At 39.1% G+C, this 144179-nt stretch overlaps 1 protein-coding gene and 1 pseudogene across 2 annotated transcripts; both read right to left on the reverse strand.

Annotated features, from left to right (window-relative positions):
- Positions 1-14734: 14734 nt before the first annotated feature.
- Positions 14735-109809, reverse strand: PAPSS1 (3'-phosphoadenosine 5'-phosphosulfate synthase 1). Its single transcript, XM_081054070.1, has 12 exons — positions 109653-109809; positions 98959-99073; positions 94328-94563; positions 89244-89382; positions 85216-85334; positions 73008-73121; positions 70576-70687; positions 68022-68227; positions 64917-65052; positions 53472-53740; positions 30481-30710; positions 14735-15453 (listed from the first exon to the last, which is right to left on the reverse strand). Exons 1-12 carry the CDS (start codon positions 109710-109712, stop codon positions 15315-15317), a joined length of 1875 nt encoding a protein of 624 aa, XP_080910196.1. The 5' UTR covers positions 109713-109809; the 3' UTR covers positions 14735-15314.
- On the reverse strand, positions 78478-79010 carry LOC308500029 (large ribosomal subunit protein eL6-like; annotated as a pseudogene). The gene has a single exon. The product of its transcript is annotated as a large ribosomal subunit protein eL6-like (transcript).
- Positions 109810-144179: the final 34370 nt, after the last annotated feature.

Consider the following 144179-nt stretch of genomic DNA (forward strand, 5'->3'; position numbering starts at 1 on the left):
GCTTATCGTAATTATGTAATAAGAAAATTCATGTTATTCTACTTTTTAAGACTGGCAAATAAGAGGCAGAAAAAAAAATGTGTGAAAAGCTAGAAAAGACTTATACAACTGTATATCATTAAGCCCAGGGTATGTTTCAGTTTGGGACAGAATTCCTAATGTTATCCTCTGTTACTCATTTCTAGTTCCATGTATTTGGCTTTTTCTTTTGAGAAGCTGACAACATCCCTTTACTATCTGGAATGTTTTCAATGGTTGAAAGGTACCTACCCCCTCCCCACCCCAAAGACAATATGTTTGCAACCTAAAACCCAGAACCTGTAAATGTGACCTTACTTGTAAAACCAAGGTATTTGCAGATGTAATTAAAGATCTTTAGATGAGAGCATCATGGATTACCCAAGTGGATCCTAAATCCAATGACAAGTGTCCTTATAAGGGACAAAGAGCAGAAGATTCAGACAGAGAGGAGAAGGCCACGTGAAGAGGAAGGCAGAGACTGGAAAAACACAGCCACAAACCAAAGAATGCCTGGAGACCACAGAAGCTAGAAGAGACAGGAAGGATTCTCCCCTTGAGCCTTCAGAGGGCGCACAGCCCTGCTGATACCTTGATTTTGGACTTCTGGCCCCAGGACTGTAGAAGAATATATTTTTGGGGTTTTAGGCCACTAAATTTTGTGGTAATTTGTTACAGCCGCCCTAAAACACTAATACAGGGTTCATCTTCCCTAAAGATTAACCAGAGTACAATTCAGTGCCCACAGTTGCCCCTGAATTTCTTGTAAAGACAATCTTATGGGTCTTCTCTCATAATAGTTTTTACTGCTAATCACTACTGGAAATAAGCCAGACATAACCAAAAGTAGTAACCTCAGAGAAATTAAAAAGAAATCTTTAAAAAGCTTTTTTGGTTACCATTCAGCTTCGTACTCTCTGACATCCCAGACTACATGGCACCCAAAAGCCTGGACAAAACCTCTCTGCTTTACATCTACTTTAAACTTGGGGGATGGATTAATATTTTAAACACTTAAGATTTGTTAATATTTTCAAGAAATCTATTGTGTAGCATTCTACTGATAGCCACTTGCCATCACAGAAAAGGAAAGCAAATTTGGAACACTTGTTTTTGTTTAAAAAAATGAAAAATACGTCTTTAAGTTAAACAACTCTTCAGTACTTTGGAATGAGAAATGAAATGAAACTGTTATGGTACAAAACATTTCCAGTCTCTTCCTATCTCATTACAAAGTCTCCCATTTTAATTTTGCTTCTGTAAAACTAAGTGTATCAGTGAGCTGTGTATCATGGAAAAGGCAATATTTTAGGATAGAATCATAGTAAATGAATGTGTGAAGGGACCTGTCAAGCCCACTGCTTAGTGGAATTCCCACTCACAATAAAGTGCAAAAATGACCATTAGACATCCCCCTCTACCTGTCCTTTGCAATGTGGCCTTGAGACTTCACAGCTCATTCCATAAAGAGATAGAAACTACTCACCATGCCCTTTCATTTAGGCCAACTTGTGACTTCTTTTGGCCGGTGGAATGTGGTAGGAGCATTATGGCCTTGAATTTCAAGTCTGGGCCTCTAGACACTGCATATGTCTGCTCCTGCTCTTAGAACTCGGCCACCAGGTGATCAAGCAGAGGCTTCTTAGACATACAGATCCTGAGGCTCCTCCTCCCAGAGATTCTGATTCATTCGGATCTACATTTTTAATCAGCATCAGAAGCAATTCTCAGGAGGTCTTCAGATAACACTTCAGAAAACCCTGTGAGTCTAGATTACGGAGCAGTCTCAACTCCAAGCCTTTATAAGAATCAAATATATATATATATATATATATATATATATATATATATATACACATATACATATATATACATACATATATATACATATATATATTTTTATATATATATATATATATGAGCTAGTGTTCACTCAGCCAAAACTAGGGGCCACAATTTGGGGAATTTTCAAATATGGGAATTTTACCTAGCTCTTAAGTCTATGGCAAGAAGGAAATAAGTTGCATAAAGCACTTAACACAGAATCTGGTGCACAGTAGATGTTCCACTATTTATTATTTTTGTCTTATTATTATATGGCTATCTTTAAGTGCCTATTCTTTTCAAAGGGCTAATTTACATTTCCAGACACTTCTAAATTCCTCAAAAGAAACCCTATCTTACGTATAGTCAGGCTCTGGAATCAGTTACACCTTGGGGCCTGTCCTCAACTCCATCACTAATTAGCGTGTGACCTTGAATATTTACCTAAGGTTTTGCATCTGTAAAACAGGTACAAAGGTATATTACCTTACACCATCGGATTTTGAAGATTACAAGAGGTAATGTATATAAAGCTTTTATCCAATGCCTTGTGCATCATACCCACAGCAAATATTAGCTATTAGCATTATTTATTTCCTCAGCGTTCTTCCTCATAAGTCCTGAAGTTCAAATCAAGAAAATACACCTGCAGTTTTCTAAGAAACAACCTAGGAACTCAATGACAAATTTGCATCATAGGTGTTCCTAATATATGGACTATCCCAGAGCATGCCAATATTGGTGAACAACTAGAGGGAGGGCCACCAAAGAGGAAACATGTGGCCACCAAAGAACAGGACGGAGGCGAGAGGCCCGAGGAGTTATTTGGGAAGATGGTAAATGCTTCTCCATTACTTCTTTCAACACCTAAGCCAGGCCCTCCTAGCCCCCTGTCTGAAACAGCAGTCCCTTTACTGGTCCCTCTGTGTCTTGCTCTTCAGTTCCTCCTCTCCACTCAACACATTGTGGCCAAAATTATTTACCTAAAATCCAGGTTGCCTCACGTCACACTCCTGGGTAAAAACCTCCAGTGGCCGCTCCTCTTGGGTCCAATGTACATGCTTCATTCGTACAGCAATAGGCTTCACCCCTCCCCACACATGAAATTCCTCTCCTAAGAACCTCAGTAATTCCCCAGCTGCCAGGGCTGGGGGGAGGCGGAGGCTGTCCTGAACATTATGGTGGCCCAAGTTAGGTGACTTGGAGTCAGCAAAGTTCCCTCACACGATCCTACCTTACATCTAATTTCATTGCTTTCTAGCCAAAATAGAACAAGACCCCTCAGGTTGTTGTAATTTGTAATAGTAATAAATCTACTGTAGCTGAACATTTTCTCATTTTTGTTATTTTCATTGGCTACATTTTATTTTTCTTTTTTATGACAAGATTCTTCTCTAACACTTTTACATCTCTTTCATTTTTAAGCCAGTTACCAGAACCGGAAGCCCTGGTTATCATAAGTCACTTGCTTGGATAGATTCTGACTTCCGACCTCCCATAATCATTTCTGTGGCTTACTGCAGGATTGGAGAGTGAGAATCGTCCACAGGTAATGCCTGGCAGCCAAAGAGGCAGTGAGCTGTCTCTAGCAGTAAGTGGATGCCCACACTCCATGAAGTGTGACAGAGTGGCCTTGCATTCCTCAGTGCATGAAGAAAACAAACAAAACACTGTAAACATTGAAAGACTTGCCTAGGTCTTTGGTGCTGAGTATTTTTCTGAGACTGAAGTGTTACTTCTCAGATTTCATAACTTTTCCATTGAGGTAGGACTGCTATGAAGAAAGAGAGACAGAAATCCTGAGAGAATGGGAGACTGGCTTTGCCCTGAAGAGAAAATGCCTGTGTTGTGTCCCTAGCACCTCAGATGAGAGCGCGTTTTTTTAGGATCTAAAAAAACGAAGACATTAAAAAAATGTTCTTATTGTTACTCTTAATGTTGGTCTTGTTCTGTGCCTTAAAAAGATGATATGGGCACTTTCGTATTTCAGGAATCTCTGAAATTTATGGGACAGCAAATATGCTTTAACCTTTTAGAAAAGGTTAAAAAGGAAAAAAGGTTCAAAAGGAGAAAAGACTTATAAAAGCCCTAGTTCAGGAGAGAACCATCCTTGTCCCTCTCTGACTCTAGCTAAAAACATAGCCGTTACTCTCAAGTATTTCTCAACATGTAGAAAGAACCCGGTCTTTACTTTATGATTCTAAACAGTGACTTTCCCATTAACCTCATTCCTGAAGCAGATAGTCAAGGCCAAAGCTTACTGAAGTTTGTAAATGGAATGCCTATTTCATGCAGGGTGTCCTGTGGGGTCTCTGGTCCCGCTCCCCACATAAGAACACAGGACATGGTGAGACCAAAAAGGAACACCCACAGAGCCATAGATAGGGGAGTCATATCACTATATTCTCACTGGGGCTGGGTTGGAGACACAGGAAGCAGGAGCCACACGATCCGCAACCCTCACTGCACCGCTTGCCAGCTCAGGCACCATCTTCCTACTAGCCCCCATTTTCCTGCTAGCATAGCCATGGCAGTTATATTAGTGACCAATGACTCACTGATTACAGCTGATGGCCAACTAGACACAGCTGATGGCCAGCCAACCACAGTTGATGGCCATTTACTACCTGAGCCAGCACTTTTCTACCTATGTGAGGCCGAGAGCCTGGAAACTGCTTTCTGGGGCTCTGTCCCCACAGCATATGCAAAATCAAAGCATAACTTTATAAACAAGCCCATACAAAAGAACTATCTGTCTCAGTTTTTATGCCACTAGGTATCAAACTTTAGGGTACATCAAAACATCATGAAGCACATATTTTAAAATGCATATTCCTGATTTCTATCCAGAGATAGCAACCCAGGTGATTTTAATACAGATGGGTCAAGACCACAATTTGTAAAGCATTTCTGTAGACTTTTTTCAAATACAACTAAAGAGAAATTGTAAATATCATCCATTATATCCTGTTACAGAGCTTGCCAAAGCATTCTTAAGTCTGCTTTCTTAAGACCCCCCAAAAAGAAAGAAAGGAATTGTCATGTGGCTAGCTGTGTCCCTTCTCTTTTATGAGGAAAGCAAAGCCTCCACCCCAACAGAATCCCTCTTAGGTCTGCTTGGCCTGAATTGATCCAGTGGCCAATGATAGCTACAGGAGATGCTGGAAAAGCTGTGAACAGACAGTCATAAGCAGCCTACGAGCTTTATGACCCATTCTTTAGGGTTTGGCACATTGCCCACTTCCACACAATCAGGATCCTGTCTATAAAGAAGGTAGAATGAAGATTAGGCAGCTAATAGTGCTACCTTGAAAGGGAAAGAAGGAAACATATTGTCGTGCAAGGTGTCATGGGGGGTCTCTGGTCCTGCTCCCCACATAAGAACGCAGGATATGGTGAGGCCAGAAAGGAACACCCACAGAGCCATAGATAGGGAAGTCATACCACTATATTCTCGCTGGCGGCTGGGTTGGAGAAACGAGAAGCAGGAGCCACACTGTTCGCAACCCTCACTGCACTGCTTGCAGGCTCAGCCACCATCTTCTTGCTAGCCCCCATTTTCTGCTAGCGTAGCCACGGCAGTTATATTAGTGGCCAATGGCTCACTGGATACAGCTGATGGCCATCCAATCACAGTTGATGGCATTTACTACCTGAGCCAGCACCTTTCTATGTGAGGCCGAGAGCCTGGAAACTGCTTTTTGGGGCTTTGTCCCCACACTCCACCCCTACAGCGTCTTACCTCACAATCTGCGCAACAAGCGTCTTCCACGAGGGGCCCTGTGCGAGGAGCCTGGAGGTGAATGCAATATCTTGGACACAGCCAGGCTCTCTGGGTACAGCCAGGGTTTCTCAGGACACCACCAGTACATCTGGGCACAGCCAGACTTCCTGGGCTTCTTAGTGTACCACCAGTCTCCCCAGGCACAGCCAGGGCCTCTGAGGGCACTGCCACTCTCTCTGCGCACAGCCAGACTTCCTAGACTCAGCCAGGGCTCTCAGGGCACTGCCACTCTCTCTGCGCACAGCCAGACTTCCTAGACTCAGCCAGGGCTCTCAGGGCACCATCAGTCTCTCTCTGGACACAGCCAGACTTCCTGGGCTCAGCCAGGGTTCTCAGGGCACTGCCACTCTCTCTGGGCCTCTCGGGGTTCTGTGCTGGAACAACAGCGGCTCACAGTCAAGGTGCTTACATATTCTCGATGGCGGCCGGTCAAGCCACAAAAGCAAACATCCGCCAGTTCCACTACATGGTGGTTTGTTCCCAAACAGTCAAGTGGTCCATTAAATTAGGGATGGAAGTCAATTCCCCATAGTCCATAGTCATTCGCCAGGGCTGTCCTGGGGGTGAGGGATGACCTTGACCTCACCCTCAGCTCCCGTGGAAAACAGCGAGCATTTCCTCCTGGGACTACAAGTCCTGCATCCGGGCTGCCTCAGCAAGCACGTCCCAGCCCACAGGGCCGTAATAACCTTCGCTTTCTCCGGCCTCTGCTGGTTGGGGAATCATCCACATTTTCCCACCCCTCCACGGGGGTCCAGCTCTCTGGCAGCTGCTGCTCCTCTTCTTCCCGAAACTTAGTTTTCACATGCACAAATGGCTCCACCGCCCTTCAGAGGGCTTTGGCCGTCACTGTACCGTGCTCGCTGCGCCATGTGTTGTGCAGGGTGTCATGGGGGGTCTCTGGTCCCGCTCCCCACATAAGAACGCAGGATATGGTGAGGCCAGAAAGGAACACCCACGGAGCCATAGGTAGGGGAGTCATACCACTACATTCTTGCTGGCAGCTAGGTTGGAGAAACAAGAAGCAGGAGCCACACTGTTCGCAACCCTCACTGCACCGCTTGCAGGCTCAGCCACCATCTTCTTGCTAACCCCCATTTTCTGCTAGCGTGGCCATGGCAGTTATATTATTGGCCAATGGCTCACTGGATACAGCTGACGGCCAACTAGCCACAGCTGATGGCCATCCAATCACAGTTGATGGCCATTTACTACCTGAGCTAGCACCTTTCTATGTGAGGCCGAGAGCCTGGAAACTGCTTTTTGGGGCTTTGTCCCCACACATATGTTGAATATCTACTATATGGAAAGTTCTGGAACAAGTACTTTCACGTTTTTAAAATTCTTATTGAACAGAATACCTCAAACTCTCCTGTAAAGAGAGCTCTTTGCCTTCACCATATCACCTCTGCTCTCTTTCTGTTATCAGGTAGAAGTCATTACTCCAGCCCATTTTCTAAAAAGATTGCCTTTTAAAAGTTTCCATTTAATACAATTTTAACCAATCAAAACTGAGTTTCCAAGTTCGTCTCTTAGCTCTATTTTCTTTATTGAGTTCCTTCTCTTTTATTTCTGGCGGTTAAGAGAAAACTTTTTATGCAAACTTTAAGCATAACACTTGTGGGGACAGAACCCCAGAGCACAGTTTCCAGGCTCTCAGCCTCACGTGGAGGGGTGCTGGCTCGGATAGTAGATGGCCGTCAGCTGTGGCTAGTTGGCCGTCAGCTGCAACCATTGAGTCATTGGCCACTAATATAACTGCCGCAGCTACGTTGGAGAGTAGAGTGGAGGAGAGTCAGTCGATTGGCAGCAAAGCGGACAGCAGTTCGCACTTCGTGTGAATCCAGCCTCCAGTGAGACTATAGTGGTATGACTCCCCTACCTATGGCTCCGTGGGTGTTCCTTTTTGGCCTCACCATATCCTGTGTTCTTGTGTGGGGAGTGGGAGCTGAGACTCCGCAGTGCCCCGTATGACATACTTCTAATCCATTAGAGAGATGAAAAAAAGGAACCAAATCCCTTCTCTATTGTTCCAAAGATTAAAACAAATAAAAAACTGACGACACCCCAATGCAGCTATTATGTAGTATATGGTGATTTCCCTGAGAGATTGGGACATTAGAATTTTTCTTCTGTTCTCATTTCTTAAAAGAAAACTAAATGCAAAGGAAAATATTTAATACAATGCACAGATGACAAATTAAAAAATGAAAATCAGGAAATGCAAAGGTGAGTATTTTCATAGGAATCATGTACCCTGACCACATGCATGACGATCTGTTAGCACTACACATTTGGTATTTCTGCTGATAAACTTGACATTCCACTCACCAATCTTTGTGAATCTGGAATTGCCTGGACAGTAATTATAAGTGCAGAAGTGAAAAGGCTACTGTTGAAATTATTGCTTATTAAAATGCATATTTGTTTTTATTCTCTGTATTGTATCTACTTTAAAAACATAATTACTTGTATTCACAGATTTCTCGTTCCCATTACTAGAAGAAATGTTGCTGAATCAACATGATGCTATTATAAAAACTGTAGTCTGTACACTAAACAGTTCAGTCAACATAGCCCCAAATCAAGTCAGAGGGATAGCTGACACTTAATGGAACTATTGGGACATTCAAGCTCACTCCATAATAGGAGGCAATTGAGTGTGTACCGCCCTAATTTCTTTGACTTCATGGGGTTAAATCTGTTGAAGTTTCTGGGTCTCTTCCCCTTTGCCATCTTCCTCTACCCCCCAACCCGACTCCCCTCCAAGTCAGAGGAGGGAACAGAAGGGTGAGATACACAGACTAAAGATTGTGTGTGTTGCTCCATTTCCCATGCCTGTCCCCTCCTTGTAGTAGGAACTCTGACGTGCAACTCCACGCAGAGGAAGGAAGTCATTGTTAGTTTAGAGCAAGGGTTAGCACTCTTTTCCTGTGAAGGGCCAGAGAGTAAATACTTTTAGGCCACAGGGTCGCTTTCTCAACAACTCAACTCTGCTGTTGGAGCACAAAAGCAGCCATAGGCGATACGTAGACAGCTGCATGTAACTATGTCCCAACACAACTTATTTACAAAAACAAACAAGCCAGGTCATAGTTTGCCAACTCCTGGTCTAGAGAATTCTGCTTATCTGTTTTTTCTTACTTTATCAAGGACATATTGTATTTTACAGTTCAGTAACTCAACACTGTGTTTTTGTAAAAATATACCACTGTTGCCTAATTGTTTCATATCTTGCCACTACTCTTCTAATTGATTCTATCAGTGATCCTTCCAATAACAAAGCTTCTAGCTGCTACTTGAGATTCCTATTTTTCTTTACCTTTAACACAACCCAGATTTCCCTAGTCATCATCAGTTGATGAGTATAATTGAGTTAGGACTCATGAGCTGTAATCCCTGTATTTAATTATTGCTGTATAAAAAAGCACCCTAAAACTCAGTGGTTTAAAACAATGAACTACGTATTACTTTGCATGAGTCTGGGCCAGCTGGTAAGTTGTCCCCCTTTACTTTTTTCTTATAATTTTCTTGCCTATTCTTGGTATTTATTATTCCAAATGAGCTGATAAAATTATCTAATTTCCTGCCAAAACATGCATTGAGGCTTTAATTGCCTCAAACATTTATTACTTTTAAGAAGACTGACATTTGTATGCTATCAGGTCTTTTCCCCTAGGACCATGGTGTACTGTTCCTTTTTTTTTTTAAGACCTTGCTTTATGTCCTTTTATAAAATATTGTTGTATTAAAGCAGACCCTGTTTCTTTTCTTAATGTTGTTCGTAAGTATCTTACAGGTTGTGTGGCAATCATTACAGGGGACATTGTTGGTTTGCAAACTTGAAACTTTCCCCAGTGAAATCTGAAACCAGTCCCTATCCAAGGAGGGCAAGGAGAAACCAAAAAAAGAGGCAGGTCACTCCAGATGCGTAAGTGGCAGTTTGATAGGCAAGGAGGTTTCCCTGTGAAGTTTGTCTTGGGTGCTAAAAGACAAGTGGATCTCTGCACTTGTCCACCAAAATCGTGAAACTTTACATAGAAGCCTTCATTCAGTTCTGCCACATACACAGACCAGGTGGTCTCAACAACACATTGCTCTCTCAAGGCTGCGTCCTTGAAATGGCTCCCACTGTGGGAATGGTGGGCAGAGTGTACATTCTAAGGACAGGTAGGTGTGTGGGTAGGTCCAGCTCATGGTATCACCTGGTAGTCACATCCCCTTGATGACCTCTGCCAACAGATTTTCATTTGTAGTCGATTATTAATAAGAGATTTTGATTTTTGCACATTTATGTGATTTTGGTTTTTGTACATTCATCTTATACTCAACTTTTAAATCAGTTTAATTTTAATTTCGCTTCTAAAAAATACTTTTAATTCTTATTTCAATTCTCATTTTAAAACTTTTTCCTTTCTCCTTTATTATTCCTTACTATGCCAGTGATTGTTTCAAGCATTACACAAAACAATACGTGTAAAGCTCTTATCTCAGTGTCTAGCAAATAAGATAGTAGGTGCTCAGTAAATGTTGGCTGTTGAGATTTTGATTATATCTATTCAAGACAAATTTAAATTCTGTGCTATTCTTTATTCCTCATCCTACTCTTAGCTGTGAGATCTTTTGACCGTATCCGCAGGAGAAAAAAAAAAAACTGGGTGGAAAACTTCAGGAAACATTATACAATTTTGTATTTCATAGTCTTAATACCTGTTATATCCACAGAAGATATAAATAGGTAGTACATGAAGCATCACTCATAGTTCCAATTCTAAAATAAAGTATATTTTATGCTTTGATCAGAGATGTCAATAAGCTCAACTCAAGCTTTTTATATGAAAAGTGTTTAACGCTTTTAATGCAGCTTTAACACAACTACTGACCACACTAATTAGACCTTCCTCATTAAAAGTAATGTTGAGAATAAACTGTCTTTCCAATGCCAGTCTTCCACTTCTCATATTATCTCCTACTTGATTCCACTTTTCAAAGTGCTATCATTTTTTCAGTGATTTTTCTTTTGTATTTGAATTAGTTTACGCTCTCTTTAGGCAAATGTGTATATTTTTTCTGTGTATTTTTCTCTCTTTGCAAAACTAACTTGTTTTCTTAACCTAGGAAACACAGAAGTTGGACACACACACACACAAAGCTGGCTGAATCAGGGGTACTGTGCTTTGATTGCCCATAGATTTGTATCTGACATATCTGTATTCAGTTACTTTGCTCAGTGGGCCAAAGAATGGTATTGTGAAGCAAAGACTACATGGTCTAGTCTCATAAATATTGACATCACTGTCCCTTGGTCAAAAGACTACACTTTTAATAACACTACAGCAGTGCTTTACACCAATTCCTAACTTTCTCTCCACAGATAAGGAAACCTCAAGGTCACACAACCAACAAAGGATTGGTCATCTTCAGAATACTTAACCTCAAACCTATATTCTTCCTTGAGCTTGTGCCTCTGCTTAAGCCAAAATTCCTCCTAGATAACTAAGCTTTTATTTCTTACTCAAAATTCTTTAACGGCTGCCCATTGAAATTTGCTCACAACATATCAAAAGTCAAATTCCTACGTATGTGCCTGTATAGAATATATATGTCCCTAGATGCATAAAATACCAGAGCCACACTGAGGTTGAAAATCATTTAGGGCAGGTGCTGGGCAGCCAGGCAGTGGACCCAGCTATGTTAGACATAACTCAGGATTTCCTTTGAATCACTCCAACTCAGCTGTTTTTTCTTGGGGACCTGATTGTGCAGCAAGGCCACAGCACTGTATGTCAGCTTTTAACAGATGCCTACATGCTCTTGGGCGGTAAGACGAGTTAAGCTCTTGAGGAGAACAAACACTTCTCAAGGAGGAGCCGTTGAAGGAAAAGCAGCGAGAGTTGGTGTTCTAATTCATTTCAGCGGAGATATTCTCTTTTTTTTTAAACAAAGGCAGATCATATGGATGTTCACTGCTGGCACAGGTCCAGAGATAATGGTCCATGATGACATTTTCCGGGTTTTCTATCTCAATTCTTTAAATCTAGGCCCCCAATTCTGCTGCCATTTTCCTTGGGAATCTGGGGAAGCAGGAAGTCGGGATAAGGAGATTTCACACTGCACACACCCCTGCTCAATTATAGTCATCAAGTACTTATCTTTCAGGAGGCCAGCTTTTCTCTCAATCCAGGAAAAAAAAAATGGCTAGAAGTTAGGTGGGCAGCCTGATTTTTGCACAACTTACATATAATTACATTCAGAACAAGACTTGTGTGGAATAGGGAATGGAATCCAGCAGAAATATAACCAAGGAGGATTGGAGGCCCTCTAAGAAATACACCCCACACATAAGAGTTCCAGGGGGCACATTCTTCCTTTGTGAGCCAACCCACCCCTGGATACATGTGTGCTAATAAAAATATACCATATGTGAGAAGCATGACTTCCGAAATTTCCCTGATAAAGTAACTGAATGCCGACTTCCAAGAGAGAGACATAATTGCTCCCCTCTTGGATGGCAATGAAATTCAAATATGTGGTCTTGATTATCATAGTGGAATAGAGATTTGACAGATATAAAACACTGTATTTCTGCCAAGATGATTGCACTTTCTTTTTCCTCCTTAAAAAAGTAATTGTTTTTCCATTCACTTTTCCAGCTGATGAAGAGATTAAAATGGCACTGAGATTTCCAAGATCACTTGGCAGGAGAGTTTTGGTGTAAGGACTGAATGTTTTCAAGATTGGTTTGCGCTCATTTTTACGAACTGGGAAGAAAAACAATTTCTGCCTATATCAGATTTGTAGATTAAAGATACACATACCAACCTGGGGGCTGGTGGAAATCTCTGGGTGCTTTCATTTGCTTCCCCATCTCTCTGGAACACACAAGTGGGAAGCCAATGCCAAGAGCACCGGGACCTAGAATCGTGTTTTCATCATGTCCCTCTCTGGTGGGCTGGGGGCCAAGGGCACAGTGGGAGCTAGACTCAAAAAGGACAATTACACAATAGAACACAGTTACTTTTCATACCACATTTCACCCAAAAGCTGTTAATCTTGATTTCGCTTCATGTTTTCATCTTGATTTTATGAGTACATTTTTACTGTTTTGAAAGGATATTAAGTTTTCTGAGTGCCAAGTTATAAAAAATTTTTTTTCTATATTTTTAACTTTTAATGCTGCTGACTATAGACAACGTCTTGAAACCATGCAGTGGCACGGTTTTAATGTAAAATACATTTTTTTTCACATCCCACCTGTTATGATCAGGGTATCATTCAGTGACAAATAAGAAATTCCAGATAATTTAAATAACAATGGAATTTATGGGAAGTTTCCTGGGTCTCTTATAGAATTGATAGGAAAAGAGAATGAGGATTAGAAAATGGTCACAAACAAAAAGGATGTTGGTAGCAGATGACTCAACCAAGGTCCTATCTTATCACTGGAGTATTCTAGATAGGATTACTAGTTCTGCACAGGAGACCCAATTGTCACAGGTGCCACCTCCACGAGACACTAACCACCCCGAGTATCCTGACTGCCACCATGAAACCATGATTCACTGTCTCTGTTTCTACATCTTTGCAACACTTCCTACACGTCAGCATTTCAGGTGGGCGTTTCTGAATTAGTTGAGTTGAGGTGCTGTCACATCTTAGCAGTCTGTGGTTGGAGAGGGAAAATCTATGGTGCCCTCAACCTTTGTAGACTTACATAAAGGACTTATCCCTAAATAAAGAGATCTAGATAATGTGGCACCAAAAAAGTAATAAACTATCACCTCTAATTTTTCCCATAAACATATCCATCCATACATGCTCTGCACCACCTGCTAATATTTTTATTCAGTATCCACTAGTGAATACATCTATCCACTAGAAAATATCCACGTAGTCTCCATTTCTGTTCTATGTATCTACTTGCTCATTAATTGGTTCCCTCTATGACCCATTTTAATATTTTCTTGGTATTTTCCTTTTCTTTTCCTAGTAGTATCTTATCCCTTTTTGCCTTAATGACAATACGAGGTTGGACAATTAATTTCACGAACTCATCCTCGAAAAAATGCTACAACCTCTTTGCTGAATATCAGTGTGGTCACCTTTGAAGTACTCCCCTGGGGAACCTAGGGAGTTCCCCACCAGCCCACCATTCAAAGCAATTTTGTAACTCTTTCTGGAATGGCCATCAGAGCTGTTGTCATATTACACTTGATGCCCTGAATGTCAATGTTTTCCTTTCAATATTTCCTTTATCTTTGGGTAAAGAAAGAAGTCATTGGGGGCCAGATCAGGTGAGTAGGGAGTGTTCCAATACAGCTATTTGTTTCCTAGCTAAAATCTCCCTCACACACAGTGCAGTGTGAGCTGGTGCATTGTCGCGATGCAAGAGCCATGAATTGTTGGTGGAAAGTTCAGGTCGTCTAACTTTTTCCCATAGCCTTTTCAGCACTTCCAAATAGTAAACTTGGTTAACTGTTTGTCCGGTTGGTAGAAATTCATAATGAATAATCCCTCTGATATCAAAAAAGGTTAGCGACATCATGGCAACAAGTTCGTGAACTTAATTGTCACACCTTGTATACTATATCCATGTATAGTCTGCCACCTCTTTATAATGTTGAATTTTCAAGGCCAGATCCTACAGGATAATTTCAACACAGAAAGTATGATTGCAAAACACACTTGCATCTCAACTAAAATTGTATATCCAGCCCCAATAAGCATCTGCATTTGAATAATCAACTTGAGGATATTCCACAAAAATCAAATTTGATATACTGCCCCTCCCCCCTCAACAATGGACTAATTGGCATCCCCCTATCTCCCTCTATCATTCTCTATTACTGGTACAGCCATCTTAGTTTAGGTGTTTAAGAATATTAGACAGATATTTGGGAAAACAGGTTCAGGTTGTCGATAGGCTGAGAATGCATTATTATTTTCCCACTTAAAAATTCCCTATGAAACGTAATGTTAAAAACTAATTATTAAATTCTAGTAATGAAAGATGCCTGTATTTTCCCTCCTCCACCAGAAACTTTTCACAAAAAGGAACGAGTATGTAAAAATAAATAAACAAAATAAAAATTAGAAGTATCACTTAAATAAGTCAAAAGGTTTAATTTTATTGGATAAAGTTCATTCAGGGCTTACACAGATCATAGGAATACTTTAGATTATAACAGATAATAGATCAATAGTTTATCAGAAGGAAGGAAAAAAGTTTGTATTTTCAACATGGAAAAAAAACAATCTAATTGCTACAGATGTCTTGTAATATTCCCAAAACAAGGTCTAGCCAAGTTTATTGTTTAGTGGATTTTTTTTCTTTTTTCAAGGGATGAAAAGTGGTATTTAATGTGTATAGTATTGGTTACAACTAATGTAACAGCTTGAAAAAATCATGAGACAGAAGCATAAATATAAAAAAGACAAGATTTTAAAATTGTACTGTAGGAATATTAACTATAATGAATGGAAAAGATACATTAAAACCAACAGTGTGTTACACTAGTTCAAACCAGAACTCATAAAGCAGACCAAAACTGAGGCTAGTTAAGGGAGATGGTCTGTTTTTAGAAATTGTGTCCAGACAGACACCACCACAATAAAATGCCAGCAGTAACTATGTGGTCCCCTCTGGTTACTCAGTGAAGTGTCAAAGGTGGAAGGACTGGTTAGCAGCTCAGGCTTTCTCCAGGGATTTGTAGTATTCCACCAGCACATTCCAGGCCTTGGGAGCCATGAAACCTTCAGGAGGTTTCTGGCCATCTCGAGCAAGTTTGCGCATTCGTGTTCCAGAAATAAATTCAAAATCTTCATGGCTGAAAGAGAGAGAAAAACATTATTTCACATTTTTAAAAACTTATAGTGAAATTTTAAAAAGCATGTGTCCCTTCCATTCACAGTAAACAAGCTTACTGAAAAAAAATTTTTGGACAAAACACAGTACTCATGAATATCAATGTGATTTCAAATTTTTCATTGAGCAAAAAAAAAAAAAAAACACCATACTATTCAAAATTACCCATTTACAGAACTAGAAAAATATTTTACTTGATATTTTTATTAATTTTATAGATTCGCATGCAATTATAAGAAATAATACAGGAAGATCTCATGTATCCTTTACCCAGTTTCCCCAATGGTAATGTCCTGCAAAACTATAGCATAATATCACAATCAGGATATCAGCACAGAAACAATCTACCGTCCCTATTCAGATTTCTCCACTTTTATTCGTGCTCATTTCTCTATGTGTTTATTTAGTTTTATGCAATTTTATCACATGTGGAGTTTCATGTATATACCACAGTCAATATACAGAACAGTTCCAAAACCATGGCACTCCTTTGGGTTGCCCTTTTATAGCCATACCCATATCTCACTCCCTCCTCCCCAGCCCCTGACAAGTATTAATTTAGAACTAATTTTTTTTAATTAGATATAATTTAGCTAGCACAGATTGAAAACTTTTTAGGAAGATTGAATCTGAAAGGCTAAATGCATACTGCAACATTAAGAAAAAAATAGAATTTCATATTAGCGATAATAAGTGAGCAGCAATAATTACTATTATTTCATTGATGAGATATCACAAAGGTAATTTAGTTCTTCTCATCTTCCTACATAAAAAAAAAAAAAAAACACACACACACACACAAAAGCCCTTACACTACTAAATACACAGCAACTATGGCTATGACACATATTGTCTACTGGTAATTTCATCCTCCTCCCTTGAACAAGAGAACCAACTAGAGAGCAGACCAGGACCCAGCAAGAGTTCTGAGTCGTTAGATCCATCAAATCACAGGTCATGTTTACTCCTAGTCAGCAATTGTATGTTTCCCTCCCTATTTCATTATCTGTGTAGTTAATATGAGGATCCAGTGAAATCATAAACTGCCAAGAACCTTTCCTTCTGGAGGTATGTCAGATACGTTTTAATCAATAATCACATTTCTAGAAATCTACTTTAAAGAAATAATCAGAAATGCAGACAAATATGCATAAAGATAGCTATCCGAAAGTTGTTTTATTGTAAAATGTTACAATAAAACAAAGTTGTAAAATATTAAGTTGTAAAATATTACAAATAACCTAAAAGTTGCAGGTTCTAAATAAATTATGGTACAGTGCTGAGCAGAATTATATAGTCATTAAAGTACAGCTACGGATGGGATAAAATGTTCCTGATTTAATTAATGATAAGTAAAGTAATCAGGGCACACAATTTTATACACAACACCATTTCAATTTTGTTAAAATTGTATCGGGCAGGGTATCGGGCAGGGGGAAGACGGTTACAAAGAAAAATATCCAAACGTTACTAGTGGTTATATCTATGAAGTAATGTCACAGGTGCTTTTAATTTTGTTCATGTTTTCTGCAATTTTCTACAATGATGATTTTTATCAATTGTCAATATCAAAATAAAAAAAATAAAATTATTATCAATAACAACTGTTACAATGAACAAAAGCTTACTGTAAAAACCTCTATCCAGGAGTTCCAGTCAAGATGGTGGGATAGGTAAATGCTGTGCTGGCCTCCTCCCACAACCACCTCAAAATTACAACTAAACTACAGAATGAAGTCTAGCTGAAAAGAAGTCCTATAATTAAGGATATAGAGGACAGGCACATCGAGGCTGGTAGCAGGGGCACAGATGCAGAACCGGCTGATCCCACACCCATGTGTGGCATTTAAAAGTTGAGAGGTATATATCATCAGTGGAGATCACCCCTGAGGAGCGAGGGGTCCCAGCCTCACACACCAGGTTCCCCAACCCAGGGTTCTAGTGCCAGAGAGAAAAGTCCACATAACTTCTGGCTGGGAAAACCAGAGGAGACAGCGGCTGAGTGAGCTGGAGGGCTGCTGGAGTCCCAGGTGATCCTCTTCAAAGGCTCCCTGCAAGGACTTACTGACTGACTCGTCTTACTCTATGCTGGGGAGCCGCCCAAAGGCACCAGGGACGTATGCGGAGGAAACGAATTGTCTGGCTTCACGATGAGGGAGAGAGGGGTGGCTTTCTCCCAGACAGATGTGAATGCAGAAGCCGCTGTTCTTTTGTTGAGCACTTTCCCTGCTTAGCATGCGCACACAGACAGGCACCATATCTAAGTCTCCATCAGCCTAACATCAACATAACAGGACATGGCTAACATGCCCTGGTGATTCCCTGAGACCTCGCCTACCAATCTCTATGAGAGATTTCAAAAAAGAATTCAAAAAAGTTCAGGTTAGAAACATAACTTTGTAAATTTATCAAAACTAAAATGAAAACTAAGTTTGAGAAAACAAACGCAGCAAAAGAGAAAGCATTTGTCAAAGGAGTAGGAAGAAAACCAAGATGATTATATATGAAGGTCATGGAAAAAGAGAAAATTTAAAACGTCAAGGCCACAGAGGGGCTAAGGGAGATGGCTATGGTGGGGGAGGGGGGGAGGAATGACACTGGATTTAGAAATCAGAATTTACATTTCCTTTGATTTTTAGTGTATGATGAAGAAGAGATAGAATGGTAAAATGGCAAAGACAGAGTGCGGAAAAGATGTGATTCTCTCTCTTTTTTTTTTTTTAAAGGAAAAGCGAGGTCTTAGAAAGTGTATAGGCAGAAGACAATAAATAGAAAAAATGAAAAAAGGGAGAAGGATGAACACCAGGGGAGAGGCAATAGGAGAGAAATGAAACGTGGAGAAGAAGGTCTGGAACGAAGAACAAAGGGAAAGGAGCTTGGACAAGGAGGAGGGTCAAGAATGAAGAAAAGAAATAGTGATGATTTGGAGTGAGAAGAAGGGGCACTTAATGCAGGATGGTTTCAATCTTCTCATTAAAGACACAAGATTGCCTTCTGAGGATACCAAGAAAGCACGTGAGAATGAATTGATAACTGAACCCATCAACACAGTCCACTTACCTGCAGGCCGGAGAGGTTCCACCTGAGGATAGGGTTCGCAGAGCTCAGCCTAGACCTCACGTCAGGCAAGGAGCTGAGGGGTCCAGATCTTTCCAAACGTATCTAGAAATCCTTGCTCCAGCCTGATGTGAAGTTGGTTAATTTAGCTGAGAAGCATTTGATACAACATTGATTGAATGTTTCAGTTCCTTAGGAGGTTCACTTATCAGTTCCCCAAACAAGCTTTACTGAGGAAAATTAGGACCCTAGAGCTTTCTGGCCACAGAAATTTTAAATTTTGATTTAAAAACAAAACAAACAAACAAAAAAAAAAAACCTTGTGCCACATGATAAAGTACTTGTTCTTGCTGACAATAAGACACAAGAGAGTAGCAGCTGCTGGATGGTTCTATCTTGACTTTTTGATTAAAGAAAAAAAGCCAGACCCATTAAAGTCTTTTCTTTCCCCAGGATGCCAAGCTGTCTGAAATCCAGAAGTTTGTTTGCATTCCTTCTGAAACTGCATTTTAAAACCAAGGTCCCTAGGTCCCTCTCTTCCTGCCGCTATTTCACACTCCATCTGCCCTGCATGCCACAAGCATTTCTTCACATGAAACTGGAGTTTCTGCTTCCACATGGTGGTCGTTCCACTCCACCCTGGCTACGAAAAACACATTTCTTTCCCTCTGCCGCACACTTATACTTTTATTTGTCACCTACGGAGTTTGCTTTTTGTCAGAAGTCAAGCGTAAGAACTTGACACAAGAGTCACTACCTGCAATCAAATCACCGTGTTCATAATTGTGTATTTAAATAGCATCGTTTCACAGAAATAATTTTAGTATATGTGCTGCCAAAGCGAGCACAGCAGAAATAATTAAATCAAGTGAAAACTGAGACATTCCGGGAATGATCTAAAATTAGTTCTGAACTTTACCTATTAGTAATCAGGAATCTGACAGAAGCTGAAAAAGCTACTAAATAAAGGACCTGAGGCTTTCACTACAAAGCAATTCTAATTAGGCCATCTAATCATACTAGTTAACCAATCACTCATGGTACCTGAAAAAAGAAACACAAGAAGTACGTTTGTTTTTCTCCTTCTCAAAACCACTTGGTCTTAGAGTCTTATAATTCATAGCGTCTGCTCTAAAAAAAAAAGGGGGGGGGGGGTAAAACAGTAGGGAGGGGAAAACCAGAGCATCTAGCAGAGTGTGTGGGACCCAGTGGGCCCAGCATCTTGTCCCATGTGGGACTCACTAACCACATGGGGCCAGCATCTGGACTAACTCCAAAGTACAATGACTCTTGGCCACTTGAGACTTTAGAACCTTTACAACCATCTGCTGTCTTTCAGTGCACATATGTGGTCATCGGAGCCACCAGCACAAGTCGTTCACATTGACAAGAGCAGGGTCAGCAGACAGCTCTTCAAGCGCATTTTTGAAGCTTCATGCTCCATCAAGTCAGCTTTTTAAAAAATGCTAACTAGACAATAAGCGATCAGAGAAAGAAAGGAGAATTTCTTCCCTAATAGAACTAAAAATAATTATGGTCACTTATAAACGAATCTAATGAACTATTTTGGTCCTATTTAACTTTTCATCCAACTTGAAAAAAGCTTACGTACAATACAGTGTACATCAAAACTCTAAGAATTCTTAGGAATGAGGTAAAACAAAAGCTTCTCTTCAAAACCAGATGAATAGCTATTTATGGTTTTCTTTCCAGGAACTAAAAAAGCACTGGTTGGCATCAGACGTGATCAATTTAATGATCTTTATCTCCAAAGACCAACTGAAATACAAGGAAAATTTAATTACTAAAACCTAATTAACCAAAATCTTTAATTCATCATGTTTTCTTCTCAGTACCCCGTCTTATAAACAAAAGTTAGAGAACAGCTCCTCTCCGACATTCAGTCAAATATCGAATTGCCAGGGTTTCCTGAAGTCACTGCAGGCCACTCAATTTTAAAACCCCTTTGAAAACGTATTGGTTCTGCCTGTAGAACTCCTGTCTTAGCTGCAGGGCTTATACAGGAAGTAGTCTCCAAGGATGGCAGCGTGTTCCTCAGAACAGTTCCTGGCACTCTGCTGAGAGGGAGCTCAGCCACGTGTCTCATCCCAGGCGGTTTTATTTGGTGCTGGGCATCTGAGAGCTTCTGGGATTAACTTCCTGAAAACTGGGATCTGTTCATGAGTAATTAGAGGCTTCTTTCAGAAGCAGATGAAAAACGATGTACTCTTTCCCAGTTGAAAGCACAGAAGCCCCAAATTTTGCCCATCAAGATCTTTGTGAGTCCGTTTGAAACCCTTGTTCTCAAGCTCAGAGATAGAGAACACACTGGTGGTTGCCAGAAGCAGGGGGAATGGGTGAAGGAAATCAAAGGTATAAACTTCTAGTTCTAAATTAAGTAAGTCAAGGGGATGGAACGTACAGTATGGCGACTATACTTAATAATACTGTATGGCATATTTGAAAGTTGCTAAGAGAAGCAGATCTTAAAAGTTCTCATCAGAAGAAAAAAAATTGTTTTTTGGTAACTGTATGATGTGGATGTTAACTAGACGTAATGTGATCACTCCCCAATACATACAAATATCCAGTCATTATGTTGTACACCTGAAGCTAATGTTACATATTAATTACAAAACACAAAACCCTGTTCTCCTATACTATGGTTGACTATAGATTTCATGACCCTTTATGGTAAAGAATGGACACACCCATCAGTGCTAGAGGAAAATGAAAAGGAGCAAATGAGACAGTTGTCTGGAAAATGTTTCCCTTGGTGCTGAGGGTAGTGTGGTCTGGGTCTCCCAGTAAAGCAGTACAGGTGCCCTTAACTGGTTCAAGGAAAACCCGCCTCAGTTAATTTTTCTCTAGCACTGATAGGTGTGTCCATTCATCCCACAAGAGCAGTCAAATCTGGTCAGGGTTTTGGGATAGAGAGAGAGAAGGAGCAGACCTTTGACCTGCTTTGGTTCAAAGCTAATTTTCTCCCCTGGCATTGAAATAGTAAATCTTCCACACGGTCTCTACCAGCTCACCAGAGTTTTAATTGGGGCCCTTACACTGTTGCCTGCTTCTCAATGCATGTCCCTGTAAAGCAGGATCTCAGCTCTCGCTCCCCGCACAAGAACGCAGGATATGGTGAGGTCAAAAAGGATTAACAATGGAGCCATAGATGGGGAAGTCATACCAGTATATTCTCAACGGAGGCTGTTCGAGATACAAAAGCAAACATCCGCCAGTACAGGGGGTCTTCCCACACTCCAATCTCACTGGCAGCCAGGAGAGACACAGGAAGTAGGATCAACAGGATCCACAATCCACAATATGCTTGCTAACCTCACTTGCTAGATGCAACCCATGTGTGCTCACAGAGCCACGGCGGTTGTATCAGTGGCTAATGGCTAACTGGTCATAGCTGAGGGCCATCTACTACCTGAGCCAGCACCTTTCCAAGTGAGGCTGAGAGCCTGGAACCTGCTCTCTGGGACTCCGTCCTTACAGTCCCCCTCCCTTTGCCCCATCTTTTCTCTTTCAGATGTTATGACTGATTAAAAGCAGCACATGGGTATTGCTGGGTTTTATAATGAATATAGCACATCTCCTTAAGATGTCCTATCATTCCTAGTATTAACCATAAAAACAAGATTACTTTTATTTCACTTCTAGAAAACATAAGCGTTTCACTTCTCTAGAATGTTTTTCAAAGAGGGGTCTATGAAAGAATGAAGACAAATAATGTACATTTCCATGCCATCTCTTTCATTCCTGATTGTAGGAAGTTTTCCATAAAAATTAGGGAGAAAGCGATCATTATTGGTTGATAAATGATTCTTAAGGGAGCAAAATCCACAAAATCTTTGGTTTATGACTTTTATAAAATGTAAAATCAGAACACTTTCAGAATTAAAATATTTGTTCTGTTACAGAAAATTTTAAATTTACCTTGCAGATATATAATAATGATGTTGTTAGCAACACAATCACTATACTAATTCCATTGCACTTTTATACCCACCAAGTCTTTCCATTAAAAACCCACCTGTCACCTCTGGAATTCCAGAGAATACTGAACTAGTATTGTTGTTTGTTTTGAAATACAGAGGGAGAAGAATATGGGGAGATATTAGATTTATACATTTAGTAAGAAAAAACAAATCAGACTTCATTTAATATAGCAATTACACGTTAAGTCCTAATGATTGTGCCTCTTAAAGATGTTTTGAGTCAATTCATTTCTTTCAATCCCCCTGCGCAACCTACCCAAACCTAAGCTGCCATTAACTCTCGCCTGCACTAATACACACCTTCACACTGAGGATTTTAATATCACAGTTTTGTGACCAAATATCTGGACCCTTTTTGCAATCTGGTCTCTGGCTCTGCTTGAGTGACTAAACAGCTTTGCAGTTTGAACTCTGACTGTCTCCATGGCAAACTGCACTCTCTACTTTGTCTATTTAAGCATTACTTGTTTTACAAGTTTGTTTTGCAAACTCCAATGGAAAATGAGGTAGTGGCCCATGTCTTGTGACATCCTCTGCTGACCAGGTCTTATGACACCAACCGCTGGCCATGTCTTGCAACCCTACCTGCTCATCCTAAATTCGTGAAGACTGGAAAGCCCCGTCACCATAACCAACCAGAAAATATATAGTGTATACTTAGAGCTTAGCAACCAATCCTCTTAGAGGACAGCTTCTTGTGGTTTTGCCCTTAAATACCCTGCCCCACCTCTCCCTCCTCAGAACGCACTTTCAGTTTGTACTGGAAGCTGTGTCTCCCTGGCTTGCAAACCATATTTTTGAGAATAAACCTCTCTTGATTTAAATTCCAGGGTCTTGGGAATTTGTTGACAACACTAATCTCCCTCTCATCTTGCTCTTTTCTATATTGCTAGGTAATTTCTATATATTTATGTGCCGTGTAGGTAATTTCAAACTTCTTTGTTTTTATAAACACAGCAAGCATAGTTATTTTTGCAATCTATGTCTGGTAATTCTAGCTTTGGTGCTTTGTTTGCTTTCTCATTTTTGACTGAACTGTTCATTAAGCTTGTATGATTATTTATGGGAGTAAGTTGAGGCCTGGGACAAAGGTGGAACACTCTAGGGCGGGTTTCTGTTTGCCTCTGCTGAACACTTTGAGGCTAGCTTAGTGAAGAACCAACTAAAACTCTTCAGGGCATGAAGCCTTTGGGGCTGTTTGCATTTTTTGTTTTGACTCTACCCAGGTAATCTGAGTTTGACCCACTGGAGCTGAGTTTTGAGCTTTTGAGCATAAAGCTCAGTGCTCTGCTCCCATTCTCCTTTGGGGTAGGGGAAAGGACTGGATTCCCTTCAGTTTCCTCCTTACACTTAGGTGGGAGCGTCTCCTGTTGGACTCCCACCTAGGTCAAGACCATGAAAGTCAATACTCAAGTTTGCTAGGTTCAGCAGGACAAAAGCTTCAATGTTCAGCTTACCTGAAATACTAGCTTTCACTTAATAGTTTGGCCTTACAAACATTGTATCAGTGCCGTAACACTCTTATGAAAATGTTTTCTTTTATCCAGCATTTTTAGTTAATGTGTTGGGAGAATCAATCTGTATAACCTAACTTTCCTAATTACCAAAAACATGAACTTAATATCTAATGCACACTGTAACACTTTCTTTTAAAAATCTATTCCAGTTCATACCTTTCAAAGAACTGCCTTATCTGGTCTCTGTCTCTGTCATCCTCCTCCTTTCATTCTCTGTTCAACCTACCCTGGCCTTCTTTCCAAACCATCCATGAGTCATCTCACCTCAGGGCCTTTGCACGTGCTTTGCCCTTTGTCCAGAATGCCATTACCTCCTTCTTTACCAAGGTAATGCCTACCTTTCTGGAGCTCAGAGTAAATGTCACTCGCTCTAGGAACTCATTCCTGATAACTCAAATTTGGTCAGATAAGTGTTAGCAGAGCTTCCTGCACGTCTTTTGCAAAGCACTGAATTAACTGTGTTGTTAGTGGTATACTGTCTGTCTTCTTTAGAATATAAGTCTCATATGCTCGCTTTGGCAGCACATATACTAGAATATGTCTCATGAGGACAATAACAATATCTTCCTATTTCCAACTATTGTACCCAGACCTAGCAATTACACGTACACAGTAAAGACTCAATAAATACTTAATAAATGAATAAAGCAAAGTCAGAAAGTTTTGTTAATTTCAATATACCCTGCTGATTTTCAAGTAAGATACAGTTAAATAAAATATATAATTTGATTTTCAAAGATATACATACTAGTACATCCCTAATTTGATTCAAATGTGTAGTAGAACAAAGAACACAACAGATTTTAAATTAGATCTTATCTATTAACAGTCATGCAGTAACTCCCCACAGTAAAGTATGTGTAAAATCTACAAACATAGGATGAGACTTGTTGGTAAATTCATGCAATTACAGTCAAAATTCTACAAGTTTTCAGAAGAAACATCAAAATTAATTTAAAAAAAGTATTTTATGAATTAATGGAAAAGAAAGTTCCCCGGTACTCTAACAGAAATACTTGTGTATTAAAAAGACTACTCGGCAAGAAAGAAATTCACACAAGAAATATTTCAAGTCTATGACAAGACTTAAATGTGAAGAGAGTAAGGTGAAAGAATAAAGGATTTCAAGATTCTATATAATGGGAAGAACAAGTAACCAAGGAAATTTAGGATGTGAAGATAAATGAAGGCAAAAGTAAAGGAGATTCTGGGCAAGTTAAGTATATCAAGAAATCTAAGCAGAAACGACCATTAGCAGGGTAGACAAAAGTCTACGATGGCCTTCATGACCTTCACCCTATGGTGTTGCTGCCATCATATGTCACCATATGGTAAAAGAATTTTGCAGATGTGATTAGTTACTAATCTATTGACCTAAAATAGTGACATTATCTGAGTCGGTCTGACCTAATTATTCAAGCCCTTTACAAGTAGAGGAATTTTCTTGGCTGATAGTAAAAGGGGAAGTCAGGGAGATTCGAAGTATGAAAGGGGTTTACCACAAAGGAGGTTCTATTGCTGAGATAGAGAGGACCCACAAGGAAGGACCTAAAAGTGACTTCTAGGACCAGATAGCAACCCTCAGCCAGTAAGAAGACAGGGACCTCAGTCCTACAACCATAAAGAACTGAATTCTGCCAATGACAAGGGTCATCTTGGAAGTGGGTTCTTTCTAGAACGTTCATTCAGATAGGAGCCCAGCCTGGCCAGAATCAAGCGTAGCTCACCCAGACTTATGATATCAAGAACTGTGAGGTAATAAATGAATACTGTTTTAAGCCACTAAATTTGTTGTAATGTGTCACACAGTAATAGAAAGCTACACAACCAGCAACTTGGAAACACTGAAGTGTATACTCATATAGCTTTAAGAATCCCGGCACAGAAACCACTGGGATAGATGAGCTCTACCATGAAAAGTATATAAAGAAAGGAAGAATATATGAAAAAGCCTCAGAGGATGCTTACAATTAGAATGCTTTTTAAAAATGACACTAATAGTACATGATTTAAAGTATACCCCAGCATTAAAAAAATATGAAAGGAATAGTATATTAATAACGTGGAAATAATTGTACAGCAAACATTTATGCCTACCTGTCCCTTCATTTACCCATTGCCACGAGGCACTCTCACTCCTGTGCTCTCTTTTCATTAGTTGCTATTTCAATAATCTGAACCATAATTTTACATTTACCCGAAGATTTACTGCGTAAAGGAGAAAAATTACCAAAATAAAAAAGAATTATCTCTAAAAGTTTGTTTGTACTATCTGAAAGAACAGGCTTTAATCTTGTAGTCCTTGAGTCACTATTATAGCTAACATGAACCTACTTAAGTACAAACAGATGATTTTTATCATAATTCCTATCAATAATATCTTGCCTAAATCTTCATGAAGTTTGTTTTTTCTCCCTAAGCCTTGTCTTACACTGGTATTTACTCAAATCAAAAGGTACAAAATCATTAATTACATAAAAGTTGGCATTGAATAATGTCCATTAATCAAACATAAGACAACCTCATATGTGCATAATTAATAACTGTTTTCTCACTACATCAAAGACTATCGCCTTTCCATAAAATTTTAATCACTTTCCAACATATTCCCATCAACTTAATTATATTTGAACACAATGTAAAAAATTAGAAAACTAAGGCAGCTTTAAAGCTCCCCAAGTTACAATTTATTAAGATTTGGTAACTCAAAAAAATTCCAAGAAAATGAGCCACTCATGCAACTAATATAGAATTCATCATTGGAAAATCTTATGAGAACTGATGTAATTATTTAGCTTTTGAATGATTAAAAGAGAGACTTAAAGCAATACTACACAGATTTAACAAAACATGAAAGTTATCAAGGGCCTCTCAGCACATCAGTCAACTAACTACAGACAGATGGATTTTAGAGTCCTGCGTGTGATTAAATCAGCTGATCTTGCAAAGAAGCCACAGTAATGAAACATATAGGCACAAGGGACGTATAAAAGAAAAGCTCCAAGTCTGTTTTGTTTTGTTTCCTCATCAAAATGGAAACTCACCTAACTTTTAAGTATTTGGACACTAGCTAAATGATTGTATTTTTCTCTCTTCACTCTATAATTGACTGATTATTACTTTCAAAAGAAATTATGTTCATAACGTCTTGTACACAATTAAACAAATTGCATGCTGGGTGAGAAACAAAGGGTTGCTTGGCCTAGTATTCCATCTCTGACAGTATACGTCTTATAAACTTGCAGAAAGAGGACGCTACCCTCATCAAAGGTTCTCAGCTGGGAAGCTTCCAAAAGAATTACCAACATGTAGGCAACTCCCCAGACTAAGTACAATAGCCCCCCTTATTCATGGGAGATATGTCCTAAGACCCCCAGTGGATGCCGGAAACCACGGACAGTACTGAACCCAGTATATACTACGTTTTTTCTTATACTGACATCCCCATGATAAAGTTTAATTTATAAATTACACTAAGAGATTAACAACAATAAAATAAAATAGACTTATAATATACTGTAATAAAAGTTATGCAAATGTGATCTCTCTCTCGATTTCTCTCTCAAATTATCTGTACGGTATGGTACTGTACGTACCGTACTCAAATTGAGTACGTACTGTACTCAAATTATCTGACTGTACGGTACTCACCTTTTCACTCCAAGGAAGCACTTTATGGCTTCTCTTTGGCCTATCTGAATTGCCAGCATCACGACTCTTGCACTTTGGGGCCATGATTCAGTAACATAAGGGTTCCTGTGATAACTGAGATGACTACTAAGTGATTAGCAGGCAGGGAGCGTACAGTGTGGAGACACTGGACAGAGGGATGATTCATGTCCCAGGCAGGACAGAGCAAGATGGCATGAGATTCCATCACACTACTCAGAATGGTGTGCAATTTAAAACTTATGAATTGTTTATTTCTGGAATTTTTCCATTTAATATTTTCAGACCACAGTGGACAGCAGGTAACTGAAACCATGGAAAGCAGAACTGGACAAAGGGGAATACTGAAAGTTAGAATCTCTCATTTTGACCCTACGTGATTTAAACTACAAAAGGACAGGATTGTATTCAAAACTTATTTAATACATATTTTTACTTTCAATCACCTTCTGTGGTAATATAGCTCAAGGTTCAATATAATTGCTTTTATTTTTCTTAAAATTATTTTTTTTAAAGCTTCTAAGGCATTCCTTTGGTAGAATAATCTATTTACAACTCTTAGCACACCACTTTTATCGCTGCATTTTTTTCAGACAGAGAAATGGTGTGTGTGTATATTCCATCTCTGACACTATACGTCTTATAAACTTGCAGAAAGAGGACGCTACCCTCATCAAAGGTTCCCAGCTGGAAAGCTTTCAAAAGAATTACCAACGTGTAGGCAACTCCCCAGACTAAGTACAATAGTCCCCCCTTATTCATGGGAGACATGTTCTAAGACCCCCCTAAGTAGATGCCGGAAACCACAGACAGTACTGAACTCAGTATATACTATGTTTTTTCCTATACCGACATCCCTATGATAAAGTATATGTGTATATATATATATATATATATATATATATATATATATATGTACATGCGCGCATGCGCATGCACACACAATTTTAAGCCAAAACAAAACTAAACACGCCACAATTCAGAACTATTTATAGGTGTTGGCAGTCTGATTTTGTACAGGGTAAAAATGTTCTGGTTTATTGCAAATTCTTCTCATGGTGTGGTTCTGGGCCACACCAGATCTGGGCCACATTTCAGATGTTCAGAAAATAATAGTCTAGAATTGCTCCTGTCTTGAATTCCACACCTACGCCATAGGGAACATTTAGTTCTTTTATGCTTGCCTGTACCAGTTACATAAGCCTTTTCTGTTCATTGATTCAAGATTTTCCTGTATTTTAGCTATAGTTCATCACTCAGAAAAGCCTGCAACCATAAAATAGTGCATTTTCTCCAGAATTATTTACATCACGAAATGAGAAGCCCACAAATTCTTCTGACTTCATTGATAATAGTCTTTCTTTATCCAGATAATTTATCATTTATCTCAAAGAAATTAAATGACACCAAACTTTGTCTATTTCAGAAACAAAACGTTTTAATTTTTAGAAAGGTTTCTTTTTCTTTCTTGTCCCCATTATAAAGTGGGTCACACCAAACGAGGATACAGGGTCAGGGTCAAGATCATTACTGAACACAGCGTCAACTATAAAGTACTACAGGAAAAAGGAATGAGAGCACTCAGATGAGAGGTTATCAGAGTACGGTCAATTATCTATTACTACCTGTCAGTAGAGGCGAAAATGATAAAACATAAATAAAAACTCATTATTTGTTCTATCTGCTGAACATGAATTGTAATTTGCACTTAAAAAAAAGCAGATATACTAAATAAGCATCAATCAAGAAAACAACTCATATGTAAAAGTACATACTAAGACGTAAAAATAACTAAGGGCTACAGATCATGAAAACAACTACAACTTGAGCTAAGAGGGAATCACCTTGATCATGGCTATCATTCTAGAGATGAAGAAATAAGGCCGGAGATCCTGCAGGACTTTCAAGTCGCATAGCAAGGATGGGCTTGAACCCATGATTTCAGATTCTAGAGACTCACACTCTTCTAGTGCCACTCTAAAGTTACAGAGTGTACTATCTATTGGTATCTATCATCCACAGATAGAAATTAATACATTGCATCAGTCAAAGGGAGATAAATCCATGCTCAATACTACCAATAATTTGTACTAAAAGCTTGTGAGTTGTTTGCCCCTCCCAAGATCTCTGAAGAAAGAAGCTACATTCTTAGGGGTCAGGAATACGGGCTCTGGAGCCACAGTGCTTGGGTTCAACTGCTGGGCTGCCATTTATTGGCTCTGTGACCTTACATAATTATTTCACTTTTGCATGCCTCAGCTTACTACTAATCTATAAAAGGGGGATAATAGCAGTACCTCCCACATAAGATTGTTGTAGGACATAATTAATTTAATATCTGTAAAGCAATTAGGACAGTGCCTATCACACAGTGGTTGCTAGAGTATTAAATTCTCACTCACGACACAGAGGCCCTAGACTTAGCAGAATAATTAGTCACTCTTAAGTCCTTAGACCACTTCCATACGCTCAGTAAGATAAAGGAGATATGGCAGGCACAGAAATGTCAATACTGCCTTTAAATCCTTCACAGTAAAATTCTCCACATCATGAACTATGAAATCAGATTCAATTTTTAGTTCTGCAACACTGAAAAGTTTCCTTGGTTTGCCTTTCTCTGAAATGGGAACAACAAAGCCTGTTATCAGTAAAGTTGTTGTAAAGAAACAATACGTTAAGGCCCTGGGAGCAGATCAGGGCACAAGGTGTTTCGCAGAGTTGTGCAGAAAATGTAAAACTTACTGTTCAGAGTCGTAGTAGTCCATATGCTTCTTTTTTTTGTTGTAAGCTGCAACTCGAAAGGGTACTATTTCCAAAGTGATTAGGCCAGGGGCCATTGTCAGCACTTTGGCGCCATGAGTTGGCTCATACAGATCCTTCCCTGTTTCTGGATGAGGCATACCAGCAGGGTCTCGTCCAACAATGTAAAAATTGGCTCCTGCAACCATCCGTGCTCTGCAATGCCACTGGACCTGGAATAAAAGCTCTCATATTAGATAACTGTGCTTTTATGACTACTATCGAGAAGTGGTAAATGGATAACAAATGCATATACTTGTTATATGATCGATATCTATCAGCAGGGAATCACAACAAATTTAAATGTATCACCTTAGGAAGCCAGAACCAGAATTGGCAACCGCTACCCATCAAAAAACCGAAAAACATATATGTACAAGGGTTCATGTATACACATTTATATTTTATACTTATAAAAGATACGTGAGTACATACGTGTACAATTTTGCACAACTACTACCTGTCACACATGTAATTCAAAATTTAACCTCTGAGGTTAGAAGTCAGGCTAGTGGTTGATACTTTGAGGGAAGTAACTGGTAGTGGTAATGTGTTTTCTGTTTTATTGAATATACCTGACCAAACATATATTTAAAAGTATACATGTGCCTGATAACTGCATTGGACACCTGACGCTGAAGCTGAGCAATAATGAATGTCAACTACAAGTCTGTGTGTGTGTGTGTGTGTGTGTGTGTGTGTGTGTGTGTGTGTGTGTCTACTTACAAGAAGTGGAGTACAGCATTGGGAATAGAGACAGTGGGAATGTAATGGCTCTGTGCGATGTCAGAGGGATAGTGGATGGGGGAAGGGGGTTCACAGAGTGTAAGGGATATAAATGATAAACGTCTAAGTATTACTTTGTCTTGTGCACCTGAAACTAATAAAAAAAAGTATACAACATGTATATATTTAAAGTATACAACATGAACCCCAAAGATCCACTATTTTAAAAACTATTTCTAAAAACTATTAGAATTGATAAATGAATTCAGTAAATTAGCAGGACACAAAAATAATATTCAGAAATCAGTTGCATTTTTATACACCAGTAAGGAATTGTCAGAAAACAATCCCATTTACAATTGCATTAAAAAAAATACCTAGGAATAAATTTAACAAGGAAGTAAAAAAACCTGAACTCAGAAAATAAAACATTGAAGACAGAAATTAAAGAAAATACAAATAAATGAATGTATATACAATGCTCATGGATAGGAAGAATTAATTTAGTTAAAATGACCATACTACCCAAAGCAATATATAGATTCAATGCAATCCCTATCAAAATACCAATGATATTTTTCACAGAACCAGAACAAATAATCCTAAAATTTATATGGAACCATAAAAGACTCCAAAATAGCTGCAGCAATCTTTGGAAAAAAGAACAAAGCTGGCAGCATCACGCTACCTGATAGCAAACCATACTACAAGGCTGTAGTAATCAAAACAGCATGGTACTGGCATAAAAACAGACACATGGGTCAATGGAACAGAATGGAGAGCCCAGAAATAAATCCATGCCTATATGGTCATTTAATCTATGACAAAGGAAGCAAGAATATATATTGGGGTAAAGACAGTCTATTCAATAAATGATGCTAGGAAACCTGGATAGATACATGCAAAATAAACATATACATAAATAAACTCAAAATGGATTAAAGATTTGAATGTAATACCCGAAACCATAATGGGAATTATGGGAAGTAAATTCTCAGACATTACCCTTACTACTATTTTTACAGATATGTCTCTTTGGGCAAGGGAAACAAAAGAAATATGCAAATGGGACCATTAATACATCATACTATAAAGTTTTTACACAGCAAAGAAAACCATCAACACACAAAAAGGCAACCTACTGAATGGGAGAAGATATTTGCCAATGATGACTTCTGATAAGAGCTTAATATCCAAAATTTACAAAAAAAAAAAAAAAAAAAAAAAACCTCATACAACACCACCAAAAAACCATCAATCCAATTTAAAAATTGGGCAAAGGACCCAAAAAGACATTTCTCCAAAAAGGACATAGAGATGGCCAATAGATATATGAAGAGATGCTCAACGACACTAATCATCAGAGAAATGCAAATAAAAAACACAATGAGATGTCACCTCATACCTGTCAGAATGGCTATCATCAATAAGTCAACAAACAACAAGTGTTGGCGGGGATGTGGAGAAAAGGGAACGCTGTGTACTGAGGTGATTGCATATTGGTGCAGCCACTATGGAAAACAGTATGGAGGTTGTCCAAAAAATTAAAACTACCTTATGATCCAGAAATTCAACTCCTGGGTATCTATCCAAAGAAATCCAAAACACGAATTTGAAAAGATACATGCACCCCTATATTCACTGCAGCACTATTCACAATAGCCAAGATATGCAAGCAACCAAAATGCCCACTGATAGATGATTAGATAAAAAAAAATTGTGGTACATATATACAATGGAATAATACTCTGCCATTAAAAAGAATGAAACTGTACTATTTGCAACAACATGAATGGACCCAGAGGGTATTATGCTAAGTGGAATAAGTCAGACTGAGAAAGACAAATACCAGATGCTCTCATATGTAGAATCTAAAGAACGAAAAACATGAACAAACAAAACAGAAGCAGACTCATAGATACAGAGAACTGATAGTTACTAGATGAGAAGGGGACAGGGGCGCTGGGTGGAAATTGAGAAGGGACTAAGAAATCCAAATTGGTAGTTACAAAATAGTCACACGGGTGTAAAGTATACCATGTGGAATAGTCAGTAATATTGTAATAACTATGTGTAGTGCCAGAGGAGTACTAGACTTATCATGGGGAAATCACTTCATAAATTATATAAATATCTAACCAATATTCTGTATACCTGAAACTAATATAAAATAATATTGAATGTCAACTATAGTTTTAAAAAATAGTCATGGGATGTAAAGTACAGCATAGAGAATATAGTCAATAATATTGTAATAACTATGTACAGTACCAGATGGGTAATAGACTTATTAGGGTTATCACTTTGTGAAGTATATAAATGTCTAATCATGTGGCATTTGTATACCTGAAACTAATTTAAAAAATGAAAAAAAAAGTATACAACATGATGCCTTGATATATGTATACACTGAAAAATATCTACCACAATCAAATTAATTAACGCATCCATTCCCTCAAACGACTACCTTTCTGTGTATGAGAACACTTAAGATCTACTCTCTTAGCAAATTTCAAGTACACAGCACAGTGTTATTAACTATAGTCTCCATGCTGTACTTTCGATCCTCAGAACTTCCTCATCTTATAACTGAAAGCTTGAACCCTTTGACCAATTTTGGAAAGAAGAGCCAGTACCTAATCCACTTCGAAGTTAATTCTAGGAGTTCCTGGTAATGTTCTGTTTCTTGATCCAGGAGGTGGGTGCTGGTAATCAGGGCGTGCTCACTATAGAAGGTCACTGAGCTGTATGTACACTGTCGCTTACACACTCTTTCTCTTGTACTTTAATAAGTTAAAAAGATACAAGATGAAAATTATTTAAATTATATAAATACTCACATAAACTGGTCCTGAGAAAATCATGTAGCTTAAGTGACTACAACCCAAGATAGTAGCTACGAATTAAACATGGTGTTGGTTGTGACTAAATAGACATACTGCATCCAAAACTAGCTTTGAAGACAATTCTTTCACATTAAGACTTACTGTTTGAAAACAGAAGTTAGTCTACCAGCTAGAATTGTGGAACTTGACTAGTTAAAGTAACTGTAAGAGATCACCATTCTCATTAAAATTTGAAGAAAGTGAACCCAAAAGTTAAACAACTTGGCCAATAAAACATGGCTCAAAAAAACTCTGCCTTTAGCTCCCTTTCAGTGTAAGGCTCTATTATTTAGTGATTTTTACCAAACCACCTCTCTTCCACATGAAGATAAGGTATACGAGTACAGAATGAACACTACACATCATTTTCATTTTATCTCTCTTGATAGTTTTTCTTATACTTAGATATTTATCAACATAGTCTAGAAAGTACAACAACATGAGGGTAATTTTATACTCCACACTTTCAGTGGTTATCCTGAGGAGTTTGTTTTTTCAGTCATTTCTACTGATATTTACCTCTATATTTCCAAATGGCATGCATATACTGCTGTGTTTTGACTAATTTTAGATATTATATAATATAGATCTCATTTCCACATTATTTACATTTTCTACTATAAAGATGATTTTTAGCTTGCCTCCACTCTCCTCATTTCCTATCCCATTTATCCAATAAATGCAGTGATATCTACATTTTTGGTGAGATCCACATTCATCTGTAAAACGGGGATTCTTAAAGTATTTATCTCATAGAAGTTTTAAGACAACTAATATATGAAACATGTCAGAACAGTACCTGGCACAAAGTACACAATAAATGTTAGCTGTTACTATCATCTTTATTTTATTCACCTCTTTGTGCAACTGTTTTCCCTCGAGTTAACAATTGCCTTGACTTTTTTCCCACTTACTCATTTTTCCATATACCTCTGTGTCTACGAGTATGTACCTTGTGCTATCTTCTTCCCGAGCACCATTTATCAACTCCCAGCCTCCCTTGCAGTGTGGCCATGTGGCTGAGTTCTGGCCAAAAGAATGAGAGCCAAAGTGATGTGTGCCACTTCCAAACATGGACCATCAGAAGCATCCTGAGTACTATCCCAGTTCTCTTTCTCCATTTGCCAGCTGAGTAGAGAAGACACTAAGGTCTTATAACTACATCTTTTCCTGCTATGGCATTACTACTGCTTGCACTGAGCTGCAAGAGTTCTATCTGAACAAAATGGCATAGCATGATGCTAACAGACCTTTGTTCAGCATATAAGCTCCCCCTTTCCCCACCCACCCTCACATTCAGCTCTTCATGAAAATTCTGCTTATTCCTCTCTGCCCCTTCACAGTAGTCACACAGAAGACCTTTGCTAGTTCAGACTTGGAACTTCTATCAAGGGATAGGTCGGAATTTTATCATCAATTAACCACTTTGCAACTCAAATGGAAAATCTTTTCTGCCTCATGCAAATTAACTGCTGCTTAAACAGAGTTCAATTAAAAAGGCAGTCTAAGTTCTCTGAATTTAGGTCAACTTACTTCGCTCATTAAGTACCTATGTCTAGATGTTTAAATCATTCAAGTACCAAAAGGTCCATAAATTGGGAATGTATAGGTTAATTTTAGTGTTTAAGGAAGCTCAGATCATTTCATCCAACCCCTTCCACCCTTTTAAAACAAGAAAGGAAACTGAAGCCCAGAAAAATTAGTACCTTATAGTCACAAAGTATGTTGGTGACAGTAGCCAGTTCTAATTTTGTCTTGTAAAATTATCAGTAAATTAAATTGCTCTTTGACTTCTAGAAGTTGTATGAGTAAATTAGGGGTAAACATCAAATATGGAGTCAACAATCTCCTATAGGTGACCTGAATTATTTTAATCTATATATTAGTGAATGGTTTCCCTATGACAATACTTTTAAAACTGTAACAGACATGAATAAGTGAAACACATGTAACTCCTCTAAGAATACCTGGTGTGAGTTAACTTATAACCTACTGAAAAGGAAGTATCTTTTAATAAAGAGAATGAAAGTCAGTCCAGAGCCATCGCTGCATCTGGTTAAGCACACAGGCTTGCGAGTCAGGCTATCCTAGATTTGAATCCTGACTTTCCCCCTTACTAATTGAATTCCCTTAGGCAGTTTCCTTGTATTAGCCTCCTTTATAAAATGAGGCTTCTCATTATAAAAAACGAGAAGGCTAATACATAACACATTAAGGTCGATGGGAGATTTGAAAGTACTCAGGATAGTACCTGGCCCTCAATAAAGAATGGTCATTGCTGCTGTTCCTCTTATTCTGTGAAACATTCCCGGACAATCCCAGTTGAATTAATTGCTCCCTAACCAGTGTTTCTAAAGAAAATTCATTCACTAGGTAGAAGATGGTCACTGAAAACCAGCAAGCGCTGCCTCTTCATCTCCGCAGCATACAGAGGTCATGGTGTATTATTTATGTTTTTACACCCCGTGGATAACATGATGTCTGGAAGACTGAATACGCACTGAAACAGTACAGGATGTCTAAAGGTTTCTATACGGCCTTCTAAGAATCGGTAAATGGCCAAGCTAACAACAAATGACTTATTTTCTGCTTTACTTGCATCCAGGTAATAAGTAACAAATTAGCTTTGCCACTTTTTTCTGATTACACAAGTAATTTAATTCAAACGTGGCAAACACGGTTGGTTGCCTACACAACCGATTTCTCTTTATCCTGATTTCCCCAATCCTCGATGACAGAAGCCTCACTCCTCCCTCGAAAGGATGAAAATACCAAGGCCTTGCTGTCACAGTGCGTCTTGCCTACAGCTGTTTACTGTGGACACCCGAGGAAATGATGGGACGTCTGGAGAAGTCTGATAGAAGATTTCTGACAAGCTTTTCCTTCCTGATGAAATTCTCAATGCTCATTTATCTGAAATGTATTTACTTCACTTTCGTTTGCTTGAAAACACAATTCTAGATTAACAGGCTTCTTTTTCCTTTTTAAAAAATGTTCATCCACTGCTTCTATGCCGCATCGCTCCTAAGAAGACAGCAGCCATCCTCCCTATTATTTCCCTAATGTTCCCCATTATCTCTCCCTCCATCACTCTGATTTTAAGGTCCCTCTTTATATCATTAACTTTCAACAGACTATGCGCCTACATGTGGTTTTCTTTCAATTCGTTTTCTAAGATTCATTAGGCTTCTTGAATTTCTCAGTTGATGTTTTTCACCATTTTCAGAAAACATTCAGTCATTTTTTTCAAAACCTCTTTCTGCCACTCTGCTCCTTTTTCTCTCTCTGCTCCTTTCAGAACTCCCATTACGCACACAAGTACGTTAGATGGCCTTGACTGATAATGCCTACAAGTCAATGGGCTCTCTTCATTTTCCCCATCTATTTTCTTTTTTTTTTTAATTTCTACTAATCTGACTTCTAGTTCACTAACATTTTCTTCTGCCAACTCTAGTCTGCTTTTAAGTCCATTCAAAAAACACTATACGTTTTTAGTCTTTGAATTCCCATTTGATTTTTTTTATAGTTTCCATTTTTTTCTGAGATTCCCCATCCATAAGAGCATATTTTCCTTTAAAAAGCTTTAATGCTCTTATTTGCTAATTTCAACATGAGTGTCACCTCAAGGCATGTTTTTAGTGACAGTTTTTATTCTGGATTGTATATCCCACTTTCCTGCTTCTTCCTATTTCTAGCAATTTGTTACTGCATACTGGACTTGTGGGTGATTTGTTCTGGGGTCTGAATTGTGCTGTTTTCCTTGACAGTGTTAAGAGTGTCATTCTAACAGGCAGGTAATGTACGAGCACCTGTCCTTATCTTTTGGAGGCTTGGTTTTCAGCCTTGTTAGGCAGGTCCACTCTAGCTTTCTGTGCCAATTATCAATCAATTGCCTCTCGATTCCAAAGTCACCCTTCAGTGCATGATCTGAGATCATGGACTGAACTCTTGAAGCATTTCTTTTTTTACAGTGACCATAATGTTAAGTTTCATCAGTAGAGGGCATCATGGGGACACTGTAGGAAGGTGTCAGGGGGTGTCAGTGGGGCCTGTGTACGGGACATCTCATGCACTCTGTTTCATGAGCAAGCCCAAAGTACAAAACCCTTCTCAACCTCAAAGTCCCAGCCTGAACCCAGGGGCCACCTCGCTGCAGACTTCCAAATGCAGACACTGGTGCACCCCAAGCCCCCCACCAGCAGGGAGGGGCTCCCTGACTCCCTTCTGTTCCCCACCCACCTGTGCCCAGAGGGCTGTTTCCTGCATTCTTCTCAACACAGATATCACACAAAGTGCAACGCTCTGGCAGCAAGTGGGCTCCCAACGCCCTGACCCACTTTGGGCACCAGTGTGTCAGCCTCAGCTGGCTTGTGCAGCGGAGGTTTGTTTCCTGCTCTCTGGCTTCTGTGAACCAGTTGTGGTCCAGGCCATCCACTGATTTCCTCTACCATCCATGAACCATAGCTTTTTCAGTGAGATCTGAAGCCCACCCTTAGGGAGGGGGCCCCTTTTACAAGTCGGGCCTTCCTTTGGTAACCTCCCTCAGCCATCGGGTACCCTTTAGACTGCACTGTACATTTGGATAGTCACTCCCTATTAAAATTTAATAATTCTTTAAAACTTGCCCTCATCAAATTCTGTGTGATTTCCATAATCTGACTGGACCCAGACCCATAACACCCTGTCTAGGGCGTAGTAATAAAGGGGTCTTTACTCCTAAGGCACATTTTTCTGGTGTCTCAATTCACTGCCTGGCATGTTAACACGGTATCTCCACTTGAGTTGGGCTGGAATGTCATCCTCCAACTAGAGCGTGTACCCACCCTCTAGTATCCTCATTCCACTAAATTATTGCAGCTACTCTCCACCAGGGCTCGCAGTCTTGCTACCCTGCACAAATGCCGCCTGAGGAACCCTGGGGAAGACCCTCACATCTTCTGGTGCCTCAGCTCTGTGCCACTCCCTCCTCTCCCGTAAACACTCTGCAGGTCTCAGCTGCACCCGGAGCCCCAACATCCAATTTTTGCCTTCTCAACGCACAAGAACCACCATGTTCTACTTGGATTCCCGCGGTCTGTGCTGTGGTCAGGAAATAGTCCCCTGGCGCAGAGAAGAGTCAACTCTGTGTGTGCTTCCCACTTCTCGGGGATTAGATTCCTGCACTGCCTGTTTGCCAATGCTTTCAATTGGTGTTTCACATACTTAATCAATTTCATAGCTGTTTTCAGCAAGAGGGCAAACCCAGCATCCATTACTCTATCATGGCCAGAAGCAGAAACCTAGATATATTTTGAAAGTGGAAGGAACAGCATTTTTGTGGACAGACCAGGCATGGGTTATGAGAGAAAAAGAGCAGTCAATGATGATTCCAAGATTTCTGAAGGAATTTCAATCAACTGAGATGGTGACAGGGGTTATGTGGGGGGTAAGAATAAAGTAGGTTTAGAGGGGGTAAAATGAAAAAGAGGCAATTAACATTTTAGACATGTTAAATCTGAGCTATTTGTTGGACATCAAGGTGGTGGGATATATGGGTTTGGAGTTCAGAAAAGAGGAATGAATTAGAGATAGATATCTGAGTATCACCTGCATAGAGAAGGTGTCTAAAACAGGAAACCGGATGAGACCACCATAGAGGGTAGCATGGATACAGAGGAAATGGGAATTTGAAGGCTAAAATGTAAAGACATTAAGAGATCTATTTCCTTAAGAAGAGAAAGCCAAAAACCACACAATTTAAGACTTTAGTTACAAGTTATCAAATCACTTCCTAAAATCGTTATACCAGCTGAAGAACTTGTGATTTGGCTCTCTTATGCTTCCCTGAGAGTTTAAGAATGTAAAATGGTAAAACAAACTTCTGAAAATACTTTGCATTACTATCTAAAGTTGCATTTCAACGGACTCAGAAATTCTACTTCTTGGAAAAACTTCTGCACACATGCATGAGGCAGGCACCAAAAAATTACAGTAGCACCATTCATAATAGAAAAAATATAAAGCAAAAATAGAACACAGGCAATAAAAAAGGAAAGAAACATTCAACAATGGGAACAAAAGACAGAGAAATTATGTTATATTCTCATAATGAAACACTGTCACATATGTGAAATGAACGAACTATAGCTACCTACACAATGACATGGAAGAATCTTAACAGTAACAGAAGTGCAGCAACACAGCAATGGAAGCAAGTCCCCAAAGACTACATAAAGTACTACACCCTTTTATAATAAAGTTGGAAAACAAGCTAAATAATAGATCATGTAAGCATATGTCCTTGTGATAAAAAAGTGTCCATGTATGTAAAAATAAGGAAATTAAAAAATATATAAACTTTAAGAATTGTGATTACCTGACAGGAGGGGAATGGCAGGAGAGTTACTCTGGAAACTATGGTATTTTCTTGGACTTAAAGACAGGCTCACGGAGGAAAGAACCTGGCTCAGTAAAGATGCTTCTCTGTTTATCATGTCAGTCACAAAGACCTTTCGTGGGTTCCACAGATTCAAAGTCAGTGACAAAGCAGACATTTAAATGCACAGTGATCACATGCTTAAATAGTATACTATCTTACTCTGCTTCTGTGAATGAAAACTGAAAATTTCTGGAAGTTATGTTGATAATGTCAAAAAACTGAAAATTTCTGAAAGTTATGTTGATAACATGTCAAAAACCTAAGCAATTCCAGTTCCAGATGGGATTGGTAGGAGAACCTAGGAGACACAAGTATACCTCTCAGGTCAGGGGCAATTCAGTTGTTCGCTCAATTTTCAAAACTAAGAAATACATAAGCAATCAAAATGTAAAAGAGCAGCTCATGGACCAATGACTGTACCATGTACCACAGATTCTGATTAATCTAATGCTGTGCATCTGAGGTCCACACAAGATTATTTTATAAAACTGTACTAATTTGTACTCTCATCATGTTTTACTTTTTCAAAGTCAATGGTAGAAAACTTTATTAAGGTTCCTATTTCCTAACAAAATTAAGCAGATATGGTATCTACACATTATTTAAAATAAAACTTAAAAAAGGAAAGACAATTTTTAAAATGTAGCTCAAATTTTACCTAATCTGGCTTATAGGGTTCAAATTTTCACATTGCTTAAATGTGTTTCAAATTACACAAACCACAAGATTTTGTATTTATTACACAAGCTGGAAGAAAATTAAAGGATGTCTAAATTTTGCAAAAATATTCACAAGATCTAAGATTTCCACAACACTCTAAATACATTTTTAAAGTTTTTCTTAAAATGTTTTATTGTTTTCCTTTCCTTTTATATTTTATTGTCCTTACCAAAACATGAATACACCTCTTTAACAGGACTTCTGCAAGTTAGTATCTTAACTAAGGAAACCCATACATTGTCTAAAAAAGGTAACACGCTCCCTAAAACAAAAAGTAAAATAAAAACTTGAGGGGAAAAAAAAAGACTCGCAGACTGCATTGTAACCCCAAGCCTTAATACTGTATATATTTGCTGTTCTTCACTCATTAGGATACAACTTAATATAAGCCAAAGGAGAGAATTAAAGGGAAAAACATCTTCACTAAAATTATTCTCTTTTTGCCATTAGACAAAAAGGCAAGAAGATCCTTATCCAGTATCTGAAATAAGTGACTTCTTCCGTCCGAAGCTGCATTTAAAAGTAGATTAATTAAAGGAGACAGGTGGAAGAAAAAAGGGCTATTTTCTTCTACATACTTCCAACTTCCTAGAAACTGTTTTTATTAGCCAAACTAAAAGAAATGAAAACAAGAAACAACCAGAAGTGACCAGAGGATTAACACTTTAAAATAATCGAAACCACTAACAAATTTATATACTGGGAGTACCTCAACCCTATTGAAAGACAAATCTATATACTGAGACCACGGAACTAAAAATTTATGTAATAAATATTCATTTATATAATGAAACTTAAAAAATACTCTTATCATCCAAAACAGTATAATTGTTAAATTTTTCTGGACACTGTGGTATTTCTAGGTCGTAAAGACATAGGCTCGCAGAGAAAAAACCTGGCTCAATAAATATGCTTCTCTGTGTATACATCTTGACAGTCACAGAGACCTGTGATGGGCTCCAGAGATTCAAACTCAGTGAAGAAGCAAAAATTTAAGTGTAGTAATCACCTGCCTTAATATTATACTATCTGACTCTGCTTATGTGAAAGACATGTTAATAGCATGTCAAAAATCCAAGCAATTCCAATTTCAGAAATAATCTTGAGACAAGTATGCAGAGATGTTCCCTTCAGGATTCATCACAGGGTTGTTAACAACAAAAGACAGAAAACAACCCAAAGATCCTTCCGTGGGTATGAGTGTTGATTCCATTAAGTTCCTAACACTAGAAAACTGTAAGGTGATTATAAAAGAAAGATCAATATTTAAATTTACCTGGAAAGATATTTATAATATAGAAAGTATAAGAAGCAGTTTCATAAAACAATGCAAAACACATAATAGAAATGTTGGGAGAAAATGAAATAAAGGCTTTAGGCTTTGATCTCTATCACAGTCACGCATGTCCTACCTAGCTAGTTCTTGGAAAACTGCTCACTGAATTATGAATTCAGTGTTATTAGAGAAATGACAGCAAAAGCATAGAACTCAAAACAAAGGAGGGCTCTCCTTCAGGAGTCTGAATTCCAAAAGACCAAGAAGGATCCCAGCACAGCAGAGAGGGTTTCCACCCCAGAAACAGAATAATGAAAGCCCAAGCAGGGACTTGATTCATTGTGTGGTCAGAATTTCCACATTGCTTTCCTTGAGGAAAAAGAAGGAAAGAAGTGAGAATGATGCATAATAACAACTCAAGAGAAATAATTAAACACCTTAGAGAGATGAAGAAACACCAACTAAGTCTGAAGATGCATATACTTAAAAAAATGAAACCTGTACCTTGAACTTCATGGTAATTAAGAAAATGACAATGCATTTGAGAGGGTAGGAGGAACTTTTTCAATGCCACCCTCCCCACCAGGTGACACAACACTGAAAGAGAGTGGTGGGTATTTGTCTTCTCCATCTGTGGGACTCTGCACCTAGAGAAAGCCTACAGAAACGGACAAACTGCAAACCACGTATCAGATACAGTGTTAATATCCAAAGTGTATAAAGGATTCATACAACTCAATAACACAACAAACAATCCAATTTAAAAATGGGCAGAGGAAATAGACATTTCTTTTTTCAAAGACCCAAAGGGCCAACAGGTACATGAAAAGATGCTCAACATCACTCATCATCGGGGAAATGCAAATCAAACCACAATGAGATATCACCTCACAACTGTCAGGGTGCCCATCTAGATGACATGAGATAAAAAGTGCTGGCAAGGATGTGAGAAAAGGGAACCCGCATGCGCTGTTGGTAGGAATGTCAATGGGTGCAGCCACAATGAAAACCAGTATGGAGGTTCCTCAAAAACTTCAAAATATAAACTTACAAAAAACAAAAAACAAAAAAAACACGAAGGTAGGGAATGACAGGAGGACTAAATACAAACGTCAAATGCTAACTAATACTGAGGTTGAATAATTCTCACTTCACCCTCAACTAAGTTTTGAAAATTGTCTTATCAAATTAGTATATAGTTTCACTTTTTCTTAATTAAAAATACTGAGGATAATATAACAATTATTTAAGTCCAGCTTACGTGACCTATTTATTTGTTTATTCACACCAAAATTTGCTGTAAATGTAATAAATTGTATTAAAGTCAATGCTCCATAGGGCAAAACTCATATCCTCAATTGGTTTATAAAAGAATTTCAGGCACAGAGATTATTTTTTTTACATAAATGTGCAAATTTTCTTTTCTAAACTATCAAAAATGTACTTATTATAACATTACTAAAATTCTGTAGAAAGTCATATCCATTACCATTCTTTGTTAAGTAATCAATACTTTCATTCATCTCATGAATTCCATGTTAAAATACCCCTCTCTCCTTTGTACATTATCACATCACTCTAGTATTAATCTATTTTCTTAAAATTCCCAAATCGTAACTGCCTACCTCTTGATTTCTCAGCGGCAGCAGTCCTTGTAAACTTTTCACGCTGCCGGGGGAGATCTAGAGAGACAATGAAAGAGGAGGCTCACCCCTCCGACCCTGTGGAGTCTGGGAACTGATGACTTTCTAGCTTTTTTGTACACCTAGTATTCTATGTGGTTGTGCCAATTCCTACTGCTCTATACAGACACTGAACAGTACTCAGTCCTCCCAAGAGACACATTTCTGATTTCCAATGCAAAATGATGAAATCTACTTAGACGAGACACATTTCTGATTTCCAATGCAAAATGATGAAATCTACTTAGACGTTTCATTCTCCAGCTTGTAAAAGAGAATTAGGAAACACCTTACAATTATTCTTATCACGCAATCTTAAGAGTTGAAAGGCAGTTTAGATTGTGAAATCCAAATCTTTCATTCTACAAATCAAGAAATTGAGGCCTGATATATAAAATACAGACTTTCCCAAAGATTTCCTTTATCTTCAAGGAATCTCATTATTCAAACTGATATAACTCAAATGCAAGAGACGTATTTGTTCAGAACCACCAGCAACCAAACTAATCTTATTCTTTTAAATTACCTCACCCTGGCTGAGCCCAGCCTGGCAGAGTGGGAGGGTCAGTGGGGAGAGAGCAAATCCACTATGGCCCAGCCTCCCCTTTTGCTCTCACCCCCGCCCCCAAGCCTAAGAACCTCAAAATTTGTTTTTGATAAAAGCCAGAAGTGCTTGATTCCTCCTCTCTACCCTCTCACCCATTATTATTTTAAGGAACCAAAGAAAAGCAATCATGGTGGTAAGGCCTTAGAAAACATTTAATGAAGTCCTTTACCAGGGTGAGAGAAGATAGAAATAGGTATCAATTACTGAGCTCTTCCTAACATTCCAGTTACTGTACAAAGTGTTTTATAAACATTGTCTTATTTGATGAATACAACAAGTCGTTAAGATAGTCACTATTCCTGTTTTACAAATAAGAAAAATGATACTTGGAGAATTTCAATAACATGCCCAAGGCTGCAAAGTGAACAACTAAGAGTGGTATTATCCCTGGGTCTCTCCAACCCCCAACTCCATGGACAACTGTTCTTACCGAGCTGCTTACACTGTGCCAAGACCTACCATGAGATAGGACATCACAGCAGGAAAGAAAATACAAGCTAGTACTATGTTTAGGAAAGAAACAGTATATATTACCTAACTATAGAAAAACCTGAAAACACAGGCTAACAGAAAACATTAAAACATGATGCTTCAGTAAGAAACAGGAACAAATTCTGTGCTGAAAATCTATAGAAAAATCAGGAGGAAAAAAGGACATTCTTCCATCATGAAAAGCATCTTACACCTGTAAAATCTAATATGTCTGAATTAGATTAGTCATTTAAGTTCTCAAGACACACAAGCTAAAAGTATGTAAAATATCAGGCTACACAGATCCCAAAAATTACTTTCAAAATAAATCGACAGATTTAAAATGTTTTTGTGGTACTGACCCAAAATTGCTTATCCAAAAATCTGAAATCCAATTTTTTTTCCAGGTCTATTGAGATATAATTGACATAATGTTCTCTAAGTATAAGGTATGAAATGTGATGATTTGATATGTATTTTTTCTGTGAAATGAATTTCAAAATTAAATGAATTTCACATCCATCTGAAATTCAAAAACCTAGTTTTTATACTAATTTAGCAAAACCTGATCAAAACTGACATGAAGTTATTTATGAGTTTTACTGGTCCCACTTAAATGTAAAAACTCATTCACTTTGCTAAGAAATTTTAATGTTACTTATGTCCCAGACCCACCAAGAGAATTAAATAATATATAACTCCAAAGATTTTGGATAAGAGATTGTGAACCTATGTTGCACTACTCCAGAAACATGGATAAAATAAATGGCTAGAAGACAAAAATTACCAAAGCCCTCAGAGGGTCAAAGGTTACAATTGAAACTTGGGAGTCTATGACTCCTATAATTAGGCTCAGTTCTCAGGAAAAAAATGTCCCTTTAGGTTGTTAGCAAGTGTTACATGGAGGAACAGGTTTATATCCTAACAGACATCCTGTTTACTGCTCCAGACAGATACTGGTATAAAGCATGAACTAATTAAACAAATAAACAGGCATCCAGCTGGCAATACAGGCATTCCCCCCTCATACGCAATTTTGTTTTCCATGGTTTCCGTTACTCACCATCAACCAAGGTCTGAAATATTAAATGGAAAATTCCAGAAATAAAAAATTCATAAGTTTTAAATTGAGCTCTGTTCTGACGGACATGATAAAATTTTGTGCCCTCCCACTCCATCCCTTCCAGGACATGAATTATCCCTTTTTCCAGCATCTGCACACACTGCACACAGTCCCCATCTGTTAGTCACTTAGTAGCTGTCTCAGTTATCAGTACTTGTGTTCACGTAACTATTGTGTTTCCCCGAAAATAAGAACTAATCAGAAAATAAGCCCTTGCATGATTTTTCAGGATGACGTCCCCTGAACATAAGCCCTAATGCATCTTTTGGAGCAAAATTTAATATCAGACCTAGTTTTTAAACTAATTTAACTTAATATAAGACCCAGTCTTCTTTTCGGGGAAACACGGTAAGTAAAATTAAGTGTTTTACTTAATGATGGCCCCAAAGCGTAAGAGTAGTGAGGCTGGCAATTTGCATATGCCAAAGAGAAGCTGTAAGTGCTTCCTTGAAGTGAAAAGGTATGTCTGTATAGGAAAGAAAACATAGTATATAAAGGTCTTGGTACTATGGTTTCAGGCATTCACTGGGGTCTTGGAACATATCCCCTGCGGATGAAGGGGACTCCTGTATGCTTCTACCATCCCTGTTATAAGGACACCTGTTCACTTACACAAAATGAGTCTCTGTGAAGCAGTCCTTTACTAGTGCATGGATAACTTCCATGGCAAAGAAAACTTCCTACCTCCAACAATGCGTTCTCTCCATAATTCAACTGGCAATTCTCAAATGTCTTAAATCAGGATATAGCTGTAAGTTGTACATATCCACATTTCAAAATACATCTTATTTTCATGAAACAGGTCTTAGAAAGCGTTATCTGTCCTTTACAAAAATGGACTTAGTATTTTGAGAAGGGACAGACACAACCTCGACAGTCACAAATACCTCACAAAAATATACATGTGTGTATGTAACACCTTTTTAGCATTAGAAAAGTAACTCTCCTTTCACATGCCACCCCCCACCCACCCAATGCCTAAAATGGAATTTATGATCAAGCCATTAAATCTTTACAGACTGGAAAACCAGGGACATCTGTTGATAACCAAACAGGCTTGACAGCTGCTCTCTGCTTTGAAAAGCATTTGTGCTGGGGAAACAAATCTGGTACCAATGCCTTCTAAATGACCTACAGAAAATGATTAAAGGAAGAGTCATTGTTTTTATTTTATTATTATTAGTTGGCAAATAAGCATTACTGGCAGACTTTTTCCTGATGTCACTGGAAAAGCTACAAAAATGAGTGTGTGTTTTTTTTTTTATTACAAAAGAAAATATTCACTTAAGGCTATGAATAAGCCAAATAGGTCAGAAACCCAAGTGAGGCACTTGAGAAAAAGAAATGGATAGTTTTCATAATCCACTCAATCTCAGAGTTTTAAATCCTGCCAGGCCATAAACATTAAAATACGTAATGGTTTAAAAAATGAAGATGTTTACTAGCATTTCTCAAGTTTTTTTTCTGTAAAAGTTCAGAAGTTAAGTATTGCCTTTTGCTCAGGCACCAGATCCGGTATTTCCTGACAAGAACCACTTAGCCTGTAACTGACACTCCAGAAAGAGGTCAACAGACAGATGAAACTCTGAGGTGCCTTTATACCTTCTAGAAGACTTGGGAGCTCTGTGGAGGCACCTGGGGCACCTAAATTCTTTGCCCTCCCATCGAATGCAAGACCTCGCAGAAGCTTACCGGCAGCAAGGAGCACTGGTGAAAAGAACACACAGGCCACGGGGTCACATAGGCCTGAGTTTCAGTCCCAGCTCTGTGTCTTGCTGGTTTTAACATCTGACACAGACTTGCTCCTTGAACCCAATGCTAGTCAGGTTCTTCGACGCCCTCTGGGACTCGACTTTCAGTGTGCGTCCTTGTTGGGCCTGTACTGGCCGCTGTAGCACAAATTTTACGACGTCAGTTTAGCGAGAACTCCCCATCCTCCATATCAAATTCAATTCTTCTTCCCCTGCCATCGCCCAAGAGATATTTGATCAGGAAGGTCTGCTTTCAGCAACTATCCTGCGAGGGCTGTTTCACCAGAATCAGCCCTTGACTGTTATTTCTGATGTTTCCTCTTAGTATTTATCCATCCATGACTCTCATACCCCTGGCTATAATTCCCCACCTGTCTGTGCCATATTCAGAACTGAGTCCAGTTCTGCCCTGAAGTCTCCTTTCCTCTACTGCAATAATAGATCCTGAAGAAAATCTGCTTTTACTGCTGTGACTGCTGACCAGTTCTGATTTTTTCTAACAGACCACAGTTAAGGTACCTGGCCTCCCTGAGATTTACTAACCTCTCTGTAAATGGGAATAAAACCTATCTCACTGAGTTGTCGTGGGGATGAGGTTATCTAATGTAAGCAAATAATCTGCTCGATGCGTGACAGGCATAGGCAGGCACTCAAAAAGTAGTGATTTTCACTGTCTTTCTGTTACTTATTTCTATATTCTTTATATTAGCGTTATATACTATCGAACACGCACGGACATTCCAAATCAGAGGATGCATGCTCTGACGTGAAGTCTGCTAAGGAGTTCATCGCAGGCTCTCTGCCATAAACAAAATCTCCGGAATTCACACTGATGGACAGGCAGCCTGGAGGTACACATAGGCAGCTCCCTGGATGTGGAAACCGAATACTAGGGATTCCGAGAACTTGCAACAAAGGAGCTTGTTATTGTTTTTTAAGGCAGTATATTAATTAATATTATATTAATTACCATATACTAACAAGAGCTAGGCAATGTGTTAAATGATTTACATTATCTTATTCACTCCTCACAACAACAAAAACCAGTCAGATATCACTAATACTATAAGGCAGATATCGTAAGAGTACAAAAAGAATACAGGCATACCGTGCTTTATTGCCCTTTTCTTTACTGTGCTTTGCAGACATTGGTCTTGTTTTTTACAAATTGAATGAAGGTTTGTGACAACCCTATGTTGAGCAAGTCTTATCAGCATAATTTTCCCAACAGGCTAAGATGATGGTGAGCATTTTCAGTAATGAAGTACTTTTTAATTAGGATATGTACATTATTTTTTTAGACATAATGCTATTGACAATTAATAAGCTACAGTATAGCATAAATATAACTTTTATATGCACTGGGAAACCAAAAAATTCATGTGACTCGCTTTACTGTGGTATTAAATTGAGGTGGTCTGAAACTAAACCTGCAATACCTCTGAGGTGTGCCTGTACAGGTTATACAAAGACTCATAACCCACCACTCTAGGCTGTGATAACCAAATAAGTAAAAGCCACTGTACTAGAGATTCCACCTCTAATGAATTCGTCAGCTAGGGCCATGCTAACTCACTATTTTGGAACTCCTACAGGATAGTTTAAGAATTTGTTCTCAAAAAATACATAACTACATATTTTTTAAAATATTTGAATATATAAGATTTTAAAAAAACACAACATCCTGTGAAAGTTAAGTACATGGCTCCAGAGCCAAACTATCGATAGACTCCTATGTGATTAAACAAGTTTTTCACCTCTCTGCCTCAGTTTCCTCATCTGTAATTGAAAGCAGTAATAGCACCTACTCTCTAAGGATAAGCTAGCTAAGTCATGTAAAGCACTTCCTATATTACTTGGCAAATACAGTAAGAGCACAATAAAAAGGACTATTTTTATATTCTATTTCTCAATGACTATATATAAGTACAACTCATTTACTACTTCTCCATTTCCTCTTTCGTGTAACTGGTTCAATGAAAACATTTTTGAGGTTGGTTAAGAAATAATAAAAGTATTACATAGTGCTTGGCTAAATAGTCAGGGCTAAAAGACCGAAATGGCTAAAGTGAAAAAGCTAATCAAGTATAGGTAAGGAAATACACTACTAACAGGGGTGTAAAATAGTACCACCCACTGGAAAACTGACTGACAGCATCTACTAAAGCCGAACAAAGGCACACGCCCTGACCCAGCAAAGGTATGTACCCACAGAGATCTCCACGAAAAGGCATGCACTAAAACCTTCATACCAGCATAATTCTTACCAGCAAAAAACTGAAAATTGCCGAAAGCTCATCAACAGTATTGGGTGCCATCACACATAGGACACCGCACAGTACTAAGAATGACCAACCTACAACGAATTACACACAACAATAAGGGCGAGTTTCACAAACATAACGTAAAGCGAAAGTAGCCCGACATTAGAGAAATAGTTCCAGTTAGAAAAAGTGTGAGAACGCGCTGGAATGGATGCTGTGATGCAATGCTCAGGTCCCTTTCAGGAAGGAGGGATCATTCCCCAGCATCTGGGAGTGCCAGCACATACCCGGCCGCTGTCAGCCCTCTTTAGAAATTGCCTCTACGGGAGCAGCCCAAAGGCATGCCCTTCCCTGGGCAGCCAATCACTGGTCAGGTAGGGTATAAACACCTGTTTCTTACGCAACGTGGAACATCTCTGATGGCCCTTCCAGAACTCCACATGGGATCATTAGGCTTCTCCTGAGACTGAATCACAGATCAACGTCTCCCTCTGTCCAATGCTACTCCCTTCCTTTCTCTTGCCTTCTACAAACAATCACCCAAAGCTGTCCCTGATAAATCTCCTGAACCTAATTCCACTCTCAGAGTCTGCTTCCCAGAGTACCCAAACCTCAACCCAAGCAAAGTGCATTCATGATGTGATGTGAGAGGTGAGGACAGTGACGGCTACTGGCGACAGGCAAGTAATGAAAAGGAGGGGGAAGGAAGGAGAACTGGGGTGCTGATAATAGTTCGATTTTTTTTTTTTTAAATTTGGGTGCGGGTGATATGACTGTGTTCAAAGGGGGAAAATTCATTTGACTGTATACCTATGAAATGTGTGCTTTTTCTGATGAATATTACACTTCAGTATGAAGTTCAAATAAGACAAAATAGAAAATGATCAGAATGGGAGAGAACCTTAAAGCGCATTTAGTCCTGCCTCCTGCACATCCCTTCAATAACCATGTTCAGGGCACTTAAGCACAGCCCAGAGAAGTCTAACCTGAGATAAACCCGCTGGTGGTAAGCCAGGCCCAGGACCGAGCCTGGCCTCCGCCACAAAAGGCTGTATTGTTTTTTCCAGACCAGGCCCTTGTGGGTAGCAAAGGAAGTCGATTCTGAGGCCTGCTGCAACCAGGTTACCAACCAGTCAGCTTTGCCTTACAAGGAGGAAGACTAACGTACGCCAAAATGTAAGCACCCCAAAGGTACCTTCAGGTGCCGTCACCTTTGAGTCGTCCTGAAGAACTACACCGACTCTGAAATCAGAAGACATGAAAATCCTATTGTAGACAAAACAGAATGCTTGACCCTTTGTGGTGTTCTCAAGAAAGAATTTTCGCTTTTACTACAGCTGGCTGCATTTATTATGTATCTATCCCCTCACTCCCACCTTTTAAAAAGCAGTTTTTAGTTTATGTAGTTAATAAAAGTTCCTATCTCTTCCCCTTTAAGGGAATGAGAAACACAAATAGGGAAGGTAAATTCCTTCACTTTCCCTGATGGCTCTTACTGAGGTTATTGATCATAAACCCATTCCCGATGCTGCACTCACTTGGGTCACTTCCCATTGAAAACCATTCACCCTATAATTTTGGAGCACTTCAGACCAAATGATTCCCTTAAGATGATGATGAGGATTAGGAAAAGGAGGGGAGGGGCAAGAGAAGACAGCACCAAAGGAGAGATTGGGGAACTATTGTAATAAAACTGTTACTTTATTTCCAAAACAATTTAGTTCCTCCTTGAGATGTGAAAACTAAAGGTCATGGTGGTCTCTAGGACACTCATAGGGCTATCACTGCCCAATTCTTACAAACATTTTATACCAACAAAAAGGGAAGAATGTGAGTAGTTTTACCTAATGTGGAAGTTCTAATAATGCGTTATTCTGGCTGGGTCCAAGAGAAGAGACAAATACATTTTAATCTTTCGGCGTGTTGTGACTGTATGTTGCTTGCCTAGTTTTCTTGGATAATGAGGTAACAGAGTGTACAACCCCACAACTAAGCTCCAATAAAATTTTTTAGGCTTGATCCCAAACAATAGCACACACGCTTGGATTTCCTTTTAAACTTTTTTTTTTTTTTTGAGGAAGACATCACAGAGTATATATTAATAAAACTAAATTACTTAATCCTGTTTAAAAGTGTTTGCCTCCCAGATAAATCTAAGTAAATTCATCTTCCTGTGAGGTGGAAATGAAAAAGAATGCACTAATAATGTGCCATCTATTCTTTATCTGGAACACTCAACAAGAAGCTGGCTGGCCACTTCTCACACACTGTTTTTTAGGTCATTGAGTGATTAATTCATTCATTCATTCAAAAAATATTTTTAGAAAATCTACTCCGCCTTGAAATAAAAACCTAATGAAAGCCTCTTTATGTATGGTTATAAAAGACCTCAAAATAATCCTTTTGCCCCCTAAATAGAACTCCAGAACCCTCCCCCTACCCAATATCAAGAAGCAATCCATTATGCGTCAGTCCTTCATAAAAGAACAGATTAAGAATGTCTCCTGAAAGCTTTTTTTTTTTTTTTAAAGATGCTATGCTTCTCTTCCTACTGAAATACCACTGGTCCTTCCAAATTTCAGAAGAAAGAAAATCAGAGCAAAGCTGTCCCCTGGGAAGAGTGACTTAGGACTTTGTTAAAGGGCTAAGATCCACGTTGTCAGAGCTGTGTCTGTAACATGGCCAGCAGTTACAAAGCGCACCTGTGTCACACCTGCCCAAGCCCACCAAGCCCTCTGCCTGCAGAGAGCTTTCCCCACAACTGGGACCAAGAACTGCAATAAGAGCAAGAGAAGAATGCCCCTGCCTGCCCTTGCCCAAGAAGGATGCCGTGGGCAGCCACCACTACAGAACATCCGTGACAGAGCAGGGGAGCACTCCGGACGCACCTGATGTCTGCAACAGCCCTACAGATCAGAGAAAAACCAACAGACAGATCTGTTGTTGACACTAGTTGTGTTAGGAAGAGTGGTTTCAACACTGCGATAGTGAAAATCTGGAAAGCAGTCTACCTCAGTTGGTCCAGCATACATCATGGGAGATGGGAAGATGGCCACAACTGTTGTTTCAGGATTCAGGACGCCTTCCTCCAGCACTGCAGCATGCTGTTTCATACGCCACATCAAAGGGACATCATCATCCTTGGTCCAGCCCCCAAGAGGGTGAAGGAGAAGCACAGGGCGCCGGTAGCCCCTCTCTAAAAGTTGCTTATGGGTATCCTGCATTAGTAGAGCATGTCCATTGTGCACTGGGTTGCGTAACTGAAATGCAAAGACAGCATCTGAAAAGAGAATTTCCAGAGTTAAGAGTAGCATGTTTCTAACAGACGACCTTGCAAAGGATAAACAATTCTTGAAGCTTGACGCTTAGGATTAACCAAACATCCGTTCTCAGAATCAGAAAAACCTGGACCATTTTGACCATTCACTCATGGCAATAGGACCTATACTTCTAACATATTTTTCCTTTACAAATCTTACATGCCTGAGGATGTGTAATAAAACAGTGATGGGTTTATAACAATTAGTTTCTGCATTAATGGGAAACTTGAGAATAACAGACTTTCTGGTCCTAACATCTCAGCTCAGCTGCATACATGGATATAAACTGTTGGTCTGCCTTCATTACCTACTTGGTAAATCCCTCCATAGGACCCGACACTTCTTTATTAGAAGAAGACAGTAAGGTAGAGAAATTTGTCATTCAAAAACTTGACTATCTATCCAAATATGCTTCTTTATACTGATTATTCTGCTTGACTAGAACCCTACGTTGCTTTGTGAAGCCAGGTCGGGATTCTGGATTACAGTGTAGCAGCACCAATCCCTTACACACGAGCAGGTAGAGCAAATAAGTAAATATACTGAGGACAACAAGAGCCAGGATTCTCACTACAGATGGAAGGCAGAAACACAGAAAGGGGAAAGGCTAGAACAGACTATGTATTGGATTAGGACTGAAAACAGGGAGACCTCATGGTTGTCAGATAGAGAGATAGATACAGGGCCAGATATGAATGTGTGTGAGTACACGTATGTATGTGCCAATGTACGTTTCTTGGTTCTATCCACTGAAAGGTCCTACAAGCAACAACTACCCAATGGCAATGAGCAAAACTAAAGCCCTAATTTTGCATCCTAACTACCATTCCCCACTTAAATAAACCAGGGCTCCCTGGCAAAATGGCTGATTCTCGGGGTAAGGCAAGGAAAGTACAGTAAGTCTTCATTTAACAATGTCGTCAAAAGGTTCCATAACTAAGTGAAATGACATATCAGGAAACCAATTTTATCATAGGCTAATTGATATAAAGGAGAGTTAAGTTCTTAGAGCATCTCATCATTATAACAAAACAATATTGAAAAAAACGTTATTAAAAGACCTGTTGCCAAACATGAGCCGAAACATCTTTTGTGTCACAAAGAAGTGCTCAAAGAATGACATGTCAAAAGATATAACTAACAGTTTGACGAACCCAGGACAAGCTAAATATCAAAGTAAATGAGACTAATGGATTGTAACTCCCTGAGTAAAATAGGAAGCTGTGAGTCCATAAGGAATAAAATAAATGAATAAACCAATGGGGGAGATGTGGAAATTCTACCTTATGGTAGGTCAGCTAATAAATGTAGAAGGAATAACGGAATTGGTAAATCACCATTTGGCAGTATTTGCAGTGTGCTAAAATGAGCAGGTAAAAGTTTGATGACAACAGCATATTTATGGCCTAAAATCTCTCTCCCAAAATACTTGCTAGTGAGTACAAAATAATTAGTTAACTATTATATTTGCCAGCAGAAAAACCTAGCAAACACAATCTTAAATGATTAAAGGTAACATAAAATAACTTAACATCATTTGTAATAGGACAAATAAAAACTGTGAGCCACCAAGTACGATGCATTGAAAATTCAACATTGCTTTCTTCAGTACTCCTGATCAAAAGTGTGTGACTTGAATTTAATCGTGAAGAAACAGCAGATAAATCAAACGAAGAGACAGTCAACAAAATAAATGACTTGAAAAGACAAGAAAGACTACATGACTGTTTCAGATTGAAGGAGAATGAGATCCTGAACCAGAAAGGAAAGGTGGCAAAGAGAAGACTTTATTTTTGTTGTTGGTTTGCTGTAGAGGACATTATTAGAACAATGGCATGGTTTGAATGGAGCATACACATTAGATAGTAGTACACTACATCAGTGGTATTTTCTTGGTCTGATAAGTGGTTAGGTAGGAGGCTGTCCTTATTTTTAGGAAATGCTAAGGGGTAATGAGTCATTGTGTCTTCAATTTTCCAACAGACAGAGAAAGCAAATAAACTATAACGTTAATAACTATGAAATCTGGATGAAGAATATACAGGAGTTCTTGGTACTATTCTTGTAATTTTTCTGGAAATTTAGAATTATTCAAAATAAAGAGTTTAAAAAATAGTAAATCATGACAAGAGATATATGAACCAATCACAATGTGTGGATCTTATTTAGATCTTGATTCAAACAAACTGTAAAAAAATGGAACTACCATGAAATTATTAGAAATTTAAACACTGACTGGTTATTGGATAGTATTAGGAAACTATTATGATGTAGGTGCAATGGTGGTATCATGGTTGTGCTTTCTTTTTTCTTTTTTAATTGGGGAATAGTGTGTTTTTTCAAGACCCATCAGCTCAATGTCAAGTCACTGTATTTCAATCTAGTTGTGGAGAGCGCAGCTCAGTAGCCCATGTGGGACTCGAACCGGCGATCTCGGTGTTACGAGTACCTTGCTCTAACCACTGAGACAACCGGCCGCCCATGGTTGTGCTTTTAAAGTCTTTACCTTTAAGAAACATGTACTGAAATATATAGATGAAAGACATGGGTTTTGAGATGAGGGTGTTTCTAAGATGAGGGTGTGTTAGCTCTGTGCAGGGTACACAGCCTGTGTCCTCTTTAATTAGGAACAGGTGCCTATCTTTGAATGTGACCCTTTGGTTAATACATCTCAGGTGTATGATGACTGCATTCCTAGATTTCAATCAGGTCAAATCTGATTTTGTAAAATCGCCATTTAGCAAAATTGTTTCTGTGACAGGATGTGCAAAAGGAAACATAAAAAATAAACTGTCTCAAATACACATATTTCACAGATTCTAATAATTTACCTACCTAGGCTTTCTTTCCAAAAAGAATTAATCTAGCTCCACACTAGACATTTAACAGATAAAGTTAAGATGGATGACTTACTAAAAGTTCACATTAGAAACATATAAAGGATTTTACTGCCAAAATTTCTTCCAATCTTTCCTTACTATCAGTTCCACTCAGAAATCCAAAGACCATTTGATCTGTCTGCCCATTTTTTTCTTGCCAATAGAACCAGGTCTTTCTTAAACTTCTAGTCTTCTCAATCCCTTGTAGCTATTTATCAATGAATTATACAAATGGCTTTAACTGTCTATAGTTCCAGGCTGTATTTTCATCCCTACCATCTGGTTTCTCCACTAGAGAACTTTAGTGGATGAACAATGTAATAGGAGTACCTGATCCATTGGAAGCTACATTCCCAGGGTATTGTCCCAACTAACATAACCCAGATGCATCACTATTAAATTTTCATCCATCTATTTTCCATCCAGAATAAAAGAATAATGGACCACTATGGACCTGAGGCCAATGATACTTACAACAACTTTCATTAATTTCTCACATTCTCATCCCCATTTTCTAAAGGGCAATAATTTCCCCCTTTTAGACACCATAATCAGGGTAAAGTATTTGCCTTTTCACTTATAATTCTTTATGGCTTAGTTTAAGACTGCTTTACTTAAGATCGTGGTATCAACTGTGTTTGAAAATGGGAGGTGATCTACAAGATGACTGAAATTTCATTATTAATATTTATGATTTCCATTTCTTTCTAACCATCTGTATCGCCGCTCCTGCGCAAGGACCAGGTATTCTATAATCTTGACTTATAGAAAGTATACTGCAAAGCTGCTGACACCATGCATAAAAAGCAAAATTGTTCCTTAAAGAGCCAGAGTGAATACTTCAGGCTTCACAGGCTATGAAGTTTCTGCTCAACCCTGAGGTAGCAGTGCAAAAACAGCCGCGGACAATGCATAAACAACTGAATATGGCTGTTTTCCAATAAAACTTTATTTATAAAAACTGATAGTGGGCCAGATTCTGCCTGCATGCTGTAGTTTCCTGACCTCTGGAAGGCAAATGAAATGTGGCTGACAGAAGTAAAAACAGCATTCTAACCAAGCCAGCTGATGTGAGCAAAAGTGTGAAGGCAGAAAGGCAGAAACGTGTCTGAGGAACACAGGATCATCCATTGTGTTGAAATGGGTGTGAGACCTGGCACAAGATTACTATCTAGAATTTTGAGTGCCAGGTTAGGAAGGATACTGCATACGCAGCAGGAGTTATGAGTTAACCCGTAATGTCTTACAGAAAATTAGTCTAATAGGACTGTGCAGGATTGATGTGCAGAATAGAGAGTACGTGGGTAGAGTGCAGCGACAGCAAAATCAGAAGGCGATTGTTGCTGAGGAACATGCTCCCACATTTCTATATAAAATAACCTTTCCAGAAACTCTTCCAATGTCTCCACCCATTTAATCTACTCCTCCCCCAGGACACGGACAGACCACAACCTGCACACTGGGGGATGGGGTCGCACTGTGACAACAGCACAGACAGACACGGCCCTCAGCTTCAACACCCTCCCCATCCTGCTCCCAGAGCTGAGGTCACTGGGCAGGGCTCTATGTGACGTGACTAGATCTGTGTCTGCTGCCCAAAGCTCTCCCCTAAGCTCAGACCATCACTCCTAGGTACCACCTCTGAGTGCGCCACGGGCACCTCAGAATCGACTCCTGCCCACCTCCGCCTGCCCTCTGAGCACAAAGCACCCTTTCCTCACCCTCATCCTCCAGAGGCAAGGAGCCACCTGTTCCCTAGGCCCCGTGCGCAGCTCCCCTTGCTTCAGTACTCATGCAGCATCAGCCCTTCACCCACCTCTTCATCAGACTTGTCCACTCACTGCTCTTCCTCCCCCCACCCAGCCTCCACACGGACGTCACCGCAGGCAAGGGCAGGGACAAAGCCAGTCTGAGACAGGATGGAAATTCCATTGTAGATAGGCGGTCCCAGGGCAACAGTGAAACGTGTCCTGCCCCCAGGAGCTTACAATCTAGAGGAGGAGCAGCAAACACTCACTCACCAGAAAATAAATGTTCGAAGAATACTATACTTCCTTCAACTGCAACAGGACACAATGAGGTCTTTGTTTTCAGAACAGTGTCAGTGTGAAGGATGAAGTGATGGAAGAAAAGAACGGGACTGGATTCATTCATTCAACCAATTCCTTCCTGCTCTGTCAAACACTATACGAAACTGCTGCCAAATCCAAAAGGCACTTCCTGTTTTAAATGCTCCTAACCTCTCTACTGCCTAAAAAAAGTACCCCACTGTCCTCACGGTCTCAAAGCCTGCCAACCATGCTACCAAGTTGTTCTATTTCATTTGCCTATTTTGTTTTTTTAAGTGAAAACCATGAAACACTGAAGAAAATTTGGGGGGGGGGGAATCCCCCACAAATGCCCTATCCTAATATAGCTGTTTTGGTTTTCTGTGTAATCTCCTAGTTGTTGTTCTTACACATATTATTTTTACACAGTTCTAATCAGATATGCATGACATTTTCTATTCTGCTTGGCCATTTTGGTCTAATCACCTGTTTCTTACATCTTGTCCTCTTGGAGCAACAGGGTTCACTGCTGGGTCCTATGAAATTCTTTCTTTACATACTAATTCAAGAAACCTACCCTTTGCCTGGATCCAATTACTGTGCACATACAGATGGCTTCTGTTAGCTGCATCTCTAAGTCCTGACCTTCCAATTCAGCAGTTTAATAAGAGACATTACGGAAAGCATTTCAATATATATTGCTCATGACTGCCCCACCTTTCCTCATTTCTTCCACCTTCACACCCCAAGCCAAACGCAGGTCTAGCCCCCAAAACCTATTTCTTTCACTGTATTTCCCGTCTCCCTAAAGGGGTGGCCAGTAGTACAGGTTCTCCCCGTCTCCTCTGGATTAGATGCCATCTAGTCCAGGAGCCAATACACCATGCAGACAAGCACAGCCTGACCCTTTCCTTCCAGCAGGTGGAAGGGGAAGAAGAAAGTAGAGAGGGCTTCCCTGAGCAGGTGTGGGTGTGTGACAGGGCGAGCACAAAGCAACCATCAGATGTCCTGATGGTGGGGAGAGAGTGCGCACTGACCGGGACAGGACAGCACACGGGCCGCCCACTCCAGCATCATGGCATCAAACTCGGTGGCACCATCCAAAGAACTTGGGCTGGACCCCTGCTCTGCAGTTCCTCACAGAGCGCCCACGGACAGCTTTACATCCCCCAGCAGGGCTGCTCTGAGCAACAGATCGGGTGATGAGCAGGGAAGTGCTCCTAACTCCTAGTCACCCTTTCCCCAGATTTCTCAGAACTGCGCTTAGCTCCCCGCCCCCAGCCAGAGCCCTGGGCTGCATCCCAACCGCGAAACCAGAATTACAACATCTTCCTGCTTCTCTGCTTTCAACTTCGCTGTAAAACTGTCCTGCATACAGCACTAATTAATAAGTCTCCTCTTCCAGTCCTACTCAAGCTTTAATATCTGCCACATTATCTACCCCAAAGCTCTAAAAACACTTCTGATTTTCCCTAAATCAGTGTAGTAGCTAAACAAGACAGTACTGACAATATTTCTAGAGTTGTTAGGGATGTGTGTGTGTGTGTGTGTTGGTGGGTATGTGTGTGTGAGCAAGTGCACACTTATACGTATAATATTTATGTGGGAGTTTTTTTAAGAGAGTTAGAAGTAAGAAAGACTTTGATCTCCCTGCCTCTGTCTAGACCAGGGGTGTCCAAACAGCGGCCCGAGGGCCAATTGCGGCCCCTGATCCAAAAATACATTTAGTTTATTTAAATAAACCAGGTGAGGCAATACGTACTTCACCTCGTGTCCCGGCTGTTTGTGTATTTTACCGCATATGGCCCTTGGTGAAAAAGGTTAAAAAAAGTTTGGACACCCCTGCTCTAGACTGTCATAAATTACCGGTATTTCTTTTACTTAAACCACTTATGAGGGAAAACAGTTCAGTAAGCCTGAAATAATAAGTCACTTGAGTAAATATGAACATACTAGTTAGAATTCTTCACAAACAGGTAGTCTTATACCCCAAAGTACACAGCAATGAATTGTTTTTCATTCCAAGACCAGAAATGCTTTCAAATTTAAATAAGATGGATACAAAGTTTTTTGCCAACTAGGGTCTGTGCTGTTGTTCTCCATCCCCTTTCCCATCTAGTCTGTCTTGTGACTGTATGTGCATTTGTGTGTACATTTCCATGTGTGTGTGCACCTTTCCCTGTGTGTGTGTGTACATTTCCCTGTGTGTGTGTGCACATTTTTCTGTGTGTTTGTCCACCTTTCCCTGTGTGTGTGTGCACATTTCCCTGTGTGTGTTTGTCCACCTTTCCCTGTGTATGTGTGTACATTTCCCTGTGTGTGTTTGTGCACCTTTCCCTGTGTGTGTGTACACCTTTCCGTGTGTGTGCACTTTCCCTGTGTGTGTGTACATTTCCCTGTGTGTGTGCACCTTTCCCTGTGTGTTTGTGCATCGTTCCTTGTGTGTGTTTGTGCACCTTTCCCTGTGTGTGTGTGCACCTTTCCCTGTGTGTGTGTACATTTCCCTGTGTGCGTGCACCTTTCCCTGTGTGTTTGTGCACCGTTCCTTGTGTGTGTTTGTGCACCTTTCCCTGTGTGTGTGTGCACCTTTCCCTGTGTGTGTGTACGTACCTTGCCCTGTTGTGTGTGTGCACCTTTCCCTGTGTGTGTGCACATTTCCCTGTGTGTGTGCACCTTTCCCTGTGTGTGTTTGTATACCTTTCCCTATGTGTGTGTGTCTGGGGCTGAGGGCACTGCATTCTGCCTCCATGATGAGAGACATTAGCAGGCACCCGGAGGATGGAGGGAGGGAAACATAGTTCAAGAGCGCTCGGGCTCCAGCAGCATCCTGCCTCAGACTGTGACGCAGGCTGTGCCGACATCCCCTATAACCAGCTTCTGCCCCCGTAGCCCCTCCTCACAGCTCCAGCTCCTCTCACCCAGCTTCAGAAACACTGTTTCCTTCCCAAACCCTTTCAGGAGCAGTAACACTACCCAAAATTACTAATCACTAGAAGCCTCAAAATTCCTTGTGGGTTTCCTTAACCCTGACCACCCTTCTTTAAATACTCACTTTGTTAAATTATGTTCAGAGCCTCATTAATGGTGAAGAAAGCCTAGTGTCTTCAGAGACAAACTACCTGCTCTGGCCTCAGCTTTCTCACGTGTCACCCCCCACTTTGTCTAAGATACCCACCTAATATTTCTATTCATTTAAAATATACTTTTCAGTTCAACAACTCTACAAAGCTTTCTTAGATTTATTCAACACTGCGCTACCCATACTGGGCTTGAAAGAATTTATGTCAACTTTATCCTTTGTAACCCAGCAAGACACCAGTATTCTGTGTGTAATAAATACTAACTGGCTCTTAACTTGGCTTAAGTGAAATTCATTCTTTCTTTCCAAGGCAATCATCAACCATCAGTGATTCAAAGAACCTGCCGTCCGGAGCTGAGTCACCTTGCAACCACTGATGGAGGTATTAAAGACCTGTCAGTCTTTCCAGCTACAGAATGGTCTAGGAATCGCAAAACTGACCATATCAGTATACACAGGATAACAGCCCACAAGGGATAATCAAAGTTCTTCTAAAATGAGGGAAGGAGAAGGAGGGAGAGGTAAGGGGGGAAACAAACATAGGTGAAAGAAAAGAAAAATTCCCTGTTTTCTCTCCCTTCAACTGTTTCATACACATCAGCGGATGACTTGTTATTGGCCTCTTAAAAGAGTGAACAAGAACTACAAAGGAAACTCCTCAGTCTGTTGCTTATTTGCCTTGGTCTAAATGGAAAAGTAAACAAATAACACACCACGATCTTTGTTGTATAATATAAGTCTAATAACTGGCTCTCGGCTACTTTAAACAAAGTTGCAATCGCTCATTATGCAACAAATTCTCTGCTTTAAAATGTTTGGCTCACTAAGAAGAGTGTAAAACAGATGTAATATTGAAGTCTCTAATTATGAATGATAATTCCCTGATAAGACTCCTCAGGAGTGCCAACAATTAATTTACTAACATGAATTTTAAATATGAATTCCAATTTTGGCAAAAAATTAAAGTAAATGAAATCATCTCAGCAAGTCCTCCATTAAACATGTTCCTGTTCACACCAGGAAAAAAAAAAGTCTACACATAAAAAAACCATCAGCTGCTTCTGGTTGAAAATTTTAAAAAAAGAGTCAACTAGAAGTGCCTTAAGTAATTCAAACATTTATTAGGTATCCGTGTAAGAAATCCAGAGATAGAGGAGTCCAGGGTTGGACCAGAAACTCAAACTGAGTAAGATTCTCATAAACACAAAATGGCTGCCAGAGCTCCACACACTGTGTCCCTATGTGACAGCATCCAAAGTATTTCCTGAGTGGAAAAGAAGGATGGGAAAGATGACTTTTTGTCCTAAACCAGTGTCTTGTCAGGAAGGAAACTCTTTCCTAGAAGCCCCCTCAACCTTCCACCTCAATGGCCAGAACTGACTTAAACACAGACCCTGAAATCACATGTTAACAAAAGAGAGTGAGGCACCACCACTGACTTATTCCCCCATGACTGGGCCCAAAAATGTTAGCGAGAAACAAGATAAAGGCAAGCGCCAAGTGTAGCATTCAGAGAAGTTTCTATACACGTACTTTAAGCCAAATATTTGCTTCAAATTCCGATGAGTCAAGTTCGGAAGCGGGTAGGATGGAGAATCCTACACTCAAATACCCTAAGAGGGACCAAGCAGGAAATGTGAATGAAGGAGGCGGACTGGGTGGGTGGGATCTGCGGAGTTCTGAAGAGCGTGTAGCCCATCCAAGGCCTCCAGTTCTTGATCTTTTCATTTCAAATATCAGCAAACTACAGTAAGGGTAAACAGCTATTCTTTTTCTAACTTTCACACAAAAATAGAAAAAAACTAGTTTCAGACTCACATAATAGAAATTATGACACCTTAACCTCTCTCTGTGTGCCAGGTAATGTTTACAGTGATGTAAGCATCTCATCTCATTTCACTTTTCAAAATAAAATCTTATGCATTAGGTACCATCATTGTTCTCATTTTTACAACTGAGGGAACCGAGCCCTAGAAATGAAAGCAACTTCCCACAACCACATAACTAGTAGGTGGTGGAGCAGAGGCCAGTGTGCACAGGACTCCAAATGAGTCCTGGGGTGCACAGAAGCTGAACTCAATTGAGAAAACAGGTCCTCTTGCCCTGATTTCTGTAGTCCCTTGGAAGGGTGGCTTCTGGTTAACAAATATAGCTTGGTGGCTATTTCCTTAAAAAGCAACCACATTCACTTGACATTTTTCAGCCACATCCGCTGATTTCTAGACAGAAAATATTTTTAAAAGCAGCACCAATGCTCAGGGCTTAACCATCTTTGTAGAGGGTAAGAATTAATTAGTTGCACGATAGTAAGATGCTTCAACTTCTTCAGATCTTAAAAAAAAAAACCTCCCAAAATCTATAACGAATGCTGTTCCCTGATATGGCACCTTGAACTTATGACTATGGGAGAAAAAGAATATGGGTACACCAGTGTAAACACATCACTTACCTACGTCTGTGTAAAAGACCTGCAAATAGCAGGTATCTGATATAAAAAGGCTATCCGGGAGAATTTTATAATATATAAAACAGTGTTACAAAGAACAGACTCTCTACTCTTACTGCTCCATTTCAGCCCAATCCAGAAATCTGAAATCATTATTAACCTACTCTTCAACAACCTTTTCTGCTATTTGTGTAACGTCTCTATCTCTCTTCTCCACTGTGAGCTCTTTTATTTATGGATCTCAGCCTTGGCACTCTGGCATATAGCAATGCACAACAAACATTTGTTGAATGACTAGCAAACATGATAAAAGTTCTGTTGTTCTAGTATTTTCTGCAGTGATACATTTCACTCATAGAAGACATTCTGAGATATAAAGCAAATTAATATGAGTGAGGTCTTCAAATAATTTCTCTTCCATAGTTCTATTCAGATTTAACAGGTGAGTTTTATAAGTAAAAGGTCAATTTGTTACGAGTATCCATGTTCCACACAATATACCAATAAACAGAACACAGACTCGTTTAGACTGACTAGCTTTTCTTATAATATTCCACTGCTACATTTGCCTGTATTCATGATTCTGTTTTACATTTTTAAATGTTAGAAAAATATTCTAGAACTTCCCTGATCAAGCAGAGACCCCAAGTAGTCCCATATTAGATAATTAGGTCCCTGTCTTACCAGCATTCATATCTTTAAACTTCTGCTTTAGTTCAGTAGGAGTAAAACGATACTGATCAAGACCATCATTCCAATAAATTCGGTCCAAGACTTGAAGATCTCCTCCAATCAGCCAATCACCTTGTTCCATAACCATCTAATGGGAAGAAAAAGAAAACAATTGTTTTTAATTAAGTTTATGGGAGTGACACTGGTTAGTACCACTATATAAGCTGCAAGTATACAATTTAAAAATGATTGTGTTAAACAGAAACGAAGAGCAAAATAAGTAAGAACACTTATAAAAGCTAAACACAGTTGTAAACTACTAGTTTTATCTCAAGGTCAATGGTAAATCTGTTTGGCTTATCAACTCAATTGAGATTGGAGATCCTACAGAATTAGGATATATTTTATAATTTCTCAAAGGACTTGTGAAACAACTATTATAATTACATGCGAAAGGCAAACAAAACCAACATGAATAGCTATGACTTTTTAAATAACAAAAATATTCTTTTCATCACTGTGTGATTAATAGAAATCTATAACCCTGGGTCACCCCACCTTCTGTGTTCTCCAATCCTAAACGTTTGAGCAATTAAATTCATGATGGAGGATGGAGTTGGACACAGAGTCATGCTTTCCAACCTCCACCTTACCTCCGACTGCTTACAATTTCTCTATCCTCTTTCTCTGCATCTGGGAGGGAGGAAGAGATCTTACCCTCTCGGATGTGTCCGCTTCTCACAGAGCAGCTCGAGCTCAGCCTTTCTCCCGACTGCTTTGGTCTGTGTGCTAACAATGCACCCAAACTACTGCACTCACTTCCTACCTGGTCTTCCTCACTAGAAGGTCTGACCCCATCCATCAAACGACTCATTCCAATAGGCACTAGGAAATACAGCAGAAAACCAAAGAGATAAAGATCTTGTTCTAATGGAGCTTATGCTACAGTGGGAGAGACAGGAGAAGCCAGAGAAATGCCAGCTGGTAATGAATGTTAACAGAGAAAATAAACAGGCCAATGGAGTACAGTGCCCATGGCCCAGACTGAGTAACAGTTAAGAAAACGGAGGCAATGAAGGCCTCTCTGATGAAAAGGAACCAGTCATGGAGGAAAAGTGTTTTAGGCAGAGGGGCAGCAAGTACAAAATCCTGGAGCAGCAACAGGCTTTTGTCTTTGAAAAACAAGAGGAAGGCTAATACGGCTAGAAGGTCTGGGAAGGTCAGAGCAAGGACAAGAGCAGAGGTAGAATAAAGGAGACCAGGAGTCAGAAGGCCAGGGCCAGATCACACAGGGCCTCACAGGTCACAGTCAAGCACTTAGGTTTCATCCTAATTACAGTGAGTCTGAAAGGGTAGAGTGATATGCTCAGATTTATATTTTTAGAAGACTCGCTCTGTGGACAATGAAGTGTAGTGAGTATGAGAGGAAGTAGGATTCCAGCCGAGAGACAATCACAAGAGACTAACCTAGAGACACAGATAACCTGGGTGCTGCTGGTGGGACAGGCGGTGAAACGTGGACATTCTGCACAAAACAACCAGGTAAAAGTCCTTAAAGCAATGCTTTGTGGTCCTCTCATGCTCCAAACCTGCCTGTGACCACTCCATTCCTACGAAGCATGCAGTGTAGTAAAAAATAGCACAAAAGACCTAACACAGACTCTGATACCTAACTGAGGCCTTCGCAGCTTGTGAAACTTGCTCTGAGACTCCTGACGATAAAGAGAACTACCTTCTTCTCCACCTCTAAGGATCACTGTAAGGACCAAAAGACTAAAATGTGGTCTGGAAAACATATATGCATGTAAATTGTTATTATGACTGAACAGAGTCTTAACTAATCTTAGTTAAGCTAAACCCTCCATCTTTCCTCGGTCCTCCCTCCCACAGGACAACCAGCCATTTCTCAAACACATTGAATCTGTGTTCTTCCTGCTCCACAAGCCGGGAATGCAGTTTCTCACAGTTCCCTCCTATCCAAATCCTACTGAGTCCCCAAGGCTGCAGACCAGCTACCAACTAAGACTAAGAAGTCTTACAGATCATTCTACACAAATGGTATAAAATATGAACAGCACTCACATTTGTTCAGTAATTAAAAAATGAATTCATGTAAAAAGTACTCTGTAGTGGTCCAGGCTACCTACTATGTGAAGCTCTACATATATCAAAAATTATTATCTGCAAGATTATGGAAGATGGCTTTGAAGCCCAGAGTGACAGGGATCCAAATCAGGCCCTCATCCCACCTATTAACTGCATAATTTTGGTCAAGACATGTGTTCCCATAAGTCTCAACTTCTCCATGGGTAAGGTGGATGTGCTACCCATCCTGTAAGTTTGCTTTATGGCTTAACGAATTTCCATGAACACGTTTTGAAAACTATGTTACTAGCTATTCATAACCTCCTTATTTTCTAAGACAATATACCCCCTATTTTTAAAAGTTTATCCCTTTTTTGTCCTTCATGAGACAATAAAATGAGATTTAATGAATTACCATGATCTAAACAGATGTTACAGAAGTTTTCTAGATAAATCTACCAGAATTTCACTTACATTAGTTTCTTTTAAAGCTCAAAGTCCACTGTAAAATACTTAACTTACAGAAATTTGACTTTAATGATAACATTTCACATACAATACATAAAATAGATGAAGCATTTTGGGGAAACAAATTACATGTCACGGCTTTCATACCGGAAACACAATGTTCGATTAAAAATCCACAGTAGATAAAAACACCCTGCCACGGATCCCGTAACACCCTGACCTTCCATCCTACCTGTGCAAATATGCTTAATGTCAGCTCCACCACCAAACAGTAAGAGCTCCAAGCACAGAAAGACTGTGCTTGCCATGTCTCTCAGCTCTATATTCACACGAGCATCAGAGCCTACTGTACAGTAGATGCTTAAAAAATATCTGTTGAACAAGTATTTATCCGGCCTGAGAGGACAAGACCATAAGACCATGTACTCATCACACTAATCTAAGATCCAGTCTCGATTCTGCAAAGTATTACCAATCCCAATGGAACAGTTGACATCCAGGTTAAGGCCCACATGTCAGCACAAACATTATTTGTCAATCGGTGCAGCAGTGTTTGTTCAGGACCTTGATGTAGGGGTGGTTCTTGCAAGTCGTTCCCCACTGTCGGGCACAGCGCTCCTCCTTCCTGTGCTCAAAAAACTCTGGGTTGCGAAGAATAGCCACGCGGCGGCCCTCATACACCAGAGCAAATGCGGTACAGCCGTCCAGCCTCTCTTTATCTTCATGAGTTGCTGACAGAACTATAGGCACTGACAAGTTAATGACACCCCCTGCAGAGCACAAAAGAACACAGAGCACACAGCTTGCATTAAACTCCACAGGCCTTACACATCCACCTTTCACTTCAGTGGACATTTCAAATCATAAAAGATGTCTGGGTCCAGTGACAGTGTTGAATTGTTTCCTGGCACAGGAAATCAGGAGACAGAACAAGCAACAACCCCAGAGATTAAAAAACAAACAACAAAAATTAAAAGAGAATCAACACTGTGGGTAGCAATACTCACAACAATTCATGAAACTGTTTTTTGGAGGAAAACTATGGCATTGAATCACAGAAGTAAAAAAAAAATTTATTTAGGAAGTTTATTTAGTTTGTTAAGGAAGAATCAAAACATTACGAACAGAATTACCATATGACCCAGCAATCCCTCTCCTGGGTATCTACCCAAAAAATCTGAAAACATTTATCCAAAAAGACAAGTGTCAATGTTCATTGCAGATTATGGTGGCGCAGACATGGAAACAACCAAAATGTCCTTCAATAGACGAATGGATAAAGAAGTTGTGGTATATATACACAATACTATTCGACGGTAAGAAAAAATGAAATAGGACCATTTGTGACAACATGGATGGATCTTGAGATTATAATGCTAAGTGAAATAAGTCACACAGAAAAAGTAGAGAATCGTATGATTTCACTGATACATGGTATATAAACCGAAAACAACAAGAGAACAAGAAAAAAAACTGAAAGAACAAAGAATACTCAGAGACATAGATAATAGTTTAGGGGTTACCAGAGGGTAAGGGAGGAGGAGGGAACAAGGCTCTAGAATAGTGTAAACGGTGTCTAATATACGGTGATGGAAGGAGAACTGACTCCGGGTGGTGAACACACAATGTGAGATAGATAATGTATTACAGAATTGTACACCTGAAATCTATGTAACTTTACTAACAATTGTTGCCCCAATAAACTTTAATTTAAAGGAAAAAAAAAAGGAAGAATCAACTGGTTAAGTCTAACACACCAAAAATATACTGAGTACCTCCAGTATATGAATAAGACAAAGGACTATGTTTCAGGGCCTTTTCAGGAAAAACTTAAATCCCCACTGATAACTACATTTGAGTACCAAGTTGGTCAAGTACACTTGAGTATACTTGGGTATCCTTGAGACACGAACACAAAAACATGCAAAAAGTTTTCTGTTTCTTGGTTTTTAATCAGAACTGAACTGATGCCAGTTATCACTAACCAAAAACGAAGGTAGTAAGTAACCAGTGCTCCATTTAAACCCAAATATGTTCCAGTGAGACTAAAAGCACATTCACAGATCCCAACCTTCCATGCTCTAAAAGTTTTTTTGTTTTTCATTTTTTTTCCTATTCATTGAGCACAGATTAGAAAAATAAAATGCATTGTCAAATTCCTATGTGGATCTTATTTACATACTGAATAGAAACCATACTTTTTTGGGAAATCATGGCATGACTCCTCTGGGCAAAAGATGTCAACAAAATCAATGATAAGTGCTTGGCTGTTTTAAAATGACCACCACTAGGTACAATGGACGATGGAAAATTAATAGGTAGATTTGCACCAAACCCAAGACAATCATTACTCAGGAGGCAGTCCACAAAGACTTTGCCATTGGTTCCAAGAAAGAAAATCAAAAAGCAGTATTTAATCCTTGTGTTCTTGTGATAAAGTTTCTCGAGAAGAATGATTAGAAATTATATTTTATAACATCTGTTTCACTCCCCAGTTAAAAGAAGTCATAACACAGAAAAACGTGGTAATGGGGTTATGTAACATTTAACAATATTTCCTTTAAGGTGATATATTCATCTTCCCAACAGTATACAAAATTTAATACACTGAACATCAATTTCTTTGGCAAATTCTTTTTCTTTTTTTTTTCTTTTTTTTTTTTTTTTTGGTGTTTTAAAAAAATAGGAACCTATTTAACTACCTATTTCAGGACTCCTTAACTTGGACTCCCTGCCTCCCTATCAGAACGCCTAGCTTAAAAGTAAGCACGGGCTTCAGTATAGCAACATCTAGTAGGTATGTGAACTTTTTGGGGAGAAGCTTTCTAACGATGATCAAGTAGATATGATACTGAGAAACTATTTGCTGTTTAAATCCATTTTTAGCCCTAATCCCCAGGTGTTTCTTCTCCCCCTGCAATAAATTACAATCAGGGAAACAAAACATAGAAAACAGATCTCAGAATCCACTTAAAATGGTCAGTACTGAAATAACTTAATCTTAAAATACTACCTTCGTTAAGATGTTACCACAAATTTCTACAAATATCAACAAATCCCTGCAACTGTGTGATTTCTCTTCCACCTTCAATGTACCGTTGAATGTAAAATGTCTTACCATCCAGAAGACAATCAAAATGAAGACACTGCAAGTACTCCCTCTCTCTCATAAAGCCATTCAGTGGGGTTGCCCAACCTTCTGCCAAAACCTGCACCCACTGCATATCCACCTAGTAAATGAGAAAGGAAAGGAAAATTTTCTATTTCATATACTTACGAACAAAAGCAAAAATAGCCTTTAGGAGTTTAATTTTGAAAAGAATGTCTACAAACATCTCAAGAATGATTATAGATTATACAAATCTAATAAAGAACAAAGGAACTAGGAACATACGCATTTCTCCTAATAAATTTAGACAACATTAGACTTGCAAGCATTTCCAATAAAGATAGCATCTCTTAAACCAGTGGTTCTCAAACATTAATAAGTATTAGAAACCTCTGGAAAGCTTGTTAAAATAAAGACTGTTCCACCCCCCAGTTTCTGATTCAGTCGGTTTGCTGTAGCGCCCAAGAATTTACATTTTTAATGAGCAGAAATGCTAACAATGATGGTCTGAAAACTAAACTCTGACAACTACTGTACTAAACTAAAAACAAACTTCAAATAAAAATGTTTACCAAAAAGTCCCTCACCAATGAATGAATACCCCTCATTTTACAAAGATGGTATGATTTCTTGGACTTTTAAGATTTCTAGCATATTCCTTCAAGAATCGATGGTCTACATATCATTAATGTAAGCTAGATATGCTCATTTTTGAACAGGGTACTGTATGTACGTAACAGAGGTTCTCATGAAGGTTCTCAAATGAAGCATTTGGCCAAGTGGTGTGCAGTAAAACATGGCTTACTATTTGTTCCCAAAGTAGGCTGATCAACATGTTGCACTAAAAAATCAAATCACAGTAAGACATTCCTCTTCAATTCACAGGAAAAATTGTATTCCTGCACCAAATTGTTTCACTTTTGAGGTTTCACGTATTAATTTTTCCTAAAGCTTTGACAGACCTTGCCTCTACTGGAATCCTTCTCAATGGTATCTATCATAGACTAAATGCTTGTGCCCCCTTCAAAATGATGTCGAAGCCCTAACCCTCAATGTGCGTGAGGAAGTGATCAAGGTTAAACGAGGTCATAAGGAGGTCGTAATCCCACAGCTCCGCTGTCCTTATAAGCAGAGGAAGAGGCACCAGAGTTACCTCTCTCCATCCTGTGAGGATATGGTAAAAAGATGACTGGCAACAAGCCAGGAAGACAGCCTCACCAGGAGCCAAATCAGCCAGCACCTGGATCTGGGACTTTCCAACCTCCAGAACTGTGACAAAATAAATCTCTGCTGTTTAACTCATCCAGCCTAGGGTATTTGTTACAGCAGCCCAAACTAATACATCAGCTGACTTAGCATCAAGTTTTTAACTAATTACTTCTCATACTGCTGTGCAAAGAACAAACCACCTTATGGGGAAAAAGTTCATATTTTAAAAAGGCTACTATCTTTCTGGGTTTGTAACGTATTGCTGAGATAGATTCATATTCATTCACTGTCATTTTTCTGTGTGTGTGTCTGTGTGTGTGCACGCGCGTGCATTCCTGTGTTTTTATTGCACGCAAAGTTGTCAGTGACAAAATCCATTGTTCCTCTGCAGCAGTCAGCTTCCTGAGTGGCTCTGCTCTGACTCCACCACGTTTGTGCTCCCAGCGTTTCTGGGCTCCTGCTCAGAGACCCAATACACAAAGCAGACTGGATCATCTACTCCTATCAGGGATTTGAAAAACTACTGGAAGAACCTTTCTCCAAGCTCAGAAATTTCGGGGGTATTTTTTTCCTTTCTCCTTACTTTTAGACTTGTCACTTCCCTACATGTGTCCGATTTTTACGATACTAAAAGAAAGGCTAGGAGACTCTGCTTCTAGTCCAGGTTCTTATTCCTTCACCTTTTGGTTTTTAAAGTATACCTAATGACATGATTTCAATTTCTCTGAGGTTTGAAAATGATAAATTATAGTCTCCATTGTCATCATATCTAGTTTAATTAAGCAGGGTTGTTTTTTAATTGGGAAAACACCTAATGATATCATTAGATCTAAGATATACAACAGAAATATTCTTAACATTATAAGAAAGGGAGAGTTAGGGTTTTGGCAGGGGATTAGGAAACACGTTTAAAGGGAAAAAAAAGTTCATTTTAATGATTACTAATTAGTATTTCTTAACCTTTTAGAACGCATTCTTTCTGACAAACCTAAAAATCTTACACAATCTTTGTTCTTTGATATTTAAAAATAAATATTATGACTAAAGGAAAATCAAAGCCATGGTAATTTGGGAATATGGTTTTACAAATTAAACACAATTCCTATCTCTGAAAATTGTGAAACACACAACTACCCATGTCCTCAAACACAGATATAAAACCACAAATTTTACAGATTGCCAACTGTATATAAGGCTAAATCACTTGGTATGAAAAACAACAAAGCACTTACTTTATTAATTTTCAGTGCTGGTAAAGTCTCTGCATCTGTTTTTGCCAAGTGAAGTTTATTTTCTGGCACATACAGTTCTTTTACTTCATAAGAGGCATCTACAGGTACAATATCCTATACAAAAATAAATGTACAATTAAATGTTTGAGTCAACAATTTAAGAGTTCTTCAAAGGGTATCTTAATGAAGGAAATGAACATTTCAAAATAAGACTTAATAAAAGAAGCATAAAAAAGGACTTTGAACGCTGTGCCTCGCCAACCAATTTTCCAAATGTCAGTTGGTCTACTTTCAAGCAGATAATATGCCGCGTACAAGAAGTCATTAAGCATAATGTCCTCTATTATCTAATGAGAAAGAAACTCGTGGAATGTACCATATATGTTAAAATCAGGCAACCGCAGAAGATATGACCTCAAAAAGGTAATAATAAAAGGAATTTGAAATGAACAACAAAAAAAAATCAATCAACACATCGTCATTATTTTGAACACGTCACAAAACCATTTTAGTCCAGCTTTCGTATGCATCCTTATCACTAGTGTCACCTAGGCCACCTTTCAGTGACGCAGCACAGTACTCCAGAGTACGTCAGCCTTACTCATAACCACCTTTGTGGTCTGAGAAACAGCACTTTTGATCCCATATGAACTGCAATCTGGAAATGTAATCTCACGTCCACTTACCTAAACTGTTTATATAACACTGGGATAGTACTTCTCATTTATCCTACACATACATACTTGTGATTACCACAACATAGCCATTTACGCTCATCAGGTGATCCTTATAAGGCTTGTTCACATTTTTCATACGCCCAGGAATAATTACTAAATGTATTTAATTACTTTAACTTTTTTTTAAGCCAAATTTATCAGGTAATCTCAATGAGCATATAAAACTGGCACTGATTAAGGATTTTTCATACATGTATCTTATCCAAGCAATATGTCATTCAAAGTAAAGTAATTCTCAACAAAATGAGAAGATAAGCCATAGAGTGGGAGAAAATTACGCATATCTGAAAAAGGACTGTTATCCAAAATATACAAAGAACTCCTAAAACTCAACAAGAAAACCTGATTAAAAAATGGGCCAAAGATCTGAGCAGACACCTCACCAAAGAAGATATGTAGATAACGAATAAAGAAAAGAAAAGATACTCTACTCATCAGGTACACACCTGTCAGAATGGCAACAAATCCGAAACACTGACAACACCAAACGCTGGTGAGGATGTGGAGCCACAGCAACTCTTACTCACTGCTCATGGGAATGAAAATGGTTCAAACACTTTGGAAGGCAATTTGGTGGTTCCTTGCAAAACTAAACATAATCTTTACCATACAATCCAGCAATCATGCTCCTTGGTATTTAACCAAATGAGCTGAAAACTTATGTCCACACAAAAGCTTGCACACAGAGGCTGATAGCAGCCTTACTCATAATTGTCTAAAGTTGGAAGCAACCAAGAAAGCCTTGAGTAGATGAATGAATAAACTGTGATACATCCAGACCACAGAATGTTATTCAGCACTAAGAAGAAATGAGCTAAGAAAGCCATGAAACGACATGGAGGAAACTTAAACGCATACAGCTAATTTTAAAAAGCCAATCTGAAAAGGCTACATTCCATATAATTCTAACTATGTGACATTCTGGAAAAGGCAAAGCTATGGATGTAGTAAAAAAGATCAGTAGTTGCCAGGGCTGGGTTGGGGGCAGGGTGGGATGAACACACAGAGCACAGAGAATTTTCTACAGCAGTCAATGTACTCTGTGTACATACAACAATGGTGAATACATGTCATTATACATTTGTCGAAACCCATAGAACATACAATTGTAATGTTAACTGTGCATTATGGTTGACAATGATGTATCAACACAGGTTCATCAACTGTAACAAATGTACCACATTGGTGACAGATGCTGACAGTAGGAAAGGCTGTGCATGGGGGGAGGGGAACAGGGAGCATGTGGGAACTCATTCTCCGTACTTTCCACTCAGTTTTGCTATAAACCTAAAACTGCTCTAAAAAATCAAGTCCATTAAAAAAGTATAAAGCAATGAAAAAAAGGTAATTCAAAATAAATGTTAATGAAAGAGCTTGGATTTTAACGACACTCCCTACTATTTTTCCTGAGGAATAAGTTTAGGAAGAAACTTCAACTTATATTGGACTTACAGTAATACCTTCAGTGGGGGGGGGGAGCAGCATAGATATGCATATCAAAGCTCGATGACCTCATGAAAGGCCTGGGTGCTACCACGTGAGCAGCCCCTGTGGGTTCTGAGAATCTAGAAAGAATGATTCCACATTTCTCCACCACTCTGTTCCCTCAAAGATGGACCAAAAGAGAAGAAAGTTCAGCATGAGCTAAGTCATGTGCCAAAATCAGGCTCCTGTGGATAAATTCAAGGCCTCTGATGTTTTGCATTATAAATCCACTAATAATTAAGAGGAGCAAACAGAGAGAAAAAGAAAAAAAAAAGAATGAAACTAAAAGACAGAAAAGAAATAAAGAAATACTGCTTGTGGCAGTGTCGAGTTCCGTCAGCGAGATTACTCCTGAAGTACAGCTATGAAGGGTACTTTCTGGAGACCCCTTTGTCCCTTGAGTGCCCGCCCCACTACTCATAGGACAAGTGTGTGTCTGGGGCACAAACCCTGGCAGCACAGGACATCTCATACATCTTCCAGACTGTCTTCTGCAATTAAGCAGCCAGCATGCCCCCACAGCTGAGGGTATTTATTGCTTACTGAAGGCAAGGACGACAGGAGGGCATGAAAGAACAATGTCGAAGCAAGACAGACAGCTTCCACCAGCTGTCTCCATTGTCTCTTTGTAAATATAAATACTATCGCAACCTTGAATGAATGAGGCAGATTATTTCCAATGAACCCCAACTAAAAAGGACATGTCTTAAATTTTTAAATTTTGCCAAAGGGCCCAAAGAAGTGATAAATAAACATATGCAATTTACTCATACGTAATACTTGATTTCACTGTGCACTTGAAGAGGGAATCACATATAGAAAAGACTCTTCTTTAAACCTAGCAAGAGAACTAGCTTAACCTAATGTAGTCCATTCTGTGCCTCTAACTGTAGGAATTATTTGTAATATGTTTATTTTGAAGTATAAAATAGCAGTAAAGAGAATTTTGAAAGGAGAAAAATAAATCACCCTATATATGGTTATCATTATCATTTTTGTATGTGCCCGCCCAATTGTTCTTCTCCCATAGGTACATTACAGGACAACTGGTAGTGTCAGCAGTCTGTGCAAAGCCTATTACTTCATCAACTAGAAAATAAAAATTCAGAATCAACTTTTCCAGCAAGAGTAGCATGACGTGCATTAAGAGAACTGCACACACACCCTGTAGGTTCATTTAGTTTCTTGGATCTATAAAGTTCTCAAAGACAACTTGAGGCATGCACGTCTCTCCATTTGCAAAATAAAGAACCAAAATCCTCCACACTAGGAAAAAAGGCTAAAATGTACTTAAGTTACACAAAAAGTCAGACATTCATTAGGACTCTGGAGAGGAAGAGTATGATCAAGTTTCACAAAACAGACTTAAACTTAAATATATGCATTAATCACAAAACAGTAGGGACACATCTTCAAAACTAAAAAGAGATACAAGAAAGCGACAGGGGTCTACAGGCCAGTTATTTCTGATGTTGGTACCTAAGATCTGAGTTCAAATTCTAACAGTGCAACCGTGAACAGGTTACCTAAGGTCTCTGAAATGTCCTTCTCAGTTGTTTAAAAAATATTTGTTTGTTTGTTTATTTCAGGGCTTTTGTGATGATAATTAAATGACGAAAGTATCTGAACTGTGGGGCTAGCATTTACTGGATGCATTCCATCATAGCAGCATCACACTAAGGGCTTCATAAGAATTCATTTAATCTTCGTGCAATTTTACCTAGGAAGGTGAAAGAAACTATTGCTATCCTCCTCCTACAGATGAGGATGTTGAGGCTCAGAAGAAGCTATTAACTTGTCCCAAATCCCTGCCATCCTGTCTTCCAATGCAGCTAACACACAATAAATACTCAATAAATCGTAATTAGAGTGTGTTTGCTATTATGTCAGGAACTATTCTAAGCACTCTACACACAGTAATTGAATCATCGGTACAATTCTGAGGCAGGTACTATTATTGTTTCCCATTTCACAGATAAGAAGAATTGAAGGCACAGAAAGTTATTTTCCAAAGTTGTACAGTTGACTAATAAGTGTTGGGACTAAGGTCCCAAAACTATTCTCCTCCAAAAACAAAAAAACAAAAAAAACAAAAAAAAAGAAAAGAAAAACACCTTTATTGTTTCTTCCATGAAAACTCAGTTACGAAACATTTTGTCACACAAGCTGTTCTTAGTTTATTGGCATGATTTCATTAAACATTTATAATTCCTAGGATTTCCGGTCAGCATGTGATTTTTCTCTGTTGATAAAGTTCTTGCTAAAAAATAAAGGTACTTAACATTTCAGTTAGGCCTAAACATTTCTATGAAGGATAAGTGAACAATTTTCAACCAACCGTTTCAAACCCCATCATTGTTAATAAAATGAAAACCTCCACTATTCTGGACTCATTAGAACTTCGAAACGAGAATCCACAGTCTGGGAACTAATGACAAAGGGACTCCAGGAAAGAGAAGAATTTCATTCTCAAGTTCAATGATAGGACAACTCTACATAAGCTTTCTTTGCCATCTCTGAAACCTGTATTATTGTACGTTTGCTGCGGATTGACGACTCTCCCCTCGCCCACATTTACCGCTGATAATTGTCCACAATCTTGGAGAGTCAGAGGAGAACTTCCAACACTCTAATTTGGCAGTCTGTTGGATGCAACAGGGCATTTTTAGCTGGTTTCCTGAACCAGCATCACTAGATTCAGTTCACAGATGCTGATTACAAGCAGCAGCAAACAGTGCCACTGTGATGTGCCCCAGGAACACGCAGGTCTGCGCCCCTTAGCTCACCCTGGAATCACCCCTCTCCACAGCAACCCAACACGGGGAGGGTACACGGGTATAGGAAACTGACTCCCTGAAGAGATGTCCAAAGTAAGAACTGAGAGCTAACAAATGTTTGTATGTAGTATCACGTGTAGAGTTTCCTTCCAACCATACCCCAAGGTTAAAAAAAAACAAATGCACAAATAATTTGTAAGCAAATCTAAGTGTCTCCAAGAGAATTAATTTGTTTAACCTTTTCGCTGTGACATTCGTCTATAGTTGAAAGATATTTCCCTGCTGCTGACTGCAGCATTCGACTTTACCCCAGAAGCTCAGTGTTCCAGAAAGGAAGTTTGGGAAAGCAGATGTACATTCTTCCATATTTTTGTGCTTTTCAAGAATAAATAACAATAGGAAAGTCTTATACTTTAATCATGCATTTTTTTTTACCAGTTCAGGCATTTAATTAGGTTCTTCGTAATTAATTTAGAACACCAGTTTGTGAGGATAAACCCCATGTGTGAGAGCAAACACAGAGCGGAGGTAGCCCTGGAGCTGAGGAACAGCTTTGATTTTTGGCAGAATTTGCATGTCCACGGCTTTCTGATCAATTTTGTGCTGCTCTGTAATCTTGTATTTCTCTTTCTCCATGTTGAAGATCTCCCCCTCCCGGTGTCTGGGCTTAAGCAGCTTCTTCTTCTTGAAGTAAGCATCAGTGAGATGTTTGGGGATTTTCACACCACTGATATCAATTTTGGTGGAGGTGGCGATGACAAATTTCTGGTGTGTTCTACGCAGAGGAACTCGATTAAGGGACAGAGTTCCATCACAAGTAGCAAGCCACTGCTCAGCTGCTTCAGGAAAACCACCCTCTTGCCTCTATAGTGCCCAGTGAGGATGATCAGAATGGTCCCAGGAGTGATAGTGGCCCGCAGTTTTCTCACGTGCTGACTGAAGGGCTTCTTGCCGCGGCTCAGCAGCTTTCGAGGCACATCTTCAGTAGGATAGTATCTAGGCATTTTGCGAATTTTAACCACTCAGGTGCCACCATTCTTGTCGCCACCAACAGGTTTTTGTGACAGTAGCAAGACCCTTCTCCTTCTTTTTCTTTTCAATCCTGGATTTAGCTGCTGAGTACTTCCTCTTGTACATGGCCTTTCGGGAATACATAGCTGATCGGGAATACCTGCCGATTCCTCTGACCAGGACAGGGTTTCGGCTACAGTGCTGCTTCCCCTTCTTAGGCATTTTGGCCTTAATGTTAGCCTTCTTAACCTTGCCACCAGCATCAGCCTTCTTGGCTTCAGGTTTCCTCTCCTTAGTGTCCGGCTTCCCAGCTTTTTCACCGCCATCTTGCCAGTTGGGAAAGAAAACTAAGGCCCCAGCTTCCGGTCTATAAGCTTAATCATGCATTTTAATAAAATGTAGCACCTTAACTATATTTACTTAAAATATAAATGCTGTAATTATTTTCTGTGGCTTTCTGAGACATTTTGGAGAACAAACTTGAAATTAACTAATGCAGTGAAACGGTTTTAAAAATGAAAGAGTAGTATCTATACTACAAGCCCAACCAAATTATTTTTTGACTGTTTTGTGCACTAATAAAGCCATAGCTTTAGCATGAATGCATTTTTAGTAACGTGCTGACTTACATGTATGAACATAGATGCTATAATCACTTTCTTTTTAAGAAGGGGATTTTTTTCCTATTTTTGAGTCAAAATAACTTTTTCATTACAAGCATGTCACAAAATTCTTCCCCTTTCAAAATTCATATCCAGCAATATTTTAAAATGAATTGTAGCCTCACAACTTAAATACAAAATTCTTCTGATGCCTAACCAATGCCAAAATAAAAGTTCAAGTTTCTATTGTTTCTCTTGTTCAAAAAGATAAAGTGAGTGCATAACAGCATAAACCAACAGGAACATGGAATATTTGCTCAGAGGAAGCCAGTTCTACATAGATTCCAGAGCAGAGAGAAGAGAACTCTATCAAGAATACAAAAAGAATTATTTAAATGTTTCTATCACATTCTAGTGACAAATCTTTTCAGTTTTCAAAACCACTACTAAATATCTAAAAGGAGCAAAACAATCTCAAAGTGAGACAAGGTATCTGGCCAAAAGGATGAAGTCCCTGCCACGTGAGCTATCCATTTTATTTGGGATTCATCAGGATTTCCAGAGACAGAGTCAGCTATTAGAAAACAATGTGTTCTTCAAATTGTACATATAAAACCCTTTATTTCAGGAATTCACTTTAAAACAAAAACAGATGACAAGCCAAGCCAAGAGCAAGTGTTTACATACCTAAATCCCTCACCTAATCTTAAGGGCTCCACAGTCACCCAGCATTTCAGGGTAGAGGGGTTTTTGGGGTGCCCCTAAGAGTCCTTCCTGACGGGGGTGTCAGGAAACAATTAATGAAGTAGGTCTAGAAATATTGAGATACTATGACTGTTTAAATATTAATTTTAAAATATCACATGGGTACTCAAAACTTTGTTTTGCTTGACTGACTACATGCAATCTAGATCTAACATATGCTGTATCCATACCTTTGTTCAAAGAGACAATTGTTTGTTTTCATCTGCAACCCTGCAGACAGAACAATGTTCACTACCTAAAAATACATACTCGTAGTAGCTCTTGCCTTCTCTTTTTACTCTTCCTAAAGAACTCTGAACATGTTAATAAACATAGTGATTCCATATTTTAAGTTTTTCTTAAAAGTATTTTCTGCCCTTTTTTCTTGAGCCAAATCTGCTCAACAGATCTGAACATTAGAGCTCATTCATATTTTTATATAACTATTAAATTTCTATTATCTAAACTACATGCATCCAAAGCATGAACACCAAACGACATTCTGGCAACACTTTAAAACTGAGCTGCAAAGTCTGGTTTTTATGTGCAGTATAAAATCCATTTAGAGCACTAAACCACCATTTCGTAAAAAGACAAACCTTTAAATAATTTATAGCACTAATAAATCTAGAGTTCCTGGTAGATTTAAAAACAGTATTTAAAATATCACTTTAGATTAAAACCAGCAGCAAGAAGCCTCCTTCCTCATGTCATAACACGCCAAGTTAAAATGTAATACCAGCAGGCCATCTAGTGACCATTCGAGGGCTAGGAAAAAATCTCTTAATCTGAAAATCCTCAGTATTTTTTCAGTGTCTCCCGTTTTCTTGAATAAATATGTGTTACCTGAAGCACATTAAGAAAATAAAGATGATCTGACAAAAATAATGAGAAATTCCGTCTTTATATAAATGACCACAATTACCTACCCCATTATATTACATATGCCAGATCGGAAGAGAAATAAGACACTCCAGAGATGATACAGGATATTATGCTAACCAAAATACCCATCATCCTAAAATACCCATCATACAGCACACTAAAAACATATTTTTCTCGGACAGTGAAACCAATTGTATCCTCAGCTAATTGATGTACACAGGGTTCAGTTCCTACGGCATCGCATTCGTGTTATAACAAAGCAATGTTGAACGAAATGGTGTTACTCAAGGACCTGCCATACAAACTAAATTAGGAGAAGGGCCACTTTCCCCCACATTCTAACAATCATAACCAATATTTTAAAAGACAAGAAGCCCTACATATATGTCCATTATAGTAAGTAATCACTAAATGTTATTAGATTGGTGCAAAAGTAATTGCAGTTTAAAAGGTTAAAAATTGTTGCAAAAACTGCAATTACTTTTGCACCAACCTAATAGTTTCTTATCTCTCTTTTCAAACCTTGAATGAAATTATCCAATCATTAGATTATCTAGCAGGCATAATATAGACTAATACCTATATAAAAGGAAGGGCAATTAGTATAATCATTAATTAGGAACAAGGCACTAATTAAGACTAAAGAATAGACACTAAGGCAAGCAATGGCACCAGGAGAGAGGAGGGGAGAAAGGGGAAGGAAGGAAGGAAGGAAGGAAGGAAGGAAGGAAGGAAGGAAGGAAGGAAGGAAGGAAGGAAGGAAGGAAGGAAGGAAGGAGGAAGGAAGGAAGAAGGAAGGGCAATCCCATGGTGGAATACATAAAATAAGGATAATACTAAAATATGCAACTTGGAACCATTCTATGGAGAACCCTGAACACCAATGACCCTAATTCTATAAACAATGGGAAAATCAATAAATGTTTTTAAAGTTAAAAAAAAAATTAGACTACACTTTAGAAAGATAATTCTGCAAACAATACAAGATGGAATAAAGGGCACACAGAACTGGAAGTTGGGTGACCAGTTAAAGGGAACATTGGGTTGTATGAGCCTAAACTTGTACAGTGGAAGTTTACCCTCAATTTTTAACCATATGGGGGAGGGGGGGAGCAAACCAAGATGCAGTGTCGTATGCATTATAGACACCACGAGTCTGTATTTTCGTTTTATAGAATCATCGTTAAAAACCAATGTAGCTCTATATTGTGGGATCCTGGATTGAGTCCTGGAACAGGAAAGCACATCAGTGAAAAAGTTTGTGAAATCAAATAAATTCGTGCTTTAGTTCATAGTATCATACCCAAGGTTAGTTTCTTAATCTTCAGAAATGTCCTATGGTCATGTAAGATGGTAATATAAAGGAAGCTGGGTGACGGGTATATGAGAATGCGCTGTACTATTTCTAGACTTATCGAAGAGTTGCAAAATGGTCTCAAAATAAATTTTTTTAAAAAATCATCTGCCTCCAACCAAAAAAGAAGAAAAAGAAAACTCTATAGAATGCTATTGTAAGTAGGCCCCAAAGAAATGATTAGAAATTGAAGGAAAGAAAAAAAGGAAGGAGAGAACTGTGGTACCCATGACACATTAAGTTTAATAAGCCCTTATAAGTCTCTGAACTATCTGGTATTATCTGTAGTCCATAAAATGGCTTCAGAGATTCATGACCCTCTTAAAGACTATTTTTCCAAGGTTTTGTTAAAAAAGACTTATGAATCACTAGTTAGACATAAAAAATAGATCATCTAAACTAACAGAACTAACAGAAAATGAAAGTATGTACAACTTTCTAACATTGATATGAGAAATTTCACGTAAACTAAGATAGGGTCAATGTACAAAAAATGCAAACAAAAATACTATCAAAATAAAAAGGAAAATACTGGAAACATAGTTTGAATGAAAATGACATAGAACTAATATATATGGATTTCATACAAATCAATTTTGAAAACTATAAACAACCCCAACCAAAAAAAAGTAGAATAAAAAGACAATCTGCTGAAAATAAAACAGAAGATTCTGCACTAGAACATCACATAACAAGAGGTGAGTCCAGCTAATCTATAAGTCATAAACTTTCTTGAGCCCATCACAGAGCTGATGTCCTAAAGCAGTGACATGAACTGCTTCTAAAAAGTGACAAATCCCACCAAGGAAAGACAAGACACATGACTGTTGTTCCCTTTCGTAGTGCATGGAAGGAAGAGGAGGCTGCAATAAAGGCAGAAAAGAAAAAACAGCTAAAATGTTTTTAAAACTCTGAAAGGTTGAGTGAGGACGAGTGTGACAAGTCATATAATAGGAGCCTAGACACAAAGGGTTCTGCACTCACTCAGTCAGGCCCGGGACAGGTGTTCAGATCGGGAGCAGGTGAGGAGACTCGAAAGCGAGCTCTCCTGGGAGGTACACAGGCACCAAAGTCTGCCCACTCTCTGGATCCTTGGCTCACAGAACACAAGCCTTAAGCTGATAGGGAAGGACAGGAAAGTCTCCAAAAGTTCACTGCAAATATGGTCTGCTAAAGGGAGAGAGGTGGAGGAAACTCTCTGGACGCAGGATCCTGAACTGATACAAACCATGGATCTGCTAATGCACATGAGCAGCTGAAAACATACCTCCAAGGCCTCCGAGGTTCAAAGCACAGGTTGGCAACCATGGAGGCAGGAGAAGGGACATTGAGAATGACTGACTCAAAGATCCAGCAGCATAAGTGCTGCCTAAGACTGAAGGACCAGCAAACCAAGAACCACCACTGCTCCCCCTATCACAAGCCTCGCACCGAGTAATACACAAAGCGGTTTACTGAGGAGAGAGGAGCAAGCGCGTGGACAGAGACCCTTTCTCTCTGTGGCAGAAGCATGCAGGGAATGCTGAATGCTGAGGCTGGAGCAGAAACACAGCAACACCCTCCAGCAGGCCTGGCCCCACACTAAGCACAGTGTGGGACAGCCCACCATTGAGTAAATTTGAAACTGGTATTCATTAAGAGTTACTATAGAATAAGGAAGTCCAAATCCAGCTGAGCATAAATGGGAAAAAACCATAAATACCTAGGGCATAAATACCATTTACCCCAATCTCTACTGTTCCTCCAACATTCAATAAAAAATTGTAATACACCAAAAAAGAGCAGAAAAACCACCCACTGTTAAGAGATAGAGCAATCAACAAAACCAGAGCCAGAAATGACTCAGAGGTTGGAACCACCAGGTAGGATTTTTAAATAACTGTAATTACTATGTTAAAGAATCTAGTGGAAAAATGGATAACATGCATGAACAGATAAGAGAATTTCAACACAGATATGTACACTATACTTAAGAAAGAGACAGAGAGAGAGAGAATGCACCAAATAATGACAGAATTACTTTTAATGATTATCAGAGTTAAGAATTCTTTCTATAGCACATCAATATGTTGAAAACAGATGAAGTAGATCGCTCCTGGAGAGTGTGTTAGAATCAGTCAATTTGAAAATAAGTGAATACAAATTAATCAAAGCTGAAAAATTAAGACAAAAAAAGTCAAAGAACAGAGCATCTAAAAACTGTGGCACAATATTATACTGTCTAACATATGTGTAATGAGTCCCAGAAGAAGAGAGAATGGGGCAAAAGAAATATTTTAAAAGATAATGACCAAGAGTTTTCACAAACTAATAAGTAAAAGAACAAACCACTAACCCAAGAAGGTCAGAGAACACTAAACTGGAAGAAAAAAGACCCAAACATACTGAAAGAACCAGACACAACATACTAAAACTGCTAAAAAACAAAGATTAAGAGAAATCTTGAATTCGGGCCTAAAAAGAAACAAACAAGAAACATGACAAAGAAAGGAACAAAGAAAAGAACTGCATCAGACTTCTCATCAGAAACAATGCAAACAAGAGGATCACAGAGCCACATCTCTAAAGTACTAAAAGAAAAAGTCTGTAACTCCCTCTTTGATCTTCTCTTACCCGTTCCTGTAGAAGTTCAACAACCTGCTGCACACAATCATTTACATCACAGGAGTCTGTTTTCAGCACCAATTCAGGGGCCTCTGGTTTTTCATATTCAGAATCAATCCCGGTGAAACCTATAGGAGGTACCATGCAGTAAAGGAGAATGAAATTAAAAATAAATTAGACTTTTTTCTTCAGTGCAAGTTTCTGCTATGTTGAAGTTAATATTTATGCTGCTCCCTCTAAGGTATAGGCTTAGAGTAGTGAAACTTCTTTCTTGGGAGAAGACTTCTAACTAAACTTGTTTCTTCTTTAAACATAGGCGATTCTCATTATTTGCAGTAGTTGTGTTCCATAAAGTTGTTGCAAACACCAAATTAGTGAGTACTGAGCCACACTGCTCAAGGGGAAATATGGAGTTAGGTTCCAGTGAGCCTCTGGCAATAAAACATTTGTGAACTGACTAATATATAACTGTTTTGCATGCGTTTCTGTCTAAAGCACAGTATGTAATAAACATTGCTCATTCATTAACACTGAACTCATGCCTGAAGGAATGAAGCGTATTTAACACGCATGTTTCTCCATAATGCACACATCTGCCTTCCTGTACTGGGAACACTGGGCCACCGTTCAGCACTATGCCTGGGGGCCATTTTAAAGAGCAAAATCATCAACAAACAGCAAAAAAAAGAGGCAAAAACCATGGAATCAAATAAGCCCCCCAAAAAGACACTTTTTTACAATATGACAGGTGAAACACAAAGGTCAAGTGTCAAGTCACCTTGTTCGACCTCAATTAGGAGCATGTGCTCTGGGTTACTAAAATTTTCGCCATTCTGCACATGTCCAAAAATGACTGCCAAAGCACCATAAGTATTCACGTGGGCGTTACAAATAAAATTTATTTAGCCAATTTGCAAATATGGTATCCCCAATTAATGAGGATCATCTATACTTCTGTCACCTCTGTGTTTTTTTCCTTTTAAATGCCTGCACTGCCTGTGAAGACATAGGAACTGACACCACGTGTTCCAGAGCATCTCATTTCCCCACAGGAATATAGATATAGTACCTATGCCCCTCGATGCAAACACTGACACCAAGTCTGTCTGTCCATTATAGTCACAAGGATTATATAGGGCTGCAATGAGGCTCGGCAGGCTTTTCCTGCCACCAGAGTGAATGTTCAAGCAAGACAAATTAACATCTATGAGCAATCAAATATAACCAATGTAGATATTAACCACTAAATACTTAGATTTTCCCTATTGTATATGTGCTGCCATGTAACTGCCAAGAACGAAAGAAGACATGTTTCCCCAGAATGAGCTAGGCGAGCTGAGACGTGCTATTCCTGTCTTATACTCCTGACAGGATCCCATGCATAAGTCATTCCAGGTCTGTCTGCCTTGGAATGCTTAGGTCACCCTTGGGTTGGGATGGTAAGTATGAATTTAAGATCATTGCTATTAAGAGGTACAGTCCTCAAAAGAGTTCTAAAATACACACTACAATTCTACAGCCCTCTTATTTATTCATTTTTTTCTACTTCATATTTCTAAGTATCACATGAAGTCCTGAACCCAAAAGAAAATTTCTGTATTACCAATATTCCCAACAGCATTTAGTGGTGAGTCACAACCAAATAGCTGGGGGAAAATAATTCTGGTTAAATCACTAGTTCTTAAGCTCTGATTCTCAAACGTAGCTACACACTGAATCACCGGGTCCCACACCCACAACATTCTCATTTCACTGGTTTGGGGATATAGCCTTGGCGCCAGATTTTTAAGTTTTCCAGGTAATGTTAATGTGCAGCAAAATTTGACAATCCCTGTGTTAGAAGACTTGCCTTATCATTTTAAAAGTCAAGGAATTCTCTTCCTAACTTATTTATCTCATAAGGGATTAAAACTCACAAACGCTGTAAGAAAAACATTAATATTTAAGTAAATAACTACATGAGCAGCAGTCATGAATAATCTCGGGATTAGAATGGCTGACACAGGGATACTTTTCTAGTTTAGTCAATGCCATCTGAAGGCCTATAAAAGCCTGAGGTCTGCTGACTGCATGCAATCTCATTTGTGCTGGAATAATTACCATCACAGCTCAGAAACAGTATTGATAGAGAACTTTTTAAGTGCCATCTGACAGGTAAATAATTTTTAAAGACAAACAACTCTACAGTCAGGAACTCTCCCACCATGGCAAACCCAAAATAAATGTGTGCACATACATACGCACACACAAATATTTTAACCTAAGGAATATTTAATCAATGCCGCCTCAGAGGAATTTAGACACATTCAGGAAATTAAATAAGTAACACATGGAAAACTAATACAAACAACTCTCAAATACAGAATGCAAACTGTAAATGAGTCAAGGTGTTTTGGATGCAGACCTATTCATCTTTGCATCCCCAGCACCTAACCTGTACCTTGCAAACAGAACGTACCACTAAATGTGTGTTGAGGATTCAATTTCCACTCCCCCTTCCAACCCATCTAACAAGCATTTACCCTGGATGTGCCAAGTCTTACACTTTGGGCCATGCACTGTGCTAAATTCTAACAATACAAAAATGTTCGGGTGGCCGGTTAGCTCAGCTGGTTAGAGCATGGTGCTGATAACACCAAGGTTGCCGGTTCGATCTCCACAAGGGCCACTGTGAGCTGTACCCTCCTTAAAATAAAAAAAAAAATGTTCAAGGTATTGTGCCCGCTCACAAGTAGCTCACACAAGCCAGGCCGACAAATCCACCTCCGTCACGGATCCAGCTTTGCCAAAACAACAAAACCAACTACAATTAAAATAAGTAAAAGATTTAGACTTCAAGATCTTGGAATAGCATTTTGCTTCTCTTTGCCAATTCTCTATCACAAAAAACTGAAGTGAAAACTACCCATCAACAGAGAGAGGGTGATAATAGAGGCGAAAGGCTACACTGGTTTGCCTCCCGTTGTCATAAATTATTCAGGTCAGGCAGCCCATTCTTTCTGAGCCAAGAAAGTGCCAGCTTAATGGGTGAAACCGATGGGGGCATGACTGGATATCAGCCGTGCCCAAGGATCCAGATTTCACCACAGCAGGTGGAACTTGGCCCAACTGCTAAAGCCTTCCCAGGTCCAAATACAAGAGCCCAGAGTAACGAGCATTTTCCTTCCCATTCCACCTTTTCCTTTTGGAAACAATGGATGCCAAAAGCATCCTTTTCAGGGCCAGAAGCTGAATGCCAAAATCTATAATTCACAGAGCTCCTGGAGCTCCTGTGATTGTCCCACGCTATTCCACTCACTGATAGGAAAGCAAAGTTACTGCCATGAATCAGTGGTTCCTAAACAATGTGGACTAAGTAATCTATCTTTGATGTTTTTTTTAAACTCTGGAATGTCCTCCGTTTCTGTTAATAGAACAGGACTAATGTCAAAGGATAAATACTATGATTGGTATCAAAGGCCATGACAGGTCCTTCTATGTCCAAATATTCATCATAGTTGAAACTCTGGGAGCAAACCACAAAACCTAAAAAGCGAGGTGTATATATTTTGATGGCATCAGTGCTATGTTAATTTCATCTAATTCAACAATTGTACACAGACTGGAATAAAGGACCATTCCAAGCACAAGGATATAAATGAGAACAAGACACTGTCCTTGCTCTCAAGATGCTTATAATTCAGGCATTTTCCCCATTGGCTTTGAAAATTCCACATAACCAGTGGAGCAAAGAGAGCTGCAAGCCTCTGATAATCCTATCTACTGCTGCGCATCTAATTATATCAAGCAGCTTTGCAGCAGCCCGCAAAATTCTGCCTTGCGAGTAGGATTCCGATCTGAGCAGCGATACTGTGTGTACACAGTGCCATGGACCGCTGCTGGGCCTGGAGCTACACCAGGGTGATGAGACCCTCTTTCACTTCTCAAGGAGCTCCAAGTCATTTGACTACTCCAGTCTCAGAAAAGATTATCAGGCTCAGATACGGTAAGATAAAACATCTAAGCAAAGAGAAATGGAGGAAAAAAATAGTCCTTACCTTTAATTTCTCCAGCCCGTGCTTTTTTATAGAGTCCTTTGACGTCCCTCTGTTCACAAACATGCAAAGGAGCATCAACAAATACTTCGAAAAAAGGTAAACTTGCACCCTCATGAATCTGTCTTGCATTGTTGCGATCCTTAGAAAAAAGACAGGTACAGAAACAATAGGAGTATATGAATATCAAGGATGAGTAAACGTGCCTTTACGTTGAGATAGTGGCAAATACACTAGACAAAATTTAATGTATAGCTTTAAAATATAAACAAAAAACCCAATAAATTATTAGATTGACACATCCACTCTTCGTAACAATTTTAAAAGGGATACTATTCTTAGAAGGGACAACAATGGATGCTCCATAAAGACTTTCACCTAAATTTTCTGAGGAACCTAAACCAGAACCCAGCTCGAATGCAGGTGTCATCAGGCCTCTCACTAAGAACGTTCAACCTCAGCCTGAGTGGGCACGAAGGCAACTTCGATAGTTTATTCACTTGCCACATGCAAGCCCCCGCAGCCACTTCTCACCTCTAGCATTCCCCAAACTGCAGAGTTCTGCAGAGTTGGGGAACTCTCTGGTAATCACCTTCATGGCTCAGTCTAAATTGTCCCCACCCTGTCCTCTGGAACAGTTGCCTTTGTAAGTCAACCTCTTCTGCTTTCTGGCCTTAACTAAAATCAAGCTCTCCCTGGAGCACCATTCATCTTGCCACTGTCAAGTGCAAGCTCCATGGTCATACTCTATATGCCAAAACAGTGCCAACATTTTCTGCAGCTTCCGCCATCCTACTCCTATTCACCACCTTTCTTACGGTCCCTCTGACAAACCATGCCAATTTCCGCTCTTACCTGATTGACCATACTTCCTATTTCAAAAAGAAAAACCCCAGGCACAAATGCTCTCAATGTCTTCTCTGCCATATACATGTATCCACGTCCCCAATTATCTTTATTTCCCTCCTCCAGCTGTTCCTCTCTTCAAAGATCCCAAATCCCCTTCCCTCTAAAGGACCTTGCTCAACCCACGATCCCAACCTCACCTGAAACCTTCAGCCTCTCCCCTTTCCACTGGCTTTTGCCCCTGGCAACAAACAAGTATAAGTCACTTTCATCCATTAAAAACAAATGAACTAACAAATTATACAAAAATTCCCTTAATCATGGGTACTTTTCAATCTAAGTTGCAGGACTTTCTGCTGCAGTTCACACCACCGACCCTATGTGTTGCTCTAATGTCACTGCCTGATCCTTCCTACGTGGTCCCCTGGCTCCTCCTACTTCACCCTCCCTTAAACGCTGGTGCTGTCCACTGCCCACGTTGCACAGCCCTTGAGCCCTTTTCTCAACTGCCTTCACACTGTAAACCACACTATATACACGACCCTTACGTCTGAGCCCTGTCTCCTCTCCTGAAATTAAACACACATTTCCAACTTCCTCCTAAATATACCCACCCAGATACTCCACAGGTCCTCAAACTTAACGCGTCCAAAACTGAATCCATCCTCTTCCTCCCAAACTTGCATTCTCCCCATACTGCCCAAATCAAGCGATGGCAAAACTGTTCACCCAGAATCCCAACAGTCATCTGGTTCCCACATGCACTTGGCCCTACATGCATTCTGTCACAAAATCCTTCAGCTTTTACTCCTCAATAGTATACCAACCCAATGCCTGCTTCTTCCCTACTCGTGGGGTTCCACCTCATTTCTCCTGTCTGGACAGCTGTAACAATCTTATAAAAGTCAACCTGCTGGCTTCTAGCTTTGATCTGCTCAAAGCCATCCTCTGCGATGTCTCCAGGATGACAGAGGACGCTAATATGACATGTCACTCAACTCTTCAGAAATGGCCCACCACATCAGGTAAAACCCAAGCTTCTTACGGTGAGGCATAAGGCCTTCCATACCTGGCCCCACCATTCTCAAACGTGCACCTGATGCTCTATTAATAATTAAACTTGTTGGTCTACCTGGCTGCTTGGGCTTGTGCCTTTGCCATCTCCCTGCCAGAAAACTGCCCCCACTCTTCTAGCTACGGCAAGACACTCGCTCCATGGTACCATCCTCCAGGAAGCCTTCCGCACAGGCCCAGGCCGAATGAGGGCCTTTGCTTCTTCTGGGTCCTCAGAGTAACCCCCACATACCTCTACCATCGATATTATTCAGATATATTGAAATTATTTCCTTAGCTTTATAACCTTAGTGTCTGGCAGAGTGAGTCAATTGTGATCTTACTATTCCAGCTATCCTTTTAAACGAAGGTGTTTCCAAGTTCCCATCAGTGACTCTCCTCTCATTCCATACACTCTTCTGTATACTCCATCTAGGCTTCAACTAATACAGTGAACGATTCCTAAATCTGTATGTCCATTCAACTTTCCTGAGCTCCGGAACCAATTCCAACGACCCGGTGGTCATCTCCACTTGGATACTCCATTAGCACTTCCAACCTAACCCACCTAAGTGAAATACTCAACCTCTCCCTTCCCATCCTGTATTTTCTAACTCAATCACTCCATCTTTATGCAGAAAGCAATATCCTTCATTGTCCCCAGCCCCCACCCCACCAAAACCAGTAACCAACCAGGCCCCACGTCCTGCTGCTGCTACCAGCTCAACACTCCTTCCATATGTCCTGTCTTTTCTATTCCCATTGCTGCTGCTCGAATCCACTCCAAAAGATTCCTACAGTCCTCTATCTCCATGCCATTCTCACTCCAGGCTTCAAGGGTGATCTCACTGAGGTGCAAACTCAATGATATCATCTACACCCTGGTACAAACTCAAACTGTTAACTACCTGTGGGGCGAAATCCTATGCAGGGCAGAGTTCATCATCAGACCTCTGCAAATCGCTCTGGCTTCATCTCTCCTCACACTCCCCCCTGCACAGCAATTTTACCAAACTACCTACAGTCCCCCAAAGACCAAATGGCCTCACATTTCCACGCTTCTGTACATACTTTGTCCGAAATGCTTTCTCCCTGCGATCTAACTGGTATACTCTGATTCATCTTTCTTGACTCATTTCAAGCTGCAGCTCCTCTGTGAATCTTCCATAACATCTTTGTACACATTTACCTAATCACATGCCTCAAGATATTATAACTGTTCACATCTAGATGTTCCTACCAGACAACCTACCACTCCTTAAGGATAGCAACAGTCAGTTTTATCTTAGAACCAAGATGCTCAAGTTCAGGGGTGACACAGAAAAGTACACATATCCTACATTATATGATTCAATCCAAATAGTATCATGGATTCTGATCTGCCCTAAGCTCAGTAAGAACCGCATTCTTAGTACTCTTAGAGATGAGATCAACAAAAGATTTACTCCACATTATGGAAATGGGGCCAGAAAGCAGATCAGCACATACTTTCAAATACCAAGTCTCAGCTGACAGCTCTCCAAATCAGGTATTACTGACTTTCTCCTTTTCCAACAGTTGCAAAGATTCCCAGAATGTGTAAGAATATCACTGTTATATCTAAGAAACTTGTTTATATCCAAGGATTCAGGAACTCTAAACATTTCTCATCTGCTTATACATTTCATTATCAATATACTTTAAACTGATGTATTGACACAGATCCCAACATTTAAGAAAAATAAAAAGTAGTTATTCCTCACAGAACCTTCTAGGACTCCTGCCATGGTTCAACTAAGAGAACCCGTAGGACTAACACCAAACCTGATACTTACCTGTAACTCTTACAGCTCAAATTTCATTTTGTTAAGTCTAAGTCACCATCCAAATTTGTTTATGACACAGTACTAGAACTCGCTATCATTTATTACACATACTGAACACTTTTTACACTTCAGGCTACTATGTTGTGAGGTTTGAATGCATGACTTACCCAATGCTCAGAGCAACCTGAGGCAGGCATTATCTGAGCTTAGGAAGGTTCAGTGAACTGGCCAAGGTCATAATAGTAATTGGCAGAGTTGAGATTTCAGGCCACTGTGTCTGACTCCAAAGCCCCTGCCTTTAACCACTACACTAACTTGCCTGTTCTTTGATATTTGTGTTCCCTAAGGGACTATGCTATCACTTAACAAACATTAAATACCTATTGTGTTCCAGGAACTGGGTTTGGCATCAAGATTACAAAGATAAATAAGACATGGTCTCAGTCCTCAAGGAGGAGCAAAGCACAGTAGGCAAGGGCAAGTATTCCAGGGACACTGGGTACAAATCCTTGCTCTACCACTTAGGTGTGTGGCCTTGGGTAATTAACACCTGTTTCCTCATCTCCATCTTCCTCATTGGGTGATGGGAACTAAATGAGTTAATTCACATAAAAATACTTTAAAACAATTACCAGTACAAAGGAAGTATTCAATAAATGTTAGCTGCTATTATCACTATTATTTTTACTGCTGCTGCTGCTGCTGCTATTACCACCAACCATTGAACAGGTATACATAATAAAACAATATGTTAAGGTACAATAACAAGGACACCAAAGACAGGTACCAACAAAGCCTGAGGGGGGAAAGAAAGGTGCTCAGAAGGAGGAGATACTGAACTGAGTCTTAAAGCATGAACAGGAGTCAAGGATGTTGTGTAGAGGGGCAGCAAGAAGGAAAAGAATGCCTTTCAGATGGGGAAACAAAAATCTCTTGGTGAGAAACAATATGATTTTTTCAGAGAAATGCAAAAAAGTGAATCTGTGTTGCTATGGTCTCTGAAATAAGAGGAAGAGTATGATGAGGGATAAGACTCAAGAATTTTGAGCAAAGAAGCCATGGCAGGACACATGTGAAGAAACAAGATTTTCCCTGGTGTCTGAGACTGTTGAGTATTTTCTATATACTTATTGAATTGTAAAGTCAGCTTGAAATAATTTGGCCATTGCCTTAAGGTTAACAACTTTGGTTACACTTTTGTGGGGGAAGGGTCACAGCAGGTTTTATCCCAAATGAATTTACTCAGGAAGTCGCAGCACAAAAATACTATCGGTTAATTATTTTCATTTGGACTTAACCTCAAAGCACATGTTAACATTTAAACTATTTGCTTTGCCTGATACCATATTCTCAAGAAAACCAATTAGCACAAAAGCCGCATACCTGAGTATAAGGTGATATAAAACTTGTGATGCATACTAAGCCAGCATCTGCAAACAGCTTAGCAACTTCTGCAATGCGTCGAACATTCTCTTCTCTGTCTTCAGGACTAAAGCCAAGATTTTTATTGAGACCTTGACGAATGTTGTCACCATCCAGAGTATAGCATGGGATACCATGGCAAACCAAGTACTCCTCCAGAGCCATGCTCACTGTGGTCTTCCCTGCTCCAGATAAGCCTAAAATTAAAGAGTCCATGCAGATTCCATATGTAAAGTTAGAGAGATCACTACTTAGTAATAAAGAATTTTAATAAGGCTTAATTACATTCATTATTCATAGCAGTCTCTCTGCTATGAATGATAATAGTGAAAATATTTCTCTATAACATTTACCTCTAAGCTAGAAAAACATCTATAGTTTAAATATAATAAATATGTTTTTAATTACACCTATCTAGGCCCAAAGTCATCCTCGGTATCACTGATGAACTTCAAAGGCCTTAACCAGTTTTAATATTAGACAAGCCTGGGTAGCTATTCACTTTGTCTTCGTTACCACTATTCTAAAGCGCATGCCAATTTTAAAACAAAGTTATATGCCCAAATTACTTCTGACAAGAGAAGGAAATAAAAGGGCAAAAGTAAATGAAATATTAGAAAGTAACCTCTACAGCCCAGGCTCATTTCCTCTCATAGATCAAAGTATCTGGGAATCCAATTTATGATGCAATTGACCTTGAAAGAATATCCTCATTTCAACTCGCTTTCCTCTATCAATGATGTTGATTCAGTAAACAACGAGAAGGCAAGAGCACTAATACTTGCCACGTGGGTGAATGTGTAATTACAGAATTCATAACTAAGTAGTTATGAGGCAAGAGGAAAAACATTGATGTCTAATGTACAATGTACTTATGCTCTACAGAAGTTATGGTAGAAGGCTAACTAAAAAAAAAATAGAAAAGAGAATAGAGGTTGAGGATCAATATAGTGTCAGCTGCTTTACACATTAAAAACTGGCATTAATATGAGTATAGTAGATTCTCTTTTCCACAGATGGCTACAACAGACATTTCCCTTCCTGCAAGCTTTTCTACAATGTGACATTGCTGCCGTCACATCAAGAGATTTTGCTAATTCCCTGCTGGGCTGGCCTTAGGACTCACTTATGGTCAAAAGAATGTAGTGAAAATGACAATCTGTGACTTCCAAGGCTGGATCAGAAAAAGCTATGCAGCTTCTCTTTGGACCCTTACTTTGGGAGAAGCCAGCGATTAAATCCCCTGACATCTCAAGCAGGTGCTCCAGCCAATAGCCCGCCAGCTGAACTCCCAGCTGACAAGCATCAACTGAGTGAGTCACGCAGACCCCAGCCCAACTGAGCCTCGGATGACCGCAGCCCACACCAGCATGACTTCAACCAAGCAAGACTTCAGTGAAAACTGCTCCGCTGAACGCTTCTGAATTCCTTATCACAAAAGGGTAAGCATATTAAAATGGCTTAATATGCCATTTTAACAGTAAACATTTAACATTTTAACAGTAAATGCCATGAATATGCCATTTTAACATTAAACATTTAACATTTTAACAGTAAAAAATAACTGTTTTACACCAGTAGGTTTTGGGTAATTTGTTCGACAGCAACAATACTGGAACAAAGAGATGGAGGCTGGGGAGCAGTGTGTTGCTCTCGGGTTTTTTGTTGTTGTTTTTCACTATCAATTGAGCCACAAGTATCAGAAAAACAAAAAACTGAAACCTAAAAATCTCAACTTGTTATACAACAAAGACAACCTAAATTACACCAAAAGTATCTATTTATACACATGTGTACATATATTTGTATGTATATATTTGATTTGAAACAGAATTGACATTGCTGACATTGAATTACTGACACAGACGTTTTCATTGAAATGATTACAGTGAACATGGACAAAAATGCAAAAACTTTAAAGCAGTTAAAGAAAATCTACAGGTAATACAAGACAGACAAGCCAAAACTAAGATAGGGGATACCTGAAGAAGAGAAACCAACCATACTGGGTTGACTAGTGTCCCCACCCCAGAATTCATGTCTACATGGAACCTCAGAATGTGACCTTATTTGGAAACACAGTCTTTGTGGATGCAATTAAATTAAAATGAGGTCACACAGGATGAGGGTGGACCCTAAATCCAATGTCTGCTGTCTTTATGAGGCAGCCACATGAAGACACAGAGAGAAGAGGGTGGTGGGAGGACAGACACAGATAAAGTGACACCTCTACTACTCAAGGAGCTCCAGGGATTGCCAGCGACCTCCACATGCAAGGAGTGAGGCATGAACAAACGCTCCCTCAGAGTGCAACAGAGGAACCAACCCTGCCAACACCTCGCTTCAGACTCCTGGCCTCCAGAACTAGGAGAGAACAAAAATGTCTGTTGTCTGAAGCCACACAGTTTGTAGTCATTTGCCTCAGCAGTCCTGGGATACTAATATACAAACCAATGTAAAAATACAAAACAAGTAAATGTATCTCAAAATCTGAGAAAAAGCAAACTGTGGTCCAGGAAAACGGCATACAAACCACTCAATACCTTGACAGATCCTGGTTAAGCTACTGAATTGCAAGAAAAAGAAAGAAATCTTGACTTCCATTTCCAACATCATCAAAAAAAAATGGAAGATTTAGCAGCATAATTAAGTAGCTTGAGCTAATGAACATATATAGAATATTGTACACATCAGGGAAATACACGTTCTTTTCAAATACACAATTATGAAAACTGAATACATACAGGACCATAAAGCACCAAAAAAATCTGATAAACAGTATTTATTAGCATTGTTAGTGGTAAAATAAATGGACTAGACCACGTTCAAGAAAAGGAGTACCCAATATCCAGTATTCTACAGATCGATTTTTCCCCCAGATTGACCTGTACATATAATGTAATCCCAAACTAAATCCTAACAGGGTTTGGGGGGAATTGGTTAAATGGATTTAAAACTTTATACAATAATGCAAAGAGGCAAAAAAAACAAGAGAGAGAAAAAGTCTTATTTCTAATGAAGAATCAGGTAAGAGGACTTACTGCACTGAATTTCAAGACTGATAGAAATACAATAATTAAGATAGTGTCGTAATAATAGAGGAATCGACAAGGATACCAGTAGAACAGATCAGAGAGCCCCGGAACAAATCCACGCGTAAGGGGAAACCTGATATATGACAGCTGACCCTGCAGATCACAGACAAAGGATACCCTCATCAACATATGCTCTTGGGACAACTGATTATCCATATGGAAAATAAGAAAATGGATCCGTCCCTCACACAATACACAAAAATCAACTACAGATTGATAAAGGGCCTAAATGAGAAAGGCAAACTTCTAAAAGAAAATACAAGAAAAGAAATAATTCTTCAGGCATCCAGATGAAAAAGTAAAGCTCCTCTTCAGAAAAGAAAAAAAACAAAAAAAATCAGATTAGTCCTACACTGCTTTGCAACATTTAATACCAGAAGACAGTGGAGTAGTGTTTTAAGAATTCCAGACAAAGAGAGTATGTACCAAATATATGTTTTACCCAGACAAGCAGTCATAATAGACAGACATTCTCAAAAATAAAAACTCGGGGAATTCAGAACACAACAATAAACCAGCTTACCAAAACTACTTAACAATAAAACACACACAAAACTTGACTCAAAGATAGAGCTCATGAGTGAGTATGCCATAATAAAAGAACTGATGGTGAGGTGAGTAGTGAATTTACTTAGAGAATTCAAATAAAAACAATTATAGACATTTAAGATTTGAGAACAGAATGTTAAGTATTACAATGTAAAAGCAACAATTTAACAACAATCTAGACTTAAGAATGAGGGGATGGAAGATTGTGAGAGTGCTGTCTTCTCTCATACAAAAACAAACAAAAAGAAAATTTTTAATATTAAAATGAAAAATAGGAATGTCGTTTTTAACAATCAGCAAAAAATTTAAGGACTGGTAGTATCTAGTGTTGACAAAGACATTGGAAATGCACCCTCTTCCCACACTACTGGTGGGAGATTAAATGGGTATAAAATTTAAGTAGGCAATTTGGTGAGATGCATCTAAATTTTAAATATAATTCCTAGAAGTGAAACGATCCATCATTTTTAAACCTACCTTCAGAATCTGCATGAATTTACCATCTCCCCAGCCTGCTATGACTCAGCCCAAAGAGAGACTCTGGGAAAACCAACACGAGAACTAATGAGAGGCAAAGGTTGAAATATAGAAATGGATTATCTTTATCACTCATTCTTTCTCTTCATGTAGTTTACATTACTAGCTTCTTGAAGGCAAAATCCAGGTCTTATTTTCATGTAAAACTCTATAGGACGTAACGTAGTGACCAACTAGAAGGTAGTTTTAAGACACATTCTGGTTTTTCCTTTTATTTCAACAGCAATTCTATAAAGAACAAATGCAATCACCAAAAGGAAATATGTTGGTATTAAGCAACTTTGTCAGTTACATGTTACGACACTCCAGATGCAAGAACTATGCTCAATATTTAAATATGCTTACTCCGAGTTCAAGGCTGTCTATGACACTGCTTTTGAAATAAACTGGTTTCTCTCTCTTTAACTGTACCTGTTAGCCAAACTGTGCAGCCACGAAAGCCACCTCTGGTCCCCACCACCTGCCCTCTCTTGTTTCTGCTGACATGATGAGCTTGATAGGTGACATTAGTTGCTCTCTGCATCCCCTGGGAAAAGGGGGAAAAAAAAGAAAGAATTCTTGTTCACTTGAATCTTTTAAAATGTAAACACACAAATTCCTTGCAAACTCTAGTCACTATTGTACGTAACATGCTAAACACAAGGAGAAAGATTAAAACAGTGAGCTTTTTTCCTTTGGAGTACCTGGCAGTGTTAAGTGCTTTACATTCACAATTTAATCCTACAGATACCCAAGGACGCAAACTCTTATGACTGTGATTTTGCAGATGATGTTAAACCTGAGAAAAGTTAAATAACCTGCCCAAGCTCCCGTATCTAGTAAGTGGTGGACTGCAGAGTTTTTTCACTCATTCATTCATTCAGTCATTCATTTAACCAGTACTTTCTTTTTTTAATTAAATTTATTGGGGGGGACATAGGTTAACAAAATCATATAGGTTCCAAGTGTACAATTCTATAATACATCATCTATGTATTGCATTGTGTGTTCACCATCCAAAGTCAAATCTCCTTCCATCACCATGTATTTGACCCCCTTTATCCTCTTCTACCTTCCTTACCCTCTGTAACCACTAAACTTCAGCCAGCATTTTCTGAAGCCCCACTAGAACAGCAAGTGAACAAAACAGGGCCCCCACCCTCAGAGAGCTTACATTCCACTGGGGGAGACAAACCAATGCAACTTAATTATAATATCAGAGAGGGATAACTACATTGTAGAAAAACAATGGTAAGACTGGGAAGAGACACAGGGGATGAGCGCCTCTTTAGACAGGATTATCAAGAAAGGCTTCTGAGACGGTGTCATTTGAGGAGCTTCCTGAATAAGTGCACAAAGCGATGCCCGCAGGTATCATGAAATGTATAATGAAAAAAAGTGGAATGCATTGGTTATTATTTGTAGTTATTCCACAAAAAAAGAAAGTGAAATGCAATTGTTCTCCCATACTTTCTTCTTCTTGAACAACAAGGACAAAAATTACATAGGCCTCAAAGGATCCGAATAGACATTTCCCCAAAGAAAAAATACAAACGGCAAAGAAGCACATTAAAAGATGTTCAACGTGATTAACCATCAGGGGAATGCAAATCACAACCACAGTGGACTACGACTACACTAGAATGGCTATAAACCCACTAGAATGGCTATAATCAGACAGACAATGCAAGCGCTGGTGAGGACAGAAATTGGACTCCTCATACATTAGCTGGTGGGAAAGTGAAACAGTGCAGCCACTCCGGAAAACAGCAGGGCTGCAAAATGTTAAACACAGAGTTGCCACATGAGCAAACAATTCAGTTCCTAGATATACACTCAAAAGAAATGAAAACATGTGGACACAAAGCCTACACATATGCTCACAGCAACATTTTCATAAAAGCCAAAAAGTGTCCATCAATTAGATAAACAAGATATAAACAACATTACATGGTATATCCACATAATGGAATGTCATTTAGCAATAAAAAGGAATGAAGTATTAATACACGCTACGAAAGGATGAACTTCAAAAACATAGGCTGAATGAAAGAATCCAGTCACAAAAGCCACATACTTTGTAATTCCATTTATATGAACTGTCCAAAATAGGTAAATCTACAGAGATAGAAAATCGATTAGTAGTTGCTTCGGGCTGGGAGGTTGGGGGAGAAGGGAATGGGGAGTAACTGCTAATGCTACAGGGTTTTGGGGGGGCTGATTAAAACGCTCTAAAATTGATCGTGGTGATTGTTGCACAATTCTGTAAATACACTAAAAACCACTGAATTGTACATTTTAAGCAGGTGAATTAATTTGAATAATATGCAAATTATATCTCAATAATGCTGCTTTCCTAAAAACAAACGAATTACATAGCCTCCATTTTCTCTTCCTATGGAGCAAAAATATAATTTAGGTTCTTTGCAACAAGCTATATATGTCTTTATAAAATAGGTGTCAGCATTCTTTTCATAGGGTATTTATATTTTATATTGCTTGCAGCTCTTATTTTTCAAGACAGTTATGTTCATCGTTCACTTCAAAAAATATTTACTGAATCCACACTACATGTCTGACATTCTTCCAGGTGCTGATGAAACAGAAGCGAACAATACCAATAAAATCTCCTCATGGAGGTTATCTAGTTCTCACTCCTAGTGCAGCGGTTCTCAAAGTGTGGCCCCAGACTGGCAGCTTCGGCATCTCCAGGGGACTGTTCAAAATGCAAACTGCCAGGTCCTGCCCTAGGACTGTCAAGTCAGAAACTGGACTGGGGCCCAACCATCTGAGTTTAAAGCCCTCCAAACGATTCTGATGTAAGTTCAAATTTGAAAACCAATGGACTAAGGGGAGAGATGAAGAAGATGAAAACACCAAGATAAATAAGTAAATTATATAAACAGGATTAAGTCTCAAAGAGGAAAAAATAATGCAAAAAAATGTGAAGAAATATCAGAGGAGGAGTGATGTTTAGACAGGATGGCCAGCGAACGTTTCACCAAAAGGAAGGTGTTTAAGACCTCTGATGACATTTAAGACCCTTGGGGGAAGCACTTTCCAAGGGGGCCATCAAGCACAAAATGGAAAGGTGACTAGGGAATCTCGAAGGACTGTGGGCAGCCTGAAGGACTCATGTGAAGTCAACAATCATAAATTTAAAGCAAGAACGAGTCACTGTGACCCTGTTTTCCACAGCCACAGGGGGAGGCATGGAACAGTCAGATACGAATCCACCCAGGGCTGTGGTTTGGCCCAGAGGTTTTCAAAATGGGGAACAAACACCCTTGTAGGTATGTAAGCATGAGCTTTATAAAGGAACGCATTTCCATCCAGACCTTCACTTTCCCAAGGTAGTCTCTTCTACAAGCGTCTGCCGGAGAAGGTGCCTAAGGCTCAGAATCGCTCTTCACACCTCCCGCTTCCCACACCTCCCGCTTCCCACGCCTCCCGGTGTACCAGAGAAAGGCATCTCTGCCCATCTGAGGCTTACTATCTATTACTTATTAATATCACTCACTGTCCTCGAGTGGAAAATCCTCTGGGGCCAAAGGCACAGTTGGACAATTCTTTTAATAGGCATACCACAGAAGCCACCCCCACCCCAACTAATCATCTCATGTATAGATGTATTTCCAATAAAATTACGTTTTTACATGTTCAATAATCACTTAAGAAAATTATAACACAGGTCTCCTGAGCCATTTCTTTTCAATAAGCTGATGAAGCAAACATAACTTTTCAGTTCTGCATTTCCAATATCTTAAACAAAAAACAGGGTTTCGGCCACAGACATCTGCATCTCTGGGGAAGCAGGGGCATCTCTTCCCTGAGGTGACTAGTTTTAGCCCCCATCCAGGCTGCCTGGGCGGAGAAGGGAACTGAGTCTGAAGAAGGGAAATGGGGGAAGCAGAGAGGAAGGTGCTGGACAAGTTAGTTTCCTACATTTGCAGAACCGGTTTGACTTGGTCATTTTGTTTGGGGACTTTTTTCCCAAGCTACTTTGCTTCTGGGCAAGCAAAAACAAGTGTCTGATGAATTTTAATTCAATTTAGCCCTATAACATGTCTTCTGATTTTCTTAGTAAATTTAGTAAAATGTACAAAAATTAGCGGACAGGCTATGGCTGACAGAAAATACAGATAAGCCAAGATCATCTATTTTAATCACTAGAAAAGAATGCTCCCTCGGGGTTTCTCGCCTCCTACATTTAAAAAAATTCTGGCAGCAAATATAGCAGTCTGAATATAAGGAGGCTTATTGTTTATCTATGTTTGATATTTTTTCAAATAAAAAAATAAACTTTAAAAAAATGGATTTGTGGGCCGGCCCGGTGGCTCAGGTGGTTGGAGCACTGTGCTCCTAAGGCAGAGGTCGCTGGTTCGATTCCCACATGGGCCAGTAAGCTGCGCCCCCCTACAGCTAAGATTGTGAACAACAGCTATCCCTGGAGCTGGGCTGCCGTGAGCAGCCAGAGATTGGCGTGAGCTGCCATGGGCTGTCGTGTGCTGCTGCGGGCTACCGTGTGCTACATGGGCTGCAAGTGCTGCCAGGAGCGGCCTGTGGCCAGCCTGAGCGGCCGGCAGCCAGCGTGAGTGGCCAGCAGCCGGCAACAGCTGTCATGAGCTGCTGTGAACAGCCGACCAACAACCGGTGACCGACGGCCTCAGCCTGGGGGAGCGCAAGGCTCATAATACCAGCATGGGCCAGGGAGCTGTGTCCTACACAACTAGACTGAGAAACAACGGCTTGAACCAGAGTGGGGGGGTGTACAAAGGGGGAAAGGAATGAAAGGATTTGCCACATTCTCCTCCCTCCCAGTTTTTCAGAGTAAATCAAAGAGCACTTTTTAAAACTACAGGAACAGCAAGGGGGTGGGTATATGCCTGAACTTTATAAGCATCTGAAGGCCAATTTCGTATGCAATCTTCTTCTCATTCCCCTTCCCCTTTCTTTTCCTTTCCACCCACTCTAGCCAAATCCTTTCTATAAATCAGCCGGGAAAACACGACAAGAGTGACTCACTCACTAAGGACCAAGAGTCAGTCAGTATTTCCTTCTGAAGCTAGTCCTATTCTGTCTTCAATGGTCTGGTTACGTGTTACAGTCCCTACAACATTTCCTGTCCATATTGTTTGTTTGTTACTTATGGGTTGTTTTATACTTTTAGGTCTTTTTGTGTGTATATATTTTGACTTGTTTGGGAGCCAGGTCAAGTACTGTGAGTTACAGTTCTTTGTTTTTTTCCACAATGCCCACCCTTTCTTCTGGTGCCCAGCCAGCACTCACTACAAGTTATATACAAGGCATTTATTTTAAAGTATGATGTTTTCTCCGTGTAACTTGCAAATGAAATGATGATTGACATTCAGAAATCTTAAGTCTAGCAGAACTGGGACAATTTGTTTCAAAGGAACTCATTCACTTTCTAAGTTTGGGACTAAATGACTATCAGTTCTATTTACTAGGCTAGTCACATGGCCTCTGGTATTCATGCTGCACATTTTCTACACATTTTACAAACTTCTGTCCTCATCATCCACACAAGTGGCCCTGTGCCCATTTGAACCTTAATTTCCACATGGGCTGTTTTGTTATTTGATCCACTTCCCTACGGGGCAAATTGACTTTTCCTATGATGTTATTTAGAGAAGTTCATGCTTTATGACTTTATTATGATTTTAAGAACTCTGCATTTTTAAGCGAAATTTGTAAAGGCACGGAGCACATCAAATATCAAGCATAATGCTGGAGTTCCACGTCTACCACCCATCCCACAATCCACCTTAAACTGACTGCTAAACCAGTGTATCCCTCCAAAGAGAATCCCTGAAATGGTAATAGGCACATTTCTTTTATGTCCCAAGACATATTTGGATAAACCTGAAGAGATGACAAAATGCAATGTGAAGAAACCCTAAGTTCACAGTTACTGATAACTGAAACCTTTAGTTCAGTTTCTGATAACTGAAATTAATCTTTTGAACATCAGCAAGCCAAATCAAATAGCAAAAGCGGAGACATTAAATTCCTGGAGGTTGAGAAAACAACTTGAGAAGGCTACACTTTAACCTTGGGAGGACAACAGGACCACAAAGCATGCCCAGCTACACTGGTTGCTTGGCAGGAAGCAAACCTCAGGCTCACCCCAAACCTGAATCAGAAAAAGTTACCAGCATGTTTATCTGATCGCCAACAACTGTCAAGCACACTCTGCATATACATTTTGGCTCTCCAACTATTCTGTTTTAAAGATTAAAGAGTATTTAAAGAATACTTACTTAACAGATTTTTTTTAATATTAATACCTTCAATTGAAGAGCCGCTGGAGGACCTCCAGATTGGCATTCTAGCCTTCAGAGATTCCTAGAAGTCAGAAATGAGTCTGGAACTACCTATTCATTCACTCGGTATTGTTGACTGATCCCTTCTAGACATTGGGGATAAGGGAACAAAACACTTCAGGGAAGGGCACTGACTACAAATAGATAAAGAAATCATTGCACTGTGACAGACCCCTGCCTCAACTACAGTGACAGTGGGGCCAATTCAGAGGCTGGGCAGCCAAAACTACACTAACGTCTACCTCAAAGGTTGAAATTAACTATTAAAACCATGAGTGTACATAGAAAAACTTGTACAGGAGTGATCATAGCAGCATTATTCATAACAGCCAAAGAGCAGAAACAAGTCAAATGTCTATCAAATGATAAATGAACAACAGGTGGTATATCCACACAATGGAATACTATTCAACTATATAAAGGGATAAAATATCGATACATGCTACAGCATGTATTAACCTTGAAAACTTATGCTAACTGAAAGAAGACACACACACAAAAGGCCACATACTGTATGATTCCATGATTCCATTTACAGGAAAGTCTAGAAGAAGGAATCTAGAGACTCAAAGTGTATTATTGGTTGTCAGAGGCTGGAAGCAGGGAAGCGATAAGATAGGGAAAAGCTGCTAATGGGTACAGGGTTGCTGTTGGCGGTGATGAAAATATCTAAAATTAGATATTGGTGATGGTTGCACAACTCTGTGAATATACAAAAAAAAACACAACACTGAATTGTACCCTCAACACAGAAGAGAGATAAAAACAAAGAGAAGAGATGCAAGAATCAAAGGAACTAGAGAGGAGAGAAAGAAGCCTGAATAAATGGCTGCATTCATCTAAAGTTAGAAAAGAGACACCTAAAACTAATAAAAAAAATAAATTCAAAAAGTATCTAGTTAGAAAATAGACTTCTATAAAATAATGTCTAATATTTACACTATTTTACTCAGTTAAAACTTATTTGGTAAAGAACTATGTCCTTAGGAAAGGATATTTCACTAAAATGATTACCACTTAGGTGAATACCAAAAAGAAACACTGTTCTCTTCATTTGAACTAATGTGCTTTTAAAACAAATCAGAGTTGGAGTTTTGTTGTTGGTATGCTAGAGGTAATTGACCCATCTCAGAGCAAGAGATGGTGGAAGAGAAAATGCTATTATCAAGTGGATTTGTTTTAAATTACTACTTTTGCATTTCAGATTTGTGTAATTTTTTTCCCCCTTTTTCTTACTCAAAGCCAAGAGCACAGGGCTTCTCAACTTCAGCATGAATGACTTTCTGGCCCAGATCATCTATTATGGGAGCCGTCCTATGCACTCTAGGATGTTTAGCAGCATCTCCGCCCTTTACCCACTAGATGCCAGAAGCACCACCCACCACACATACACAAATTAACAACCAAAAATCTCTCCAGATATTGCCAAATGCCCCCTGGGGGTGGGGGTATTCTACCAGGTTGAGAACCACTGGAGTAGAGAACTACTCCTCAAAATTCAGTGTAACAGAGCCAGGCTGTGGAAGCTTATTTCTCATTTAGAGAAGCAAGTATGCTAAGGGCAGGCTACTACTGCTGGGTACTCTCAAGAAGCCAGGGCTGCAGAATTGCCCAGAACAGTGATAATAGCCACTATCTCTCAAAATTTCCTTGCCCTGGGAAGAAAGTAAAAATAAAAACGTGAATACGTAAATACAGAGATAAGTAGAAAAAAAATGTTGGCATCCATCCCAAAGTGACCATCTAGGCCTGTCCTGTCCAGTAGCGTGTCGTACTGAGATGATGAAACTGTTCTCCACTGTGCTTTCCAATACAGTGGCCACTTGCTACATGTAGCAATAGAGCACTTGAAATGTGATGGCCAGTGAAACGAAGGAAAAGAATTTTTAATTTTACTAAATGTAAGCTGCCACCGGTGGCTAGAAGCTACCAGATTGACAACGCAGATCTAGACCTGGCTATCATTCTTCTTCTTGTTGTTAGTCAACATCAAGCTTCCGTTCTTAGTAAAAGTCCAGCTTTTCCCTTTTTTTGGACAATTCCAGCAGCATCTCCCTAGTTTGTAGGGTAGTAAGGTCAATACCTGCCCCTGACCACAGCCAGACCAATGCTCTGACGAATGAGTACACTGGCCTCTTGGTTGTCTTTTCGTATGTTGTGTGTTCCGTTTCTACATCTTTCTTTCATTTGTGGACCACTACAGGCTTCCCCAAAATCCTTCTATGAAAGGCATCTAACAGCGTAAGGGACAAATTGTTCGGAAACGGAAGAACTGATAAAAGGGAAGATTATTTCATTCATTTTTGTTTGCTTTTAATTTAACTCTCTCCCAGGTAGAATGTAATATCCATGAGAGCAGATCACTTTTCTGTTTTTTACCACTGTTTCCCCAGCACCTGGAATAAAGGCATGTGCCAGGTATGCTTCAAATCTATTACCGGCATACCTCAGAGGTATTGCAGGTTCAGTTTCCAGACCACAGCAATAAAGCAAATATTGCAATAAAGTGTGTCACAAAAATTTTGGGCTTCTCAGTGCACATAAAAATTACGTTTACACTATACTGTATTCCATTAAGTGTGCAATAGCATTATGTCTAAAAATAACAATGCATATACCTTGATTAAAACATACTCTATTGCTAAAAATGGTAACCCTCACCTGAGCTTTCAGTGAGTCAGAGTCGTAATCTATTTGCTGGAGGAGGATCTTGCCTCAATACTGCTGAAAACACAATATCTGCAAAGTGCAATAAAATGAGGGATGCTTGTAACTCACTGAAACCGCACTATAACCCTGTCTATTCTCCAGGGCTTCCACATCTGGGCTCTAACAATGTCTAACTTCTTCAAAAGACAGGTGATCCTGGAACACCAATTTTATCATGTACTGGGAACATTAAAGGTGTATGGGTTCTTCACACTTGTGCCTATCCATTGATTTATGTATGTGAAAGGGGAAAATGGTGGGTGTTCCCTATTGGGGGAAAGATTTACAAGGCCCCCAAAATTAAAAATCCTAGCCTCATCAAAACTCTCCCACAAAATCAAGTCAACTCTGCAGGCAAACATTAACAACTACATAACCTAGCCCCACGGTGTCCAATTTTATCTCCACTCAACAAAAACTCTCCAAAGTAGTTCAATTCTTACTTGATCCTGGAATAAAAATAACAATTCTTATTTTCAACCCTTATTCACACATATCTCCTCTGCCTCAGAAATCTGAGCACATGTTCCTCCGTAAAACCTCTCCCCAAAAAACACCCAGGCTAAATTAATCTCTCCTCTAAACTTAGAAAAACAAACTTGTCTTGACTACTCACTGTGGTCATAATGATAATAAATTCATCACCTGGCAAATGCCACTTACAATTCCAGTCAGGCCTTGAGCATCGAGAATGCAAAGCACTGAGTCCCTCATTTTTTTTTCCATTTTTTCCATGTCTAGCACAGGTCTCTACAAAGAATATGCACTTATTTGGCACACAGAATAGTAAATAAATGAGCAATGGATGGTGTAACTGAAATTACCTTTACATACCCTAATTTAGTCCACCGTATTACCCTAACCAGGAAATACTCATGGTGGTCGAAGCAGGATCAATAGTTTCAGGGCAGTGGCTTCACTGTACTTTCAAATTCATTATATTCTTAACTCCTCAAAATAGCCCTGTGCAGTACACACTATCATACCCCTAATCAGCTGAGGCCACCTAGGCCCGTGCTCTTTCCAATATTCTAATTCACCTTGTACCTCCCTTCCCTTGTCACCTAAGAGTTAATAAGTGAAAGAAAAGGAATCGGGTGAGAATCCTTGGCAACAGATATGGTAAATTAATAACTGCAAATGAACATTTGCCTGAAATAACTTCTTTTCTTTCTTTGATGCACCAAGGGTAATGATTTGCAAGGATGCGTTTAAACCTAGTGATTTTGTTGTACGGTGAAATAAAAATGTGCACCGAAACCTAAAACCAGCTCCTTTCCAGACTGCCAATTTGGACCCCACCCCCACCCTAACGGGTCCTTATGATCTTAGCTTACGGCTGTTTCTTATCAAAGGAACAATTAAGAAAGGAAGAGGAACCTAAATGAGGACACACGACTTGACCATCAAAGTCAGCTGGCCATCGTTGCTAACTAAGCGTTGCAAACCATTAGTCTTCCCACGGCGTCCAGTCTCTAGGAATCGAGTCTTAAAACTCCATGTGATTTGTTAGACATTCCAATTTAACACGGAGCCACAAAGAACCTCAGTTCAGGGCAGTCTCAACTCATGAATGGCCACATTGTTGGGCAGTCTCCCTTCCCAGTGAAACTCAGCAATGGAAAGACTTGGAGACGGATCCAACCCTGAGCTAACTGCACCGGCAAAGCCAGAAAAAACCAGCAACACACGGCAGGCGCCCGCCTCCGCCTCCTCCGCAGACCTTCACGCCGCTCCAGGGGATGCGGGCGGCTCCCCCGTCGCGGGTGCAGGTTCCGGCAGCCGCCAGCTCACTCAGGAAAGACTTTTAACTCGAGGCCTCACCCGCGTCGAGGAGCTGGGGAAGGGGGCGTCCTTCCCACGGACGGTAGGTCGGATCGCATTCGCGGCCCAACCCCAGGCCCGCGCCGCCCCACTGTGCCCTGCACCCCCCCACCACCCCCCCAACTGGAAGGCGCCGCGGCCTCGGGTACCCATCCCCGGGGCTCTAGGGAAGATGCCGGGGAGGCGGGAGGGAGGCAGCGGCTCTGGAACCAGCTGCAGAGGCTCCCAGCCTCCCCTGGCGCCACTCACCCAATTCTGCGCGTTATTGCTCAGCTTGACTTTCTTGCACAGGTTCCCGGGGACCTCCATGGCTGCAGAGTGCGCTGGGCTACAGGGGTTCTCAGAGCCCGGACCGCAGGAGGAGGGACCGGCGGGGGCGGGGCAGGAGGCGGGGTCTCCTCGCGTCGGGGCCGGCACGCGCAGACGTACGCACGCGCTCGTGCTCGCGACGCCGGCTGCGGGTGCGTCTGCCGGGCCTCCCCAAAGGGTCTGGGCAGAGGTATGCGGGGAGGGACGAAGCGGCAGGCAAGAACGCGGGGACGAGCTGAGGGCGGGGCTGCGAGCGCCCACCACCCTCCTCCTTAATTCTGAGGAAGAGACGCCGCTTGGAAAGATGCTCGTGGAACCGAGGCCGGGTCAGCTGCTTTGCGCTGCGCGTGCGTGGAGGCTGAGCCGGAGTCCCAGGCGCGTGTCTCTGCGTGAAGGGCCGGGAAGATGACTGACTCCTGGCTCTTCGCGCTAATGCTAGTGAGGAGAAGGTACTGACGTGGAGTTCCGCCCTCCTTGCTTTTCCTCCGTGAACCCGTCCACCAGTCCTGTGTCTGGTGCCCATGTTATCCTGGTCACGTTTAAAAATGGGTTTTCTCCATCCTTGGAAAGGGAAGAATTGATTTACTGCACAACTCATTTTGCGCACGTTCGCCTTCGCTTTAAAATTCTCGACGCTTAATTTTAAAAGTACAATGTACCATCTCTGGCCATCAGTGACTAATACCGCGGCTGGTCTTAGTGGTTATTTGCAAAGTGCCTCTCCCACATGGTACTGGAGAAAATGCAATCAGAATAAGCATTGCTAAGAGAGAGTCACCGGAAGGCTGTTAAGGAAGTTGGGCCTAGGCACATCTCGTGGCTCAGTTCTCAGAGCTACTATTAAGTCACTGACGTTGCTAAACTCAGTTCGAGGCTGAGCCATAAACATCCTTGAACAACAAATGCTGCGTGGAAATATATGGACTTTGTTTCCTTTCTTGTAATTTTCACCTCCCTCGCGCACACTGGAACTAACCAATCCTTGTGAACCTAGCCAGCAGTCCTTCATTTGCGTGGAAGAATTCCACCGTGGGAATTCTATAAGGGTTTTTGCCCTTACAAACCCTGCCTTTCTTTGTTCTCTCCAGAGCACACTTTAGATTGTCACCTGAATCTGAGTCCCTCAGAGTGCAATTCTTTTGCTCAGATTAACGCTTTTCTGTTATTACAAGCTAAGCCTCTCTTTGGTTAACACCCACTTGGAGACTTCTCTTCACCTCAGGAGATTTCTCTCTAGTACTTTTCACTGAGTCAGCTGAAAAGGGGCCTCTATATGATTCGCTCCCCAGGAAGTCCTTAGAGGACTGAAATTCAGGCTTAGGAGGCCAACTGGTACCACACAGGGTAGAATGCCCACCTGTGGACAACATTTTCAAATCACCTAATTATTCCAGGGCTAGATTATAGGAGGATGAGCTGGGGGTCGGGGGGAGCTTTCTCCATGACTTACCTCTTTTCCCGTTTCCATTAGTCTGAGCTCTTCTCCACAGCTTGGGCCTGGCACCAAGATAGTAGTTTGAAGCTCTGCTCCTCCATAACCCAACAACCTCTTCCCTCAATACGCACACCCAATCTCTAAAACTTGAAGTTGCTAACTCTTGATAACTAGTAAATGGGTCCCCTATTTCGTTACCACACTGCTACTGTCTTAAATTAGGCCTTTCCCATATTCAGCCTGAATCACAACTAAGCTCCTTAATTGAATACCTAGCGGTGCAGCTGCTCTCTATACACCAGCCAACCACAACATTCTTGAATTTCTGTCAGAGTGGTATTTCTAAAATGAAAATTAGATCTTGTTATTAGATCAGTTAAAATATCAATGTTTCCCTATAGCTTTTTAGAGAATGCTTTTTTAAATAACATTTTTTTCAAGTACAGTTGACATACAATATTACATTAGTTTCAGGTGTACAACACAATGGTTAGACGTTTATGTAAGTTAAAAAGTGATCACCCCAGTAAATCTACTACTCCCCTGACACCATACATAGTTATTACAATATTATTGACTATATTCCTTATGCTATATTATACATCTCCATAATTATTTTGTTATTACCAATTTGTACCACTTACTCCCATCCTCTCTTTTACCCATTCCCCTAACTCTCCACCCATCTGGCAACCAGATGGGGGTACAGATACTCTCTGTATCTATGAGTTTGTTTCTATTTTTTTTGTTCATTTATGTTGTCCTTCAGATTCCACATACAGTGAAATAATATGATATTTGTCTTTCTCTGTCTGACTTATTCCATTCAGCACAATACCATCTAGGTCCATCCATTATATTGCAGATGGCAAAATTTCATTCTTTTAATGACTGATTAATATTACATTGTTTATATGTATCCCCTCTTCTGTATCCATTGATTCATTAATGGATACCCAAGTTGCCTCCATATCTTGGCTATTGTAAATAATGCTACCTGAACATATGGATGCACTTGTCCTCTCGAAGTAGTATTTTGAGTGTTTTCAGATACCCAGAAAGTAGGATTACTGGGTCCTTCTTTGTCTCCTGTTATAACCTTTGTTTTAAAGTACATTTTGTCTGGTATAAGTATTGCTACTTCAGCTTTTTTGTTTGTTTTCATTTTCATTAAATAGCTTTTTCCATCTCTTTACTTTCAGTCTCTGTCTATTATGATCTGAAGTGGGTCTCTTGTAGGCAATATAGGTATGGGTCTTGTTTTCTTATCCATTCAGCCACCCCATGTCTTTTGATTGGAGTATTTAATCCATTGACATTTAAAGTAATTGTTGACAGGTAGGTAATTATTGTCATTTTATTATTCATATTATTTATCTTTTTTTCTTCTTCTTAAAGAAATCCTTCTAACATTTCTTGTATAACTGATTTGGAGGTGATGAACTTTAGCTTTTTCTTGTCTGAGAAGCTGACTACATATGTCTTTCAATTCCAAATAATAGCTTTGCTGTATAGAGTAATCTTGGTTGTGGGTCCTTGCTTTTCATCACTTTGAATATTTCATTCCAATTCATCTGGCCTGCAAAGTTTCTGTTGAGAAATCAGTTGATAGTCTTATGGGAGCTTTCTTGTGATTCATTGATGAACATCAATGAATATCAATCTCCTGAGAGTAACTAACTGCTTTTCTCTTGCTGCTTTTAAGATTCTTTCTTTGTCTTTAAACTTTGGCATTTTAATTATGATGTGTTTTGGTGTGGGCCTGTTTGAGTTCATCTTGTTTGGGACTCTGTTTTTCCTCGGCTTCTACGTCTATTTCCTTCACCAGATTAGGGAAGTTTTCCATCATTATTTCTTCAAATACGTTTTCAATTCCTTGATCTCTTTATTTTTCTTCTGGTAACCCTGTGATGCGAATGTTGGTGTGCTTAATATTGTCCTAGAGGCCCCTTAAACTCTCATTTTTTTTTGGATTATTTTTTTCTTTATGTTGTTCTGATGGGGTGTTTTCTGCTACCTTATCTTCTAAATTGCCGATTCGATCCTCTGTTTTATGTAATCTACTGTTGTTTTTTGTAATGTATTCTTTATTTCAGTTATTGTATTCTTCATTTCTGACTGATTCTTTTTTATGTGTTCTATCTCCATTTTTATGTTTTCTGTCTCTTGGTTGAACTTCTCACTGAGATTATTGAGTATCTTTATAACCAGTGTTTTGAACTCTGCATTTGGTAGATTTCTTGTCTCCATTTCATGTCTCCATTTCATTTCATTCTTTTCCTGGAGCTTTGTTCTGTTCTTTCCTTTGGGATATGGTTTGTTTGTTTGTTTGTTTGTTTGTTTTGTCTCCCCATTTTGGTTGGCTCCCTATGTTTGCTTCTGTGTATTAGATAGAGCTGCTATGTCTCCTGGTCTCATTAGAGTGGCCTTAGTAAGTGTTCTGTGGGGCTCAATGGCAGTCTCCCTGGTGACCTGAACCGGGTGCTCCAGGTATGTCCCTTGTGTAGATTATATTGCCCTCCTGTTGTAGATAAGCCTTGGTTGCTGTTTGCATGTCCTTGGGAGGGATTGACCCTTGGGCTGGTTGGTTGTGAGGACTGGCTGTGACTATAGTGGAGTAACTGTTATGCAGGGGCTGACTCCATGGAGGATGATTCATTTTAGCAAGGCTCGGTTGCCTGCCCAGTCTTCCCTTTGGCTGTGTTGTCCTTGGAAGTGGCTGGGTGGTGCTCTGGTTAGGTCCAAAGCTGGCCACCAGGCATGCCTGTCTTGCAGCCTCCTGGGAGAGGCCCCAATGAAGGCCAAGTTCAGTCGCAACCTGTGCCCTGCCTGGGGCCACCTGGCATGCGTTACAAAGCAATCCACAGAAAGCCACCACTCATACTGGACGTGGAGGTGCCTAGGAGAGACTAAGCTTCAAACCAAGGCTGGCTGCCACCAATGGTGGGCTTGAAGTGACTGAGCAAGAGATACAGGCACACCAAGGCCAGAAGCTGCTTATTTGGGGTTTGCGAATCTTTGAGAGATTTTAGGAAAGTCAGCAGCATGAGCTAAGACAGGTCCTTTGTAAGGAAAAGCCACTGGAAACAGCTTGGGTGGGCCTGAAAGTTGGTGGGGCGTATTCTCAGGGAATTAGCAGGGCAGGGCTAGATTGATGAAGGCTGAGATATGGTGGCCACCTGCATCTGCACGCTGGCAGTGGGGGAAGGGTCAACCAAGAAACAATGGTTTCTGGGAAAAAGCTGCCCCTCCAGCCTTTGGCCTGAATCCCAACAATTCAGTTCCTCACCCACATATCCCTGGCACCTTTCAAGCTGCTGCTCCAACACTGGAGCTCAGAGCAAGTGAATCCATCAGCGAGTAAGTCCATGCATGGGCTTTTTAAGAGGAATACCTGGGACTCCAGCTACCCTCCATCTCACTCAGCTACCATCTCTGCTGGTTTTCACAGCCAGAGTTATGGGGACTTCTCTTCCCTATACGAACCCTGGGTTAGGGACTTTGGTGTCAGGTTGGACCCCTTGATCCTCAGGGGGGACCTCTGCAGCTGAGATATCCCCTTTGGTTTTTAACTGCCATACACAGGTACGGGTTCAGCCCTTTCCCAGTCTCCACCCCTCTTACCTGTATGATGTGGCTTCTTCCGTGTATTCTTAGTTGTAGAACTTCTTTTCAGATAGACTTCAGATGATTCTCAATGATGGTTGTTTGTAGTTTAGTTGTAATTTTGATATGGTTGTGAGAGGAGAAAAGCACAGACAGCACTTACCTACTCCGCCATCTTGACTGGAAATCCCTCTAGAGGATTCTTAACCAGGGGTCTTTATATAGAATGGAATCACAGTATAATTATGAATTCTGCCAATAACAGGAATGAGCTAGGAAGAGGATTCTAAGCTTCAGATGAAAACATAGCACCACATTTGCAATCAGCCACTTATTGAAGGAGTTCTGGTTCTTCTTAGAGGGAAATGGTATTCAAATATTAAAATCTGGACTCTAGGAGTGTTGATTGCTTGTGAGTTGGTCCATATTTTTAGGCTTTTTCAGTGAAAGGCTATTTTTTTAAGGTAAATTATAAGTCATTGAAATTCATTGAAAGTCATTGAAATTCATTCACTATCAATTGAAATTCATGATTCCAAACATGGGTCATGCAAATGAACCTGAAATATCTTGTCAAACCAGAAACAAAATTATCAAGAAGTACTAGGATTGTGTCAAAAGGGCTCAGGAGCCAACTTGAAGAAGCTTTCCCACATCAAAGCTGACACAATTAGAATGCTATGGGGCAATAACAAAGATATTAAATATGTTCAAATATAGGTTTTCATAATAATGATAATTTAAAAAGAACTCATTCTTACCCTTGGAAGATGTTGGTGAACAAACTTACTATTTTGAAAACTGGTAAAGGGAAATAATTAAGCACTTACTCTGCATTGCGTGCACTAACTATAAGTCATGTAATGAAAAAGTTGATGAGGGGAAGTTTCTCTTTGTAGAAGTACAGCTAAAATAAAGAAGAAAAGATAGAATTATAATATTACCATTTTACACCTTCTAATGAAATAATGGATAAAAACAATGATCCTCAATGACTGCTAATATTAAAATAACATCAGAACTTTTTTTGCCTCCTGAGGAAGTCCTTGGATTCTTGATATTAAAGTCTTGCTTTTTTTGATGTAATAATAACATTGTCATTATACATTTTAAAGGAATAAATTTAGAGATACATACTAAAAGACTTGCCAAAGATATGGCAGGGCCATAATATTAAGGAAACAAAATGGGGCTCTTGGAAATTAAAAACAGGTAGCAGGAATGGAAGTAAAGGTGAAGAGATCTTCCAGAATGCAGAGCAAACATCCCAAAAGATGAAAAATTGAGGAGAATTTTTTTTAAAATAACAGTCCAGGAAATCCAACATCCAAATATTAGGAGTTCTAGAAAGAGAAAAGTCACAGGAGGAAATAATGAAAGAAATTATTCAACAAAATTTTGTAGAACTGAAGGATTTGAGTCCTTCCTTGAATGTCCTGCTCAATGGATAAAACTCAAACACACAAAGCATAGCAGCATAAGATTTCACAATACTGTTTCCCAATGTTCTGAAATTGTTTGGAAATACTACAAGCTCCCAAGGAGGAAAATTTACAAAGAACCAAGAATAAAAATGAACTGAAGTTCTCGATAAAAACACTGAGATCTAGAAAACAAATGAAACAATATCTTCAGAGGTCTCAAAGAAAAGTATTTCCAACCAAGAATTTGGAATTATCATACACCCTTTCTCTAGGAAATATTGGAGGATATGCTCCGCCAAAATGGAAAGAGAAAGACATGGCATCCAAAAAGCAGAAGTTTACACACCGGAGACAGCCAAAGGGAATTCCCAGATTGATGGTGACGGGAGATCCCAGGATGAATGCTGTGTCCCAGGTCTAGAGGATAATCAGTCAGATACCTCTCCAAGAGGTTGGAAGGCCCTTGGAGAACCTTGTTAAGGATGATGAAATGGATAGAACAGCTGATGGGAGTGACCATATCGAAAATTATTCAGACAACTGACAGAGTTTGGGGTTAAAATAGTGATAACTACTTAGAAAACTAAGTCATCAAAAAAGACATATTTCTACAAACTGTATTTCTGGGTAATCAATAGCTGGTGAGAGGAAGTTCCTACTGACGGAATTTTGGGTAGTAAATGCAGAAGGAATATTGACATTTAAAACTCACCGTTTTAACACCTGATGACATAATTGATATAGGCAATAATCATTAATGGCTGCTAAAAGTATTAGGTGAAAGGTAGTATGATTGTTAATTTTATGTGTCAACTTGACTGGGCAGCAGGGTACCCAGATACTTGGTTAAACATTATTCTGGGTGTGTCTGTGAGGGTGTTTTTGGATGAGATTAACATTTGAATTAATAGACTGAGTAAAGCAGATTGCCCTTCCTAATATGGGTGGTTCTCATCCAATCAGTTGAAGATCTGAGCAGAACAAAAAGGAGACTCTTTTTTAAGTAAGAGAAACAACTCCTGCCTTATTGCCTTAAAGTGAGACATTGGTCTTTTCTTGCCTTCAGACTCAACTGAAACATTGGCTCTTCGGTCTTAAACCTGTTGACGTTTAGACTGGAACTTCCACCATAAGCTCTCCTGGTTCTCAGGCCTTGGACTCAGAATGGAACAGCTCTCCCGGGTCTCCATCTTGCTGACTGTAGATCTTGGGACTTCTCAACCTCCATGATCACGTGAGTCAATTACTTATAATAAATCTCTATCCTATTGGTTCTATTCCTCTTGAGAACCCTGACTAATACAAGTAGAAAAGGGAATTTTATAATGGAGGAATCAGGCAAATACCAGCTGCATCCACTGATCAATTTAGCATCTCTAAAACTGGGACACCAGATATCGTGTATCTTATAATGTGATATAATGAGAAACATTCAGTACTAATTGTCTTACTTTGGGTTGTTCCCGAGGCAGGGTTAGAAAGAAGGATTTGAGTACAAGTCATTAATTTAGGAGGTGACCCAAGAAACACCATTAGTGGAGTGTGAAAGCAATACAGGACCAAGAAGGAAGCTGATAAAGAATGTGTTATCAAGAAGCCATTGTGGGCATTGAGCTTAATCCTACCAGGAAACGCTGAGAAACAGTGTCAAACGTGTGCTTCAGAGTATATTACCTGAAAGGACAGAGCTGAGGTATTTATACTTCCTTCAGTCATTATTTAAGGACTTATCCCAGAGGTGTTCATTCCCTGGTACTTTGGATTGCAGTGTACACAGGTAGAGAGGACACTGGGCCCAAAGAAAATGATGGAGGTATATTCACAAGTGGAAGTCAGAATGGCATACTCCACAATAGTAAGAGTTGAGGGGGTATGGTGGAGCACTAGAAGTATTTATGAAGTATTCTTTTTTAAAACAAAAAAGCATTGGTGAATTTCTGACTCTTTTTATGTAAAAGAGTAATTTCATCTGAAGCATTTCCTTGTGGTTATCATTGTCATTTTTTCCCCTAGAAAAAAGCCCCCACATAATGAATTTCATAAGACCAGTTACTAAAAATTGTTACATTTTTAAATAATTCAAAGGAGATCTTGTCTATAATTCAAAGGAGATCTTCACAATGAATGGAAATAACTTGCTAAAATTCTAGGTTTTCTAATTATATGACCTCAGGTAAGTAATGTAACTTCTGGAGGTGGGGCTTGGTTGGATAAATATATCTCAGGATTCTTTCAGTTCTAAAATTATTCTAGGTTCTTAATTTAGATGTCATTTATACCTGAATAATAATCAAAACCACAAATTATCTTTAAGCATCTTACCATATGTAAACCATTGTGTTAAAATTTTCTAGGGGTGGCCAGATGGCTCAGTTGGTTAGAGTGCGAGCTCTGAACAATAGGGTCGCCAGTTCAATTCCCACATGGGCCAGTGAGCGGCACCCTCCATGACTAGATTAAAGGCAACGAGCTGCTGCTGAGCTGCTGGAGGGGTGGCCAGATGGCTCAGTTGTTTAGAGCGCGAGCTCTCAACAACACAGTTGCCGGTTCAACTCCCAATGGGATGGTGGGTGCACCCCCTGCAACTAAGATTGAAAATGGCCAATAGACTTGGAGCTGAGCTGCGCCCTCCACAATTAGATTGAAGGACAACGACTTGGAGCTGATGAGCCCTGGAAAAACACACTGTTCCCCAATATTCCCCAATAAAATTTTTTTTAAAATTCTGTATGTTAAAGTAGCTGTCATGTCGATGTCCAAGTGGGTGGTGGTCCCGCGTGTAAGGTGTCTGCAACTCTGGGAGCTGGAAGAATATGCGTGGATCCGAAGGCAGAGCAGACATATTTTATTTACAGGCTTTCTGGACACAGCCAGAATTTCTCACTGTACACAGATGGACATTTTTAGGTTACAACCTGCAGCCAGCAGCAGCCTTATAACTCAGCAGCCTATTTCTCAGCAGCCCTGGGTAACGGCCCCCACAGGCCCATTTCTAAATAGCCCTATACAATACAGCCCGTGGTCTCTACTGTGTCTCCTAGAATGGCCGGACCCCTTTGTACCATACAGAGACAAAAAAGACAGACACACAGCCAAGCTGCTTACATAGCGTATCCACAAACATCTTCAGGATGGACTGTGCTTGCGTGACATTCCATCTGGCTGGGGGAAGCCTGACTGACTTTATTGTCACTACAGTAGCTAAGTCATAACTAATGGGAAGCAGCACCAAACACAACATATGTTATTTTTTCCCTAGATTCTTTCAACATAATTATGATGAGATTTATCCATGTTGTTTGGTAGATCAATAGTTCATTCCACTTTATTGATGACAAGTATTCCACTGTATGGCATTATGATTTTGTTAAATTAAGATTTGTTAAGTGGAGCACAGGGTGTTGGATAATGAGTTGCGATTCAACAACAGACCACAAGAGAAACTGAAATAAAGAAGTTTACTAGCCACAGGTCCTGGAGGAGAGACACAGCACATCTTAAGGGGCCATATGGGAGGTCAAGGTAGAGTGCAGACAGAGAGAGAAAATGTGGGGCACATGCCTTTATTAGGGTCAACAGGTGGACTGCTTTGGTTTTCCCAGGTTAAGTCCAGATTGGTCAGTTCAAACCAAAAAGAGTAGGGGTTTGATAAACTTCATGGGGGTCTTATTTAAAGGGCATGCAAAGGGAGAGTCCTGGGAGGCAGGACTGTTGATCACCAAGGCTGCTGGGGAAGTCATATCGGGAACTTTTATTTGCTTGTTACTCTGCAGCCTGTTATCTAGGCTATGTACTTGCATGAAGGGACTAGTGTCAGATTAAGGCTACTTGGCCAAACAAAATGCTGAGGCAGCAACACCATGTAGCTTAGCTGAACCCTTGGAATAGGGACATTATCTGTTGAAGGATATTTGAGTAATTTCAGTTTGGGGCTATTGCCAATAAAGTTGCCATGAACATTTATACACAGGTTTTGTGTGGACAAATGCTCAGGGTAAATAACTAGGAGAGGAATGGCTGGGCCATATGGTAGGCATATGTTTAATTTTTTGAAAAATTGCCAAAAACCATTTTCCAAAGTGGATGTACAATTTTATATTCCTTCCAGCAGTGTATGAGAATTGTAGTTGTTCTATTTCCTTTTCCAACACTTGATATAATTGGTCTTTTTAATTTTAGTCATTGTAGTAGTATGCAATGGTACCTCACTGTGGTTTTAATTTGTCCTTCCCAATACTCTGGTTTCTCTTCAGATCGTATAAATCTTTTGCCTTTTAATTTGTCCTTCCCTAATGACCATTGATGTTAAACATCTTGTCATGTGCCTTTTTGCTAGCTCTATACATATCTTCTTTGGTTAAGGGTCTGATCAGATCTTTTGTCCATTTTCTAACTGAGTTATTTGTTCTCTTATTAATGAGTTTTAAAGATTCTCTATATATTTCATCTCACACATTTTATTTTTCATTTCTAGAAATTCATTGTGGATCTTTAAAAAAAATAAAATGTATATAGATATATATATAGATATATAGATATATATATCTTCCATGCCTCCACTTTAACATAAGCAATCTTTCCCCTACCTGTTTAAATAAATGTAAAATAACTTTTAATAATTTTATCTAATAATTCTATTATCTGTGTTTACATCTCTTTATATTGATTGATTTTTTTCATTATGGGTCATATCTTCCTCCTTTCCTCCCTCTTCCTCCTCTTTATCAAGCTTCTGATAATAGTGTATAGTGTTTGGATGTTAATATTCTGTCTGTTCTCACTGACTTTCTAGACCTGGCATTTCTGTGGACTTAAACTGAATTTTCTGGATGCTGTTCCCCACTCCTCAGCACCGTCTCCTAATAAATACCCTAGGGAGTGACTCCGTCTTTGACTCCTCCATTCACTTAGACTAGTGGCCTGCAGACCTTTCTCCTGGTTTTCCATTATTGCCTAGAATAGCTCTGCTTTAGTAATTAGCAAAATGTGACACAATTTCAGCTTCATTGCTGTCCATGTGCTCTCTCCTTCCACCTATCACATTCCTTCCATAATTAACTTCCTCATTATTCCTTTCTGGTAGTCAAGGGGGGAAAATAACATGCTCAGGACTAGAACTTCCAGCATAAATTTCTGAGATCCTTGAAAGAAAAAGTCTCGCTGGCAGCCAGTTTCTTCTGCAGGTGTTGACTAAAGAGTTTCCTACAACAGTTGAAAAAACCGCCTGAGCAGTTGGTTAGCCTACTCTACCCTGTCCTACCTGTTGTTTGGGCACCCTAGGAGGAATTCCCACTGAGTTTATATGCTTGTGAAAGGGCATGTCATAGTGGCACTTCTCCCCTGACTGGACAATTGAATAGAGTCTTTTCTCAATCTGAATAAGAGAGCATAGGCCTCTTTTCCTGATATTATGTATTAATTAGATTCTTCAGATAGTAAGAAATAGAGACATACATAGGCTACCTACGTTAATGGGGTTTTATTCTAAAGATGAGGAAAGAAAGGGAAAAAGAAAGTGTTTTCAGCAGCCACACACCATGATAATGAAGAAATAGGACCTAGAGCTCCAGGTAATAGAAACTCACTTATTGTCTGTTTCTGCTTCTACTGCTTCTACGCCTACCACCTAACTGACTGGTTTTAGGCTACCTGTTAGTAAATCTCTCATGTCAGGATACCTTTTAAGTTGCTGGCCAGCCTATAGATAGCTGCCTTTAGGTCAGGTGCCCATCTGGAGTCTAGTCACCTGTGACCAAGAGATAGGGTCATGTAGTCTAAGGTACAACAATTAATTCATTAGGGAGCACCTCGATGGGAGTTGTAGGTCAGGAAGAAACTCAGATGGCATACCCCTCTCTTACATAATAGACCTGTTCTTCCCAAAGTTCCTCCCATTGGAAACATCACTTTTTTTTTTTTATGTCAGTGCTGTTTTGTGAAAAAGTGTCCTGTGATAAGTCTTATTCAACAAATACGTATAAAAAGGAAGTGCCAGGCACAGTTCTATGCACTTAAATATTTGGGAAATGCCAGGTTAAACAAAGTAAATAGGCTTTTATACTGCAATCCCAAATTTATTAAACCAGGTGCTCTTTCTCTGAAAAGCGTTTCTTAAGCCTCAGATTATACAAAAGATGCATCCTGAGAAACTGGATTTTATTCTTGCTCTAGGAGATGATGTCAAGGGGCATATGCACTGTGGTGGTTAGTCTCCCCCAGTCACCCCCCCCACCCCATGAACCACCCCTCCTGGTGTTCACACCTTTGTGTAGTCCTCCCCACGCTGAATCCTGGCTGACCCTGGGACATACTTGAGCCAACAGAATGTGGCAGAAGGGACGGCAGTTTCAGGCTTAAGTGTGACAACTTAAGTCTGGCTACCTTGCCAAAAGAATTACATGGAGAAGCCACATCGACACAGAGAGGCTCTGATACTATATGGAAAAGACAAGGAGCCCACAGGAAGAGCCAAAGCCCCAAATATCTGACCCCAGTAGCACTGTTTCAACCAGACGTTGTTATTCAATCCATCCTCGCTGAAGCGGCAGACGTGTGAATGAAGAAGCCATCCCGGATATCCCGGGCCTGGTAGTGACAGAAACAAGCCATGGCTACATCCCAGTCCACAGAATTGGGAAGCATAATGAAATGATTGTTGTTTTAAGCCACTAAATTTTCAAGTAGTTTGTTAAGTAGCAATGTGTAAACAAAAAATATATGAACTGTTTTGGAGAAGTTATTGCATAAACTTCATACATGGTGCCTAAAGTATACTTATAAATGCATGTGTCTGTCTCAGAAATGACCTATTTTAGAGGATGTCGACGTGAGAATTGTCTAAACCTGTAAAGAGTTTTTATAAGATTATATTTGACTTAAACTGACAATATACCTGGAAACAAGATCCCAACAGACTGAGGAGGCTGCTTCCCGGAATGGCACTTGGCAGTTTCTTTTCTGCATTGGGAATTAAGCCGGGAACACAAGGAAGATTGCGTGAAGGGGGGAGAAAGCAAGGTGGGATTAGATTACAGGATAGTTAACAAGATTAGGTGCTTTCTTCAGGGTGGTTACACTTCTGAAAAGAGGCATTTCAAAGGTGTGTTAACCTAGATGCACAGAAACAATGACAGACGTTGCTTAAGGCAAAGATAACCTTTTACTAAGTAAGTTACATGCCTGGGGCGTGACCACCCACCGCGACCTGCCCAGTTAGGAATTTATGATCAGATCACCCTGCGAGGTTACTTTCCGTACAACCCCTTTTTAGTCCACAAGGAAATACATTAGATATTTATTTATAAATACTTAAATAATTTCACTGTTTACTACAATCATTTGCCTTCATTTATTTTTGAAAATAACCACTTTATCAGTGAAAAATAAAAATCAACATTATGAAATATTTAATCACTGAGAAGCCAATTGTGCATATGTCTTTCAGTAAACCCAATTAAAATACTTTCATACAATGAGGAACTAAGAAAAAATTGGACTGCACTCGAGACATCCATTTGTTTATAACAGGAAAATCTAATTTAAAAGCACATCTGCTCCTTCCACCTGCAATAAATATCAATAGCAATCGGGAAATTATAAATTCCTAACATAAAAACAAGTTCCTATTTCAGTCAGGGAACATTATCCTGCTATTTACAAGCTCGGGGATGCTAATTATTTACCCTACAGAAGGTAAAATGCACCAGTTAAACACAGTTCTCTTTCTCTCCTCCTCCTTTCCACTTCCCTTCCGCCCAGCCTTCCCCTCACCCTTATCCTTTTCTCCTTGGATGCCCAGAGTACTAAGCAGGTCACACTGGTCCGAGTTTTTGTGGGGTAGGGTTCTGAGAAACCCATGGGTTCATTTCAAAATAGCCAGTCAGTAGCCCAGATGCTGCATTACTATGTTGTAATAGTGAGAAATCTTCCCCATTTTTAGATTTTCCCCCTTCTTGGTGGAGCAATCTAGTAGGCATAAGATGCACAGAATCCTTAGTTAAAAGCTGTATTGTTGGTTAACTTTATTAGATATGACTTCCAGATATTCACTTGGAAATTATTCCATGTAGATATTTTAGTAAATAAAATTCACTAAAACAGAGTTGTAAAATAAGAACTTGAATATTTAAGAGAAAGTTTTTGTTTTGGAATTATGGGAACGCATTTCAAGATTATATGAAAAGACACATTAAATGACGTTATGTCCAATAAAACACAAAGTTAATGTTGTTAATGGAAGAACGAGAAGAAAGGAAGGAATTGTGGAACATCAGAGACAAAGCTTCTACTCTTCAAACCAGTGTGTCATAATCCTAACCCCTAAAGTTGATGGGTTTTGGAGATGAGGTCTTTGGAAGTGTTAGGCCATATTTAGGCCAGGAACAGGAACCTTCTTATCTTAAAAGCCATCTTGTCTTGCTTAGTGCCTTGTACCTGACAGCTTGTGTTTGCCTTAGGCCTGGCGAAGCTGCCTGGAATATAGAAACCATCTTATCCTGTCTTGCTTTGTACTTTGTCTCCTAGGGGATTGTGATCAGCAGTTCTGGGCTGTCAGAACAGAGGCCTGGGGGCCAGGGTGTGGAGCCGGAGGGCTTGGTCATGGTCCGAAATCCTTTGCTGCTAGAGACAATGCAACGAAAACCCCTTGAAGCACTGAAGGGGGAACAACTTCCTTTACCCCCTCCTATAAAACTCTATACCCCTTTTTGCTCCGGGTGGTTATGGTCTTTTCTAGCCTGATTCCCCCCCACCCAGCTTAAACACGCCAAATAAATTCTAATAGATCAATTTTGGTCTCCTGTGATTCATTCCTCCAGCTGTGCCTAACAGGAAGGTGACTAAATCATGAGGGTGGAACCCCCATGTATGGGATCAGTGCCTTATAAAGAGACCGTACCATGCAGGTGGGGGGGTTGGTATAGGGAGAAAGTGGCATGTATGACCCAGAAAGATGGCCCTCAGCAGGTGAGTACGCTGGCGCCCTGATCTTACGCTTCCCAGCCTCCAGAACTGAGAGGAATCAATGTGTTGTTTATAAGCCGCTGGTCTGTGGTGTTTTGCTACATACAGCAGTGTGAACAGACGAAGAAACTGTGATGCCTACAGTGTCCACAGGACATTCATTTATATCTAAGTCAGGTTGTAATTTATGCAAAAACACCACTCAAGAACTAGATGCTTCATATAGTCAAGTATCTTTCATGCAATATTTCCTCCAAAATAGATTTAAATTTGTGATAGTGATCTGTTTCCTTTGATAAAACAGTTTCTCTTGGGATTGGTATAGTATGATGTAATTTATGATTAGAAGAGAAAGAAGTTAAAATTAGGCACTGCAAGCTAAAATATGAAACACAATAAAGTAGAGTACTATTGTTACTTGATAGAGCTTATAAATTCTTACGGGAGACAGAGAGCTGCAAGTCAGCCTGAAATTACAATACTTCTCTATTAAATATGTGTTTACACCCCAGCATTTAACCTGGAACAGTCAGATGTACGAAAGGGATTAAAAGGTCAAACTTGAGAGTGAAGCCACTCTCCCCACTGGTAAAAGCCAAGTTCTTTTGCCAGTTCTTTTACATGCTAAAAAGAACAAAATAAATGCATTTAACCCTATGCTGACCTCCACGCACTCGGACACAGGAAACAGCAGAATAATTCTCGGTTATATCCAGGAGTAAGCCTGCATACAGCAAAAAATACAAAGAAATGTATCCAAGTATGTTTTATCGCTCACCAAATCCTTAAAAAAGTTGTTTTATCTAAAGAGAAAAAAAACAACATGAATCAAATCTTTGATATATTTATTCCATTTTTCCTTAGTGTGTGCGTTTGGGGAGGGGAACAGGTATATACACACTTGTATAAACACAAGGCCCAGTTTTTTTCATTTGGACATCAAGTTAGAGGTACTATAAATGTTTGTTAAAGCAGAATTATTAAGGGGGAAATTTATACTTATTTAAACAATAAAATTAGTCTGCAAGTGACTGGAATCATTCAAATGGATTTAAGCTGCAAGTGATTTTCTTGGCATAGGTAACTGAGAAGTCCAGATGCAGCAGCTTCAAGCGTAGCTGGTCCCAGATACTCAAGGGATATGACGATTTTGTGTCTACTATCTCTTGGCTCTACTTTTCTCTGTGTCAGCTTTTCTCTCGGGAAAGTTCTAATCAAGGAGGATCATTTTGGGCAGCAGCAGCTCCAGGCTGACGTCCTAGCCAAGCAACCACAGCGGAAAGAGAGGAACCAGAGAGAGTCAAGTCTGTGGTGCTAGGAAGTGCCCTGGGCTGAGTCTCGCTAGTATGTTCCGGACAGTGTGCCTACCTCCTCTAGAACAGGGCTGGGGAGAAGGCATGGTGTGTGTGTGTTCTGCTTGGCCAAGTGGAGCCAGAAGTCTTCTGGAACTTGGGCAGGAGAGACGGGGGAAGGGATGACTCACTGAGGAAACTTGGGAGTTCTTTTACCAGCATAAGAAGGAACGAATACTTGGCAAGCAGCATCTTCCTATTCAGCTGCTTCATTTCTTTCTCACAAAGGTACAACAATAAGGTGGAGTGAGGAGTCCAAGGACTTGTTCTTGATAGTCATTTGAATTCTAGACAAGGGAGACTTTTATCCAATGAAAATAAAAGTGGATTCAAGAAAAAAGCTTAAGGACTGTGGGAATGACAAGTGGTCTCAGAGAAATGTACCATCAGAGCAGCTCAGCAAGGAATCATTCTGCTGAGGTTTTAAAGTTGACTCTCTGTCTCAGACTCTTCTGGGTTACCACTACCCTTCGAGCACCATTTCCCATTTCTAGGCAATTTCTTACCTTTTGATCCACCTTCCCTGGCAGAAGCCAGAAAATGCACTATCCCATACTCACACACAACTCAGCTGCAGGCATGGAACCTAGCTAGGTTCCCCCAATCACACACCCATGTGAGATGGCAAACCAGAAATGAATTACGTGACAAGGCAGGAGCTGCAGAAAATCCATTTTATTTTATTTCACTTACTTATTGCAAAGGAAGCAGCTGAAATTTTATCTTCCATGTTCAGAAGATAGAAGGCCTGGCATCTCATGTCCCCCGTGAGGAGTGGGCACTGCAGTATCTGGTTTCACTGGAGCAGTTACTGGGTCAATCTCACAGCGTAATTTGGGTATTGGTTCCAACATGGCCTCCAAACCTGGCTCTTTGCTCCTCCAAAGATTCTCTGAGCTATCTAATATTCCTTAAGAAATGTCTTTTTTTTCTGCTTAAACTAGCAAGAGTGGGGTTCTTTCGTTTTTTTTATTTTGTTCTTGTTTTCATAAACTAACACCCCGATTGATACAGTGACTGTATTAGTTTGCTAGGGCTGTCATAACAAAGTACTACAGACTAGGAAACTTAACAAATTTGTTTTCCCACAGTTCTGGAAGCTAGAAGTATGAGATGAGGGTGTCAGCAGGGATGGTTTCTATTGAGGCATCTCTCTTGTAGGCTTGAAGATGGCTATCTTTCCCTTGTGTCTTCACACAGTCTTCTCTCTGTAACTGTCTCTGTCCAAATTTTCTCTTCTTATAAGGGCATGAGTCATATTAGATTAGGGCCCTTCCTAATGGCTTCATATTAACTTAATTACCTCTTTAAAGACCTTATCTCCAAATACAATCACATTTCAGGTACTGGGGGGTAGGACTGCAACAAATGAATGGGGAGGTGGGACACAACTCAACCCATAACAGTTACCATAGTTGTGCTGGTGATCAGAAAGAGGACCAAGAGTTTAAGGGAAGAAATTTACCATTACTACTAATGAAGAAATTAATATACACACTCTATAAATGTAATATTTTTATATGAAAAACTGGTTTGTGTACTAGAGTTTATCAAGAACATTGTACAGATGTCAGAGGGAAAACAGAGCAATTGTTAGATAACTTTATCAGTGCAAACACCAGATCCAGACAATAAAAATAATAAAATTTGGTCAAAATTATTTGGATAATTGAGTAAACTTTCTATCTAATGTTATATGTTGACTCCAACCTAAGATCTGTATTTAATTTAGAAGGAAATGTAGCATATGGATTAAGAGAACAGACATTGGAGATCCAACCACCTGAGCCACTGGCCGGCCCAAGAGAACAGACATTGGAGCCAGTGTTTTTGATTTAGACAGATCACAGTTTTGCCACTTACCAGCTCTGTAACCTTTTTATATCTCAATTTTCTCAACTTTGAAATGGGGATAACTAACAGAGTACTTAGAGAAGTCAAATATGTATTACATGCAAAGCATTTGGAATATCTGGCACTCACTCAACACTCAACAAATGGTAGCTTTTATTTTCCAAAACAAAAATCTTTCAAAAGTTGTAAACGTGCAATATTTTATTTTTTAATTTCCCACCCAATACACTTTTATGACCAATTGCACTATTTTCCTAACACTTCAAAGATTCAAACTTCTTCTCATGTTCTTTCTTTTTTTTTTTTAAGATTTTTTTTTTGTTGGGGAAGGGGAACAGGACTTTATTGGGGAACAGTGTGTACTTCCAGGCCTTTTTTTCCAAGTCAAGTTGTTGTCCTTTCAATCTTAGTTGTGGAGGGTGCCGTTCAGCTTCAAGTTGTTGTCCTTTCAGTCTTAGTTGTGGAGGGTGCAGCTCAGCTCCAGGTCCAGTTGCCATTTCTAGTTGCAGGGGGCGCAGCCCACCGTCCCTTGTGGGAGTCAAACCACCTTGTGGTTGAGAGGATGCGCTTCAACCAACTGAGCCATCCGGGAGCTCAGTGACAGCTTAGCTCAAGGTGCCCTGTTCAATCTTAGTTGCAGGGGGCGGAGCCCACCATCCCTTGTGGGACTCAAGGAATTGAACCACCAACCTTGTGGTTGAGAGCCCACTGGCCCATGTGGGAATCGAACCAGCAGCCTTCGGAGTTAGGAGCACGGAGCTCCAACCGCCTGAGCCACCGGGCCGGCCCTCATGTTCTTTCTTCGCTCTAAAGGATCCTGTGCATTTACTATTTTCTCTTTTTACTGTCTATCCTCATTCATTGCTATCCCCACATGTATGCACACATACATCTTTAGTAGCCGCCTCCTTTCTTTCCTTAATTTTAAAAACTGTTCGGTTACCTCAGAAAACTCTCTCTTGATCTGTAGCTCCAATTTCCAAGAGTCAAGATCTTTACATTTTGAAATAATCTGCTTAGGTTACAGTAATTTTTGTGGGGCCAAGTCTAAAGGGGACCACTAGATGGCAATATTCTTAAATTGTTCTGTTTTCCTAAGACATTTCAATGATAGCCATAGCTGAGAGATTCAAAACAGAAGTGTATAATTCTTTAATTTCTTGAATTTTTTTGTTTTTTAGTTTTAAAAATCAAATAAGCCTTTGGATCTCTCCATAAAATAACTGTATAGTGGCTTATTCTTGAAAATAAAGTATTCTTTTTTTATACTTGAATGATCACTAATCTTTACCTTTTTTATTTTTGAATTTTGTTTGTTTCCTTAAAACAACAGAAGTATAAATTGTGTCTATTTATTAATTATGTCAAATTCTGTTTGTGGCATTTCATTTTTTTTTACACTCTATTTATTACTATTTTTTGACATTCAATATTATTTTGTATTAATTTCAGATCTATACCATACTGGTTAGAAATTTATATAATTTAAGAAGTGATCCCCCTAACTAGTCTAGTACCCACCTGGCACTATACATAGTTATTACCATATTGTTGAGTATATTCCCTGTGCTTTACATCCCCGTGACTATTTTGTAACTACTAATTTGTACTTCTTAATCCCGTCACCTTTTACACCTTGCCTCCAACCCGTTTCCCATTTATCACCCTGATAAATCTAGTACCCATTTGACACCATGCGTAGTTATTACAATATTATTGTAATATTCCTTATGCTATACCCTACATCCCCATAACTACTGTATAACAACCAATTTGTTCTTCTTAATCCCTTTTCCTTTTTCACTCACCCTCAACCTCCCTCCGATCAGGCAACTATCAAAATGTTCTCTGTATTTATGACTTTGTCTTGTTTATTTTGCTTTTTAGATTATACATATAAGCTAAATAACACTGCATCTATCTTTCTCCGTCTGATGTACTCCTCTCAGCACAACACACTCCAGGTCCATCCATGTGGCTGCAGATGGCAAAAACCCATTCCCCTCCCTGGCCGAGCAATATTCCACTATATATACGTACCACTTCTTCTTTATCCATTCATCCATAGATACCCAGGCTGCCTCCACATCTTGGCCATTGTAAACAATGCTGCAATGAACATATAGATGTATTTGTCCCCTCAAAGTAGTGTTTTGGGTTTTTTTTCGGTAAATACCCTGCCTGAAGTGGGATTACTGGGTCCTTCTTCGTCTCTTGTTATAACCTTTGTTTTAAAGTCTATTTTGTCTGGTATAAGTATTGCTACGTCAGCCTTTTTTTCCCAATTTGCATAAAATATCTTTTCCCCATCTCTTTACTTTCAGTCTGTGTGTGACTTTTTTGATATGAATGTTTGTGGCGTTTTAAATAGAATTAGTTCTTTGACATAACTAATACATTTTCATTTAACTTCACATAGATCCAGAAATGATATTTTACATGACATATACAACAGAAAGATACATATATTTTTTCTTTTTTCATGTTTTCTTCATGGAAATTTGAGCTCAGAGATTGGAAAATAATAGCTGAGAATTTCCTGATAGTACAGATGTGGGAGAGCAGAAGTCCATTTTCTTTGAAAAGGGTATTGTATAAATCTTCTAATTTTCCTTAGGAAATTCAAATATTAACTAGGACTTCATCTCTGGTAGCATGTAAAATTTTTATTAAATAAAAATGCATTTTTTTGTACTTAAGGCAAAGAACTTTTAATACAAAAGATCCTTTAGGACTTTAAGACAAGAATGGACAAAGGATATGAATACTAAGCTAAAGAAAAAATGCCAAAGCCACATGAAGGAGGTTGAAAATCACTAACATGTTATAAAGCAAAAATAAAAATTACCTTTTGCCAAAAACAATGGTTGGTTCCCCAACCCCTCACCCTCTCCCAATATTGAGTGTTAGAGAGAAAAATGGGTTAATCAATAAAATGAAGGTTAAAAAGAGTTAATACAATTAAAGTTCTTAAAAGAGTTCCTTATTGTATTGATAATACTTTGGGAATACTAGGTGAAATAAAAAATACATATATATATATTTTTAAAAAGAGTGCCTGGCACATTTGTGTTTATCCAACGTATGTAATAGTTATGCTAGCACTATAGAAATGTTACCTAGCATAACTATTATAACTTTACCATAAAATGGAGGATTGGGAATAGAATATTTATAGAACTAAACAATGGAATTATTTAAATTACAATTGAATTAAACAATGGAATTAAAAATAAGCAGGTAAAACAATACTAACAGGAATAACCTTATCTGTAAAAGAAGGAAAAGGATTTCTTAGAAATGTAAAAATGTTAGTTTTTAAAAAAATCAATGGCCAGCTTAAACAGATGTTAAAGAAATATAGAAATAAATTTGATACATAAATATAAATGAATTAAACTCACCAATTAAGTGACTGGTTGTATAATTATATTTAAAAATCCAACTAAATACTGTTTAAAAGAAACAAAAATAAAACATAAGGACATACAAAGGTTGAAAGTAAAAGTAAGAAAATATACTTGGCAAATAGTAACTGAAAGAAAGCTTGTGGCATGTTAGTATTGAAATAGGTTTCATAACCAAACAAAAACCTCAAAATATTGTTAAGGAAGACGAAGTTAACCCACAGGCTACAATACTTTTCATTTTATATGTATCTGATAAAAGAGCCTTAAATATGTAAAGCAATAGTTGATAGAATTACAGGCAGAAATTAACAAATCTACCATATATGGAAGATTTCAATATCCATTCACCCATTTTATTCAATAAATATTTTTGAGTGCCCTCATACTAGAAACTCTTCTACACATTGGTTATACAGTTGTGAATAAAACATAAAAATCCTCAAGATTTGGAAGCTTAGGTTATAATGGAAGGAGAGAGAGAAATATACAAATAAATACAATAAAATCCTGTGAAAATACACCCAGGACATCATGCATTCTGAGATTATAGAACGGGGGATTTACTGCCATCTGCAACCCAAGCCCACAAATGGAATGGAGGGAGGATAAAGTTCTTACCTTCTGAGACTGGGGAATGGACAGGGTAGAGGGGGAGCCAGGCAGGAAAGTAACACAAAACCCAGAGGGGAAGAGAAGTTTGAATCCTGCTTGCTCAGTAATCTCCCAACTCAATATTCCCAAACTGGGCCAACAAAACTGGCGCTAAATAACCAAGAATTTTCTGGAATCATTTATGTTTTCCCGACGTCCAGTCGACTAGAGACCCTGAATGGTTCCCATCACTATGTAAGCTGGAATGGACAGTCACCACCAGATGGTGCCAAACTCTAGTAGGGACCAGGATGGGTTCACCTAGCGAAGCAACTGCCCCATGACTGTGCAGGCTCTCCTTCTCATTTTATTAATCTCCTACTGAAAGATAAGAAAAACAAATCAAAGACAAAAGGTTGGGAAGAAAGACAAAGGACTTCATTATTTCACAAGTGGTGACCGTCTATAAGAAAAAATCTAAAAGACAATTTACTAGAAATAATAATAATAAGTTTACCATAAGATCAATATACAAAATTCAGTTGCATTTCTATAAAATGTTTTTTTCACTATTATTTATTAGTTTCATGCACAAAACAATGTAATAGTTAGACATTTATCATTTATATCTCTCACACTGTTTCAAACCCCCATCCATTATCCTCTGACATCACACACAGCCATTACATTTCCGCTGTCTCTATTCCTAATGCTGTACTCCGCTTACATACACATATATATACATGTGTATATACATACACATATATATACACATATATATATATACATATATATACACATACATATATATACACATATAAACTTGTAGTTGACATTCATTATTGTTCAGCTTCAGCTTCAGGTGTACAGTGCAGTGATCAGGCATCTACATCTTCCCTGAGACGGTCTCCCTAATGAGACAAGTGTCCATCGGATACCCTACAAAATCTTTACAACATTATTGATTACATTCCCCAAATTAACTTTCGTATCCCCATGGCAATCTTGTGGTTACTGACTGTGCTTTCTAATCCCCTCACCTTCCCCCTTATCCCCATCCCTCCTCCCATCTAGCAACCCTCAGTTTTCCTCTATGTGTCTGAGACTTTTTCTGATTAGTTCATTCATTTATTCTTTTCTTTAGATTCCACGCTTTTCTATAAAATGTAATAAGTACTCAGTAAACATTTCTATAACAACAAGCACATAGAAAACATAATTTAAAGAGATTTAATTTCAATATTAATAGCTCAACAATAAGATACCTGAAATATTAAATCTAGTAAAAGATGTATAAGACTTGTTTAGAAAAATCTATAAAACATTATTAAAAGATACTCAGAAGACCTAAGTAAATGGAGAATATGCTATATTCGTGGAAAGAAAGACTCAATTTAAAAAAATGAATTCTCCTTAAATTGACCTACAGAGCTAATGTAATTCCAATCAAAATATCAACAGAGGTTTTTGTGAAATATGAGAGCTGATTCTGATATTTTTATGGAAAAGCAAGAATATCCAAGGAACTCCTCAACAAAAAAGAGGAAACTTGGCCAACCAGACGCTGAAACTAATGATGAAACCATAATTAAAATAGTGTTGTTTTGTCACAGGGAAGGTCAAATGACCAATTGAACAAGAGATCCCAGAAAGACCCCAAAACATATGGAAACTTGATATATGACAGAGGTGGTAAGGCTGATCAGTAAGGAAAGTTCATACTGAGATTAAATAAATAGATGAGTTTCTACTGATAATTAATAAATTAATTAATTAAAAGGAAGAATGAAAAGTTCTCTCTTACATTAAAATCTCATGCAGAAGGAATGATGGAGGTAGGAAAATCACCATTTGGTAACCATCGTAGTAATAATTGAATCAGACAAAACTTAGTGGATGCCAAAACTATTGGGTTGACATTTCATTAAGAACAAGATGCTTACATAGTCCCAAAGTATCTCTCCACAAATTACCTATCAATTACAAAGGGAAAAATAGTACTGTTAGAGTGGATAAAACTGGAAAACATCACCTTAATCAAGTAATCAAAGTTGACATTACCAAACATGGAGAAAACTGACATTATATGCTTTCTGAGTGTTGCATTGAAAAGGACACAACCTCACTTACATAGTATTTTTGTCAAAAATTTATAACTTAAATCTAATTGAGAAGAAACATCCCATGAAGAAAATCATGAAGTCACATTGAGGAAAATTCTACAAAACAATTAGCCTGAAATGTTAAAAAAATGTCAAGGTCAAGAAACACAAAAATAGACTGAGGAGCTGTTCTAGATTAAGAGAGACTGGAGAGACAACTAAATCTAATACATGGTCCTGGATGCGATACTGTAGCGGTGTGGGGAGTGGGGCATGGAGGGAAGCAGTAGAATGGCTATAAAGGATATTTTATTAGGACAACTGGTGAAATTTGAAAATGGACTACAGATTAGATATAATAATGTAATGGTGTTAAATTTTCTGATTTTGATCATTGAATATTCTTGTTTTTAGAAAATACACACTCACATATTTAGAGGCAAAGGGACATGATATCAGCAACATATTTTCAAATGGTTTAGAAATAACGATATGCATAGGATAGGGAAAAAGAATGAGAAAACACATGTGGCAAAATGGTAAAAATTGTTGAATCTGGTGAAGGATATACAGGTACTATTCTTTAAGCTTTTCTATGCTTTATTTTGAAATCAAAAGCTGAAAAAATAGCAAGGGAACGATAAAAATAAAATCGAAAACAGTGGTTACCTCTGAGAGTGAGGGGAGGTCAAAGGGTGGGAAAAGGAGGAAAACATAATACTGATTATGTTCTAGTTCCTAAATTAGATGATGGAATTGTAGACATTCAATTTATTAATTAGCTTTAACAATCATATATACATTACATGTATGTTTTTGTACATATAAAATATTATATTTTAAATGATAATAAATGGAAAAACAAAGAAAAGAGATAATAAGGCAGGAATCAAATGTTTCCAGTGAGCTATGTGTTAATATGAGTTCTGTGCCCTTGAGGATGTTCCCTTTCCTCTTTGAGGTTCACTTTCCTCACCTATATAAAGGGAATACAAGATCTACTGGTAGTTTTGTTGTCAAGTGCTTGGTAGTAAGGGCTCATTAAGTGGCAGCTGTTGTTGTTATTTTCTCTGAGAGGGCAGAGATTAGAGGAGTACATCCGCAGTGTGATAGAGATTTAGAATAGATTTTGTGGTCAATTGGGAGGGATGTTTTCTAAGGAGTGAAATTGAGCTAATGTTGGAAATCATCACATAGTTATAGATACAATGAGCTTTGTGTGTGTTTTCCAAGCTGCATTCCATAATCTGGAAGTAAGACTTGGCAAAAAACAGCTAGTTTATGTTGGAAGGTGTTAGAGGAAGGTCAGTGGAGCAGAACAGCTGCTGGGAGTGAGACAGGTCTAACTGGTCAGAGGGCATCCTGTCTAGGCAGTAAACTTTCTCTTTTACCTAAAATTTTGAGGAATTAGAGACCATTTAGGAGAAATATAAGATATAAAGTGAGCTGATAATTTACTAGATTGACTAGAAACTATATGAAAGCACACCTAGCAGTGTAATGATTTTTCAGCAGAGAATCTGTTCTCACTTTTTTTGCATCAAATTAAGAACAGTTCTTACGTGATATACGAGTATATACATCTAGTTTAGACAAATGCCCTTATTGTTTACCTATTTTTTGACCTACTTTTTATATACCAAAAAAACTTAAACAAATTACAAAACTAAAAAAGCAATAACAACACACACACAAAAAAAACACCCACAAGTAAATATGTACTGAGCAGCCACTTCCTTCAAGGATAGTTCTGCTGTAAGGGCTATAACAGGAGCTGATAGAAGCCAAACAATGATTGATTAAAAATTTAATTTTTCAGTATTAATTATTTTATTAGGCTATACACACAACTAATTTAAAACCATACTACATGAAACTAAACTCAGAAAGAAGGAACAGTAGAACAAATGTAATGATGCTTATACTTTATTAACAGTCAATTCAGTGAAGGAAATAAATAATATCAATTTTTTGGCATCTCAAACCCCAAATGTTTTTTAATATAAATAGTATACAAAGACAATCTTTCATGCTAAGACACCAGAAATATTACCACTATACTATGGGAGGTACTTTTCAGTGCTTCAGTGTTTAATTTCTTAAATTTTAATTATTTACATTATATACCAACTATCATCACCATATATTTATATCAATATGACACATATTCATTAACACAGTATTATCCTTTCTCTCTTCGGATTTTAAAAGAAATTCACTATAAAATTATTAGACTTATATGCCTTACAAGAATTGGTAGCACAACCATTGTGTTGTTTTTACTTTGACAGCTTTATATCAGCCACTGTGTTCTCCAGAAAGGTAATTATATAGAGAAGTTATAATAACTACTAATAAATTTCCTGAGCAATGAAATGTTAAAGGAACTGAAGGATATGGACAGGGATGATACAGAGACATAGGAATGTTGTATTTGAATCAATATAACAAATTGATTATGAGGAGGCACTAGTAAAAGCGAAAGATTTTTCAAGAGAATGATAAAAAAAAATCACTTGTGATAAACTGAAAATCACATTTTCAAAGATAGCTCAAAGAATTATAATGCTACTCTTTTATTTATTTATTTTTAAACTTTTTTATATTTTAATTGGGAAACAGTGTGTTTTTCCAGAGCCCATCAGCTCCAAGTTGTTGTCCTTCAATCTAGTTGTGGAGGGCGCAGCCTCAGCTCCAAGTCCAGTCGCCATTTCCAATCTTAGTTGCAAGGGGCGTAGCCCACCATCCCACGCGGGAATTGAACCAGCGACCTTGTTGTTGAGAGCTCACGCTCTAACCAGCTGAGCCATCCGGCCGCCCCTCTGGCAGCTCAGCGGCAGCTCATTGTCTTCAATCTAGATGTGGGGGGCAGCTCACTGGCCCACGTGGGAATCGAACCACAAGCCTGTTGTTCAGAGCTCCCACTCTAACCAACTGAGCCATCCGGCCGCCCCTAATGCTACTTTTATGTTAATCCCCATTGTTTTAAGAAAAAGGAGGAGGGTGACTCAATTCATTACTTATATTTCTGCCAAAATTATCTTTGAAAAATAAATTCCACAATAAAAGATAAAGAAAAAATAATAATACACTACTACCGCAGGATTTTAAATAGAAATAAGGATTTCTGATTCAATGTGGTGAATTTGTATAGATGTATCATTCCCATTCCCTCTTGAATGCCTATTAAAAGGACAATATATATTTAAAATATATAGGCCTAAAGGACAAAAAAGGAAAAAGAAACAGGAGAAAATACAACACGGAATAGGAAATATCAACACATTTTAGAGAATGAAAAGCTGATGACTTAAGAGAGTAGAGGAAACTGAACCTAAGTTTCTTTGGAACAAGGAAGGTTCTGCAAAGTCTCAAGAATTGGATTTTGCAGAAACGGAGTGTGAGGCCGAGATCTGGAATTAAAAGAATCATTTGAAAGTCTGCATAAGAGACAGACCTCAAAGAGCCTGATGATGTTCCCTCCCAAATTCTCAGACTTGAGATTGATTCCTTGTAAATATGAGTCAAAAAGATCCAGGGCTTAAGGACAGCAGGTACAGAAAGCTCAAGAGGAGGTGCAGGGTTGAAAATAGGGAAATTAAGTGGCAGTCTATATAGTTATCAGAGAAGCACACTCCAGTTCTCCACCAGCCCTCTTTCTCTCTCCAAGTCCCCAAACACCTGCAGTCAAACACAAGACTTGAGTGTCTTTCTGTGCAGAAACTGAATGACTCCTGAGAATACTTTGCAGATTCAAAGCCATTTTCAGGCATGCAAAGTCTCAAATAAGTAGGGAGAAAACCAGTAAAGAAGAAAACATGATTCAGGAAACAAGGAATCCAACAGAGAGAGATGAGGGGATTTCCCAGGATAAAAGCGAAAGAAAGTGACAGAATGACAAATCATAGCATGGGTCTAGAAAGCAACCAGTCAAGACTGGAGCCGGAGAGCAAAGGCTTCTGGAAATAAATTCAAAATGGAACTCAGAGTATCTGACAACTCTTTACTGCCTGGCTTTCAGTGCCTGCCTTTCTCTCCCCCTGCCCTCAGACTATCTAAACCTTATTTTCCATTACGTTACCACAGGCACCTTCTGTTCAAATTAGATGAATCTCTTAGAACCATGCATACCCTAGGCCATGGCTGTTTTGATCCTTTGGGTCAAGCTATTACCTGAATACCTGGGCCCATCTTCTCTATACCTGGCCAAGGCCTTCTCGTCCTTCAAAACCTGCTTGAGGACTGGCAAAGACATTTCTTATCATAATTCTGCTATTTTATCATCTTTGGAATTTTATTTTTATTATTAAATCTTAAAATGCTACTTATAGAAGGAAAAATTGAATGAAAGACATCTTGTGTGACCTTCTCAGGCAAAATGAAAATTTAAACATACCGTGTTTCCCTGAAAACAAGACCGGGTCTTATATTAATATTTGTTCCAAAAGACGCATTAGGGCTTCTTTTCAGGGGATGTCTTATTTTTTCATATACAACAGTCTACATATATTCAAATACAGTCATGTCATCTTCTTCTGGAACATCGTCATAATGTACTAAATGCGTCCATCTGGCTGACGATCTTAACTGGGGCTTATTTTCAGGGTAGGTCTTATTTTTTGGGAAACATGGTATGAACATTTGTTCAAATGCAAGAGACTATGCTAAATCTGTAGGGTTGGCACCATACCAGTAATTTTCACTAAGTGATGTGCCAGTGATTTTTTTTCAGCATATGGCAGTCTCTATTAAAGCACCTAATCTCAACAACATAAACACACATATAAATTGTCTATTTGAAGGGATTAAATAGTCAATCAAGGCTAAATTAAGAAAAGCCAATAAGTCTAAGATTTTATTGCTATACTGACCTTTCCTGTTAATTATTTAAATGTTACAATTTTTATTGTATTTATTATTGCACAAATAACATAATAATAATAACAGAAAACAAGAAAGGAAAAACAAATAATCTCTACTTCTGCCACCTAAATAAACTGCTTTCACTTTTTCATGTACTGTTTCATTTCTTATCCTTATACATATATAATATTACACACAAAGCATTTTTTTATTCTTGGCATTATGCTATAAACATTTTGATGTTGTAAAACCTCTTTCATACTTAACATTTTAGTATTTATACAATAATCCACCTATTTGTTAATATCTGTGTAATTCATCTGTTACAGTACCATAATTATTGTGACTCTGTTATTAGTCATTTACAGTTCTTTCCCATTTTTTTAGTAGGCTGTGGGCAAATGGGCACGCTTATGCTACGACAATACTTATGGAATATAAAATGCACATAGCCACTGACCTAGCAAACCCATCTCTTGGTATCTATCCTTAAGAGGTAATTACAGGAGTGTGTAAACATATATGTGCCATTTGCTGTGTTACATAACAGTAAAAATTGGAGATGATCTAAATTATCAACAATAAGATAATAGCTAAATAATTTTTGTGTACCTACATATAACATATTATATGGTCATTAAAAATACTGAGTTAGATTTGTTTGGGTTGACTTGGAGTATATCTATGATAAACCGATGCATCACCAGTGGGCGTGGAAAACCACGTTTTAGATCAATAGGTTGAGCTCATTGTTGTGGGAAAAATAGTACATGTGTGTATTTATAATAAATATATACATAGATGTTTGCACATACATGAATAACAGATCTAGAAGGCTCTATGACAAATCCTGAATAGTGATTATCCTTAGGAAATAGGAATAGGTCAGGCAGTAAGAGAAGCTTTTACTTTTTTCTTTATAACTTTCAGTATTATTTGAATGACCACAAACTTGAATTACATTTGTTACTTTGGAAAAATAAAAGTTATCTAAATAAACTTCATTAGGAAATTATTAATTTATCTTCATAGAGGCCCCACTCTGGCAGCTTTCTTCAATTGCACCGGAAGGAACAGGAGATTTGGCCAGGTGGGTCATTCCTCTGTACCTAAGAGGAAGTGGAAATGAGGAGAGCCCAATTTTCTCTGGAGGTGAACTTATTCTGAATCACCAGTATGTTTGTTAGGTAAATGAAAGTCAGCTTTGAATTTTGATGTGTTATCACTCCAAGTAACAGAAGGGCTTAACCAAATCAATAAAAAAATGTGACCTTGGAAAAGTTACTTAACCTCTCTGTTCCTCCATTTCTTTATTTCTAAAACGTACTACGTATCATGGGGTTAAGTACATGTTGTACAGCTAGTGTGAGGATTAAGTAGGTTAATGTAAAATGCTTAGAAGAATGTTTTGCAGAAATGTTGTCATCTGTGATCATCATCATTACCACCATTTATGAAAATACAATATTCATGGACTATTGTTGGAAAAATATGTAAGAAAACTGGTTACAGGACTGGCCCGGTGGCTCAGGTGGTTAGAGCTCCATGCTCCTAAATCCTAAGGATGCCCGGTTCGATTCCCACATGGGCCAGTGGGCTCTCAAACACAAAGTTGCCAGTTCAATTCCTCAAGTCCCGCAAGGGATGGTGGGCTCTGCCCCCTGCACTTAAGATTGAACACGGCACCTTGAGCTGAGCTGGCTCCCAGATGGCTCAGTTGGTTGGAGTGCGTTCTCTCAACCACAAAGTTGCCGGTTCGACTCACACAAGGGATGGTGGGCTGTGCCCCCTGCAACTAGCAACAGCAACTGGACCTGGAGCTGAGCTGCGCCCTCCATAACTAAGACTGACAGGACAACAACTTGACTTGGAAAAAAGAAAGTCCTGGAAGTACACACTGTTCCCCCAATAAAGTCCTGTTCCTCTTTCCCAATAAAATCTTAAAAAAAAAAAAAAAAAAAAAAGAAAGAAAACTGGTTACAGTGGTTTCTACTGAGCAAAGATGTGGCAAGGGCGTCGGAAAACATAGCTTACACTGGATGTTCTTTGGAGATTTCTGTATGTTTCTACTATTATCTGTGCAAACATTTAAAAAGAGAGATTTCATTTAAAAAAGTTTTAGGAGCATATTTTGAACTTCTACTTTATATTTTTTAAACAGGTAGTTTGAACTTCTGACTAGCCATTTTTCTTCTGCTGCTAAAATAAAATCTGCTTGTTAGTAGATAACCAAGTAATATCAAAATACTGCCCACTTTTTTTAAATTTTTTATTCCTGGGGGTAGGAGAAAAAACACAGAGAGGCTTCATTTATTTCCAGTCACTTCAGAATAATAATTATTTTATCTGACCTTATTGGATAAACATTTTATAGTGAATTCAAAGTTCACAGAAATAGGAGGGCAAAGTGACAGATTCTTCAAAGTAATGTGTAGCCTGACAATGTGATTTTGTACTTACGTTTGAGTACAAATAGGTCCCACCAGCACAAATGTCTGTACTAAAAATCACTCTTAACAGTAGAGTCACTAAAATTGAATTTAATAAGTAATGGCAGAAATTTATTAGAACACATAATTCTAATAATGATAAGAATGCAATGATTTGAAAATATTTACAACTAAAATCCCACTCCAGTGAAATATGAGAATCAACTAATAAAAGATAATAAGGAGAAAACCTAGATTTTTGGTCCAGTATGTGAGGAGCTAAGAAATCACCCCTTTGTCCAAACAACAAGTACGAAGCTGAACAAACTGAGATATCACCAACTCTTCTTAGATTCTTCAGAGAAGTGAAGTCACAGGGCAAATCGCTGTCCTACAAATCAGAGAGACAGACAGGCAGATACAGAGAATGACAACTTACCAGAGCAGAAACCTCCATGGGAACCAGTGCTGGGATGACATGATTGTCTATGTAAGAGATCAGAAAAAAAAAAAAAAAAAAAGGCAATTATAGCAAGATAGTAGGATGCAAGGTTAATATCCAAAAGTCAATTGCTCTCCTATATACAGCAATGAACAAGTGGGATTTGAAATTAAAAACATATTTAACATTTATTAACCCAAAAATGAACCACATATATATCTAACAAAATATTTACATGATATATATGAGGAAAACCACAAAACTCTGATAAAAGATATCAAAGAATAACTAAATAAACAGAGAGATATTCCATATTCATGCATAAGAAGACTCAATATTGTCAATAAAGTCAACTTGTCTTTGACGATGCCACTAAGATAGTCTTTTCAACAAATGATACTGGAACAACTGGTCATCCACATGCAAAAAATTAATTTAGACACAGACCATACACCCTTCACAAAAATTAACTTAAAAAAGATAATGAACCTAAATGTAAAATGCTGAATTATAAAACTCCTAGAAGATAACATAGAAGAAAACCTAATTGACCTTGAGTATGAACATGACTTTTTTTTAGATACAACACCAAAGGCACAATCCATGTAAGAAATAATTGATAAGCTGGACTTCACCAAAATTAAAAACTTACACTCTGTGAAAGGCGATGTCAAGAGAATGAGAAGACAAGACACAGACTGGGAGAAAATATTTGCAAAAGACATATCCGATAAAGGATGATTATTCAAAAAAAAAAAGGATGATTATCCAAAATGTACAAAGAAGTCTTTTTCTCCCTGTAGGATTATTTAGCATATTTACATGTGAAAAATGTTAGAAACCATTTGATACATCTATAACGCACATGTACTAAAAATTAAGCATCTACGTTTAGAATCTGAAATATGAGCTATTAGATAAGGCTGTAGTTGTAGATAGCACATCAGTTCCCAAACTGAAAGATTCCCTTATTTATCTCAAAATTGGAGTGGGAAATGGTAGTTGTACAATGTTGACCATCTCTCCGCAGGGAACACTACCAATGCTTAGACATGACATTTATCTTCACTGTACACATATTCTTTGCCAATCCCAATTGAAAAGTCATTCATTTGGAAGGTTTAGTTGATCAATCTAATTTGCAGCTGAGACACCTGCAGTCAAAATTTGGAGTATATTAAAATTTTCAAGCATAATTGGATTCTGTATATAAAAAGGTAACTACTATGAACTCAACTTTAGTAAAACAACCCATAGTAATTACATAATCAAGATGAAACTGCTAGCCTAGGTTAAAATTATGTTTACATAAAAAGCATAGAAAAAAATTATTCTTTAATTTTTATGATCAAAATAAGTCAACCAAACTATTTAATTTCCTCCCTTCTCTTCAATTAAAGAATTTCTCTAGTGTGTAGTGCAGTTTAGAGGGTGGGACTACAGGTTCTGGAATCAGACTTTCTGCATTTGATTTGCACTCCCCACCACTTACTAGCTCTGCACCCCTCACCATGTCATTTGACTTTCTCCAGCCCTCAGTTACACCTTCTGTAGAGGAGGGGAAGCAATACTACTAGTTTCATAGGGTTGTTGCGAGGACAAATTTGAAAATGCAAGTAAAACGTTAGAACAACATCGACACATAGAAAACATTTGCTAGTTATTATTATTATTATTGCTATTATTATTTAATAACATTGTAATTTCCCATTTAGTTTCCCAATTTTTCATCTAAGTCTTCCAACTTGGAAGTTAAAATTTCCGTAAAGTGGGGATTAAGTCTGTCTTGCTCATGTCCCACAGCTAGAACAACACTCACAGTGCATAGCATGGACTCTCTCTAGGGAGGTAAGGAAAGGAAAGAGAAGTGAAGGAGGGTGAAACAGGGAGGAAGGGAAAGGAGAGAAGATGAAGGAAAAAGAGAAGGGAGAGGGGAGGAGCTGAGGAAAGAAATGGACTAAAACTGAAAATTTATGGTCAGGAGTAGAAAACCAATAA

Source organism: Rhinolophus hipposideros, assembly GCF_964194185.1.
Source record: "Rhinolophus hipposideros genome assembly, chromosome: 1".
Classification (NCBI taxonomy): Eukaryota; Metazoa; Chordata; class Mammalia; order Chiroptera; family Rhinolophidae; genus Rhinolophus; species Rhinolophus hipposideros.

What these genes read in the sequence shown, in the direction of transcription:
- PAPSS1 (XM_081054070.1), bottom strand. Translation starts at nt 109,712, where the DNA reads ATGGAGGTCCCCGGGAACCTGTGCAAGAAAGTCAAGCTGAGCAATAAC. An exon ending in TTGAACTTCTACAGGAACGG is followed by an intron (nt 73,122 to 85,215) that starts GTAAGAGAAGAT and finishes ATTTTTGTATAG; the next exon opens with GATATTGTACCTGTAGATGC. An exon ending in GTTTAAAGATATGAATGCTG is followed by an intron (nt 53,741 to 64,916) that starts GTAAGACAGGGA and finishes TTCTCTTTTCAG; the next exon opens with ATGCTGTCTTTGCATTTCAG.